The sequence below is a fragment of the Magallana gigas genome, chromosome 7, assembly GCF_963853765.1.
Source record: "Magallana gigas chromosome 7, xbMagGiga1.1, whole genome shotgun sequence".
Classification (NCBI taxonomy): Eukaryota; Metazoa; Mollusca; class Bivalvia; order Ostreida; family Ostreidae; genus Magallana; species Magallana gigas.
In genome coordinates, this window is record NC_088859.1 from 37,928,662 (window position 1) to 38,072,840 (window position 144,179).

Here is a 144,179-nt window from a genome sequence, read left to right on the forward strand (position 1 = left end):
GTACTGTATATTGTGGATATAACGGGTGTAAAAGACTATAAAGCATATTATGAGGGACCAAAAAAAGGATTTCATCAATGCATACACATTTTAGACTTGTATGAGATTGAAGCCATTTTGCCAATAGCCACCCAGTCCTTTATAACGTAATAAAGCTCTTGAGGTTCCATGTAATGTACAAAAGCATCATTTCCAGGGTCTGAGGGATCATGATCCTCCATTAGATGGATCACGTCTCATGATGGGCCGTGTTCATGTACTACCTTGGAGTCTAGACATTTTTATTTCCACTACTTCATTAATGATGAATTCTCACATCATCAGCAAGTATGATATCCATTGCTCTGCGGTTGGCCCACTGTCACTAGACTTGATTTAATATTGTCTTAGTGAACGCTGTAACTATACACATCACTGTAATTCCTGGTCCTTGATGTAGAACTCATCAATATTCCATCCTATTCACATAAAATGCACAGAGGAAATTTATTGCCACCAGATTACAATTTATGTTCAATTAACTTCATTTCCTTTATAGGTAATCATAATTTATTTTATAGATAATCAATACTTTTATGGGACTTGGAGACAATATAGTGCTATTAAGTACATATGTTGATTTGGGCAGAGACAAAATATTTAATAAAATCAAAAAAGTTTGAATGTGAACCTTAGACCTGAAATTGATAAGCATTACATCCTGTAAAAAGCTTAATAGGACCAAAAATTGCAGAAAAAAAATTCAACTCAATTGAATAAATCATATCACATTTTAATAATACAATGTAGTGATTTTTACATGCATTTTTACAACAAACAAAAATTTTTCACTTTAGATTCCATACAGCATAATTGGAAATTGGAAAAAAAATTTAATATAAGTATGAGAGTAATTAACAAATAACAAAATTTAGAATAATGCATGATTTTCACTTGTGTTAACACTCAAAAATAAAAAAAAATATCTAGTGTTTTTTGCATTTACAAAATCTCTCTTTCTGTTGTGTATAGTAATATCAACTCTTCATGTGGATGTTTCTCTTATCTATTCTCTACAACTCATCGTGTGGGTCTTTATCTTGTGGTTGAGGAGGCTGATTACAGGCACAAGGTGTGATAAAGTCAAATGCATATTCACAGCGGCTTGGCTCATAAGCATTGGTCAGTTGGTGTTCCGGACCACAGGTTAAATGGACCTTAAAGATACAGCACAAACCATTTGACAAACCGATACTTTCTCTAAAGAAGTTCATCTTTTCAAGCATGTTACGCATTCTAACTTTCCAAAGATTGTAAATGTTATGTCCATGTTAATAAGATGAATACAAAGCAGGGTACCTTGACTGATCGGTCTGGACCGTTCCAGCAGTTTTGTCCGTGGTCGTAAACTTGAACCTTGTAATCATTCTCCCATCTGCCCCAACGCCTGTCAATGAATACACAAGGTTAAATCGACTTAAGATCATGGTGATAAATCAAACATGTACAGAATCAATGCGTTTAAGGATGGTCCTCCCATCAGATCTACTATAACATTTGAGATAATTTATTTTCATCCATACACTATTATTCAGAAAAGAGAAATTCCTATTGTAATATTTAAGCTTTAGAATTTGAGTACCGGTTAATTTCCTATATCTTTATACAGAACTCTTTTGATCAAAGAGATCAATATAGTCTAAAACTTGCCACAACCATTCAGCCCCCTTAAAACAATAAAATCCAAAAATACCCTAAGTTGGTTTCGTGACCTCCAGCCTTTGGTCTTTGGGAGGCAGTAGCGAAAGGGCACAACTTGTATGTATATTCCCGGTCGGTATATTCATAACAGTTGTCTCGCAATATTGCATATTCTTTGTCTTTTCCATAATCTGTGTTTAAATATGAGGTCAGTGTTCTGGAGAAAAAAAATTATGAATTTATAGAACTTTGAAAGTTAAAACATGAATAAATAACATGGCTACATAATATTGAAGAGCATTGAAACTATCTAAAATCCTTTCAATTAAAACAACAAATAGAAAGCCTCTTTTTCCCAACATTAACCAATATTACAGTAGAATTTCACCACAAGTTCCAAACAGTTTCCATCAAGTAGTGCTTAATTCTTGAGGCAACTGTATTTGTGTCCCCCAACTCTCCTGATGGTGAGAGTTAATCACACAAATGCAAGTTGACTGACACCATTTACACCGTTAATCAGACACGAGGGAATAAATACAGATCTTCACTCCGACATTAAAGTTTGGCTTCGTGCAGTTGACAGATATCCCCCTACCCTACCTCTTTTCTATCCCAGTAAAAAGCAGACTTAGTGATAATGTAATACCTAGAGATCACACAACTCCCAAAACATCAGTTGTGTTGTCAGTCTAGCCATACAATTAAAGTAATTACAAACCATGGTGTGCACACTTTGTACAACTCTTACTTTGAAGAACAAAACCACAGTCCTTTCTTCCTGCTTCTAATCAATACCCAAACGATGAAATGCAGAGAAAAGATCAGCTTGTTTGATTTGGTTTGATCTGACATTAAACAAGACTTACGTAATCTCCCCGTCAATATCTCGTGAGCGTTTATCCGCTTCCTCGTGGTTTTTTCTCGCTTCATCAGCAGCTAATAACCAAAAGAAATATCCTCATTAAACGATACAACACAATTAAACTGGTGCATTAGTGTCGACAGTAATCCGCTCATCTATTTAATGGTTCTTTGAAAACTGCACTTATGAACAATTAGCAAAGTTCTTTTACAGAATTATTGCGATGAAAACATTAAGCAATTGAATGCTGGTGGGATTTTTAAGTCAATAAAGTAATGCAACAATAAATCAAATGTTTCATACATTAAGTTGCATATGATGCAACATTCTATTTATTTTAATGACTGGTGCATGTATGTTATAAAATGATTGGAATTGAAATTAATTTGATGAATAAAAGGCATTGATTGACACTCTATACCTGCAATAAGAGCTTTGGTCTCCTCATCATACTCAGGCATTTTATCCTCATCCACTGCATCTTCCTATAAAGATAAATATCCTCAATAACATTATTTATCAATTGACATTACAATAACGCTATATCACTATCATTAAATGTCAGTAACGTGTACTTTGGAGTCATCTGATTTGAACAGTAGAGATTACATTGATGTTTTTTATTGTATATTTTATGTTTACTGAATACCATATTAGGTATATACATGTAGCAAATTATGTTACAAGTTTTAATCCTTCATGATCTTTAAATCCTAATCAGAATATATTTGTGAAATTCTATCTTTGCTAGGCAAATTTTATTCTTAGATTGATAAAAATTGAATATATAACTGTTCCTTTTCAGTAAATGATAAGTAATTCTTAATAACCTATGCATAAAGCCAAACATATTGCTAAATGTATGTATTGTTGCCCCTTGAAATATTGAAGAACAAGGATTTAATGGTGTCCACTTCTCAGCAATGATTGATAACTCTTATCATTGTGTATATCAAATACATTGTAGTTGTGCAGTGTTTCTATTACCTGTTGGTAACTAACAATGACCTTAGTTCAGTGGCATTTCATAGATCATCAATGTATCATAATTGAGGAATTTGGGTTTGACCCTCCAATTTCTTTCAAAAATTTAAACAAACGTTCTTTTCATACATTTACATTAATCTTGAGTTGGCAAAAATGCAATGACTTTGTAAAAAGCCTGAATTCTATGATAGTGTAATATAAAGTTCATACAACAACACTTTGAAATCTAGTAGATTAAAGATTACAGTAAACAATTTTAAAAAATTTAATTTTGAAATAAAACTTTCTGACAACACTGATATTTGTTTGAAATGATAGTGTAAAATTTCTAAATGAGACATTTTCCTTAGTCTTTCAATTTCACTCAGACATACTTTTCATGTTTCACATCTTTTCTGCATGTTAACATACACTTTGTTTTAGCATCAATGCATTTATCTACTTCTGCCACCATGATTGATTCAAGTTCTTGGACCAAAATATGTTACTTGCATGCAATCAAGTAAAAAACATGCATCATGTCAGAGAAAACACACTAAAGCACTTTCAATAATGCATAGCTAAAGCATCACTTTCATTACAAAATTGTTCATCAACAGACATGCACTTATATCCAGTAAAGCCACAATATTAATCCTTCATGCACCCATCGAAACATGTCGGTTGACATATGACAGTGAGGCTGAAACAAGCACGATAAGAATAACAAGTTACATCGGTACACACAGTACACAGAGTGACAGAAAGGCATGCAGTCAGCTCCACCGTGGGAATTCTCTAACACTGATCTACCTGGACCTCGGGAGGAAACAGGTCCTCGCTGGTGGGCAGTAGTTCCTGAGTTTCAGAACTGGTTGCAGATTCCAGTTTAGACTTCTTGAGAGTGAGAGAAGTGAAAGGTATTAAAGAGTAGAAAAGGATGATAAAGACAAGATAAAGCTACAAACCCTGGATGTGGCAAAAATAGTTTGAGAAAACCACAGTCTTTTCTCTGAGAGTAAATTTCTATTTCTTTACATTACATTGGTTTTACTTCGTTACTACTGAAACAAATTTGGATGAACAGAGCAACAAAAGATAAAAACTGAAGCAAGATGGCCAAAATAAAAAATAAAAACCCAGGTATTACCATAGTGCATCTAACGTGCTGTCATCTATCCAACTTTCTACATACTTCATAGTTATTTTATTTCAAAACAGCAGTTTAAATTTTTTGTACAGCCATGAAACCAAGAGAAATCTCTATGGGTTTTTTTCATCAAAATATTTAAAAGTCAGCTTCATTTAATTGCAGTACTTGTTTTATATTGAAAAAGCTCATCTTTGCTTACCTTTTTATCTTAAAATCATAAATTATCTTAATCTTCAACAATCACACAAGAATCAGCAAAATCGGTGCTAAAATATGATTATGTTAAATCAAATACTTCTAAAGGCTCCAAAGCACAGAATTGCTATGGAAAATAAAGTGCAGAATATCTTAGTACAACTGTACTTAACAAAACCTGCAACTTCTTCATTTATCACTATTTCAAAATTTGTTGTCACTAATATACTTTATATTTGTTATCATGATATGGTGATTTTTTTGCTATAAAGTTTTAGTAACAAAATCAATTGCAAGTTTATGTGAGACATCCAGTTTCAAAATGTGGTTGATGGATATTCTAATATGTACCCAGAAACCACCACCTTTAAAGACATTTAATTGTTTTAGTTCATGTATTAATACTGAAAGAGGTCTCAACCCTAGCATGTCAGGACATAAAACATCGAGTCTGACTCTTTGACTTCAACCTCCAACATACTGATAATTTCCTGCTAACTGTTGGAGTATACTTCACCCACTGATGCAGTCAGCACCAATAAATCCACAAAGAAAAGGGAATAAACCTGTGTTTATGTTTGGATTTAAATGGTTAGAAGTACGTATATTAAAACATGTATCTTATTTTTTTTATTTATTTGTTTCGATCGCTAAAAATTGAAGTTAATGCTTTGAACAAAACAAAACACAAGACAAGCAACCTTTTATACAGAATTACATAGGTTCAAAACCAAAAAATAAAAATAGACAAGCAGTCTTTGATACAGAATAACATAGGTTCAATGTTCAAGCAATGCAGAGTATATGTATGGATGGATTTAAACACAAATCATACACACATTTCTAGATTTTCTTTATCTAGAACCCAGAAAGTTTCTCAGCTCACCTGAACTGAATGCTCTAGTGAGCTTTTATTGAATAACCTCAAAAAGTTTATAGTTTTATATAAGTATGATTCAATTGTTGCTCAGGAGAGAAAAGTGTGTCATGAGCCTCTTCTCTGACAAGTATTCTCCTCAGAAAAAATTCATATGTGTAGGAATACTAAGCAACTAGTGTTGTCCTTACAAGGTAAACAAAATTTCCTTATGTACATCAAAATGTGGTCATGTCTTCCACACCCTAGTAAAAGCAAGCACCAAAATCACAGCCTCAGAAAAGTGATGACAACATCTAATACTTACCTCATCATCCTCATCTTCATCATCCTCATCATCGTAATCATCACCCTCATCAGGAATGGGTGTGATATGGGGTGTGGCCTAAAAGAGGCGGAGACATATCACTACCAGGCCTAGCCTACTACAGTGCATACAACATGGACACTGGCAATTGGGGCCAGCATGGGATACACTACATTCACACAATGAACCCCACATACAAACCAATGATCTTTCAGAAAAGATGAGAATGTTTTTTGTGTTTCTTTTAGAAATGTGAAGGTTTTTTGTTTTTAAGTTTCTCATGGGGAGAAGAAAGGAGAAAGAATTTTCATGATAAAATGTCATGTGACATTTTTCATGAAAAAGAGGCTTGAATATAGAAATCAATCCAAGTCAGTTAGTGGGGATCATGCATCACATGATTTAAGCCTGGGATTGCATGCAAGCTTACCTGTGGTTCTTCATTTGGGACTGGTACACCTGTTTCACCCTGGGGCTCCACAGGGGGTGGAGGGACTTCCTTTTGATCATCTGGTACAAGTTTCTTGTAGATACTCTGAATGTTTCCCCAGATTCTTGAACTAAACTCATCATAGTCAACTTTCTCATTGTCTTCTAAATGTTCCTACAACAAAAAATGATAAAATGATAATTGTCTCCAAAAGTGCTCCTAAGTGCTAAACATTAATCAAAGTACTGAAGTACTGACAGGAGTTGATTTTATCGATTATTATTTATCTTAAAATCAACGATATGTTATTTTGCTTGGCAATTACTGTGGAATCATTAGATTTCGTGGTGGCTCAATTTTCGTGGACTTCATGGGTACCTCTCATCCACGAATTAACATCCTCCACGAATAATATATTAGGGTTATAAAGTCATATTTCATTTTGTAGGTATAAGATAATACACGAAATTACGTCCCCACGAACCTATAAAATTTCAGCAATCCACGAAAATTGGCCCCCACGAAAATTAATGATTCCACAGTAGTTTATAATCTCTATTTGAATTACGCACATTTTTATAATATGGATTCTCGGACATTTATGACAAGAATTTCGAGAAAACCTCTTATGAATCATATTAAGTTATATTGAAAAATAGAATTGATTTCATCAAACTATGTATCGGTATTCGAAATATTTCAAAAAGTGTATGGATCCAACCAATAATGAACTCTAGTCTCGTTCAACCAGATGCTCGGCTGTCTCTGTAAATCTCCGACAAGTAAGAGATACCAGGTCACATGATAGCTTGATGATGCGACCTCTAAATATAGACTGACTCTCTGCTTGTCGGAGATTTACGGAGACAGCCGATGGTTGAAGGAGACTATATTGAACTCTGGCGTAGGGATACATACGACTGCAAAAAACTTCTAAATTGTTCGTACTATTTAAAATCTGACTATTTCTTTAAAAAAAATGCTTCAGCGTACATTCCATCGAATTTATCGATTATTTTCAAGAACTAACTCTTGTCAGCGGTGATGATTTGTGCTTAGGTCCAAACACTGTTTCAGTTTCGGTTTGCCAGAGTAACTGCCTAGGAGAGTTGATTAAAATCAACTCCCAAAAATCAATGAAATGTAGGTACTACTTTCTGTTAATGGAAAGTATGCATCAAACTTCTTAAAACTTGCAAATAAAAATTGATTTCTTATAATCAAAAATTTGAAATAATCTTATTGGCAATAAAGAATCAAAGTACTACCAATGTGTCTTGATTTGTCATGCAAATTAAAAATCATACCCACTATACAGCATGTGAGGTTTCAAACCCTACTTGGTATTGTTTTTATAAAAATCAATGTGGTTCATACATGTAGGGCACAATACCTTAAATTAATAGTTGAAGACAAATAAAAAATAGTGTAAAGGATAAAATCGTAATCTGATTTAGATATATAATTGATTGAGCTGTGATCTACCTTGGCCTCCTCTTCACTCACAACTCCATTAGAATCAATGTCGAACTCCATGTGGGGAATGATCTCAAGGACATCGACACTATAAGAAAGACAGATGTCGAGGTTAACCTTTACACAGACACTTCCACATGTAAGTATGTCACACACTCAGTTCTGAACTTACAATCCATCCTTGTTTAGATCTAGTTCATCAAAAGCTTCCCTGGCCTTGATTGCACTTCTCTCCTTGTCTCTAACCTCCTTTTGTTCTGGCAATAAAAAGAGGCACAGAAATTGCTAACTTGCAAATAGATACATGCACAATTATTTTTTAATTTGTGAATATGTATCCATGTTATTGAAAACTTTGAATCTGTATGTATGAATTTGTGCACATGTTTCTTCCCTTTATTCAGTAGACTGGCCTACCTTTCCAGGCCTGTTCATGTTTGTCTTTGGCCTCCTTTTCAGGACCCTCGGCCTCTGCCTTTTTGGCTGTAATGAATGAGAAGTACGTGTATTAAGGCATTTATGTTATAAAAGGTCAAAAACATTCAATAAAAAAGAGAGACAAATTAGTGTTCCTACAACACACATACCTTCAAGCTCTTTCAGTTTATCTTGAAGTTCTGTTTTTTCCTTTTCAAGTTCTTGTATTTTTAACTGCAATAAAAAATCACCAGATTGATTGGCTGAATAAGGTTAGTGCTTTGAATGATCAAAGTATTAACACACTGCATTCATAAGTTTTATAATAGAGAGAATGATCTTCAAACAATGATTACAATATGGTACCTTTTTGCCCTCCATCATATTATTAGCCTCAGCAATGAATCCTTCCCTCTTTTTGAACCCCTCCTCTTGTAATCTTCTTTTCTCATCTTGTTCTTCCCTCATTTTCTTTCCAAGCTCCCTATCAAACATTAGTAAAGAAAATGGAATGTAACTTAATCAATTTTATGTTCTATCTTTCTGTTTTGTAAGTGTTTGTCATTCTTTAAGAAAAAACATAAACAACACCAAAACAACAATTATTATCCAGAAAAGTTCATTACTTGCAATTGTTGACACATTCAATTTTTCCTTCATACTCATCTGATCCATCACAGCAGTCTGAAAATAGAAAAAGACAAATATGAAAAGTCTCTTGCCACCTCTGTGTATTAAAGGCTTTATTAGATACACTAATAACTGCTGTATAATCAATACTTACCACACACTCCATCATTCACTCTTGAGGACTGTATATTTTTGGGAGTGTACCCAGCATTTGTGCAGTGGAACTTTCCATTTGTACAAGCTGAGGTTCCTGTTGATTTTAAAGATATTTAAATATAAATGAGTAGTACAAATGATATCATTATTTTTTCTTGAGCTGAGTTGCATGCTTACCCATAAGTATCTAATACATGTAATTTAAAATGATAAAAAGTCAAAATTATCAAATCAAAAATAAATATATAAATAAAAAAAGTAATGATCCTGCCTAAAATTTTCATGTAAAAAATATTAATGTGCATCTAATAAATGAAACAATAATGGCAAACTTGTATAGTCCATCCACTCATACTGTTATCTAGGATAAAACAGTTGTTTTGTACATTGTAAGATCTAAGCACACTAGAGTTATCTTCTCTTATGTGAGGCTAACAGTGTGCATGAGCTGCATTCACCACTCATAAAACTCTTGTTTTTGCAAGCCCCTATTTGCACATCTAACTTCTTCACATTTCCAACCATTTTTACTGTTTACAATTTCATTAACCTTAAATTTAATAGCACATGAGTTTATTAAAAAAAACTATCTATCATAATCTTGGTTTGGTTTGTAGGAACATTAAGAAGACAATGAGAAAATGGACACAATCTTATAATGCTATTGTAACTCAATTGCAATAAAACTGTAAACACTAAAATATATTTCGCTTTTCAACATCAGGGAAAAAACTATTTATTACATAATTCTTTCTGAAATTTCCATGCATATGATGTACCGGTACCTTGTTTGCATTTGGTTAATATGTATGATGTTTTTTGTTAATTATACAGGTTACTGGTATTAGCTAGGTTAATAATATCCAATTTCCTGAGTTTTAAGTGCAGATATAGCTACCTGCCTTAGATTGTTTAATCAAAGATCAGTCAACTTCTGAACTTCATAAGGATATATATAATATAGGAAAGGAATCGAAAGGTTCTCATTTTGAACTTGATACCAGTCTACATATAAATGGTATTAAACTGGTCCCAAAACAAAATTTACTGGCCTTGGACTAACTGACCAATATTAGAGTCAAACCTCAAAACCTCTGTGTATATATAATAAACTTTTTCAATATTTAAGGAGAGTTAATCTACACACAATTTTTTTTCATTTACAGTACATCAGTAAAAAAAATTTAAGATTTTTGGCAAGCATCTTCATACAATATGAAAAATCTGTCTACGTATTTCAAAAAGAACAAAACAACTCAAAATATTAAGCAAAAATTCAAATTGTACTACATTTAGTAGATTTCTTGCTATGACATACCTGGTTCATCTGATCCATCAGCACAGTCACAATAATCGTCATTTAAGTGTTCATATGGAATTGTTCCTGACCCATCAAGACACCGAAATATCTTCTGGTCATTTGGTTCATATTTAGAAGCCACTGAAAAATAATTGTTGGTAAAACATGTTTATTTTAACATATTGATAAGCATGATTTCAGTATTGTGCAATTATTGCAATCACTGGATATTTTTTAACAAAACAGAAAATTTCTGATTTTCATTCAATTTAACAGTTTTAAACTTTTGTAATGATAAAATATGTCAATTAATTTTGGTAAAACCCACAGTAAAACTATGCATGATCAATCACTAGCTGCAATTATGTCCCCTTTCCAATTTTTTTTATCTAACATTTTCTGAAGAGGGCAACAATTCCATAGGATCTCTGTAATGGTGCAAAATTATCTTTTAATGCGACTGACTTCCATTTGAAAAGATTGTTTTTATGTTAGACTTCTTTTAGATAAAATGATTTTTTAATTCACTCAGGTTTAACAAACTAACCATATGTAAAACAAAACCAGATAAAACACCAGCATGTTTACCAGTCAGAAGCCTTGCATGATTGTAAGGGATTTATGCTTGGAGTTAACGTGATTATCAGCGTAAATAAGCAGTTTTTACCTTGTTCTATCACTAGCACATAATTGAAGAAAAGGGTGTAAATTGGAAAATTCATATTTACTGCATTGTTTAAGTTTAAAATGGGTGAATTCCTATATTCAGATCAAGATCCGCTCCAGAAATGAATGTTATTTATGTACGATTTCATCCAAAATATAGAGGGAATCACTCTCGCACTTGCACCATCATGGAGACCCTATAGAGTTGTAGCTCTCTCCCCCCCCCCCCCCAAAAAAAAGGAGAGGGCTACATTATTGCAGCTAGACCAATAACATGGATTATATATCTTCATTGGTGGCATCAGATAAAACGGAGAGAGGAAGGACGTATGTTCCATCTCCCCTAACATGTTCAACACTAGTCCAATCTGTATTTATACTCTGTCCCAAGATATCCTGGCTTAATATATTTGGCTTAATTGCTTGATAATCATAAATACCTCAGGATTCAAACGATGTTTATTCAAAGTATGAAAAATTTCCAAGATTTCTCAGTCAAAACGCCCCTGTTAGCTTATCAGGTTTCAATACAATGCTAAAAAATGTGATGTCTATGGAGATTTTGTATTGCAGCAAGCCCGGATGATAACGTTGAAAAATTGCCCAATGTATTCCGAGTGTATACCGAATGGAGAAAAGATGTAAACATTCCCCATTATCGCATAGCCCCCTAACTCCGTCACTACCCTAACTCTGTCACTTTCGGGAAACTCCTCGCCGTTTGAAATCAAGTGCGATTATGACGTCATTTTTTGCATGTCAAAATTCTTCAATCAAATGTCAACAATTTACAACGGTTAAATTTAAGAGTGTGTTCAAACATAACAAAATTACACCCTGTTCATTTTATGCAACAATAATTGCGTGAAATCGGCTAACACCTTTTCAAGGGTGCACTAAAATAACGATATTTCTGACACGCGGGGTCTATTTAATTATTTACCGTGGTCAGTCATTTTAAGAGAGGTCAAGATGAAACATTTCACATGTAATTTATTTTTTATTAAGGTTATTAATACATTTTTTCAGTCCGCAATATCATTTATGCACTACACTTGATGATAACGTCAAATCGCTCATGCCGTAATTTTTGCCTTATACAGGGTTACAGATATATACGGTATGTCGGTATTTAGAATATGCTACATTTATCAAAAATGTAATAAATAAAAAATATAATCATTAATATACTCATTATTGATATGATATATTTGAAATATGTAAGGACAGAAATCAAACGGCATCCATACATTCTGAAAAGGTCATTGTGATTTTTGTTACAAGGGCCCATTTTTTTTATTCTGGCGATCATTTCACTTTGATGAAATGATATACAATTTAAATTGTATACACCAATTTTACTTATTATAACTTGGCCTAGATACATGTACAAGTTGAGTTTAAAATAAATTGTTAATGTGTCTTCATTCCCTGGCGTATCATAGATCATGTGGGTGACTGAGTTAGGTTCATAAGTTATTATAGCACGTGTGATAAACGTCGTATTCAGAGGGCTTATTTGAATAAAAATAAAAATATTTTTGTTAATAATTTTATAAATTATAACGTTTCAGGTTATATTTAGTGATTGCAAATGAAAAAACCGCAAAATATAATTTGCAGAGAAACAAATAGAATGTTTTCTGCTTATGGTGACGGAGTTTGGGTACTCGGGGATATAAATCTCCTTAAGGAATCTGTTTTCGTTCCTGTAAATTTTTCCGAGTGAAAGATGTTAATGTCTCAATGAAATTATCTTGGAAAATATCCCTTTCAATTATTTCAATTGCACTTCTTTTACAGGTATTTGTATTTTTAATAAAAATCGTCCAAATGTGCTGCATAAATATCTTGGGACAGACTATCATGGCATAGCACTTGCACTTGTCGGATCGGAGGCAGCTGTATCCCCCTCCCCGGGAACTCTTATTATCTATCAGCTGTCTTTGTTTCAGTACTAAAGTTATTTCTGTGTAACAGTTACAGTTACAATTATATGTCTTTTTATTACCTTTATAATCTATTATATATTAAAATCAAATTTAAACTAAATGTTTTGAGGAAATTCGAACACACCGGTTACCCCCCCCCCCCCCCCCCCCCAAGACAACTATTTTTATTGATTTAACTCACTTGATATTGAAACACCTCTTGGTCTTCCAATTTCAGCACTGACTTTTACTCCTACTATCAGTAAAAAGTATATACAATACATATAACCGCCCATCTTTGTATAATTTTGCAGCAAAGATGGAAAGAAGACTGCTTGGCAGAGGTGGAGACTTCCGATTGGTTGACACAAATTTGATAATTCGTTCTTTGTGCGATTCGATATCACGACATAAAAACGTTTGTTTTAAGGTGGCTCTACACGCACATTTATTCCAATTTTCAATAGAAGACGACAAAAAATATACTTATCAAATATAAAAATGGTGATATGGATACTAAAGGTATTTTTAAAGAATTTTTTAATGTTTTTTCGTGATTTTTAAAATAAATTTTAAAAAGTTAACGTGTTAACTATCATCAAATTGAAAGAAAGTTTCTTGTCATATGATGGATTTGTCCTTCAGACACATACATAAAAATATAATATTTTATAACATTAAACAATTTTATTATTGCATTTTTTAAGTATTTCCCTAAATCATAGTTTTTCATATCTTAATTCTTACTCTGTTGACAAATCATCTGAAAAAGCTGCTTGATGTTAAAAGAAAATGGTTCCTCAGGTAAGAGCTATCGTTCCTAAATCCCAAGACCCAAACACCTTGGGGACTTTTCAATTTATGAGTTGAAGAAAATTCCCTAAATAATGTGTTGGGATGATAAATACATAAATATTTCATTAAAGGTGTATATAAGTAAATGTATTCGCTTAATGCAAAACTAAGTCAAATAAATACAGGGGAAAATTAACTCGTAGGATTTCATGTATCCCAGCCTGAGAGAAATTCAAAGCCACCCTCCCATCCCCTTAAGGTTGTATCGAAAATCTGTCGATATTAATGTGGATTAAAGTACATTATAATTGAAATACATTCACCGGTTTAAAATTTTCTGTCACAATAAACGTGTAAGAAAACTTTGGAAAGGTAAAAAAATTTAAATCCTCAGTGGAATTCGAACTCATGATTTACAGGTCCGTAGTCAACCCTTCCACCCACTGCGCTACGCTGAAAGATACAGTAAAAAGAAACTATCTATAAAATTATACTTGATATTACTAGGGACGTATACGTCTCTGATTACCGTCTTCCTTGGATCGGTAAAGTTATTTGCACCTTAGATAAATAAATGCAGTGGGATAACTTTGATTTTATAAAAATAATACGAGTCTACGACCCTACCTAAGATCTCTTATACCCTATAGTCGATCACAACTTACAAGCTCGGGTACGCAGTTCTCAATTTTAGACACGAAGGCTTAAACGACACATGACATAAAATGTTTCACTCGCCATGCTATGTAGAGGAAGGTGACATTTATATAAAAAGAATTAAACTGTCTTTGATTACTAATTGCTGTTTAGGGTTTGTTCTAAAGACGGTAAGCTTTTTAAAAAAAGCTAAACTTGTATTATTGTTTATTTCAATAAATAATACGATACAATATAAAGGTGCCCCATACTACATTACATGTAAAAAATGAATTTTCAAAATTTCAAATTTTCAAGTTGAATCTATTCATTTAACATTTTTTGTCAAAAGAGCGGTCCCCATACAATTCGCCTCAGTTGAAATCAGCCAGTACCGGAATTACATGAGATTTACTTTTTTGCGTATTGCGTCATCAATAAGTGGTGTATAGAGCCACCTGAATAAAATGAATAATTGAATGCTTTTAATTTCAGTCAAGTAATTTGTGTTGTATTTGTATTCAAACAGCTATATAACAATAGGGGGCGTAGTATATAACTTCAATGTCAATACTAATTTCCTTATTTTCATATCAATTTTTTACCTGCTCACACAAAAGTGGAGGGGGGGGGGGGGCAACTCCATGATAATTCATTTTTTTATATGTAAATTTAAAAAAAAACTACTTGCTGCGAGAAAAAGTGCCACCCCCCCTGCCCCCCCTGATGCTACGTGCCTGTTGTTGACAAGTAAATACAGTTATGGCAACTTCCTTCCGAACCACAGATGCTTGTGGACTGGACCGTGCACTACTCCCCCCCCCCCCCCCCACTCTTTTCTATTTTTTTTTATTTCTTTTATTAATTATCGTTAACTCGTTTCCCCTATATTTAAAAACAGAGAAACGATAGTGAATATAAAATGCCACAGAGTCGTGATATTTCTGTTATTTTTCGACTGGATACATATATAAGGGGTTGTTAACGATAATTAACTGCGGGGTAGTGCACGGTCCAGTCAACAAGCACCTGTGTTCCGAACAATAATTCCGAATTTACGGAGAAGTTTTAAGCTTCTCTTAAGATTTTGAATGTCACGTATTTTTATTGAAAGAAGATTGTTTGTAACATTAATGGAAAACAGAATTAAGTTATTTCAATAAAAAAGAGGAACTGGTTTCACTTTTTCTAGATATCGTTTCATCAGGCATGCTTTGGCATACTCAAAAACCTGGCCTGGCTCCATTGGCCTGGCCTGGCCCCACTTTTGGCCTCAAAATTGGCATGGCCCCAAATTTTGGCCTGGCCTCAAATTTTGGCCTAGCCCCTAATTTGGCCTCTTCAAAAATTTTTGGCCCCAAATATTAAAATTTCTCTTATTTGCATTTTCCTAGATTTAGATTGAATTTTTATTTGAAATTTCTTATAGAAATTAAAAATTCCATGCTTTTGTATTGTTAAAGCAATAATCATATATTTTTTTAATATATATGACAAGTGACCGACTGTTCACGTTTAATTTATTTAATCCATGTCTTAACACACAGAAATAACAATACCAAAGCAAATAACTTTAAAACTAAGAACCATCACCCCCATCCTCCATTTAAAAGTTAAACATCAATTTAAGAGACTGGCCTGATTGATATCCAAAACATTTGTAAACTGGTACATAGCATTTAATTTTTATCATTGTGTACTGCACTTTAAAATTTGCAGTTTGTTTACAGGGCTCCCACTGGACCAAATTTCCCTTTCGCCACTTTTGCGCGTCGTTACGCAGCGCAAGATAGTCATTAACTAATACTTCAAATTCAACACTTATATTACTGAATGTTATATTTATCCCTTAATATCCAGTAAAACATCTACTATAAACCAACACTTATTTCTAAATGATTGAATTCAAAGATAAATTGTTTGATATATTTTATTCAGATAACATATCATAACCCATCTTAGCATCTCCACTATCTGTAAAACCTAGACTGCAAACTAGCCTTAACTGTCTCTATAAAAGAGCTAAATGCCCTAACTGCCTCTGACCTTTGACTGTCCCTAACAGTATGACCTTGAAACTCAAATGTGAATAGACCTGACTTATCTAGGGTTGGCTCAGTAGGAGCATGCTGCAAAAAGACAGACAAATTACACCCAGGGTAGCTAATCAACTTGTCTAAGACCTGAACTGTTGAGTCATTGCATGACATGGTCTAGAGTCATTGCATGACATGGTGTACCATTGTATGATAATGGTTTGAGAGAATAAATTGAATTGGTCAAGCAAGATTATCATATTTATACCGTAGCGCATTGGACATCAAAGAAAATTAATTATCTGCATTGATATGTCCATATCAATGACGACCGACTGCATTGTTTTGAATTTTCATGAGAGAAAAGCAAACACAACCCAATTATAGAAAATTTTAAAAATAGTTTCAACGTTATCCAAAAACAATCGTCGGGAATACGATTGATGTATACATATTATACGCATTTATATAACCAATTATTTAGCGATCGGTGCACTGGTTACGATTTGACACTAATATGGAGAGGATAACAGTATAATGAGTGAGACCTTAAATGCTTTAAAAATTGACCACAAGCCGTGTATACAACCGTCTCGTGCCCGATTACATAATTATCGACATCTTGCAGCCAAATATTACCTGAGGGTATTATCTGGCCAGAGCTCTGTGTGCACTGGAGCCACACGAGATTTCTGGTCACTCTGACTGAATAAACAGGTGTATATTTTAAACGAAAACTGAACACTGATATTTTACACCATTTTATTACAAAAAAAGGATTTTCGCCACATTCAAATTTCTTTTCGCCACATTTGAAAAAAAATCGCCATTGGCGAAAATGGCGAAGCCCAGCTCGAGCCCTGTTTGTTTACATTACCTGTCAACACTGATCAAGCCCAAATTTCCCTCTCCAGCAGAAATTCTATTTCAATATTTTCTGTCGCTAATCTGCTAAACAGGGGTCAGATTCATTGCCTATCCTGTCATTTAACATTTCACACGGTCTAATCTAATTAATGACATTTGTGAACAACTGCAACATAGCATCCTTCGATAACTTGACTCAGTGATGGTAAATAATCATCAGTTCCTGATTAAAGTAGAGTTTCATGCATGTGTTGTATGAATATATATCGGAAACGATTATTTTCTCCTATGGGGAATTGTCATTGTCAGAATTTGAACATAGCAAAACATTTTGTGATCTCTGATGTTGGTAAGAATAAAACAAATATTGGCTTCTTCCATTATTAGCCGGGCTCTGCTGAAAGCAGAGTCCTGGCTATAGGCAGGCCAATCGCCAATGTTACTATAAATAGCACAAATAAACAAAAAACCAAACAGCGTCCAGGTAAAGCTTCCGCTATACCAAATAGTTACCCAAAGAGCCACGTTTTGTCAAAAGTGTTGGCATTTTGTTTCTTTTTTAAAATTTCGAATGAATTGTCTCTCTTTTTTAGTTTTCTTATTAATAACGTGTTTTTAAAACATTACTATGCATTTTGGACACATACAATGCGCATGAATTTCCATGAACTACTTTGCTGCACGATGAAGAAACGGGGATTGAATATATAATGCTTGTTGCAAAATTCAAGGCAGCAACTGTTGAACTTTTTAACTTCTACTAGACAGACTTATTTTTTGTTTATAGCCGCTTACAAAATTTGGTCGCTCTCTGATGCTTTGCCGACATTAAAAGCAAGAGAGAGAGAGAGAGAGAGAGAGAGAGAGAGAGAGAGAGAGAGAGAGAGAGAGAGAGAGAGAGAGAGAGAGAGAGAGAGAGATTTTCAGTCTTTACTACACAATATGCAGAAAGACACACCAAAAGAGGCCGGCTTTCAGTACTTCAGTACTTTGATTTTTTTCTCAGAAATGTTGTTGATAAAAGAAGAGTTACATTGATATTATCCGATCCTGAGAGCAGTTTGATTTAAATACACTGCAAAAACAATATGCCATGGTTACACAATGGCAGGGCAAAATCACAATTTAAGTTCTTAGGAATTTAAAACAGTCTGAATAAAAATCTATTAGAATGAATTACTTGACATGCCTTTAGTCATAAGTATACATTGTAAGTACTACTTGTATATTTTCAATTGTAACTATTTTTTTAATAGACTATCACTATAAGACACTAAAGCCACATAGTGGGATGTTTAATGTGCATTGAAAATAAATCAATAAAAAATCAAAAAAATCATTAAGTATGTAAAGAAATATAAAAAAAAATTGAGGCCAAACATTTTTGTAGATACCAAATTTGAGGCCAGACCATCTTTTGAGACCATTCCAAAATTTGGGGCCAGGCCAATTTTGAGACCAAAAGTGAGCCAGGCCAATTGGGCTAGACCAAGCCAGGTTTTAGAGTATCCGCATGCTTTTGAATGAACTGGCTCTCAAAATTAATTGATGTGTGTGCCATATTTTAATGCTTTATGCCGCATGCTTTTGAAATGAACTGGCACTTGAAATTAATTGATGTGTGTGCCATAACTTATTTAAAGCTTGGTGACCAACAAACAATTCGTATTATGACCTGGAATCATCATTTTTGCAAAATCTGCTTTCGTACTGTTTATAGCACTGCCTGTTATCTAATCTTTTATGTACTTATTCTGATGCTTGATAAGATATTGTTTTAAAAAAACACATCCCAAGAAATATAGTTATACGTATTGGTTAATACAGGCATAAACTATCACCTATGGTTAAAAAACCCCACGTCTCTTGCTTTAAAATTTATTTTAATTTAAAAAAAGTTTTCTACATTTTGATATACTGCCATCTTTTTCTCAGGCGATTTAGGCAAACAAACTATTTACCTGTGCACAATTAAAGCTTGGCTTTGAGTGAGAAATATAAGGAACACAAAAAATGCATTCATTTTCTTGTGTCAAGTTGAGAGCACATCCTTTTGCCGCCTTTCTATGCATATCCAAATCTATCAAGTCTGTATCTGGTAACCATGGATTAATGGACCAGTAATTATTCATATAAAATATTGTGTATTTTCAAGTTTTGAATGTTTAGACTTCATGATATTCAGTATTCATTTTGTTGATAATCCAAAAGTAGAATCACGTGACCAATTTTAGGCGGAGTTATTCAAAGCAACTGTATTTATTTTTATAAGATTCGGAAATAAATGAATTGGAACACGATATCGAACTAACCTGTTTTAATTCAAATGTATACTTTGCAGAGAAGTTAATATGTCTTTATTTTAGTATTTTAATAGAATGTTATAAAGCATTTATCAAAATTTTGGTTATTGAAATTTAATCCGTCCAAAACAAAAGCTGTTTTTGTTCACAAAGAAACATGTAGAAGAATTTCCAAGGTTATTTTTTCAAGGGTGTCAACTTGACTATGTTTCAACCCACAGACACCTTGGATTACTTTTTTCTAACGACTTAAGTTGGTCTCAATATATTAATAATATAGTAAATAGTGCATATAAAAAATTTGGACTTTTAAAAAAAAGCTAAAGTTTACTCTAGGTAGAACAAATTTATCAAAAATGTATATCACATTTATAAGACCGGTTCTTGAATATGCTTCTGTAGTATGGAATGGTTGTAATTAATATGTTTGACATGGAGAGATTAGAAAAAGTTCAATTAAGTGCTGCAAGGATTGTTACTGGTTTACCCATTTTATCATCTACAGAATCTCTCTACACAGAAACTGGCTGTGAACCTCTAGCCAGTCGACGTAATAAGGCTAAATTAATAACCATGTTTAAAATTCATACAAATCAAGTACCTGAGTACTTGAGCAACATTATTACTCCTGTAACCAAAAATGTTTAAAAATATCACACAAGAAATAGTGAAAGTTATACTGTTCCAATCAGCAGATTAGAACTTTATAAAAAAATCTTTTGTATCCGACACTATTCGGAAATGGAATTCTCTCAATTTAGAAGTTAGGGAAGCAACGTCTCTCAACATATTCAAGAAAGTATTCCTCAACCTCCGAAATATTTTTCATTCGGTAAACGCACTATCAATATTTTGCATACCAACTTGAGACACAGTTGTATTTTGAATTATGATCTGTACAGAAGAAAAATTATTGAATCACCTAATTGTATTTGAGGTCAAAAGGAGGATGTTTATCATTTTTTCTTTGTGTGCAAGAATTATGTAAATGCTAGAAACAATCTTTTTGAACTACTTTTTCATAGGTGTGAAGAAACAATCTTGATTAATTCACATTTGCTTCTTTGGGGTAGTGACAGTCTGTCTTATAATACAAACTGCTTTATTTTTTCAGCAGTTGAAAACTTTATCAAAGAGTCTGGAAAATTTAATAACTAATTTTTCTTGTTTATGCTATTTTATACTGTATGTCAATACTATATATTATATATTTGCAAATACTTTGTAAATGCATATTTATGAATATTACTATTATAAAGTTAATAACTATGAGTAACATGTCACAAAAATGATAATTGTGTATGTTGTATGTATTATCATTAGGAGAGGAACACGTAAGTTGTAAGAACTTGTTTCCAATCCTCTTGTGAAATTACACAATAAAATATGTTCAAATCAAATCAAAATTTTAATTCTGTAAAATGCGCCATGTACACATTTGAATATTTTGTGTTTCTATAACACTGCATATATGAACACACTCGAAACTATGACTTAAAAATACTTGTAGTAAACTCATTCAATTATAGCCTTTTTCTTTAATACACATACTTTATTTACATATTCATGTTGTTTAAGTAGCAATGCAGTGCTGCGAGTCCAATGACTTGGACGAGATTGAATACGGAGAAAACATATTGGTTGATGACGCGCATTTGATGTTGTACAGGTCTTTCAAAGTGCGTCTCAAAAACACATCCAGTGGCTTTATATGGGTCAGAGGCCTGTCCCAGTTAGCGGAGAAGTCCTCCAAAACGTGGTGTACCTTGTCAGCGGGGGGTAGGGGATGACTCCATTTTTTTCTCCTTATATTTTGCTCTGCAAAAAAGAATGGAATCATAGTTTGTACAACACACTTCTGTAATTGGAATTTTTCTAGCTTCACTCAACTATTTAAATTGTATCTACCCTTTGGGATTTCTTGGAAATAATGGACGACAGGGTGGAGGAAATTCGAGTAGTCGGCGTACTCGGGGTCGGTGGCGGCCCTGTCTACCCGGAACACATCCTCTTCCGGTCCGTGGAAACCCTCGCCATATTGTAACAGAACAACAAGCACCTGTTTGTTTCGTGTATCAATACCCGTCACTTCACTAAACTTGTGTATGAGCTTTACGGGGTACTCTTCGATGTATTCACACAATTCATCTCTGCAAATTAGAACATATAGACACAAAAGTCGTAATGACAGCCAGTCTCAAAGTGATTGAAATATCACTGAAGTGCCATGAAAGCAGACGACAGGAGAAAATGTTCTTAACAAGTTTTCTGAAAAGGGAAACCTAAAATGGAATAAGTAAACAGTTTTTTTTAAAACCTATATACTAACTTGCTCAAGAGAATGATATCTCCTAGGTACGCAAACATCTGATAAAGACCGGAAGCTTCGTTCACTCGTCTGATGATGGCAGTCGTTAAGTTTGACAGTGGGAGAATCTCCGATGGCCATCTCTCTTGATGGTATCGCCAATTTAATATCTTAGAAAGAACGCGTGCTGTAACGAAATATTGAAAAAAAGAGTACTAATAATAGGTTGAAGTTTCCCATAGGCTATTAATGCCGACCGTACGTGTTTAATATTTTATTACCTGAATATCGGAAACCGTGAATGAATCCCCCTGCTGATTGTCTGTAGTCAAGAGAGTGCGCTATAGTCCCTGTGAAGTATAGACCGTCAACCACTGGGGATCGGTAATCATAGTCTATGAATGGGTACTTCTGTGAGGGCCTCGAAGCAACATCAGACACTCTGCAATAATAGTTAACGCAAAAAGACTATCTAATTCTATATTAATTAACTCATCAAGTTAGCGTGCATGTGGACTATCAAAGAAATGACAAGCATTATACGATGTGAGCGTGTTGATAAGCTGAAATAAGAAAAACAAATTTTCAGTTATACACACAACAAAGAGCCGTCATACTTTCTAAAAATTGAAGAATCAAACTGGAAGCCTAAACATCTGATGATTTTGTCGTATGGAGTCAGAAGGGGGTCATTGTCGTACTCCTCCCACTGACTGCCCGGGGGTGGGTTCTCTCTCAAGTACAGGTGTCCGCCCTGCCTGACCACCTTGTAATCGTTGATGTCGTACTCCAATAGTCCGTCCAGAGACTTGAGCTGGTAAGTGTCCAACAACTCGTTATTCACGGCCCTGTTAATGAAAAGAAACCCCTCCGAGGAGTTTATATCCGACAAAGTGTGAAGCCAATGATGAACAAAAATTCATTAATATCTGAGAATTTGGACAATTCAAAAACTTTTCAAGACAAACGTTGTTTTATTACTTTGATTCTCAATAAGCTGTCTCGTTATTTGTTTTTCTACATTATATGTGTATCATTCATACCTTAGATCGCCGACATAATGGGTTTCCCATGCAAAGCGGAGCCGATGTCTACCCACCATGTGGACGAAATTCGTCTTGTCGTAGATCGCAGTGGCAGTCTCAAAAGCGGAGTTTCCACGACCTGAAGACAAACAAAAGAACGCTTATTTTTTTAGTACACTTTTGACCTAAGTCACCTGACCATTTTTAATTTACATATGTATTTATTTATTCATTTCGTTTTTTGTTGTTTGAGAATCATAGGAAGAATATAGATACACAACTGTAAAACTGTAACAGCAACAACTAATTAATAAGGTATGTTTTACTGGACAGTTACGTTTAAATTGGTCATCGCAAGACATGTCCAAATATGGAAATTTGTCATTGATCTTGCATGTATGGACATATTTGTTCTTCAATCTATGTAACATATCAATAAACATAATACTATATTTCTTTCGCACACATTTTATTATTAATTCAAAGAAAATTATAAACAATATTTATCCATAATTGATAATTTTCAAAATAGACCATTACTGCATATAGCATTATTTCTCACTCATGAAATAATTAACCTCTATCCGCTCAAAATTGAACCACCTGAGCCTTTCATCTTTGTACAGCAAAACATCACATAACAAATAGGTATGTTGCACTCTGCCACTTTTGTGACTTTATTGTTAACCAAATTTGGTTTGAAATAATCAGGAAAATGACAATAGATGATTATATAACAATAATTAATAAGTTCATAAAATTATGAATATTTAATTCTTTACCCATAATATTTTACAATTAAACAATATTTTTTTCATAAGTGTATTATGGATTGGAATAATTCAATGAAACCTTTAACATCACCCTCTGGCGCGAGTTAAGCATTTTTTTTTTGGGGGGGGGGGGGGGTTGGGGGTGGGGGATGTCCACGATGGTTAATTTTGTATGGAAAAAAAACTAAAAAGTTTTCATTTTTTTAAATTATTACCCAGGATCATGACTGATTTGCCCTCATAGTCTGAAGCGTTCAGCGAAAGGTCCTCGTATCCGTCCATCAGTTCATGTCCGGGAATATCCGGAATACGAGGTTTCCAGATACCAGTGGCCACAATGGTTACCCTTAAAAAATGATTAAATTTTACACAAATTACAATGACGGAAAACTGACGGAGGGACTTGGACACGATTTGACTTAAAATTTTCAAATTTTATTTTTCCATTTTTAATGTTTATACTGATAAATATAGAAGTTTATATGCTATGTCAACATTTCAAAGTAATATATGTTATAAGCAAGATACAGAGTTCATAATTCTTTGTTTTGTAAACAAAGCTTGAATATTGTCATTTTTTTACATATGTGTTGTATTAGTGTAAATTTCAATCAAACGTATCTTTCTTTTGTTAATTTAGTATTTATGAATATATTAAATTAGTTTAAATTGTATTTTACATGTCATTTTGTCTAAGAAATGGTAATTCTCTACATTACATTTTTGTAAACAACTATAAGACTGGAGCTTTGTTTACATAACAATCAATTCTTACCTCTATATCTCGCTTGTAACTTGACTTTAACAATCAATATTTTAGTCAATCCTTTAAAATGCACCAGTAAACCATTTTATACATAAAAAATAAAAATGAAATTGTTCATTTCAAATCGTGTCCAAGTCCCTTTAAGAACAACAACAACGAATAAATGTATACATGTATATACAGTTATGTATCTTGTGTACATGTATATACACATTTTGATAGCTTTTATCTTCCACCTTACCGACACAAATAATTGTTTCCATTTTGATCCTTCATGCCAATTTTCGTAGATGCATATCCATGAAGGGAATGGATATCTGATATTTCTGTGTTGTAACGAATGGTAAGGTTAAAATGGCGAGCATAAGAATCCAAGTACCTGCATGAAAAGTATATAGGCAATTGTAACTACTTTCTTCTTTCATTAGTTTCTAAGATTTAGTTTGCGTTAAAATTTTGAGAGCGTTTGTAAAAATGGATCTTCTCCTTATATTATCAGTTGAGGCTGGGGTACATTAATCGTCATTTAAAATGTCTTTTCCTTCATTAAAGATTAAAAATAAATGGGATATAAAGCAATTTATAGATACGAACGTAACCATGACATCTGCTGGCGGAAACATTTGGCGGGAGAACTGTTTGAACAACATCCGGTCGTCGTCACTAAGGAGCGAATTCCAGTCGTGACGTAGATTGTACTCCTTGTTGTCCCGCCCCGTGTAAATCTTGTTGATGCTAATCAACTTCCTGTGAATGGGGTATTTAGTGTAGAATGACCCTGGAAATATTCCAAAATGGTTGTTGAGTTGGTTGACAATCGACTGTGAGAAAACAAAATTTCAACCGTTTTGAAATGATATTTAACTTATTTTTCCACAAGGCGTTAGAGCCGACTTTTAACAAGAGCTTGGACTTTAGACATTTCGTGGCAAACTCCGATTTGATGAAGGCGGGGTGTACTCATGGTTAATTGTCAGTCATTGGCTAATTATATTATATGTACATGTAAATACATTGAACGCATTCGCAATGACACGTTTGTCTGACATCCTCCAGGGATGTACATGTACATGTATTTCAGTTGAAATAGCGTCAATTTCACACTACAGAGCAGATCTTGGCAAAACAGTTCCGATTTTTGTAATCAATGAATATTAATGAACTTCTCTTAGCAAATTAGAAGAAAAGAGGTAAATATTTGACAGTCTGATTTGATGAAATTAAAGAACTAGATGGTAAAATCACACCAAAAATCCAAGCTCTTGCTCAAATGGCTCTAAGCATAAAATTGCGGTGCCGCTAGCCTGTAAAGAAGGATCGGAAACGTTTTAGTATATGATTTAGTATATGATTCCAGAGGGTCTTTTTGGTGCTACAACCATTATGACGTCATGAAAGATTTAATAAATCTTTCCCCCTGTATTTTAAAACTTTGAATGAATTTTGCAGAAAATGAAACAATTACTTGGCATTTTCATTATATCATTGGAAACTGGAAACTGAATTTTGCAGAAAATGAAACAATACTTGACATTTTCATTATATCATTGGAAACTGAAACCTGATACCTATATCCAATTTTACATAATTTTAAAGAGAAGATCGAGAACTTGTTTTTACATGATGAACGAAAACTCCCATGATTAAAGAAATAAAGTTCAACTTGAGTTTTAAGATGGTTAGCATAGGGGACATTTAGGGGCACGTGGTATTCCAATGGTAACCGATTCTCGGGTTCCAAGATGGCAACTTATTAGCGTGCGGGGGTTCCAACACAGAGTCCTTACAACATCTTGTAGACAGGTGTTTAATTTCCAACTCAGATAGATAGACATTTTTACAACTGTCCTTTTCATAGTGCGGAGTCACTATACAGGAAAAGACCTAACACTTTCAGGTCTTAAACTACATTTTTTTGTGACAGGCTTGCTTTCTACATGTAACTTAAAGGAGATGTTAGAAATTTGATGTGATAATTTCACACTTCTGTGTTCAAAAATTATTTGATTGGCAGAAGATCCGTAATTATAAGTTTTTGAGGGAGTAATCTTTTCTTATGAAAGCATCTTGATTTTTATAAAAGTATCACGTTTGTCTTGTTTTTCTTATACTTTTGTATATAATTCCTTTGCACCTCATGTAACATTATATGTTATGAGTGAAATAAATGAACTTGAACTTGAACTTGTTTGTCAATTTAAAAAAAAAAGCCCCCACTAATTTACTTATACGAGCTAGTATTTAAAAAAATATATAAAATGTTTCATACAATTTTAGAATACTAGTAAACTTACCTATATCATTTTCTCTCAATAAATTATATTTAATTTTATTCTTTTTATATAACAGATATAATGCTAAAGAAACGGCGTATTGTCAAAATTGATTCACAAATTTTACAGGCAAAGGATAAAAAAAACCCACAAAACTTTTGATTATTGTGTATCATTGAGAAAATAACGCATTTCTTGCCACAAGCATTGTTAGAAAATAATTAAATTAATTCAATATGACTAATAAACTAGATTAGTATAATTCTACCTGCTGATGAAGATTTTTCCAGTATGACATAATTTCTGTGTGCCTTGTGTAGGAAGTATCCAATCTGTAGTCCCGCGGGTCCGGCGCCTATCACACAGTAATCATGTTCTATGGGGGACGCGCTCCCTGTCACCAACAAGAATCCCACGAACATGAATCCAAAACTATACTCCATTCTTGTTGTATCAGAATATTTCATTATAGGGTTCAAGCCTCTGTCTTTTTTTCGCTATTTCCCTCTGATTTGCAGGTTCCTTCTTTAGATAACACCTTATTTTTTTTTCACTGTTTCATAAAATAAAATTCCGGCACTTCATCGGAGAAGTATCAAGTTAAAATGATTGCATAACCGAGAGATCAGTATAACTTCAGATAGCATTGTGTAAGTTTAATGATTTTGTATATCATTATCCAGCGATCCTCATGTAATTTGTACCAAACCATTCAAAGATCCCCGCAACTAATTATCCTAATGGTTTGCCGAGGAGTACAGGAGAAGTGGATCTAGCTTTGTCGATAGTTTTTGTTGTCTCCAGCAGAAAGACACAGCTGCCGTGGCATTAAATATTACAGTCGGCAATTTCCGATACCAGCCAAATTATTTTCAAATGATAGTTTGTCTTACGTTGAATAGATTGATCAGGTCGCAATTGCTTTGACATTTTGAAGGATTCAGTTATAATTGTCACAAAATCCAGGCATATACATCTTAGCGAATTTTTCTCTCCTTTCTGGAAAGATTCAAACATGCACACACACACACGCCAAAAAACCCTGAAAGCAGTTGTAGTTTATTTAATATTTTTTTCGCCTTTTTGCCAAAATGTGTTATATAATTTTTACTAATGTCGTCGTATTTAAAAGTAAATATTTTTAATAAAACATGAGTTTCATGATAGAGAAATCTTTACTTCATTTTTTGTTAAATCAATAAGATAAATAAAACCGATTCTTATGATAATATTAATGAATTACACCTACATAATCCCGATATAATGTATTTACGTAATCTCTAAGGTAGATGAGCAGCAAGATGCGTCCGGTCAATTGCCAATTAAAGTTCTTCAGATGGTGTTAATTTGGTTCGCAGCATTTTACCCCATCACCGTCAACTTGAATTGTTGTAGACAGAAAGGTTTACATAGTTCACTAATGACATTTAAATCAATTCCACTTGTTCCGCATTGTAACTGATGTAGGAGGAGGAAAATGAATCTTTATTAATGATGCCCCGCAAAATATTAATTAATTATTGATTAACTGTCTACAAAACAAAAGGTTTTTTTTTTATCGATTATCAAATTTCACAGGGAAGTGGTACACACTCGTTCAAGCAAAATATTGAACCTGAATCAAGATTGTAATCACAATTTTAAAAAAAATGATTCGCTTTAATCACAGCATTGTGAAACAATAGAGCATATAATTAATTATCCCTTAGCAGTGTTAATACGATTTCTTACGGTAAAAGAAGATTTGAAATGTATTTTTCATTATCTAAAAAGGCCATTAAGAACTTGTTTAACTCGACTGCAAAAGTAAATATTCAATAATAATATGTTCCAAAACATTTCCTACTGTAATCAGTGGGGGTGGGTAGACGGCTGAAAATAATCATTCACACTTCCTAGTAGATGGTATTTTCACCTAATAAGAACTTCTAATGAAGATTTATGTGTATGAATGACAATCATGAGTATATATATTTGCCAAGGATGGACATCTTCGCTAGCCAAGGGTTTACCATCCACTCTGTTCCTCTACAAGTAAACCCTTGGCTAGCAAAGATGCAACCCCCCCCCCCCCCCCCCCCCAACTGTACACAGTTCATCAAAATTAACATTCACAGTCCTAACAGAAGCATGAACAATCAATCCCAAGTGGAATAATTTTAATTTTCTGCAGAACATCAACACTCTTCATGGTTAAATTGGCTTCCTCTGTTTGCAATGATCAAATACTGTGTATTTTGTAACACAGTTCAATATTAACAAGAACAACCTGTATACTCTATATGATGAAAAACAGAGTTCACTGTAGTATATGTAGCCAAAATATTTTAATGGGAATAATTGGTGTGTTAAATGAAATATTTACATGTGTACATAAAAAAAATTCAACAACATGATTAACATCTTAATATTGACTTGCACACATTCATCACCAGTTCATTTAAACATATACAATGTACATTATTAGACAAGCATATCACTTAGTATGCTCCACGAACAGCCTCTAGTGCTTTCTTGCATAATGGATCAAGGTCTCCATCACCCCCTGTGAATGAAGGAAATTAAAAAAAATACTATTATTTCCAAATACAAAAAAAAATATACAGAAAATCAAACAATTTTACAAGAACAGAGATTTACATGTCTTGGCCCAAAATTCATTTCACTGTTCATTATCTAACTTTTAATTTCAAATTTACAATTTTTTTTTTTTTTTACAAAAATTTAAATGGTTTAATCCAAAAGCAAACTGTCCATTTTGAGCACAATTAAGAACCATGTTCAGTTTCAAAGGCAGTCTTCACTAGATAAATGAAAAATGTTAATTTTATTAGAGAGTTACCTACCATAATCTAATTCTCTGATGTCACACTTGAACACACATTGTCCGTTGACCCAGATCTCCGCCACATTCCAGTCGTCAATTTCCTCAAACTCCACAGAGTGGCCATCTTTAAACAGGACTGCTGCAAATTCAAGGAAAGGAATGATTACAATGCAATCCATGTAAATTTTTGAATTAAGTCTACCAGCTGATAACTGGTTTCAATTATATAATTCCCAAGTAACATATGTAAACTTTTAAAAATAATGCCTAATTTAGTTGTTTTTTTTCAATATCTAGAAAAAAAGGTTGCGAGTAGGAAATGGCTTTTAAAAGAAATAAAAAAGTTTAATGGCATCAATAAAAAAAACCCTCTATATTATGCAATTGAGAATTTAAAAAATTAGTTTTTTAATGTATATCGCATAAATATAGCAGAAATCCCTACCCATCATGCTATCTTTGCAAACTGAATACATTCTACTTTTATTTGATTTTGTTCGGGATCAGTTAAATTACAATAGGGGTCAGTTCGAATTTAAGATTTTTCAATTTTTCTCTTATTTCACTATTTCGTTTCAATTTTTTGTTGAAATATTTTTTTCTATAGCAATTGTTTAACACAAGTGACAATTTATTTGCAGTTTTCATCCATAGGTTTAAAGAATATCTTCAATAAAAAGATTCTTTATCCATCCATCAAAGTATGCATTGGTGTGTCGAGCCACCTTAATTATTTTCTTCATTAATAATTTTTCAACGAAGAAAAGTTTGGTGAAAATTTTTAATGTTATGATTATAGCAGTATATAATGCTGAATTTTAAAACAACCATTTTTAAAAAATAATAATATGCAAGTGACTTTTAATATTTTAATTGTCAATCTTTAAGTTTGATTACAGTTTGAAAATGAAAGTGTTGACCAATACTGAATACTCAGTAGTTTAATTACCACTAAGCCTAAAAGATACAATATATCACACTTGTATGACAGATCTTTCCATTTAGATTGTTTTGTTGAATGATGTACTTTTCATGATATTTTCATGGCAAATTGTTCGGAGCATTATTACATTGATGAAAATTGTCGAGTGATGTCTGCTTTTCTAGCCTGATGTCACTATGTCTAGATTGGGCACACAACCTTTAGCGTAATGAATAAATAAATAGGGGGTCTAACCCACTGTGCACGTTTCTAATGAATCGGATGGTGACATGACATTGTGATCATGTTATCGGCTTCGCCCTCCCGACAGCCAAACAGTAAAACATTAATGTTAATACATATATACTGATATGTAAAATACTTTTATTCATTTTTTTAATCATGTGTTGCATCCATTTGGTAAACAACGCTTTAATATTTTTATTTAACATTTGAAAGATATACATTGTAAATTAAAGCTACCTGTGTGTATTTAATTCAATTCATACTCGCCCTAACGGTAGCGCCGTTAAATATACTATTTAGATATAATACACATTTTATTTATTGTATTTTCAGAATATAAATACCAATAAACCTACTTTCTAGACCCTGTAACCGAGTCTTTCTGTGTTCCACCAAGTAGCAAGCCTCGTAGGGTCCAAAGGCTATCAAGGCTCTGGCATTCTGTGGCATTTTTACGCTGGTAAAAATGTTAATAATAATGTTAATCAAAACATATAAATTAATACTTAACATAGGTGAAAAAAATTAAGAGTCAACTTACCCTTTCTTTAAAGCGTTATGTATCCAGGAACTAACTAATGAACGGTAAATAAAAAACCTCTGATACTTTTCCGGAAATTGACTCTGTATAGTTATTTTCTCGGTGAAAACTTTGTAATTGTATTATATCATATTTATTTAAAATTATTAGGAGATAATTAATCAAGCTGTGTTAATTAAAATGGGCAATTTAATTGAAAATTAATTTTTCACAATAATGAAGGTACTGTGTACGAGCTGACAAGCACCTGCGCGCCTTTCAAAATGGCGTCTAGACAAATTTTACGCAATCTCTCCGTGTCTCTCTTTCGGAAAGCAGGGTTAAAGAGGTAGATTCTTTGTTCTGGTTGTCTAATATGAATGGCAAGTATAAAATAATGATTTAATAAAGATTTAAGTCTCTCTTTTTTTTTACAGAGTATTATCCTATTCTCGAAGTATTGCAACTTTACAAAGACAGAAGAAAGATTTCTTAAAATGGAAGACACAGTCAGCTTTTGGTAAGTATTTATTAGTCTTAATGTAATACTGTGTTGTCATATGATGTAAAAAAAATCACATGCTGAAAACCAAGCTGATAGAAGAGGAAACAGCATGAAAAAAATTGGCCCAAGAGTGGGTTATATTTCATCATCCATTACAATTTTACTTACTGAATCATTTACTTACATAATCATGATATCATACATTTATACGTTTCCCCATGTACTTTTGTGGGTGTAGATCTTCAGTTCTTAGTGGAAATTTGACTTGATATGCCTTAATAGAGCTACAAAGCCTCATATACAAAATATCTGCAATTTATGGAACACAAAAACTTGCATTAGTTTTGGGCTATTTTACCTACCGATAATTTCCTAACACAAAGCATATGTCCTTGATACCAATAATATTTTCAGGCAACATTTTAATGATGCTGTTGCTTTACTTCCACATACTTTCTTATAAACATGTTGATGGTTCTTTTGAGCTCACTGAGATGAAGTCGGGGGAGCTCATGCTATACCCTCTGCATTAGCATCGATGTCAGGATCTGGTTAAAGTTTTTGGAGCAAGTCTTGTATCTAAGTTATTGATTGTCTTATTTTCACTAAACTAACATTGTTGGTGCATCTGGACCTGCTTATGGACTTACAAGATTTTGATGCTAAATCTGGGCTATGAATTTCAGATGATGGAGGAGGTTAAGGTTTTTGGAGTATGGATGATGCATGTTACGATACTGATGCACTTGATAGGCTTGGGTGCTGAATCTGAGCCAAAGGTTTCAGATGCTTATAGAGATTAGGGATTTTGGAGCAGGTCACCTGTTTATGTTAATAATAGTACTTTCTTATTCAAACTTGCATGGTTGATTTAGCGATGTAAATAAATCACAGTGCTAGCTTCAGACACAGGAGAGTGATCTTCATTATCTAGGTGCTTAAGCAGGTTTAAAATTATAGAACCAACCTGACTGTCCCACTCCTTCCTCTTAAATGATTTTCACCCTCCAAGATCACCCGGTATCAGGAGAAAACGTACCCAGGAGAAAACGTAACCAAGAGAAAATGTACCCAATCTCTAGGGTACGTTTTCTCCAGGAGAAAACGTACCCTATAAAAATCATAATTATACTACTTAATAGTTTTTAATACTTTTAAATACTATTTTGCATAATAAATATACAGAAATGTAAGAAATTCATAGATAAATAAATTTAATACTTTATAATTTGGACATTTTAGATAATTTTCAAATGCTACTTTAATGCATATTTCAATGCATAGATGTATAGAAATATATTCATTTTGTGAATGATATCTTTATAATGATATCTTTATAATAATTGTAGCAACTTTTATTTTAGTACAAAATAATGACCTGTCATAAAGTGTTATCAGTCTACTTCTTCTAATTATCCATTTAGCCTTAGCATTACCGATTTGAGTTTCTCTAGGCGAGATCCCCTGATTTTAATTATAGTGATAATAAATTAAATACCTGAGGAGTTATTATTATGTACTGCCTCCCCGCGCAGGAGGTAGAAATATTCACTCTCCACACATTATACATGTCACTGGCGTCGGAAGCAAATTGACTGTTGAATGTTACATCTTGTAGTAGTTTCCATATATATGAATGAAACAAATATTTAAAAGACTTGGACTAGGTTTTATTAAGCAACTTTGTTTTATATATAATTTTCAAAAAAATGTTTTAAAAAACGCGATATCGACTTCTTGAGATACTCATCATTTAGTTCTCCAAATGAGATTGCAATAAAAACTAATTATTTAACAGTTTCGTTTATGGTGGATTAATTGTCGACTAATTAAACTGCTCAGGCCACGTTCGTGTATGTTACAAATTATTGTCTTAATAATTTAAGTACGTGAACATGGTGACTATGCATTTAAAAACTACAGCAACAAATGATACAAATGTTCATTGTATATTTTATTTTATTTAATTTAAGAATATCTATGAAAACCATTATTTATTATTTCTATAGGGTACGTTTTCTCTTGGAGAAAACGTACCCTATAAATTGGGTACGTTTTCTCCTGGGTACGTTTTCTCCTGGGTTCGTTTTCTCCAGCATTCGATCACCCAAGGCTCGTCACCTGACAGGAGTTAACCTGTCAGTTTTAGGGGTTGGTACGACAACCAAATGTAATAGGGTGGGAGAAATAATGACAGACCAGATCAGAATTCGAACCAGGACCCCCTGAATTCTCTAGTCAGGTGCTCTTACAACTGAGCTATCTGGTGTCAGTATTTGATTCAGTCTATATGCAAGGGGTCAAAGGGGACCATAGATGGTTTTTGACGATGCACATAGAAAGATGAGCAAGATTTCAAGCTCTTAAGCTGTGGTGGCAATCAATCATAAACTTATTGATTTACTTACTGGTACTTAGATTAGAGCTTGGTTATGATATTTTATTACCTTTAATCTGGGTATGCCATTTAAATTATTTCACTTAATGAAGCTTTAAGCTTTGTTACATTATGAATCATAAAAGAAATACACAATACACATAGAATCACCAATTGCAAGTCTTATTAGATTTTAAGGAATCTTTTTTGTAATGGGGCAAATTGTTCTTTTTATTGTGGTTGAGTTGTCTTGATTAGGGGGGGGGGGTCCTATGGTTGTCCAGTAGACTCAGTTTGATACTCTGATGGTGGACTTGGGATGCCCCTTTAAGGGCTTTTATTAAGTTATGCCCCTTGGAGGTCTCTGAAGTTATGCTGTTTGGGGGCCTCTGAAGATATGCTGCTTGAAGCTGAAGTTTGTAATTCTTAAGAGAACAATCATCCTGCATAATGAAGATATTTCAAGAAAGTTTATGTAATACATGTGAACATAATATTCGAAAATGTAAAAATGTAGGTTTCTACACATTAGAGTTGTCTTTCTTGGGAAAGTAAGAGCTGTTATTAAAAGCAACAGTATTGGACGATTCATTATTTAGTGTTTTAACTAATTTTTGAAATAGAAAACTTGTTGACAGTATCATTAAAAAAAAAAAAGATTGAAAAGTCCTGACTTTTAAAAAGTCCATATATTCAATATGTTCATTTACTTGCTTACAGCGTGTCATTTTTTCTGTGTTCATATTGTTTTTTAGCCCTGTACATATTTCGACAGTAAGCTGCATCACCATTCTTATAATATTATATTATGGTTGCAAACATATTTAAGAAAACATTAATTTGCTTAGCTAAGGAAAAGGCATAATTGCTATCAATTTTCAAAATTTTATACGATTTTATACAAAGCTTATTATATAAAATCATAATATATGACCAAGTTCTGATTAATAGCTGTTTTATACATTTGCATGTATATAAAAGTTATTCATGTGTACTAACTAAATAAAGCAAGAAGTTGTTTCTGCATTGCTATGATGACTATTGTCGTCTATAAAATCATCGCCCTCAAAAATAGGATTGTTGAGAGCATAGAAGCATAGACCGTGTGGTTCAATGCCGGTATATTGTATATAAGTAGAATTGTAAGTGAAAAATCAAGTCATGTCTGTCAGTAGTGTATGTTTTATCCCCAGTGAGGACCATGTTCATCCAGACCCAGGAAACTCCCAACCCCAACAGTCTGAAGTTTGTTCCGGGAGTTCAGGTTCTGGAGTCCGGAACAATCGACTTTCCGAATCCCCAGTCATCAGCATGCTCTCCCTTAGCAAAGTAGGTGTCCTATAAGTTAATGGTCTATCTTATACTGTACAAGTAGATGAGACTTTAAACTTTACGTTGGTTGGGGTTTTCTTTGTCAAAGATGATTGTACTTCATTCTATTTTTACAGTACGCATGTAATGTCTTACCCAGTGACACGTTCCTAGATAATCAACGAAACTCGACCACAGTTTTTAGATTTAAAAAAAAAACAACCAAAAATTATTTCATGAGGCACATAGCAATTTTGATGGTCAAAATATAGTGATAACGTAATCTGGTAATCGAACAATCGAAAGCATCGCGTCGGTTTTCCAAGGTTTTCTTAAACTCAGTTATTACTATTATTTATCTACAATGAAAAAAGGGGAAAATATAGATAAAGGGGAAAGTAAGAGTTAACTATTCAAAACTTCCGGAGTGTTCTGGTATAATGTGTAATAATTAGATGCCATGGAACGGACAGTAATAATTTTATGTCAGGCTTAGTTTTTGTCTAACTCTGGCATTCTGTTTAAAATGTATCAAAATGGAGATCAGAATGAAAATGATACGAACAATTGAAAGTACTTTACAAAAACACAGGCGGAATAAGGCATTGTCAAATAATTGTGCCTCTTTACTGTCGTTTTTGTGCGTTTTACGCATTTAAAGTTTACGCGAACGACCTAACTTTTCCCCTCGTACGCCACACTGATTTATTAAAGATACGATACTTTAAAACAGATCCAAATTATATCCAAGGACACATTTTTATAAGATATTTGGAATTTGTTAGAAGTTTAAAGGGTTCAAAAATATATGTTTGTTAGAGAAATTAGTACATGTATAAGTATATACACGAAAGTTAAAAAAGTATGTTCATTTGATTTTCAATAAACTAAAATAAATTGCGAATTCCTTAACGACTTCTGTAGGTGTGTAAATAATTTATAAACATGTAGTTGTATGCCTTTAATAAGAATTGAATTTAAATTTGTGATTTATTTGTTTTTATAGGCTTTTATTTAGAATTGATGGCGTAAAAGGAGTATTCTTCGGGCCTGATTTTATCACAGTTACAAAAGTAAGTACTGCTTTAACATTGTTTAAGCCTTCAAACAACTGATCGCTGCAAACCGCGGTTAGCCTTCAGCTCGACCATCGGAAGGAACCAGGGCTTCAGACAATCGGAAAAATGTTGTTCAAACTTTGTATATGAAAAAATAAAAGGGTTCCATTGCATGCTAATTGATTGTATTTTGTGCAGGCTGACGATGATTTGGACTGGCAAGTTATGAAGCCAGATATATACGCCACCATCATGGACTTCTTCGCCAGTAACTTACCCATTCTGACGGACGAACAACCCTCCGCAGACACAGGTTATTAATCGCTTGTACAGTTTTAAATCTTGTCACGTGTCATGCTGGGGAGGGGATGGGGGGATGGAGAGAATTTTGTATTATTCAACAGATGCAAATAATAATGGGAAAACCTAATAAGATGTTTTGTCAAATTTCATGAGATAAATTTAATTTAAATCCCATTGTGCAGAATAATCCCGTTTAATCCCTTAATTGCCATACACTATGTAAACACGCTGTCCTATTGTCATGTTCTATTAGTATTGTAATGTGATCACGCCTACTTAGGATGATGTGTAATACTTTCAAGTTAATGAGATCAAATTCTGTGAAATAATTTACAGGCAATGGCAGTCTCCTTCTCCTTCTGTATCTGATCATTAATTTATTAGATAACACCCTAGTGTAATAATGTTTGCAACATCCAACGCCAACATGCATCGAAGTAAAGTTAATAAATTTGAAGAATGGCTATAAAGAATAACGATTTGATAACATCGTAGCTCAGAGACAATCGCCATAAGGTTAATTTTAAGGAAATTGGTTGTATTTTTGATCTCTCATGGTTTCCATGCTGTATATGTATAGCTATCGACCCGGATGATGACGAGACTGTGTTGATGATCAAGGAACTCTTGGACACACGTATCCGGCCCACGGTACAGGAGGATGGCGGGGACATTGTCTACATGGTACACGCCTGTCTTATACTCATTGTCTGTTTAACACCTACAACTACAGTATTTACTGTCACTAATGCATACATGCTTCATTCTGAAGAAACTTCCGCTCTCTCGTCATAATCTAAATCTAGATACTACAACAAACACAATATTTACATGTATATGTGTAGCTTCCATTTGAAGAAACTACAATTCTACATGATACATTTAACTCATACTAGTATCTCTCATATAGATACTTCCATGCATTCTATTCTGGTAGCTACACATTTTATTTATGGCTTGTGGTCTAAAATGACTTGCTTTTTATTCGTGGGTCAGGGTTTCGAGGACGGGATTGTGAAGCTGAAGATGCAGGGCTCCTGCACGAGCTGTCCCAGTTCTGTGGTCACCTTAAAGAACGGCGTGCAAAACATGCTGCAGTTCTACATACCGGAAGTGATGGGTGTGGAACAGGTACTAGTTGTCGGCCGTCTCTAAAATCTTAGTACATTGACACTTTTACAAACATTGTGATGTTCTAAGTTAAGCAAATTTAATTTTATCTGATGGCAATATTTTACCAAATTTCACAGATTGAAGATGAGGTAGATGACGTCAACAAAACAGAATTCGAAAAGTTAGAGAAATCGCTGGAGGAAAAGTCGCCGGAGACATGATGATATTGTGAGACACGTGATGTATTGTGAGACACGTGATAATATTGTGAGACACGTGATGATATTGTGAGACAGCCGTCTGTGTTATTTGACTTCCTTTCGGGTGCTTTCGCCTAATAATAAATGGCGATTTTAGCATTACTTGTTGGTGTAATCATTTGTAATACTGTGTTGATTAACTACCCTACCTTTTGTTTGGGGAACAAATTAATGTAGTATTTATTCTTTTTCTGTATAAACGAATTTGAAATTATTGTCTTAACTGTTTAAAGGTTTTAAGACGAGAATGTAGCACAAATGAATACAGGAATGAACATTTAGTTAGAATTATAAACTTAAGATTCAAAAATTAAGTTAAAAAACATAAAATAAGTTTTTAGTAATTATTTTTTTGTTTCTGATTTTTCTGATAACTGGAATGGTTTACAACCAATGTAAACATTATGCTTTACAGATCTTTTACCATCAATGGCGCTTTCCTTTGGTAGAAGCTCCACTCTATTTGTAAATACCCCAAGGGTTGATATTTATTTACTTTGGGTGCACAGACGATTGCTTGTATGCAATGTGTGCCCGCTTTTTTTGTTATGTTGATTTTATTGTAGAAATGATCGTAATAGTAATAAACCATTGCTACTGTTACACATTGTTTTATTAACGAGTTCAAAGGAAAATATTTGGGCGATGTGTATCCCATCGTCGGAAACCCACGACCAGTCTCGCATGGGTTTCCGACGATGTGTATATCCTTAAATACAATCAACCCCCATATAATATTTCAACATCATTTAAGATCTTCGAAAATTGAACTGTAGAACGCATTGCTTGTATTAATACTATTAGTATACACCTGTGTGATAGCTTTGATATCCAGGTATAGGGGACCAATGTAGCTGTCTGATTTTACAGTTTTATATTTTAAATTAATATATTTTTAAATTCCCGTGAAATCAGTATTTTGCAATTCAGTGTGACCTATTGTCGTCTCAATTTATGCTCATTTTCCCCAAGAAGACTGAAAAAAAGGCTAGAATGTTACATATCCCGTCTTTTAATATGTACAAAAATGAAATTCTTCGTGAAAAAGACAGCTTACTCAATCACGGTCATTAATGTACAAAAATGAAATTCTACGTGAAGAAGGCAGTTAACTCAATCACGGTCCCAGTTGTGCTTGCAAATATTCGGCTTTTCTGTACGTCACACATACATATTTGGTGACTTTAATCAAATTAAACAATTCAACACAAGGTCATTAATGAATTCCGATAATTCTTATTTTGGATTTCGTTATGTGCAAGTATATTTATGCTTATGTGACGGAAGCAGTGCTATATGGGTTTGTTTGAATTATCTAGTAAAGTACATAGGTTTCTTACAATCAATTATTTATGTTTGGTAAAAGCAATAATATCAGATATTATTGACGATTTCTATTTTAGATATAATTGCACCATTGTAGTAATAAGATTTCCAAGAGAGAGAGGGAGCGTTTAAAAAAAATTATTTAAAATAAATAGTCCAATTATTTAACAAATAAGCGAACTGATGATATGCAAGGCAATTCGCTTAAAAACATTACAATGTTAATTCAAATTTTCTTTCCCAAATCGATTGAAGAAGTGCAGTGCAAGGGATTAACTTATCCGTAGGTTACTCGTATTTATGCATTACAAGATCGTTGTTTTGTTGCATAAACTATAACTTATATAGTTAGAGGGGGTTGCTCTATTATCATATTTTTTCTACCAGAAGATTTCAAGTCTTAATTCCAACTGGTTTTAATCTTCACTTTTAGTCAAATTTGATTGAAATAAGAACCCTATCTTGCATGATGACGCAAATACGGTATTTGGGTCAACCATTGATCTTAAATCAATCGATGGAGGTGAATAGGACAGTACTCCCTATAGCTGCGCGTTATACGACCCAGTGTCCATGCCAGAAGATACCAATCTAAGATGTCTGGTCGTTTCCTTGGCGGATTTGGTCATTTATCTATTTTCATTTGCGTAACAAGCACACCAATCACCAAACTCTAATGTATCTTAATACAGCAACTTTGACGCGTTCTCTTACACAACATGTAAGCATTCAGTGATTTATAATTTTTAATTGATATACATATGAATATTGACGATAATACTTAATGATTGGTTAATTTTATGATTATAGCAAACACAAATAATAATTAAATGTTTTGTATGACAATAACGATGGCAAGGAAGACAATATTGATTTGAGTTTTAAAATGGTCATATTTTGAATTCGTTTATGGTCAAAATCAGTCTCTCTCTCTCTCTCTCTCTCTCTCTCTCTCTCTCTCTCTCTCTCTCTCTCTCTCTCTCTCTCTCGTCACCTGATTGGGATTGATTACCTTTCGACAAAAGATTATAATTAGAAGTTCTGTATTGACTAATTTAAATATACATCTGTTGTACAAATACGTTAAAGTACAGGTACTGTAAAACCGATATAAATGAGGTTGTTCGATTGGTACCTGGTATATCGGGACTTTGGACACAGCGGGCTTTTTGTGAAGCCACATGGTCCCAGCAGGACCTGTACTACAGGCTGATATAGACCCGGGGCCCCGCTTTCTGCTTTTGGGATAAAACTTGGTCCTACTACGTAATCTAAAGCCCTGTGTTGTGGTTACCGAGCGCATCAATATTTGAAGGAAACACAGTTTTTAGGATGCTTTTATATTTTGTCCGACCTGTTTTTCGCCGGAATCTGAAAATCATAATGTAAATACATGCATTATTTTTGCTAACTCATAATGATAAAACAGTAATAATTAAACGTAGGAATTTACTTTCAACATAATTGTTTTTTCCATTGGGTTTTACAGCAAGACAATGCAAAATTTACTTGGTTGGTCATTTATAAACCACTTCCATTAGATCTACACTGTATTTAGTATAAAATCAAAAGGCGCGTTTAACAATGATTTGTGACTGACCCATTGAAAGCATTAGTGGACTTTTTGTGAGATAGGTCTCCCGCGGCAAATGAGAAATCCCCCCAGTTTAAAGTGATTTGAGCGCCCCCGTGGTGTTTGTCTATCCTTGATGATATTGACTTTGAGTTCAGTGGGAGGTAGCGATAATTAAGATCGAGTTCGATGGACTTATTAACTTGACTTTTTATTTAACTACCCTGGTCTATCTTTCTAGGCATTCCTTAGTTTACCCCTTCTGGCTCGGGTGCAAGATAACCCTTTTCCGGGTTTGTGATATCTGAAGGTTTTTGTGTTTCAGTAAATATTTTGGTCCTTTAAACTGTTATAGTATTATGTAAGAAGGTTGCATTCAGAACTTAAGTCGTTGTTATTTATCGGCAATTTTTGTCCCAAAAGCTACCCAACTTCTCCTGATCTTTGTTAAAAATAAATAACGCAATTACTGAAGGCAGTTTGCTTTTGTAATCAAAATAAACGCTACATTTTAAATATTTTTTTTTCATGTGAGTGAAGAATGCGATGGCATAGGCATGCGATAACAGTTTTGAAATATTTAAATATATTTAAATAAATTGAAATGAAAATTTTTCCATTTTCTGTATATTGTCTAGCATCGTGTGTGATCAGGCCGTATGAAACGAAGGACTTTTTTGTCAAATCATCCTCGCATTCAGATAGAGAGAAAACTTGTCATTCAAGCGCTGCAAAAAACTTTCTATCTCGTAATGGAGGTCATTGTTACTAGCAAATAAGAGGCTGTCAAAGGTCCTTGACAATAAAACTTGTATTTTTTCCCTCTAAAATGCCACTGCTGACAAATTGTTTCGCTGTTCGCCTCCCCCGAAGATAAAACGATCGAATAATGGGAGACATTCCTCACTCCGAGAGACAACGTTTACCGCCATGAAAGAGAAACTTAAATGGAATTTTAAACGCCTATAGACTTCATTTCCGTAATTTGTAATTACAAACGCGCCTTGAATGTATATCCAGATTGTAGATCTCAAGTATATTTATTGTTCGTTTTAATGTACAATGCTAATTCTAATTGTTTTAGAAATTAAAAATATAAAGACAATAGTTTACTTGGATATGGTTTACATCATTTTATATCCTTTTAACATTTTTTTTTGTTCCCATTCGTATGAACACTGGTATGCCACAATAGTGATTTAGCTTTGAAAACAAACCGTTAAACAGCAAAAATTACAATTAATTTTTTTAGGAAGCGAAATTAATAGCCCTTTTTTCTTAATAGCAAATATATAGACATTCCTGCAAACTTGCCTGTATGCTAGTGTTAGTGGCAAGCTGAATTTTGTCGTCAAAATCCCAACTCGGGTATGCATCATAAATGCATCGAAATCTGGTCAATTTATCATATAACATACCATTCAGCAAAAACTGTTAAAATAGAGTGAATCACAGGTAATTAGCTTAATATCTGAAACAAGATATATACAGGGAAAAGCTCATAAATTAACACCATAGACTTCGTTCCGTAGTCTGCATTTACTGGGCTACCAGACGATAAGATAAGATTTTTCTCTCTTATTTATGATTTAATCTTCACATCGGGTGATAGATTTAGCAAAAATCTTATCATTACCTTAAATCGACCGAAGATTTAAAAAAATATTGGATATCCCAAAAGATGAAATTTATTCTGTCATTTTGACCCCGCCTAATCAGTTTTTCTTGTCACAGGATATATAGAGCCTTTCTTTGGTTAATCGGACTTGGGATTTTTTGTAAATTCATCACGATTCCGGTTGAAATTCTAGTGGGCACTTTGTTGATTGAGTATGTCATCTTCTATGATGAAAAATGAAGTGTTTGTTTGCAAAGAAAAGAGGGAGAAATACAAAACTTTGCATGGGAACTCTGCTTGCTATAACATCAAAGTGAAACCTTAATGAACACATTTGTAAAATGATCTAAACTTCGAAAATGAGATTTTAATCTCCTTTCATTCATTAAATGGTGAAAATGATGATATATTGTAAAAAATAGAATCGCAACTGTGGGAATTTGCTGCACAAATTTTTGAAATGGTTTTCAATATTTGTTTTATTCCTTGCACAATGTATCGTATTTGTCGTCTGCAAGTTCATTCCGTACCCGCGTGTCTGATTCAAAAGAAAACGTTATAACATCAATTTGCAGTTTTTCTCCATTAGAATAAAGCAACATATTAAGTAAAAGATTTACAACCAAATACCTACATTATTGCATTACTCAGCTATCCGAAGTTTCACCGTTCGACGAATTTTGAGATCAACATCACTTATGTTCTTTTGGCTTCCGAAGTGGCTCCAAAAATATGGAGGTTATCCGATGAATTGTACATGTTTCTAGCGTTATCAGAGGCTTAGAGAATAATATGAGATTATTCTGTGGGTTTTATAGGACTGAGACAAGAGCTGTACCATAGAAGCCGGGCACGAGAGCCCGACGTGGAGTGGCCGTGCAAGGCACGGGTCTTCATTATCGAACCGTTTGGTTTTCTCCATTATTTATTCTGATAGTTGAGTCTTTATACCAAATCATATCAAATTATTCTCTCCCATTTTTCAATGTGCCAATTCATTTTTCTCTCTTCCGCCTCCTTTTTCGTTTCGGGTTTAATTGATCGTTACTTCTGTTTCAAAAGTAACCAAATACAAGAAATATTCATTCTTATTTAATTAAATTAACTCTTTAAAATAAATTGAAATTGACAAGAAACTTCATTTTGCAAAGAAATCTTGCGGAATTCACCATCGACGATATGTTTAGGAATTAAGATATTTTTATTTGCATGTTTCTAATTTTTGCAGGTTGATCAATGTAGTTCTAATTAATAGAAATTACTGTAAAGTTATTACTTCAAACTGGTAGTTTTCAACATTTGTTACGAAAACCAAACTATATTTTTTTATGAATCCAGGAGACCATGTAATCTTAATTTCAAACAACAAGAAAATGGTGTTAAAAGTATTTTTACTTCAAGATTTCTAGTCTTTAGAATTTTTAATAGAGTATTAGTATCTTAATTTAAAAAAATAATGATATGCATATAAAAAGTTATGTTTTTATATCTGGAACACATCACGTCAAGAGATAATAAAGAAATAAATTGACTGTCAAATTCGTCTTTTCACAATGTCTGAACATAAATGGTTGGAAACTTGATCAGTTAATCATGTAAAAATTCGTGTAATTTTTACTTAACATTATCACGCATAAAAATCTTAATACGAATTTGATTTATAAATAATGAACAACATTATGAAGAAAGTGTTAAACTCCTCCTTCTTTTAAATTATATGTGTTTAAAATCGAAACTTGATCTCGGATAATTCAAAGCCTCTAAATAAGAGGTAGTTATACGATACCTGTTCATGGTAGGCAACAAGAATGGTCTCTGTTATGTACATTTTCATCGCACTGTTTTTTGGGAGCAGTGTTATAGATTATTTAGGACATGATCTCATTTCATACCTGCACTTCATTTTAGTTTTTTGATTTATATGTGTGTTTTGAGATGCAAGTAATTCTTTGAAAAATTGCAAATTATCTTTTTGGACCCTCTTTTGGACATCTTAGCTATCGGTGCCGAGAAATATATGGCAGAGTCCCTATAAATTGTTCTTGAAACATGTGAAAAATATAAAATTTAAAACTTAATATTGTTTTTCAAAATATCTAAAAATTTGGCCACTAGGTCACGGACACCTTTGAATAAATTCTGTAAGTAATCTTGTCATATCACTGGTTCTATATGCAGGTACCCGTACATTGAATTCTATCACCTTATATCTTGTTACCAAATCTTAAAATCTGATTCAAATTACCAAAAAAATATATCATTTACGAAATCTCTATTTTATAAAAGAGAATCACACGTATGCAAAGATAAAAGACGAATCCCTGGCTAAGATTGTTTGAAGTCGAGCGTCTGAATATCTAGAGTCCACTGACAGCAAGGGGTTAGCGAACATGGATTGATTTTCATTTTAATGACATTTTTTTCACGTAATGAGGCAGAAGAACCTTTCATCAGTAACTAAGTTGTTCTATTCAATTTAACAGATGTATCAAATTCACCAAGGCTGCAAAAATGTTCATCATGGTAATTTGTTAAATTCCATGACCAATTTACTTGAAATGACCCCTGAAAGGTTAAATCAATGTCTTTGCAAAGTTCATGAGCTAATAACCGCATGTGAACAGTGACAGACGACGTGTCATCTTAATTCCGTCTTTCTGGTGGGGTTCTTCCGTTCGAACGCCCCATTCAATCAATCTGAATTTCCTCTACATATATGGTAATTATGTGTTAAACAATTTATGATACACAAATCGAAAATATACGTATGAAAAATTCCAATGATACCTTAAACTTATTCCCGTGTCTCTTTTAACAGCAAAAATATTATCGCAATGGAAAAACATTGACCATCAAGGCGCAAACCAAATATAATTAACTGTCTTGTATTCCAGACGATGTCCAAATGAAGATTTGGTTAGACTTCTTTAAATTCCATATTTATTATCTGTTTTACAATTCAGTGCAATTGTTTTATGCCAGAAAAACCTTACAGCAAAACTTATGAAAAAAAAAATGGTCAGTTTGAAAAAAATATGGGTTTTTTTTTAAAGTCTGTTCTTTTATAAAATATTTCGGGATTCGGTATACCAATAAGAAGGATGCACAACATGAATATTATGGAAAAGATTAATTTTACATTCATATAAAAATGAAATCATCAGCCTTAAGACAGCTTCCATGATTTCCCGAATATCGTAGACACTCTTACGGATTCCTTGCTGAATAAAATGGTCATTTAACTTCAGTAAGAGAAATATTATCCCACAGCAGAATAATACAACTGGACAGAAAACAATCGCCATAAAACTTTTTCTGCACGAGAGCTCATTGGATCATGATGTGTAAGTTCAAATAATTTATCGGATATTTATGCAACAAAATAAAAACGAGACCTTATATATATATGCATATATTATGCAAGTGCATGTTATGTGAATATGTGACAGAAAATCAAATCTTTAAAAGTCTTTTCTTTAATACTAGTTTTACACTTTTATTTTGCAAAGTATGAAATATACACAGAATGTCCACAACAACTTACTAATGTTGATAACACATCTTTAGTATAAAATAAATAAATTTGCTAATAATTTAACAATTCTATGTAGATTAGGTGGAATACTCTCTTTCTTTCCCTCCCTTGCCCGAGTCATTCAGTGTATATTTCAGGTGTTGTGACGGGAGTATGAGAACCCAACACGCCTTTGGAATCCCATCCAACTGAACACACCCAGCATTGAGGCAGCCTGCTGGGACTGAGGGGGCTCCTGGGTTCGTTCAGATACAGTTTCAGACCTTTGCACACTTCACCGCTAACTGTCCTAAATTCTAATCAGACGTAATGTACCCTGCTTTACAACGTAATTCAATGCTTAAAGCCTCTCTCCTTGAACCTCAGCATGATAAAAAAATGTAAGTATTGTTGTTTGTCCAAAGTGTGATAATTGTATGTCTGTCTTCTCGTTCATAAAGCACGTGAGAAAACTCCTCTCAATATGGTTGGCTGCAAAAACTTGACCCTGTGGGTATAAAAATTTACCATTGGATAGATCCAAGATTTATTTGTTTATATTGTAGGCGCATGACTCAATAACGGGTAATTCACTTTCATTGGTTTTAGGACTGCTTTCCACGCCCATTTTTGCAGCAACTTTTGTTTACTTTTGAATATTCTTTAATTGTTTTTCTTCCGAAAACCTTATAAATTACACGTGCTCTCGTAACACAATATTTCCTATTTTGCTGCCTTCTGAAAGGTAAGTCTTTTAAAGAGAGAATTGGTTATATCCTATAGGTTTAATTGCATGTGACATTAATGTCAAATCTAATTAACCAAATACTATCTTACTAAATGAGGTAATTAAAAACATTTTGGAATTTATGTGCATGTGTAAAAAAAAAATCGTCGGAATTTTTTTACATTATTTATTTTGGTAAAGGGGAAAACACTTTATTTTCAAAAGTGGTAGGAAAAGATACTTAATCGAATTGCACTGTTTGAAAACGAGGGACAGAACAGTTAGGAAAAGTACATTGTACGATACAAAAGCGAACCTACTTCATTCATAACTTTAAATCGATTGTCTTCTTTGGAATGTAAAGAATACGACAGGACTTTTGGATACATTTATCTAAGTAGACCAAAGTTATTCTTCGTAATATCATCCACAAGATCAATACATGGAACTTCTATTTCTTAGGAACATTCTATCGTTCCCCTTATCTTACTGTATGAGACCGGGGACTGCAGAAAGAATTGGGGAAAATTAAAAATCTTAGAAAGTAAAATCCGGAAAGGGAAAACCTTTTTAAAAGTAAAAACACCTTAGTCTTTAAAGAAAATTTCTTCAAGGCAAAATTTTGAGGACATTAATTAAATTTTTCAAACAGTCATCATCATAAATAACACCTCAACAGGTGTTGTTATATAGTAGATGCATAAGAATCGCTGTAAGTAATGTGTCGTTGGAAGTCGTTACCGAGGGGGTTAGGTGACACAGATACTCCATGAACTAGTCAGCCTGTCCCGTAGTCCTTTCTGAAGACACTGGCCACGAATCGCTTATCACTTATCATGTTTTCTATCACTAGTTCCTCTACTAGAGGTTACTCGGTCAGTTAACATATTATGGAGGAACTCTTACAGGAAAGTTTATGTTGATAAACAAATATAAAGGTTTGACAGCAGATGGTGATATCGTTTTTGACATTTACTTAAACATCAGGAATATTTTAGTAGAACTTCAGACCCTCGTGATTTGGTACCATGTGTCCCAGAGTTATCGTCCTTGTTCTAGTCATCAGGTCTTGCTCTCCGCTACCCATAGACTACGATGTAACGATTCCGGAACAAAACCTTGGCGCAGGTAGGTAAATCCATGGAGCTTAACACTGAAAACAGTTTTAAAGCATTTGAACATTTTTGGTTACACGCAACACTCTTTTGTGGCAAACTTTTGATGATTCCTAACTTTTTCTACAGAACAAATTCAGTCAAACGGCCACATCGAACATCTTATGGATGGAGAGACTTTGGTGGAGGGAGACATTATAAAGAAACACCAGGTAAGGAATAAAAAGTAGTAACACTTGATGTGATTTTTGTGTTCATCAAATGTTGCAGATTTATTCGCATCTTTTAATAGTTTTCAAATAAGAATTCTGTAAAAGGCAATAACATGTACACTAACTGACATTTTCCTTAAATATTAGTGTCCCGCTTTTATGGAATTCGTGCAAATGTTGAACATTTTGATACAACGGAAGTGAAATAGAGAACATTTTTTGTGAAGTCCGCTTTTTAATAGTGCCTCGTGTTGCACTTTCTCAAGATACAACGTTAATTATGTTTAAAATGTTCGCTTGCTAATTTTCTTGACATTTTGACACGTTTTTAAAGAAGTTTTCACTGTGAAGTGTAGAAAACAAATTCGTTATGTCCTATGTGTAGCCTTTCTTTACTACTACATGAAAAATCACGCCCTTGGTAACCTTTATCATGTTAGGTCGCTTCGTACACTCGGCAAATTTCAATGTCTTAAATTTTGCAGACATCGTCTCACCAGTTTCAAACGAGAATGGCTGTTAAGGACATCAATCTTGCTTGGACAGGACGGGTGGTTCCTTACATCATTAACACGACCGGATATAGTATGTGTAAATTATGACTTGCGTCCGTTACGCATTTTGAGTGTATGACATCATAGAAATTCTGCTATACCTGAATTATGATAACATAATGAATTAAATAAATTTCCTGCCTTTGAAATTATTCATGTAGATAAAGCAATCGTATTTAATTTATTTTTATATATTTTTAGCGGTAACGGAGCTTACAGCTATACAAAATGCCTTGAATACTATGGCGTCACTTCTTCAAGGCTGTGTCACATTCAAAAGCAGAACCAACGAAAAAGACTACATATCGATACAGAAAGGACACGGGTACGGCTATAAAAACACATCATAGTTAGAACGCAAGTAGTACCAATCAAAACAATAAAAGATAAATAAAATGATTATTACTTATTGATTGTAATTACTATATCATTCAAACTTTGAAAACAGGTGCTATAGTTCTGTCGGGCGACAGGGTGGGGAACAGAAAGTGTCCCTGGGGCCTGGCTGTACTGTCAGGCCTGGGACGATCTACCACGAACTGATGCACGCCCTGGGGTTCTGGCACGAACACACAAGACCGGACAGGGACACCTACATTGTTGTTAACTATCCCAACATCATCCAGGGTAAGTGTCCAATACAGATAGAGTTATCGTGTACAAGTGTTAACTTCACGTAGAAAGCTATTGTTCGTTGTACAATAGTACTGTTCAAAGCTAAAAATAAAGTTGTTATTCGTTGCATAACAGTGCAATCTTAACCAATATTCTTAAATGAGTAAAATGAAAAAAGTCACCGACTATTACAAAAGTCATTGGCAACAAAACTCGATTTCAAGACGTAACAGTTTCAGGTAAACACATCTCATCATACTCATGATTTCCTTCATTTAGCTCACGTGTCTGACTTCACGAAAATGACCCCGGATGAGGTGAACATCCTAGGGGACTACGACTATACATCCGTCATGCATTACTCGCCGACAACTTTCGCCAAGGACAAGGCCAATCCCGAGGGACGGTCTTTTACGGTGAATAGAACGTGGAACAACCCGTTTCCGGAGATCAAAGAGAACATAATAGGCCAAAGAAACGATCTTTCATCACTGGACATTCAGAAAATCAGAAAACTGTATAGATGTGGTAAGCGTTTTTTTCTATTACTTAACCTTAACATTGCTCACTGAAAAAAGCATAACGATGTGTAGAGGTAATAGTACTCATAAAAAGTCCTAGCAGTCAGTGGATTTCAGCTTCTATATTTGTTGTAGAAATAAAACAGTGCCAGAATCCAGAACCTCTCCGAAACGGCAAAATTGTAGGACTTTCCGAGAATGGAAAGACTGACGTAGGCGTTGCCATTGACTACTCCTGTAATGATGGTAACAGCATGATGGTTGGTCCTCAGAGGAGATTTTGTAAACTGGATGGCAGTTGGTCAGGATTTCAACCACAGTGTTTGAATCCTAAAGCAGGTATTTTAAACAAGTCTGATTAGTGCAATTCAATTTTAATTGATGAAACACGCAGGTTTGTAAATAAACTGATTATTGAATTCTTATACCATAAATTATGTTGTGTGTTGCAGGTTTTGTCCACTATTGTTCCTTTGATTCGAAAACACTTTGTGGCTGGACTCAGGACCCCCAGAACTCGCCCGTCGGACGGTGGACACTGAATAACAAAGAGACAGAGACGGAGAACACTGGACCCACCCTGGACCACACCACAGAGGACCACAATGGTAAACCTCTACCTCATCGACTGTTGCAATAACAGCCATTGTTAACCTTCACCGCATCTACTCTAGTAACAACAGGCAATTACGCATTTAAAAGTTACGGTTAAAACTTTAGAATTTTAGTCTTTAATTTTTCTAATTATTCACTTTCAGGGTACTACATTTACATGGAGAGTTCTTACAGACAGAAAGGAGAGAGAACCAGACTTTTGTCACCAGTTTTTTACTCAAAAAACAACACGGGCCTTATGTGTCTCCAGTAAGTTTGGTTATAACGAATTTCTAATTGATGTTCATTCAAATTGCATCATGGAATGTAATTAATTACCAATCAATATTCGTATGCAGGTTATATTATCACATGCATGGTAAAACCATGGGAACCGTGAACGTGTACATTCAGAACGACAGACTTACCCATACCTTCCAGTCCTGGACAATCACGGGGGACCAAGGGTCACAGTGGAACCTTTTACAAAAGAATTTTACGAACCCGAATGTTCCCTTCAAGGTACCAAATACCTTTGATACATAATAAACCAGTTTTCATTCTATGTTATGAATTAACATGAGGCATCGCAATGCAAATTGTCGAGTATGAGTATTTTTTCAAAAATAAGATTTTGTTTGGCAATATATTTTTATGACCATTTTTTTCTTTTTTAAGGTTGTTTTAGAGGGTGTTGTAGGACCAAATTTTCTCAGTGACATTGGAGTTGATGACGTCATCGTTAAGGACTGTAGTCTAGGACCAGGGGACCGGAGCGAAAAAACAGGAGGTCAAATTCAAGTTTTTCCTAATAAAATTCCCTTTAACGGAATTCATGGTATTCAAAGTCCGATAAAGCAAAGTCCTTTATATAGATTTCCTTATCACCCAGGACTACAAATTAAAACGTTACATCCATTTTTTCAGAAATTTAATATTTATCCGAAAAGCCATTAAATGATATCGTTGTTGAGATTACTGTTTTTACATGGTGCCATATTTCTAAACATTTTTTACAAAGTTTTTGGAGCTGTGCTTTCGTGCTATATATGCCGCTTGTTTACATTGTACATATGTTCATTCTTTGTTACCATTGTGTGTTGCTGTTATTGTTAATGCTGCGAAGTTTTATGCAATAAAATAAGTTTTGTATGTATAAACCTTGTCTATAAATTGCTCTTGTTCTGCCAAATTAATTCTGATTTTAATGACGATTTTGGGCTATAATTTACTCTTTTCAGTAATTTAATTTATTTGGTACTCTGTGGATAGAATTTTTAAAAAAATCTTGATTTTACCAATCTATGGCCTAAGACCTTCACATTAAATTGTTGCTTATTGTTTGGTACTTTTTGATTATATTATATGCTCGAACAATGATTAATGAAAAAAATCAAAAGATCAAGTGAATACCGAAAAGAGAATAATTATGACGTGTTTTTCGAAACCTATATCACGCCATTTTGCAAAAAATGTATAGAAAATCTCTCTTGATCTTGGTACCTCTTTTTATTACATATAAAGTACCCTGTGTCTGAATTTGATTATTTCCTAAGCTAAGGAAAGGCGTCCCTGGATATTAATTAACCTCTTCTAACTTAAAAGAACGCGGGGGGGGGGTATTTCAAGATAAATAAGACAGAAAAATAAAAACCCAATAAATTACATTTAACATTTTCCCTTATTTACCAAACTATCATCTTTAATCACCATTTTAAGTTAATGTTGAACAAACTGATTCAATAAGCAAACCAATATTTTTTAGCCATTTTAAAGTGAATAGGGCTGTGTACCATCTTTTTGTCAGTGTAGATACGCAGTGTGATCCTAAAATGAACAAAGCTTAATAACGAAAACTTGGAGCGATGACCCACTGTACATTAAATATAAAATTTCATATCGTATTTTGGTATTGTTCACGAGAATATAAGAATTTCTGACCTTCCTATATAGAAGACAGTAAATGCATCCAAACACATAGATCTATTGTTATATTTATGATTTATGGCTAAGCAGATTTCATTTTCAGTCATTTTATGAATTTCTTTTAGATACAACAATTCATTAAAAGGGGGGGGGGGTCAGAGGAATTTCGGTTTATCTATACCATAGCTCCAGGGGGCAAAAATTGTAAACTTTTAAGAGACCTGCGGGCCTTTAATGGTCAATCTCTTATCATGCATATTCACAGTTTCATTTATAATACACATCACATGTATATAGTTGATCGAACAAGCAGGAAATAGTTTTCAGGATGAAGTTAAAAATGTAAAATTGTTAGCAAACAACACATGACCAACGGCCATGATAGACTCGTGTAACCTAAAAAAAATTGCATGTTCACTTTTTAAATGGCCATATTTGTCATTTGATAAAGAAGAGCTTGATTTGCTTTCTCTAATGCCCCGGTTATTTTTTACTCAATGGGTTTATTTCTAAATTTCACTGATAAAATTATAATTATTTTAGTTATATTTTACATTTAATGAGGCTTGAAAAGAAATTAAATATAAATGGGTGGATTATGTTTTGCAAATGCCTATTGATATAATAGTCAAATACTGTTAAATTTATTTATTTTCCCTTATATCTCTTTTAAAAGAATACGACAAAATTCTGCAAAAACATAGGTCAGTTTGAATATTTTAACGAACACATGGAAAATGAATAAGAAAAGGAAATATTGTCCCAAGTTTCTAACCAAAGCCAAAAAGCCAAGTTCTATTAGGTTATCTGAGCCTTTTGCTTTAACCACAGAGTCATTCCAGTCACAACAAAGTGGTTTATCATAGTTGTTCTCTATAACGTTTAACTGTTGGGATGCAAAATGATAAATATATAGATTTCTAATGTATTAGGGTCGCCTCTCCACGAGTTTGTTGATTGAAATAAGTTTGTTTTCCAATTGATCTTAAATAGAATATGACAAAAAATATGGAGCACAGACCCACTCTATAAACAAAAAGCATTGAAGTTCTAAAAAATAGCACTACTTGAAGATTTTGGTACAAATACACCAGTTCAGATCAATGTATTTCAAGTATTGAACCTATTTAAAGGTTACAAATCGATTTTATGTTAAATATACATTGTTTGGAACGAAGTTTTCAAAAAAAAAAAATTATCAGATATGCTGATGCTTGTATTTTTCAGTATCTTATTGGCCCAGATAGTTCAGACCCGAATCGGAACTTTTTTTATGTACACGTGTATATTGTCGTACAAACTTTAGTTGTTCTTCTATCCCCCTTTAAGGCAGTATGTTTCTTTACAGAATTTCAACAACGGACACTTTATTTCACTTTTAAGGAGGCCGATTTGGGTTTTTTAGCGGAAAAACTACAATAGCATAACTCTTTATTTTTTAACCATACGTAATTTAAACCAACTCTAGTTTATTTGCGAAGGTTCATGAAAATCGACCGTCTTGTTCTTTTTAGGGACCATCTCAAAATAGAGGTACATTTATAATAGGAATATATAGGAAACTGTCATTTTCCGCACATCAAAGCAGTTTTAAAAAATACTACAATAGCTTTTTTTCTCATATTGTTATATATGATTAGTAATATCATTTCCTACCTTATATGTAAAAAACACAAAATTCTACCGTCTGGTTTTTAGTGGGGGCCATCTCAAAATACTAAAATGCACCAAATTTTGCTATATATTTGGATCATCACGAATGATGATTGGTGTAATGGATTCATTCAAAAAATGAGGAAAATGTCCTCGAGGATAGCATCATTCTGTATATAAAATTTAAACAGCGTACAATTTTTACTTTTTCTTTTATGTTATTTCTTATAACGTACTCCTACAAAGCTTCATTTTATCATAACGTCATAAAAGCGCAATGGCAGTGCTCCCATACCGCACAACGTAAAAATCGTGTTAAAAATAAAAATTTCCTTTAACAATCTAAATATTTTTATCTGTATTTTGTTTATTGTGTTCAATTTTATAAATGATATCGAAAAAAATTCACAAGAAGTATAAATCAACTGTATTATATTAGAATGCGCAAAAACATGCGCAATGCAAACTAAAGTCGCTCTCCTTAAAAAAAAATCCAATTTCAAAATTATACAACATTTGGAGAAATGATACTTATCATTTCCAAACTTTAACTGAGGGACATGTAAAACAAATTCCTTCTTATCCCATACAATAGTTCCTATCTTAATACTTTTTTTCACTCTATATGATTATCTAAGCACTCCATATTCTATCTGTATATAAATAAAAAATTGCAGTTTCCACCGAGATCTTTTCTATTTACGAGTACGTGTATTATTAGACCTGGTCGTGGGTCATGGCTATTTTTAGACGATTGATCTCATTAAGAAAAGCTCTGTATAAATATACACTAATATTTATATAAGAATTCATTTTTTTTCTCAAATGTTAAAGTTAAAATGTATGAAAAATTTCATCAAGTAACAGTTTTTAAAAAACTATAAAAAGTATATCAAAAAAATTCTATGGTAGATTTGATGGGTAATTATTTGTAGACCCAGCTTCTTAAAGGTTTGCCCACTTCGACACAATCGTGTAAATGCTGAGCAAAGCTCAATCGATAATTCGTTTAAGAGGTTGAGTCTTAATTAGCATGACTAAAGAAAAATCGTTTTCACAATTCTCTTCAACTTCGGGTGTTTTCTGTGCCGCTATTGAGATAATTGAAATAATTGTAACAGTTCCGTGTTTTTGAAGGATGTGATTATATAGGTACTTGTTTGAAATTCTGGATAGTGATTATCTTTTGCGACCTGAAAATAAGTGCTCAAAATTTTACTTCCAACTTTCACTCTAACATTTCCGATCCTAGCGAATTACAATGAAAATTATTCATGTAAATCTTAATTCTAATTCATTGTCCATGCAGTCATTTCATACACAATTGATTTACACGTGAATTTATGCTAACTTTGTCAGTCTACTAATAACATCTTCTTTTACTAATTTACAGTCCACGAATGTAACTTTAACACCGGTCTTTGTGGTTGGTCCTTGGAAGCTCTGGAGGGGCTGGGCTGGCAGAATAACTCCGGGGAAACGCCCACCCTCCTAACCGGACCGGAGTGTGACCGCACAGACTGTCTTAATGGTAGCTCTTTACAATTGCTATGAAATTATCATTAGTGTTATCTACAGTTTCAAATTACTTCGTATCTACTATTGTACTATAACCATCCTTTAAAGGAGTATACATGTACATGGAGACTTCCGGATTGAGTGCACCAGGGAGTGAAGCAGTGATAAGGTCCCCAATTTTCCAGGTAGGTTCTTTACCGGTATATTCTAGAACCTTGGTCTCTGTAAACAATTGTGATCTTTCCTCCAATAGAAGGTAGGAGGGCCGATCATACAGACATGGCAAATGAAAACCGAGCACATCAAATTGCAATATACTTTTACAGAGCACTGGGACCCACTGCTTGACGTTTTTCTACAATATGTACGGCGCTGATGTTGGGGAACTTAGGGTAGAAATAAAGGAAAGCGACAACACCTCCACACTGTGGAGAAAGCAGGGCGACCAGGGAGTCGGCTGGCACAGTGCCAATGTTCCGATATCCAGCCACGATACATTCTGGGTAACGCGCATACAACATAAATTATTATATTCACTCTATCACAATATATGTTATACTTTCATGTTAAATACTGAAATCTGATTGGCTTAGACGCAGTTGATAATCCGTTCTATCACCCTCAGCGTTAGCAACGCACTTGGCAACGGGTAACACAACGAATTGTTACATGCGCGTAAATTATGCGCGTACGGTTCGCCGTAGAATTCATGTCATGTTTATATAAAAGGAGTAAGATTTTTTCTAAAATAAAGACATTCAGCATAATAAAATAATTAGTGCCTGTTTGGGAGGGTAATTGTTGAAATTGACATCCTCGAAAACCACTGTCAACCTCCGCTTCGCGTCGGTTGACAATGGCTTTCTCGGGGTGTCAATTTCAACAGTTACCCTCCTAAACAGGCACTATTTATATAATACATACTATATTAAATGAATTTTTAAAATCCTTAATGTAACTATAGACATCATACATTTATGAAGCAAACATGTAGATAAATACACTTTTAATTAAAAAAAACTATCACTGTCAAATATATTGTGAATATCTGAATTACTAGTGGCATGTTAGCGTAAAAACTTTACTTTTTTGTTTTGACCCACAATATAATTTTGAAAATCGGAATTACAATTTAAATGGCGTGTCAAACTACATCCTTTACTTTTGTGATATGCTGTATGACAAGCAATAATCTAATGTAAATCATGATATTTTTAGTTTGTTTTTTTTAAATACTTTTCTAAAAACTTAAATTGCAAATTTGTAATTTGCATAACGTTTTATTAAAAATAAATAAAAAAAACTCCACACACTATTGAATAAAAATGGATTATACAATCTGAATAAAGATTAAAATGGATAAAATACAAATACTATTGTAAAAGAAGAAAAATAGACAACGTTTAATTAGAGATAAAATATTTCAATCGATGTAACCGTTTACTGACAAAAGTCAACCTTATATATATACAATGTATATCAGATATTTCATCACGTTAGAGTTACATGAATGTTTGTTTTATAGGTTTTGTTTGTCGGACAGAAGGGTATGGGGTATCGAGGCGATATTGCTATAGATGACGTCACAGTTGCCCTAAATGAATGCAAGGTTGGTGAGTATTCGACCTCGTTCAAAACTTCACCATCACAACTGTGTTACAATATTAACGAGAAGTGTTTCAGTAAAATATTAAACCGATATATTATTTCTCATTTGAAATTTACTCACATTAAAAAGTTGATGTTCAGAGAAGCACGTCATTACGTATTCATCAATACTGACTGCCTGCTGCATGGTGTATTTTTCATGCTGCTGATCATTTTTCGGTGTGTTACTTCCATGTAACTTTTATAATATCAAATGAATGTATTTCTCATGTAGACGCTTCGTGCGACTTTGAACAAGATTTATGTGGGTGGCAGAATGATAATTTTGATGACTTTGATTGGTCGAGGATGAAGGGTTCTACAGCTACACCCAACACTGGACCAAGGGCGGACCATACCTCCTCAACGGGTGAGCCACCACGAAAAAATCATCAATAAACGTTAATTTGTTAGTGTGATTTGGTTACAAGTTTCATTAAGTTTTTCACTAAATCAATTTTTTTTAAAAATTAGGCCAAAGTCTAGAAAAATGTTGATAATGTAGTGATATATCTATATCTAACAAAATTGTTTCTCAAACAATTGTAAAAGGGGTACCTAGTTGCCCTCAATCTTTAAACTTCAAAACAAATATAAATTTTACTTTTTTCGCCACCAATTCTCAAGTTTAATTACTTTGCTAGTAATATCATATGCATGAATGTCTTATAACAGGCTTCTACTTGTACATCGAGACCTCGGCCCCTAGACTGAGCGGGGACGTAGCTCGTATCTACTCCCCCTTCATCAGCAGCTCGTACCCAGCGGATTGTCTGGTGTTCCATTATCACATGTTTGGCGAGCATGTCGCTCATTTAAAAGTACTCATCGAAACCATCGAGGGACACGAACAATATGTATGGAAGTCTTTCGGTAACCATGGTGATACATGGCACAAAGCCACAGTTCATATTCCTCAAATGCAAACAGATTATCAGGTAGGCACTACTGAATCATTATATCATGAGCTTCCATCTTTATTGTACGCTTTATTTGGGTAATTTCTACATGCGCAGATCCAGAAAAACTTCCAGGGGGGACCCCTGACCCCCCCCCCCTCCTCTAGATATGCGCATGTACTTCATGTTCAATTATTTTATTGGAGACAGCAAAATCTCCAAAAAAAATTTCATCCTGGCGGGATTCCATCATTGGGCCTTTTTGACAAGTGGAAAAATAATCTGGCATATCAAGGTTTACCACAGTCCACTTTTTATCAAAAAGTTAAAGCGCACTTGTAACCAAATCTATGTATCGTCCTTGAAACTGAGGCCATTCCTTTTTTTTTTTTATAAGTTTAGCATCCGCAAAGGTTTTGAAGCATAAAACTGAGGGGAAAATCCTACATACATGTACCAAAAAATGTGCATGTATCCCTCATGTTTTAAAATAAATGTTATATAAGCTTTGTTTTACAATTTATGACAAACTTTGGGATTTTTAATTGTTTATTTTTGTTACAGTATAAAGGAAATATTAGAATCATGATAATTATCGTGTGATGTACTAAATGTATGTTTTCCTGTTGATTAATGTTTTTTAGCCCGATAGAAATATAGGTTTTGAATTTTGTATGGTCGCTAAACAAAGAAAAAATTGGAATGGCCTGAATTAAGAAATCAGTACTAAAATCATAGTCTATTCGATTGTTTATTTCCAAAAGTATTATTACAATAAAGAAGTTGTATCAAAGTTGGTGCTTACTGTTACTTTTTCTCTTCTTTTGCTGTTAAATAAACGAGAGAGAGAGAGAGAGAGAGAGAGAGAGAGAGAGAGAGAGAGAGAGAGAGAGAGAGAGAGAGCGCCATAATAATCTTTTCGAGAAACCAAATCATCTTTTTGTAAAATATAAAACATATAGACAAGTACATCACTGTATTCATACGAGAATATTTATATCACATTTACACAATATAAATATATATATATATTTTTTTTAAAAAATATATACACACTACCTGTCTACTGTATCTGTATTGTTAAGCTATTCTTTAAAAATCCTAGCAATGATATTTTAAATCGCTTTTTTTGATCTTCATCTCTTTTAGATTGTGATAGAGGGCGTCGTTGGAGATTCCTATACCGGTGATATAGCAGTAGACGATATTACGATGTACCAATCGTGTTTTGAATAAAATCTTTATATAAATACACAATAAGTTGTTAGGCGGATCGATGACAAATTGTAAGACCACAATGAACTCGATGTTTAAAAAAAAGGACGCCTAGGGGCCACATCGCTCACCAGAGCAACAATAGCCATAACTGATAAGAAAAGCTTTAAACCGTCTTTAGAGAATCAAATACAAAACATCTAGACAACTTCGTAAAGTATATCTTGTTTATAAACATTTGCTTTTTCTCTCGACATATTCTTAGGTTAGAGATTTAGCTCCTTTTGATGCTTAAGTTTTTGAAGATAAATTCTTAAAAAGTTTTCTATCTAATGTAAAACTTCCACCCTCCCCCCTTTCATTGTCGTCCCATCCTTTCCCAAGGAATCATTTGAATCTACCTTACCATAGGATACTTCCGCACAAGTAATTGGCTGATTGGCCTATTGGTTTTTTTGAATAGAACAATTTAAAAGATGTTTCTTTATATTTTCCGACCCCCCCCCTCCATTCTGGAACCCACCCTACCTTGGAGAAGCATGGAGATGCTTCCACATGATTTCAGCTTTCCTAGTCAAAAGGTTTTTGAGAAGAAGATGTTTGAAAAATACCAATTTATTTTCAATGGTTCCAAATTATCTCCCCTTTAAAAGGAATCTCGCTCTTTATTTAAACAAACTTAAAAAGTTCTTCTCTCAAAGATGCTTTGTGCCAACCAATTTTGATCAGAGAAGCTCACTTAATCCTTCAGCTCAGGTGAGCTAATAACGGACGCCCAGGAGCCTTATAACTAACCTTATTAACACAAACCAACAAAAACAAGTTTAAGGTTGTATGGACATCTTGAGAAATAAATGTGGGTAAAAGCACATGTAAAATATAATTTTTTTCCATCTTTTTTCCCCGTAAGGCAAATATTGTAAAAGCCAAATCGAGTTTAAAACTCACGACCTACGGATCAGTATCTGACAATTTTCCCGATAATTTTTTGTAAAAGATAGAATTTACAATATTCATTCATAATGTTCATTTCATTGTCAACTTCGTAAGAAAATACGCACCAATATAGAATTAATTAAAAATCAATGATAATTCCACAAACTACCTGCTTGCATATAGAATATAAAGCCGCCAGAAAACTGTAGACTGCACACCTGATTTTACAGATCATTTTTTATTCAGAGCCTAGGTACCGTATAAAGAAACTTTACTTGCTCAAACTAGCTTGCTTTTATATCAAAATCACAAATCATACGGCATTTGGTGTGTTTCTAACACAGGTTATTGACTGGACAACACTTGGTCTACCATAAAACAATGTGCAAAGGGGATGCTAATTAAACCTCTGATCCACTGGGTTTCAAATGTATAAGAACAAGACATTTTCTCATACAAGCATTTTAAAAAAAAGCTTTCCTATTCTTTGCCTAGTTTTCGTTGAATAAGTATTTTAAAAAAATGACCAACTAAGAGTGACGTTTTATGATGAAAAAATGGTAATCTGTAACAATTTACACACTGCAGACCCTTTATTCTAAATTTAATGAATTATTATCATAAGGATTTTGACATATTTACAAGTAAAACACCAGGGAACCGTGATGGTCCTTTGACTAAAGGGTCAAAGGTCTTGTATATACCAGATAAGAATACTTTAGCAAAAGAAGATGCTGGCTTTTGTTCAAGTAATAAGGTTTCTGAGCACTTTTCCTTATTTTAAACACTTATCCCCTCCTCTACATTAGACCTTTACTTGAACAAACTAAATAACCCTTCACCTTGCCGAGGTTGCTTTGCGCCAAGGGTGCTTGAAAATGGTCAAAAGATTCTTAAGGTGAAAACTTGAAAAGTAATGACGTCACGGAGGTACACTAAGGAAATCAACTGAGGATAGCTAAAATAAACGCCACATTATACATACTCCATCAAGGCTGCCCTCAATCAATGTAACTACTGGATTCAATTAAGAGATGGCCTTGGATGCAAGTAAAGATACCCTCTATTCTGATAAATAAATCTGCCAGCCATCATTGTATAATATAAATTAACATATATACATGTATACCATCTGTTAAAGATGAATTTTTTGATCTCTCAAAAAAAGGACAATGCAACATGTACTTATATTTTAATATCTATACACTTAAAATTGATCTCGAGAATTTACTTTTAAAAATAAGATTTTTTGCAACCCAAGATGTTTCAGAGACATTATTTATAAAGATGTACACCCTTAACTCAATCAAAGGAACATGTTAGATGTAGTCAGATGGACTTTCTTTTGGTCAATACTTAAAGGGCATGCTCACGATTTTGGTCATCAATTTTTATCCTAATTTTAATATACGTGTATCTATATTTACAATGTTTCAGTACGGTAATTTTCTAATTCTCATCCAAAATTTGAGTGTCAGTCGACGAGTTATTGGCGAGATACAGAGCGTACAATTATTTCTGATGTAAATAAACCTCAGGTGATGTTTTTGTTTACATTTTGAATGATGAAAAACAAATTCTAGGTTTAGACCTTACATGAGTGTGGCAAACGCTAGGAACTGTTTCTTTACGTTTCAAAACGACTGGTACTGTGAGCAAGGTCACAAATGATACTGCCCACACCCCCCCCCCCCTCCGCGAGCAAATATAAAATCTTAAGTACTACTTATTTCACAATCGAAAAGTAAAAATGCACCACTTTTTTATAGTTACTTTAAACTTGAACAAATCTCAAGGTCAAGACATGTTTACATGCTAATCACCTTTTCATTAGTTTAGACAGTAATTATGCATTTTTTTTTACCTTGAACTTGCACAACTGACCCTGGATCAAGTTCATGACACACTCTCGGGTCAGAAGCAATCTTTATGAGATCAATGACATTCCAATGTTTCACAATAATATATTGAACTTTTTCTTCCAGTGACCTTGAACTTGTCCGAATGACCTTGGATCAAAATCATGACACATCTTCAGGTCAGCAATCTTTAAGTGAAGTAAAAACTTCCACCAATGTCTCTCCATAAAAAAATGAACCGGACACAAATTTTGAACATTTTCTGCTAATAACCTTGAACTTGCCCGAATGACCTTGGGCCAAATTCATGACACACCCTCATGTGATAAGCAATCTTTGTGTGAATGAGAAACTTCCAATGTTTCTCCATTAGAAGATACGGACCGGAAAAGATTGCTCAGACGGACAGACCGATTCCTATATACCCCCCCCCCCCCCAAAAAAAACAAAAAAACAACAACTTTGTTTACTGGGGGTGTAATGAAGAATTTTTACCGGTATATTGAACCAACGAAAGAATAACGTGGCAACAACGAATTGAGGGCTCTGTATCTAGCTAATTACTCTACCGTACGACTTGCAGTTAAATTTTGGTTGATCATTAGAAACGCATTACAAAAGCTTTGTTAACAATAAAAATACTAAATTGTGATCATGACCTTTTAACATTAATTTCCAATTTTTAAATATGATAAGGAGGATTTGTTAATATAGGTATACAGGCAATATCATTTTACACATTCTTTTAAAAAATGAAACACTTTACAAATTAATTTTGAGAATGACACAATACCGTTTACATTAGAAACACTTTCCTTTATAAATAAAGAGGTATGGTCGTTTTCTCAAAAATTAATGTAGTCAAACTATTACCATGATTAACTTGAAGATGTCCAACGGAAATTTTCGGATAGACTTTGAAGGTAATTCATATAATCAAATTTTTATATATCATTTATACAATGTACAATATTGCTAGCATTCTAATAAGATTTGATCACTATATATTGACTCTTTTTAAATAACTTAAAATAATTCTTCTTGCAATAGAAGATATAGTAAATTAAGACCCACAAACATCATAGCGCTGGGGTGCTGTAACAAAATGCTGCAATATTTTAGTACTATTTGGAAGGTTATTAGTTAAAAATGAAGTCAATGACAGAGAACACTAAATGAAATGCCTTTTAAAGTCTTTTCCTATAATTTACATTAAAAAATGAAGAATCTAAAATTCATCTAATTCATTCCATTGCGACTGGAAATGTCCGATATTCTTATTATCTTTAGAATGATATCTTAAATGTAATGAAATCGGTATCCAGAAAATCGATTGAATAACAAAGACGAATATTTTACAAGATTTACTTCAAACTGCTGAAAGAGAAAGCTGAAATAAGAGCTTACCATTGTAGCACTGGTATTGGAGACCTAGCGGTCAAGAGTTTATGCAAAAGACAGCACAAAAACATAGACCAGTAAATACAACAATTGCAGAGGTTATACATAAAAGATTTGATGATACAGTTAAAAGCATGCTATTGCTAGTGTGAATGGGTTACGCCTGAAAATGGCTGCACCTAGAATATCCTGGTTACACCTTCAAAACATTTCATATTGAATATCCTGGTTACATCTAACTCTTTAAAACATTTCAATTTAAAATATCCTTAATACAACTTTAAAACATTTCAAATTGACAATAATTGTTGACCTTCATTGTGAAGTACTTTAATATTTCCAACATAAAAGTTAACCCTTCAAAATAGTTTAATCATAATTTACGATCAAACTGATTAAATATTATTTTATACTTTAGAATCATGATCTTATAAATACAGATTTTAATATATCAAATATCATTTCATTACTTTAATGTCTAAGAAATTTCTAATAAAACAAAATAGCTGAAGGAAAATATATATATTCACTCCACAACCTGTACATGCAAAATAAAGCACCTGCAAAGGATGCCTAACGTATTAACGCAATGACGTCATGGTGTAAGCAATATTATTGTAATATAGTCACCGTAAATCTGTACACAATATGATTCGTCATGAAATATGCTAATTATCTAAATACACACATCACATGGTCAATTATTACAATACAAAATCCGTGTTCCTGAAAGAAAAGGCATGGCTACAAAGAATAGCTAAAACGAAGGCTAAACATGTCGCCATCTCACACTAGTTTCACTAATAAGAGATTTGCTAAATCCAGAACGTAGTAAAATCAAGTCAGGTATTCTATCATAAAGTATTTCTAATCATCAAGTTGGTAGTGGAAATTTTCAACAAAAAAAATTATCTTATATAATTTGGACTTTAAAATTAATTTTGTATAATTATATTCATTGTTGGCTTTTGATCAGTAAATTAAGGAAAATGAAAACAAAATACAAGTTATAAAACTGCAAATTGCTATAGCCATTAACTTATTTACATTTTATTGAATCAATTAATTTGGCTGAAATGAGTTACCCCAGCAATTACAATAAATATTCTCAGGGAGTATGAAAGAAATTAGTATTAAAAATAATGTGGCTATCTTAGATAGTTCAAATTCTTCTTCCTAGAGGAAAAGGGATTGTTAAGAGAAGAGAAGACCTAGAATTTGTGTATTGTTTAGTAATAAAAATGTTTTAAATGTTTTACTCAAAATAAAACAGCTTTGCTGAAAACAATTTAATATTTACACTACATGATTTGTCATATGAATAACAACAACAACATTAAAATCATAACAATTTAAGGTCTGGGCCATCTTCCTCCAGGGGGTCCTCCTCTAGGTCTCATTTGCATTCCTCCACCTCTTCCACCAAATGGAGGTGGGCCTCTTCCTCCAAATGGTGGTCTGCCTCCTCTCATACCTCCCTGGTCAGGAGGACCTCGAGGTCTGAAAGGTGGGCCAGGTGGGGGGCCACCGGGAGGAGGGGGTCCAGGAGGTCCTCCAGGGGGAGGACCAGGTGGACCACCTCTTCCAGGTCCTCCAAATCTTTGATCAGGAGGAGGTCCTCTTCCTCCAAATCGAGGACCTCCAAAACCATCAGGTCTGGGTGGAAATCCGTCAGGGCGTGGGAACCTGTCCCCCATTAGACCAGGTGGTCTAAATGGTGGTGGGGGTCTTTGTCCTGGGGGTCCACCTCTGCCCATCATAGGTCTAGGTGGTCTTCCGCCAAAACCACCACGTTGAGGTAAAAATCCACCGCCATCCATTCTGGGGCCCATAGGTCCCATGAAATTTCCTGGAAACTGGTTGTTGTCTTGATTCTCATGCCAATTATCTTGCTTATTGCCCTCATCAGATGGACCACCTGAAGGTCCTCCCTCAGAGGCCTGAGACTCTTGCTGCTCATGTTGCCTCTGAATACTTTGCTGAATTGCCTGGACTTTGGCCATCACTTCTTGGCTTACACCACTTTCCGCAGCTGCTGTTGCATTCGTATCTTCAGGATTGTCCCATTTGCTTGGCCTTTTCCTTTCACGTCTTGGTTTATCATTATTTTGGGAGGAGTCTGAGTTTTTATCATAATCTGAATTGTTATACTGATTTTGATTTGAATCTTGTCCATAATTTGATCTATTTCCAGAATTGCCATTTTTGCCTCTTCCATAGCTATCTCTCTGATCGGCACTGCCTGGTCTCCCATGATCCCTTGCCGATTGGTTTTGATTAAAAGAAAACTGATCATTTGATCGTCCAAAACCAGCACCATGAGAAGGGTTGGAATGAGGTCGCCCCCTGCCCTGCTGATCACTATAGCCCCCTCTGCTACTTGGACGGCTATTGCTTTGTTGTTGGTTTTGGTTTTGCCAGTTTTTCAGTGTTTCAGCAAGATGAGCATGACTTGCAGCAGTTTGCTGAGCTAAGAGAGCATTAGCAGCTTCTGCTCTGAGAGCAGCTTCTGCTAGATTTCTCTTTTCTTGTAAACCCTTTACAAGTTCTGGTTGAGATGCAGCAGCATGAGCAAAAGCCTGCCCATAGCCTGGGATGACTGCTGCTCTTTCTGCTGCACCTGCTAGTCCTGCTGGACCTATCAGCTGCAGGTTTGACCCCCCAAACGCTACTGGTTGTCCAGCAAGAAGATGGCCTGGAGGAAGTCCCAACAAACTCTGTGCATTTAACTGCTGGGGATCAATGGCAAATGGAGCAGCAGCTCTTGGCCACTGAGGTTCCTGTTTGATTTCTTTTCCTTGAACAAAAGCTGCCATTGGTGGTTGTGAGGGTTCATCATCCTCATACTCTTGTTTAAGCAAATCAAGAGCACTAGAGCTTCCACTGTTTTCATATCTACCCCTTTTCTCTTGGGGTTCACTTTCCCTTCCACCTGATGATGCATGTTTACCTTGGCGCTCATACTCTCTGGTTCTACCTTGCTGGCCATAATCCTGCCCTTGGATGTATGCACTTTGTTGGAATCGATCTCCATACTGAGTTTGGGGTAATGGAGGTGCATTACTTGCTTGGTTTGTATATGAGCCACCCTGAATAAAACAAATGTTTAATTACATAGTGCAAAGGGTTAGCAAAAAGATAACAACTGCAGTTTCTTATTTTATCTATGTCTATTTCATCATCTAAATCTTTACCTTTCCATTCTAATAAATAATTCAATAAAACGTTCAAGAAATCTATGAAGTATTTTAAAAAAATGAATAAACAGAAGATTTTGATTTGTTATAAATCATATTCTTTTTTCTTGATTCTTATCATTAAAATCTAATTAAAAGTGTATTGTTAAGAACTGCAGTTGCTATATACATTATATTAGTCCAATGACTCCAATCTCTACACACAACTCATATATCCTTGTCTCATGAGGATAATAAGCATTTGTATATCTAAATGCTTTTCATGATCAGTTGTGACAAAAACACTAGTTTCAAAAATCTTGCACAATTTACAACTGAGTTCTAGCTTTAAAGTCTTTGACAAGTCCACAAAGCTGAAATAATTCTTTAACCAATTAATACACGAGAAAACCCTCAAAATTTCCAATCAGTTTATCACTCACAACATCTATACTGTATGTAGCCTTTAGCAAGCAAGTTAATGTATCTTATTCAGAACAATAAAGAAGTTTCCAGATGTTTACAGCCAAATAAACAGAACTTGAAATGAAAAGAAAAGGGAACTGTTCCAGATGATAAAATAAAGGATTAGTTTAAATTATTCTATCTAAGTATACATAGAACTGGCATGCAAATTCCTCCACCGTCTCTGCTGGTACAACACCCTCCAAAGCCTCTGATCTCATAATCCCTTCTGAGTGAACTGACAACAACAACCAGTTACCAACATCTTATTTCTCAAAATCCAATACATTCTGAATTTATATTACTGTACAATATTTCCCTGCTTCAGTTTTACAACAATGACTTCATGTTAATTTATTCACATAGTTCTTAAAATTAAATGTTATATCAATATTGAATTGCATCACATTTTATAAAACTTTATATTTACTCAAACCCATGTTTTTTTTTTATAGTATACCAGTATAAACATACATGTATTTTTTTTATCTTTGTCAATTGAAAATTTATTTTTTTGGCTGAAATGTTTAAAATTAGGTGGACAACTGAACAGTTTGCTTTAAATTAGTATAGGTATTATAGTAGTGTAGATTTTTTTAATTGATAAAACTTATGAGTATTGAACAATGCAAGAATTAAAAGAAAAAAAACACAAGTGCAAAATAAATCATACCTATAAAGAACAAACATTTCATACTTCAAAATAGTGTTTTAGATAAAGCTATCAAAATTTCAAAGTAAATAAAATATTTCACACATGGGAAGTAATTAACATTATGAAATAAATAAAATAGATACATTTTTTGTTGAGTATATCTGCAAGTTTAATCTCATTTATTTTTAAATAAATTGACTTGGTTTCATCATGCAAAACTACACTTTATCATACTTGCCATAAATTCTTTTGAAAACTATTATTTAAAATGAAAATCTAGAAAACACAAAAAAAGTTAGAGACTAGATTTCTGAAGACATGCTCATTATACTGGTAATCATATTGATCATACTGGATTTGATTTCCTAAAGAATGTTAATCAGCATTATATTTCAACTTGCTTAAGGTGCAATGACTACATTATCAGTAACAGCTGTGCATTTGTTATTTCACTTCTGTAAAGTAATCAGACCCAGCTAAAATAACTATCAACGATTAAAAGTAAATAAACTGACATACAATCTATTCAATTTGACTTCTGTTCTAGCTTTAAACAAACTGTTCTTTCATTGATTATGATAAGAATCATTTACCAAATGAAAATAGAATAATTGAAATTAATAATATTACATAAATGGATAATTTACCATAGCTTACTATCCTATGAAGGTTTTTTTTCAAAATAATAAGAAGCAATAAGCTAGCTTTAAAATGTTGTCCTTGTGAAGAAAATTTCTGAGTGGAAGCTATATTTAACTTTTAAAAATTTAAAAAAAACCCAGCAATTTAATTAGAATCCTGATATTTTCCTCCAATATTAATTTATGTACAAATGGCTTTCATTCTGCTTTTACTTTATATTCATTAATACTTTTTACATGTTAATGTTAAAGTTTTCCCTGACAAATATGGCATCAATTATCTGCTATTAACGCTCGATAGTTTCTTGTAAATATAAAATACATCAATGTTATCTCTTTATTAATTAATATAAAGTTTCTGTACATGTCCATTTATCAAATGGTTCACATGGTGCTACAGGGCATATTGTTTTCATAATACAAGGGAGTGATGCATACAAATAAACAAGCTTTTATATGGATGAGGATAACTCAATACAAGTTAAGGTAACTAAAGGGGGTAATTTTCTAAATTAAAAAATAATAATCCTGAAAACAAGTGAAAGGAACAAGATGATGGAAGTCATCAAAGAAATCCCTTGTTCTGCTGTGGAATGATACAACTGTAACCTAGCTACAAATGTCAAAGCACAAGAAACAAAGCAAAGTTTGTTTAAGAATATTTATAACAAATCCCATTCAATACAATAATGAGGGAAACAAGGAAAAAAAAACAAGTTGTGTGACTGACCACCTTTGTATGGAGAGGATTGACGTTAGTAATTTACTGTAAAAATCCTGAAAAGTGTGTTTGTTGACATGAATGTTCTACATATAACACAGTCACACACTGAAACAATATACATGGGTTACTGTGTCAGGACAACCTGACAGTGTAGAGAAAGAGACAATACTGTATGGACTAAATTGAAATTCTATGATTTATTATCATACATTCAAGCTGTACTCGTTAGGCTTTAATAAGACTGAGGAAAGGTTAGGACAATACCACCAAAGAAGAAGGAACTGGATCAGTTTTTCATTGTGATGAAGCTTATTCATAAAAGCATTTGGGTGTGTTCATCAATTATCATTACATGTAAATTACTCTTTAATGTATATAAGCACATAGCATTGGGTATCTTAAAATTACATACATGTATATCATAACTTTATTCTTCATAAATGACTTTCCAATAAATTACTTTACAAACAAAATCAATACAAATGTATGGATTTTCCTTAAAAATTAAATATTAATTTAGTTTTACAAACAGATTACTCACTAATATCAAAATTCAGAAGAAAAAAAGCTAATAAGGGTGGTATTGTCCTTGTAATGCTAAACGTACATACCTGGCGCATGTCTGCAGGTGGTTGGAAAGGTTTCTGACCAAATCTGCCTGGCTGACCACGGGAGGCTCCATCATTGTTGTACCTGAATCATTAACACTTGGTCTATACTCTTACTAATTCACCTGGGGTTAACAATGCTTCATTATTTAAACAATTATTAATCATATATTTTTTTATAATTTGATTATTGGGTATGGATAACATTAAAAAAAAAATCTTAAAAAAATAACGATAAAAGGTAAAATTTAGTGGAAGCTTTCTTGTAAAAAAGGAAATTCAAGATTAAAGTATAACAAGGGCACCGCAAAGCGGAGCATCTCCTCGCGACATGACTTTTTGTAGGGGGAAATGCATTATTTAGGAAAATACATGTAAACTTTTCAGATCAAAATTTATCAGATCAAAATAAATATGACACAAGTATTTCTAAAAACTACTTTGAATTTATAATATCTATTTTATCCTAATCCCCAAGCTTTGTGGTGTATAAATTAGGGAAGAGGGGGGTTACATGTATGTGGTTGCACAGTTTTCCTATTCCTAGCAGAAACTCAACTCATGTACACATATTCTTTAAAGTTAAATAATTTAGATTCATTAAGTGACATTTATTTTTATGTAAACATACATAAACGATCCGTATATAATATGAAACGTAGCTGAATATTTAGCGATCTGTAGTCTGCTCTGAAGGACAATTCTAGTTCCATGTGGTATGTCAACCCATTGTAGGAGATATGCAGCTATTATTAATATGAAACAATCTTCGCGTGATAAATGTGCAATAGCTGTCAAAGTCTGCTCTGAATTTTTGACTACCGGTAGTTCTATTGTAAGTAATACGGGAAAATGTGTCCAAAAGTCAACTGCTTGTTTTGATGTCAATTGGATGACTTTAATTTCTTGCCCGCTTCAACTTTTACCTATGGGCAATCTTTTAACCCTCCAATACTACAAAACGTTTGGTTTTTTTTTTTTTACCTTTAATAGATTGAAATCCTAAAAATATCAAGATGTTGATTTGAACTACATGCGGTAGCGATTTACTTAAAGTCGTACATAAAATTACCGAAAATGTATATTGTCAAGTCGTACATAAAATTCATGTTTTAACTTCCCTTTTTTACGATAATTTAAAAAATATTGAATCAACTGACTTGGAAATCTATAGGATTTGTCCTTTTACCATGCCAAAGAAGTGTACAAAGTTTGATGAATATTCATTAGAGGGTTTTCTTGGAATTTTGCTAAAGAGCTGACAAAGGACACACACACATACATACGCACAGCAGCGCTGCTATATCCCCCTCACAACAAGTTGTGCGAGGGGATAATAATTTTGGCAAGCTATTAGATTTCATCATAACATAGTTTTAATCACATCCCATCACAATATTACCTATTGTTAAGTGTTTCATGAAAAAATATTTATCATTATACAAAATTACTTGTCAAATATTTCAAACCTTTCAACAAGTGCTTGAACATCCCTCTTTTGTAGTTCCACATACTCAATGCTGTCAAACAACGGATCGTTATCATCAGGTAGTTTGAAGTTGGACTTCATTTCTAATACTGCAGACTCTGGTACAAACTTTCCTAAAAAATTTCATTAGTTATATAATTTTAATCAAAATCTAATCAACAATGGAAATGAAAAGTTAAGGTACTTCACTACACCTAGACTTATACTTTTTAAGACACTACGTCAGAAGATGGTGATTTAAATGTTTTGTTAAACTGTTTGTATCAATCAATTCAGATGTATATCGTCATAGCTCAGTGGTTAAAGTATCAGGCTTGTGAACCGCAGATAATGAGTTCGAATCCACCTGTGGCTTTTGTTCATGTTTACTGAATGAAATTTTAAAAATATCATTTTTATCCAAAATTGCACATTTTTTTTGCCTATTTGACATATATACTTCTAGTCCATCATGATCACTATCATAATCAAGTAATTTTCTGCTGATTTGAGACACTATTTGAAGGTGTAGTGAAGTACCTTAAGCATCATGATTCCCTAACACTCCTACTTTCCCACTCATTAACACACAAGTGTATTAATTCATCCCCTCAAACTTCAGAATCAGGTGATAACAAACTGTCCCTCAAAATGAATTCTACTTAACCTTAAATCAAGACATACCATACAGGAAATAAAGTACATGTAAAATAATTAAAACTTTGCATGTGTTGGATGGTAATTTCATTGTACATGTATATAGTACAAACCATCTTCAGCTGTACGCTTTTCAGCTCTCCTTGTCAATTCTGAATCTTCTGGCTGTAGTATCATGGCACGCCGAAAAAATCCAGAAAAATTTTTCATTTTCCTTTTTCTTGCAGATGGGTACACATTGGTTTGATCCAGTATGTAGTTTCTATTTTTGTTTTTAGCTGTTTAAAAGTTAATTGCAATGGTTATATTTAACTTCAAATGTCTTAAACATCAAAAAAATTCTGAAATTTTCAGATTTTCTAATGAACATTACCAATTTCGAACAACTTGTTGAGGGCTTTTGTGGCTTTGTCTATAAGGACTTCCCATCTGCCATTGTAATTATTTTTGCGGGGCAGTCCCATCACCTTCATTTTGTCTATCAGTGTGTCTGTTCCTATAATGTTGTATCTCTTTTCAGGGTAACTCCTCTTCATGTTTTCTGCCAGAGTTGTTTTCCCAGCACCGGGTAATCCAATGATCATGATCATCTACAATCCACAAGCACAAGTTATTCAGAACTTACTAAATAATGAGATATATATAAAAAATAAAAAGCTTTAATCTTTAATATAATGCACTGTATTAATTCATTAATACAATTAATTCAATGTGCAATCTTAAAGTAAATATATATGTGTTAGAAACTTACTTCACATTCATTCTTTTTCTCTGGAGCATCCATGCTTTTAATCTTTTCAGGAACCTGTTGTACATAGTTGTAGCCTTGTGGAGGGGGATACCATGTACCTTCTTGACCAAGGTTCATACGGAATCTAGGTTACAGAATAAAGCAGGGATATACAGGTATAAGTATTGCAAACATTACCAACAAACAAATATCATTGAAAACAGAAATTTACTTAATGATACTAAGAAAGGTTACAAATACCTGGAATTTTTTGTAAGTATGTGTGGAAACAGGGCCTTTTCCTTAATGCCAGGTGTGAATCCATGCAGAGTATGGGCTATTCCCAGCCACTGACCATTTTTCATGTATGATATCGTAGGAGGCTGTGTGTCCATGTCTAGTAAAGCCCCGATCACATCACCTTGTCCAAACTTCTCACCATAATTTCCAAACTTGCAGTTCTGAGAGAATCTTCCTGTACCCCCATATCCATAAGAGTATGGCTCCTCTCCTAGAGAATTGTGATAGACATATTTATCAAAATCAACGAATAATCTTTCAAAATCGCTAACTGAACTTCAATTGTGTTTCGTTGAAGTATCCCTATACAAGTGTGCACTAGACATCTTGTACATGTGTATACCTAGTTGGAGAGAACACTCTTCTAGAGACCAGCCCACTCGAATGATGTGAGGATCTTTCTCCTGATGGTCAGTGCCAAAGTCTGTCTGTTGATGCTCTGTCACTTGTATCTCGTAGTACGCCTAAAATTCACACGTTATATCATGATAAAATTTAGGTTAAGTAATTCTTTTTAAACTTGTGGTCAATTTTTTTGTAAGCCAAAATATTGAAAATACAATGCCAATCACTAAATCATCAAATAATACAGAACATGTATTTCATGTAGGCCACTGCACATGTAGAAAGCAACCAACTAACCTTTCCCCTATAAACTCCATGGGTTGCTTTTACTCCTGCCCAACAAAAACAGAATGCAGATGGCTCAGATAAAGGACGGGCACCATATCTATAATGAGTTGAAAAAGAAAATTAAATTAAAAAATTCAAATTTTTCAATTATCTTGAACATACATAAAATTTAGATCACACATAAGTCTGAATAATCTGTGTCAGTTACAGGCTTTCATTGTTGTTGAATTGCTTCCCAAATGCTCACAATATAGTAGAAAATAATTGAAAGAGTTGCTCCAAAACAATCGTCATGTTTTTTTTACATTTTAAATGAAGTTTACTCTATACTAAGTAAGATTATAAAATCCCCTAATTTTCCAAGAACTCATCAATATTTATGACACACTCAATACACATTCTGGTAATATTTTCTCCCTTAATATTTTTCTGCCATATTTATAACACCATTTTGTAAAACTTCATGTTGTTTTCAAAGGTTAATCATTTCTGTTGCTCGTATTCATGCTATTTTAGAGTTAGGATTAAATAACAAATAGCATGTCCACACTGTCGGTAAACAGGGTGGATTACATAGTTAAACTTGATCTGTAGTATATTATCATTTGAACGGTAGATCAAAAATCTTCTAAATAACGTACCCGTCATCATCCAGCACTAGATGAAGATCACTGTTGTAGTCATCCAACATTACAATGGACTTCTCAGAAGCCTCTTCTACATGTTGCACCATTTCACTCATACCATACATACTTGCCAAACTGTAATGATTTCAAGATTTGGAATCCTAATTGAAACAATCCTAATTCAGGATACTACATATATATTCTCAAAATACTTAATCAACAACCACATTTCACAAAAAATCAGAGACATATGAAATTCAAATTGTGAATTAATTTTACCTTGCTGCCCGGCCTCCATCAGCATATGCTAGTTTCAATGCAGCGTTAGGGTCTAGTTGTAACATCTGTGGTTGAGGAGTAAGACCCTGACCTGCTGATGTCAAGGACAAAGCTTGTAAGCCGCCGTGAGTTGGTGTAGCAGCGAACCTTTGAGCTGCTGCTGCCGCCAAAGGTAAACCGGGTAAGAATGCTGAGTGACCCAGGGCTGTCCCTCCCCCTAAAGCTGCCTGGCCATACATACTCTGACTTAATGCTGCCTGTCCTAGAGCAGCCTGGCTGAATGCCCCATGTCCAAGAGCACCTTGGCCTAAGGCTGTCTGTCCTAATGCAGTCTGTCCTAATGCAGTTTGTCCTAGAGCAGTCTGTCCTAGTGCAGTCTGTCCTAGGGTTTGTCCCATAGCTGCCTGTGCTACCAGTGCTGGACTGACTCCTGTCTGACCCATGGGACTCTGACTGATGAGACCTGCCTGGCTTAAAGCAGTCTGTCCTAGAGCTGCTTGGCTTACCATTGCCGCCTGGCCCAATGCCGCCTGACTCAGTCCTGCTTGTCCTAAGGCAGTCTGACCCCTCTGGGGCTGCACACCTTGTGGTAACCGCACAGCCATCATGTATGGTTGGGGAACCATCATAGGAACTAATCCAGCTGGATACTGATTCATATTTATTCCCAGCTACAAAATAAATATATATAAGTTTTATTTCAAGTAACACAAAATGACCTTTCATTCAATAATGGTAAGTTGAAATTGATAAAGGTGAAATGTGCTTTATGAAATAAGATTAAACAACTTCTATTCTATATAGAATTGCTGTGCAATTAGTAATTAGTAAATATTATAACTCCATAAGAATCACAAGTTCATTGGTGGTTGCTTAACACATCATTCCAACTATTCATTTAACCGTCAATCTTTTATCAATGTTTAAACAATGTCTATTTACATGCAGTGGTTTGTATTTGTAGAGAGGTTAAGCATTAGAATGTGTATGTGTACTAAAACTAGACTAAAGGAATCCTCTAATCTTATACACATTACATCATTGAGGGTGAAGCACTCTCACTGGCCCTAAGCATCAGTGACAGTGAAGCTCTCCCTCAAGATAATGATAAAAAATATAATTATGGGTGAATAATGACATTTTTTTCTTTTTTTATAAAAAACTATACCCTGTAAACTTGAAATCTTCAGTAAAAAATCACAGAATCTGACACTCTCCTTTAGCTTGGATATATCCAATGTCAAAACTTAATGTATGAAATATGACACCATTATTGTAGGTCGAACATGTGATGTTAAGTTTAACTTTGGCTTAACGGTGTGTTTTGGGTAGGCAGGTGGATCCGGGTAACCCGAAATTACCAAATGACAGTATTTACCGAAATGACGCCTGTAGGCCGAGCAAGTGATGTTAACTTTAACTTTGGCTTAACGGTGTGTTTTGTGTAGGCAGGCGGATCCAGCTTAATATAATTCTTCCCACTTTACAATATCAAACTGTCTTTTATTTATAAATTAAAAAATCTGCACTCGGTCAAACGCTTACATCGCTTACAAATTATCAAATAAGATTTTAAATAATTTACCATATATAAGGCTAAGATTTTCGTGTACATGTATCACATTACAAGAACATGTTTGAGCTTTAGTCTTTGCCTGTACAGTATGACAATGCAATGCTGCAATGAGGTCTTACATGCAAACGAAGTTTAGAACAGTTGCATTTAACCTAACGCATTTCAGATTACAAAAACAGAATGAATCTATAAAAATTTACAATATTTACCTGCTTCGAATTCAATAGGACTGTATTTCCTCTACTTTTTTCTCCTTTTATCGCGGCGTCATTTTTTCTATCAAAATGGCGACGGAACGGGTTATAAGTAAATCGTACGTAAAATTATTCGACCTCGACAGACTAAATAGTTTTACATGTATTACTTACAATGTTTTACGAGTATATCTTTTATATGCTTTACCATACGTCCCTTTAATCAACATGATATACATAAAAGGAAAAAAGGAGGTTCTTACAAGCTCCACAGATTTTTTTTTTTGGGGGGGGGGTATCATGGTTACAGAGCATCCATTTTTATTTTTTTTAAAATTAATATTGTGATATCAACAGTTCCAAAAACAATACAAATGTATAATAACCAAATGATAACATATTCTGTGTGATCAATCTTATCAAAATGAATATAATGAATTTACTGCATGGTTCTTACAATAGGCACCAGACATTATATATAGGCTATATACTAATTATCGCATAATGAACACAAATAATTAATATCCTCTACCCAATAATGATAAACCTTGTTTATAATTAGGAAGTGGGTTTATATTTCTTTATTTCGAAAAAATTACAGAACGTCTGGTGCCTGTGGATATTTCCTATTGAAATAATCACATAAACAACCATGTGCTGGCACATGATTGTATTTTTTTTTTACAATAAAGTGGCATCTTTGAGATGGTCTTTTGGTATATGTCATATTGGATTATTACACTTTCATGTTGAATATACTGAAATCTGATTGGTTTAGACGCAGTTGGAAATCCGTTCTATTACCCTCAGCGTTAGCAACACACTTGGCAACGGGTAACACTATATAAATAGTGCCTGTTTGGGAGGGTAACTGTTGAAATTGACACCGCTCGAAAACTAGTTTTCACAGTTACCCTACCAAACAGGCACTATTTCTTTTATTATTCTGAATGTCTTATTTTTAAAGAAAATTTTACCGCTTAGTATAGAAATGAAGTGAATTCTACGGCGAACTATACACGTATAATTTACGCGCATGTAACAATTCGTTTTGTTATACTTTCATGTTAAATACTGAAATCTGATTGGTTAAGACGCATTATCATCTACTGTGGAATCATTAGATTTCGTGGTGGCTCAATTTTCGTGGGTACCTCTCATCCACGAATTAACATCCCCCATGAAATACTAATTTAGGATCATTTAGTCATGTTTCCTTCTTTGGTACAAGATAAAACACAAAAATACGGCCCTACAAACCTAATAAATTTAAACAATCCACAAAATTGGCCCACCACGAATTTAAGTGATTCAATATAGTATTCAAAGAGTTGATATCACCAATTCAAAATAAAAATATCCCCTAATTTAAATGAACATGCAATATCAACTACTAGTATTCAAATTAAGGTGACATGTATCATACTAAAGTCTGTCCCAAGATATTTTTGCCGCATATTTTCTTAAATTATTCAATATTTATAAATACCTCTTGATTCAGACGGTGTTCATTCAATAGTATGAAAAAATCCCAAGATTTCCCCTTTGAAACGCCCCCTCTAGCTTGTCGGGTATCAGTACACGGCTAAAAATAAAAAGTCTACGAGGTTTTTCCATTATCAAGGAGATGAAGACGCCCGGATGATAACGTTGAAAAATTGCGCGAGGTGTCCCGAGTACTTCCGAATAGAGAAAAGATGTCAACATTCCCCATTATAAATCTCCGTAGGAAATCTGTTTTCGTTCCTGTGAATTTTTACGAGGGAAAAATGATAATGTGTGAATGAAGTTATCTTGGGAATTTTCCCTTTCATCGATTTTAATTGCACTTCAGTCACAGGTATGTGTATTTTTATTAAAAATCGTTCAAATATGCAGCATAAATATCTTGGGACAGACTATAGTATTCATTTCAAAAAGGTAATATCACTTTTTTAAATGGGCGATATCATTTACAGTCAAACTTCATTATGTAAAAATAAGTGGTTGGGGCTTGCCGATCATTTCGACATATCCATTGTATACTAGCAGAAAAAAGAAACTGTGCATTATAAAATTTAGTATAATTTTTCTATATCTATTGTTTGTATTTATAAAATTTAAACAATCGATAATGGTAATGTTTTTGACAATATCGGATGGTAACCGTCCGGGTGCACGGACTTTTTCATGGTTAGTGAGCACCTGTTGTTTATTGAAGAATTTGTTCGCACGAGTTTTACAGGCCAATACTGTTTGGAATAAGAACCGTAAAGGATTTGTTTAAACTTTTTTTGTTAAGGAAATCACTTTAGTTTCAACAAAATTTACCCCTATGTCATGCCATAACTCAACGAAAACCAACGTAATCGTGCTGTTGGGATGCTGCAAGCTGGAATGGCACAAAATACTGTAGCAAGACACTTTGGAGTTCATCGGAACACCATCCAGTCATTATGGAGACGTTTTCAACAATCTGGCAACACTCAGGATCGACCGCGCTCTGGGCGACCTCGTGTGACGTCACGTCAACAGGACAACCACATTAGACTTGTGCATCTGAGAAATCGTTTCCAGACAGCAAGTTTGACTGCCCGTAGCATTCCAGGGCTTCGACCAATTAGTCCAAGAACTGTGCGTAATCGTCTGCGCGAGCAAAACATCAGACCAAGACGTCCAGCGGTGCGCCCAGTACTGCTTCAACGTCATCGTATCGCCAGACTAGCGTGGTGCACACGACATCTGTGATTCAGAATACAGGACTGGGCCAATATTCTGTTCACTGATGAATCTAGATTTCATTTGGATAGCAGTGACGGCCGTTGTAGGGTGTATCGTCGCGTTGGGAAGCGTTACAAGGACGCTTATGTTGTGCAACGTCGACAATTTGGTGGAGGTAGCGTTAGGTGTGGGGTGGAATATCAGCACGTGGAAGGACCCCTCTACAAATTGTCAATGGAAATCTCACTGGCGTACGCTATCGAGATGCAATTATTTAGCGTCATGCGATACCCTTCATACAGAGACATCAAAATCACGTCACTCTGCAGCAAGACAACGCAAGGCCACACGTTGCACGTTTAGCAAGGGACTTGTTTGTTCAACAGAATGTGATGTCTTGCATTGACCAGCTGTTTCCCCCGATTTGTCGCCGATCAAGCACGTCTTGGATGAAATGGAAAGACGTTTACGCCGTTTACCAAATTAGCCAGTGACATTGGCTGATTTAGGCCAGGCTTTAACCAACATCTGGAACAACATCCCTCAAGCATTTCTGAACACTTTAGTCAGTGGCATCAATGAGGCGTCGTTGTCAAGCATGCGTGAACGCAAATGGTGGTCACACGCGTTATTAAATTTGTTAATTCAATTTCAAATATTAACAGTGACAGTGTGCTGAAATTGACGTTATTCGACGTTGACATTTATGTGTTATGAGAAGTTGTTACGAATACATGTGTTAACAGTATTACAAAAAATAAAATTTGTTCATTGTAATTTTTAAATGTTTTTTCATATATTAAATAATGCACAATTTCTTTTTTCCGCTAGTATATTTGAGATATCAATGTTCGAGATACTGAAGTCCAACTGTATTTTAATAAGTGATATCACATACCCGGTATTCATTTAGAATTTTAAGAGCTTCACAGGATTTGATCACATGACCAACCAAGTTCTTAAGTGAACTATTTTTTTTTAAGCGTTTTATATCAAGCAAACATACTGTCAATCATTTATCTGTTATAGTTTTATACACGTTACATTGTGTATATAAGAGAATAATCTGAAAATTAACATCTTTAGTGGTATATAAATTACATTTAAATATTTAATAACTCAAAGGTTACGGCATTTCCACGGTTTATTGATGGACAGTACACTAAGCCAAACTTTCCAATCACTCAAATAACAAGATACCCAAAGCAAGGAGAAAACATATCAAAATGTACAGTCATATCCAAACAAAATGTAATAATATACATTTATATGTGATAATAGTAAATTTCACTTCTTTTAAGTCAATTTTAATCCTTGGTCAATTAATCTTCATTTCTACTGTATGTCAAGCTCCTTTTCATTTCTTTCCATCTAAAAAATTAAAAGACAAAAACCCTTTTATCATTTTCATTTAAACGAGTTAAAATAAACATTAAAAGTAGTTGAAAGCCAATCGGAATGAAATACAGATATCTGTATAGCAGAAAAATTTGTATTAATATTAGATTAAACAACTTTTGACTACAGACTTCAAGTAAAGATTTAAGGAACAATAATATTACAGGTTAAGAAGAAATGAATCAGCGGAAGTACATACCATCATCATCACTGCTCTCCTCATCATCTTCATCATCGTCTTCATCATCCTCATCATCATCATCGTCTTCAGATTCAAATGTATCATCAGGTATATCATAAATTCTCATAACAGGCTGCAAAAAATAATCAGATGTACAGATATAGTTGTTCAGCTCCTAAACAACACTACATTTTTATGTTTGACTGCTTTTTAAGCAATGAATTTGCTTCATTTATACATATACTGAAAACTTCTGTAAAAACAAAACACAATGAGCCCACCTTGTTGGGGTCTTTCATGATAAGATATTTTCCTTCTTTGAGTTTCATACAAGTGTCAACAATACACCTGAGAACCCCCCATGCATTTTCCATGTTGAGATTAATCTGATTCGCAAATTCGGTTGGTTTAAACTGCTGTGTTCCAAGGATCACATGTTTACTTGTGTCTCGGTGATGCACACGTGAAACATAGCTGAAAACAGAGAGACAAGTTCTTTATGTGTACTTGCATTTTCATAGTACTTTAGACATATAAGATAATAACTTTAAAAAGTTCTTATAATAGTGATGTAAAAGGCAGAAGAAAAAGGACTATCATTTAATGGTGGCTCTGTATTGATCTCTGAAGTAAAAAAAACCCAGCCGATCCACTGATAAATCACATCCTTGTTATGATAAGTAAGGATATTATGTCATACTGCATAAATAGGAGAAAATCTCACCCAAACTTGATCTGGTCTGATCCTGCCAGTAGCGAGCAGACAGTCCACTTGGCCAGTTTACAGCTGTTGTTTTTCAGCTCTGTAGCCAATACAGCTCCTCTCTGGTTGTCAAGGCGACTTCTCCAGTCTACTCCACCACTATACTGCAAAGTTACATGTCAAAATAATGTTTATGAAATAAACGTATTATATATATTCTAATATATAGAAACACTGGGGCCTTTCCTTTTACTCTTACTTTTATATCAAAAAGATTCAAATCAATTCTGCAACATTTATCCTAAATACTTCAACCTTACATTGGTAGATAGTTTCTATCAATAACATACAAGTAAATACAAAAGAGTTTTGATTGTTGAAGATGAAAGGATTGCCCTATGAAAATATATTGAAAATGCTTTTTATACCTAACATGCATGAATGATTATAATCTCCTACTAAATAACATAAAATCTAAAATGTTTGTACCTGCAACAATGTTAATTCATACTCAGGGAGAGAGGGGTTTTAGATGATAAAATGTAAATCAATACTCATTCATTTTAAACATTTCAGCACTAGAGACTACCTACCCTAGAGTCCCATTCATTGAGGGTTTTGATGTTGATAAATTGAAGTTCTCCATTGGGTCCCATCAGTACAGCATCATGTTCACATCGACATATCAACTCAATGTCATTTCCGAGTATGAACTTACGATACCTGTTTGAAGAAAACAAACATTTTAAACATTGGTGTTATATATACAAAAGGCAAATACATAAACTTAGGAATATTTTATTAATAATATATAAATTAATATTTACCTATATCCAACAGATGCTATATTAGAAACTTCATCATTTTGAACAAATGGGTTGGATTTTTCAAAGCTATACTTTTCATCCCCCTGATAATGTAAAAAGAAAATTATACAAATAAAAAAGTGGTTTATACAGGATTTAGTCAACATCAAGCCATATTTAGAGCATAAACAGTTTTTCTACTCTTCAATGAAAAGAAGAAACTGACCATTCTTAGCACTTGCTGAGAGAAGTTGTGGTTGATAAATGTGGCCTCCAGAGCCAGGTTTCGGGGTGAGTTGATGCTGTTTCCTTCGTCCTGAGGTGGCTCAGTGGCTGTCTCGCTCACAGACAGCAGGTCAAACTCTGAGTCATCTCGTTTGTCGAAGAAGAGCTTGTTTCCTACTCGCTGTACAACGATGTCCCAAGAGTACACAGATCTTGTGCAGCACATCAGTGTAGCCAAAATAGCATCAGTGGCAAACACGTTTCCACTGGATTTGGCAAGCTGGAAATTTACAAATCATTAAAAACAGTATATGATATGCATAGCTTATGTATCAATGTGAAAAAGCATTCAATGTTGAACATTGAAACAATGTTAACATATCACATAATCATATAAACAAATAAAAAGGTCTACATTTGAGAAATAATGATGAGGAATACATTTAAAGACAATTGGGCTTTACCCCAGGATTTAAGGTAAAAGTTTTAATATACAACACTATGAATAATCTAAATCTCATACCTGTCTGATGATTGGGTCATCAGTAGTGGTGACCTTGTGGAACACTCTGTCTATCCTCTTCATTCGTTTCTCATTCTTGGTTGTCACTCTATCGTACTGCTTATCATAGTACTCCATGCTGCCACATTTTAGCCTGCAACCAACACATGCTCGAATATGATTATCACAAATTCATTGTAAGCACCTTGCTGTAAACACTTATCTGCGGGCCTACACTTATCATGAAAAAACACAGCTTATATTCCACAGATAGAACTAAAAGTTGTAGAGTTTTCAACAGCTGTATGCAACTTAATCTCTAATTTAAAATAAGAAAAACAAAACAAAGAAAATGCCCATTAGAGGCAACTACTGGAAGATACATCAAAATACATTCTGGTTTCCAGCTGTAACTTACAGGTCTTCTCCATCATCCACTGATGGCATACTGAGCTTGGACAGTCGGGGGAAATCCATCTCTTCCACCACCTCCCAGCTGTCCTTGACCTGAACAGAGGCATCCCTGTTCTTCAGAGGCGCCTATAAAGGAAACAAGATAACCATAAAAGTTAAGCCATTTCGTAAATATGAAGAATTGAAAAAATGTGTTGTGGAGGTATTTACATATATCTTAAATTATCTGTACTGTAAGTTGGTATGATTCTATTATTTTTTTTTATTGTCAAGTTTTTTGGTGGGTTAAGATACAAATCTTAATTCTAATAATTCTACATTTGTACATCAGCTGAAAAAGACATCTTGTAAATGTTTAGTTTCTCTCCTCAAACCAAGTCATATTGTGTGTATTGAATTTTTTACTTGTTAGAAGTTTAATTTGAAAATACATACATACATATATGATTGATCATTAGAACTTTATTTCTTTTCATTGCCAATTGCTGTCACCTATTTCCTATTGTTATTTCAACAAACCACTTTTACTGTTGTTTTTTACTTCAATTTGTACCTTGTTTCTGTTTTCCTGCATTTGCTTTCCAAATTGCTTCTGCCACTTTCTCAACTGCCTCTGTCTATCTCTGTATCAATGTAAAATTTATTTTGATGTCAGCAATTCTTCGATATCATTCTAGCAGTTTTCCGATGCCTTTCTACATTCATTCCTTACCTCTCCCTACTCTTCTGCATCTTGGAGAGCACCTGCATGTTGGCCTGGTTCTGCTGTTGTCTTCTCTCTCTTTCCCTTCTCTGCTTGTTCTGAAATTCATCCAACATGTATTTCATTATGTATAAATGTATAGTTTGGCTTTGTTTTGAATACTCGTATTATGTTGATAAACTTTCTAACAGCCAATCATATTTGAATAACTTTCAAATTGTAATTCAGCAACGCAATTCCTAACCTGCTGGAACACTCTGCGGCCTCTCTGGTATTGAGGTTTCTGGATCTTAGAAGTATCCACCAGCTGGAAGCTGTTTTCATCCTCTTCATGAAAATAAGCATACTGGCTTGCGCCCCCACCAAATGCAGAGGAATATTTTCCTACCAAACACAATTACACAATACAGAATATGCTAATACTTACAATATTACAATATGTTTAAAATCAAACAGATATGATCGCTGAGTAATTACCTAGATGTCTTTTGTCTTGGTAAGTGGCACCAGTCCAATCAGATACCTGAAAGATAAAGAATTTTATTTGTTGCATTTTAAATTTATTACCCATGTGGCATATTATATCCTAAACGGGCTATTATATCCCATTTGGGCGATTGGTCCCAACCTGTTCATCGCAGGAATCTAATTCTGCATTAGATTTTGTTTCACAGATTAATTATCATTAATTGAATAGATAATAAGATAAACAAACATTATGATTAATCTAATGTTATCAATAACAGTAATTCATCAAGATCTTAAACTTGCAAATTATTTTCCGAGAATTTTCGGAATACCGGCTACCATACGGGTATACGAAATTACCTTTCCCAGGCGATCTCCTTTGGAAAATGGCTGGTATGGTAAATCTTTAAATTGATCTGGAATCGCACAAGGACCCCACCCAGTTGGGTTGTCCTGTATTTGAGGAGGATTGAAATGAGCCATGCCGAAAGGAACTCAACGTGACCAATCAATATGGCGGAACCGGTGCAGTCAACTGTTTTGTATTCCGATCCCGACCTTTTAGTGGAAAAATGTATTGAACTGTCATTTTCAGCTACTAGTGAGTGTGTGAGCTTATGAAACGTTTTTGTACATCGCAGATCATAGATTCGTGGCCTTTCTATTCTGAGAGGCTCACAGGCCACATAACTCACCTGAGATATAAAATGCAATTTTCAAGTTAAAAAAAATTCCCATTTATTAACCATTTTCTCTCCAATGAGGCAAAATTAAAGTTTTTTCTGCTACCATAATTGAGTTAGTTAAAGATAGTTAAATCATCTCCATGCCATTTTGCACATAAGGCCAGTGTTTAAGCATTCCCTGTTTCCGTGGTGCTAAGCAGATGCATGAGCGTCATTGACTCTCCCTGAATGGGACACCAGTCCATCGCAGGTTAACTCCAAGCATAAGCCAATACCAAATTTCAGCTGGGTTGACTGAGACAATGTACATAAAGTGCCTTTCCTAAGTGCACAACACACATCATCATGTGACCATGCACAGCAGGGTTGAACCAGCAACCTTTTGGTTACTGGCCTAACACACCTAGCTATGACCACTGAGCCATGTGCTTCACACTATAATTGAGTGCCTACAAGTGAAGTCCTATTAAATTGACCAAGCTTTTATATCATATTAATATCGTTATATAAGGACTGCTGGTAGTTTGGAATTTAACTGTTACATGTAAATCACCTGTTTGAAATAGTAATGTAATTTATGGTAATGTAACTATTTTCATCTGAACAAGTCTGACATTACCTTGAATTAATTGCATATCTCCTATCTACTCTATAAAAATAGGCGCTAACTGATATGTTCTACAACTAAATCAATTTATTGTTGATATGATGTTTTCTCCTAATCAATGAGTGACAAAGGCATTGAAACCAGGAGGCTTCCCTTCCCCCTTTTTTTGGCCAAGATATACACAATCATTATCATTATAAATAAATAATAAAGCATGCAATGATTTAAATTTCAGCTTTTAGTGTTTTTATCCAGAGCAGTGGCATTCTAAATCTAAAACTACTTTTTAATTTTACAATGCACTGCAGGTTACACCCCCCCCCCCCCTAATGGATTAGAATTTTGAAGATTGGCACAAAGGGTGGTTTGTTTTTTAATTTTTTGCTTTTCAAGAACTTGGATAGGTCTGGACCCTCCCCCCCTCTTTCAATTTGCTTCCAATGCCGGTAAGTGATATTACCTTTTTAAGTAGGCCATTATACATGTATACTTGATCTTACAGGTAGCAACTTACCAAATCAAAATTTAGAAATGGTTACATGTTTAGAGCTTTGGGTGATACCTTAATCCTCTATGAATGTTGGTAAACTTTTACCTGCTCATTTTAGTTTTAAAATACTTTTTACAGAAACAATCAATGCACACAAGATATAAGGTTTTAGTTTTTTATTTGACTTGGCATCTCCATTAGAATTTTCTTGTTTTCGTTTGGATGAACCCTCAATTGCTTCAATCAGAAGAGGTGGATCATTTAGCTTCAGGAACTGGAAAGTCCACAGTGTCAGTTCTACTTGATGAGCAGTCCAGGTTTTATCCTCTAAAAATACAAATACCTTTCAAGTAGACATGATCCCTTATTAAGAGAAATATAAATCTGCTTTACTTAAAGAGACATTTCACAAAGTTTGATTGAAATAGGTCCAATAATTCTACAGAAGAGAATAAAAAGTTATGTTTTGAACAATTAAAACAGACATTAGACAACTTTTCATCAGGAAAGCTCACTTGAGCATGCAGAATTTAGGAAAAAGGGTGAACAGATGTTACCAAACCAAAAACATATTTGAAGAACTTACAAACTTTTGAATGATTGCATATTTTACTTATTGCATAGCAGTCTTATAAATTACCTTTTTGAAGAATTTTTAATATTTGTTTAATTTGGTCCATATATTGTAAGTAAAATCCCAGGGTATACTGTAAGGGCATTAAACCTGGCAATGCCTGCATACTCTCATCTGCCATGAAGGCTGCTTGGTCAGGGGCACCTGCAGTTAGGACAGCTACAATGGTTGGGAAAATATGAAAGAACGTTTAGCGAAGTTTACAATTTGAGTACTTAATATATGTTGTTTTTGTAAATACATAATTAATACTGTATACAGGGTTATTGTTATTTTCATCCTGTGCAATTTTGGCCTTTCTACACTTGCAAACAGTTTTGCCCCAAATTGAATTCGCCCAGGCACACTTGCGTTTTAAGAGAAAGAACTTGAGACTTTGGAATTTGCCCAGTCTTAAATTCATCCTCTGACAACAAAGGTGAAAGGGGTGAAAATAAAATGGGGCAAATATTTCCCTGTATGCAGTTACTACTAGTAACAACTAAACATACATATACCTGTTATAGGTAAGGGATTTTTAACAAAAATAAGAGAATGAACTTTTTTATTAAAAAAGAAACAAATTAAAATTTTTGAAAGTTAATTAAGTAAAATTACTCATGCTATCAATGCTCAAAATAATACTTCCATTACCAGAGGCTGTTGCAGGACCAACTGCTTTTAAAACTGTAAGTTCTTCTATAGCCTTCTTCAAGTTTGGCAAATGTTTAAATGCTTTCTTACTGGCTGATATGATTAGGTCTTCAGAGTTGGATTCCACCATCTGTTGGAGTCGAGGGCGAAATTTGCCTCTCTATAATTTGAAAACATTAATAGTGACAAAAACAACTACCAGGATAAGTTCAAACTCAATAAAATCCACAAAGCACTAATAATTCATTTTGAAAAGGCTTGTTCCATTTGATTCAAATATACATGTATTTATTAGACCATACAAACTTACAGAGAGCTTCCACTTCATTAGTTCACATAACTCCATTTTTGTTACATACTTTTCATTCCTTTCTTGGATAGCTGCTGGTAATTCATTTTGAAACCTATTGTAAAAAAAAACAATGTCAGTGTAAAATTTATCTTCATTTGAGCAGATTAAATGCGAATTGTTTTAAAGTATTTTACAAAAACACATATACCCTTAGATTTCAGCGAGATTGGGCGAGACTGAAAAATTTTGAATGCATGTCATCTCTTCAGAAGAGACATTAGTAAAAATTTTCAGTCTCGACCAATCTCGCTGAAATTTATACAATAGTATACATAACAGGTCCAGTACAATCTCTTGATTTACCAATATAGCTTGAATAAGCTCAGGGTTGTCTCCAAGATCCGGGAGGCGGGGAATTCCCCCGCCTATAAAGCCTTAATTACCCGGCTATTTTTGCATTTCAAACACAATGTAACTATAAGTAAGCCCCCTAGACCCCCCCCCCTTTCTACTTTTTCATTTCCTCCTCCTACTTTAATTTTTTGGGACAATCCTGTTAAAGCTACAATGTACCGGGGTATATAGTTTCTGAGACATAAATAACAAGTTACTAATGTTATTTATGTCTCTGATAGTTTATTAAGCTACTAGAATAGCTTGAGAAAGCTATTTATATTTTTTACGAAATGTTCATTAAAAAAAACAGACAAAAAATCGCAACAATTGACCACAAAAAAGTAAGATGGTTTTAACATTGCAGCGCTTTTAAACACTTTTAAGCCAAAATTAAATTTCCAATTTTTGTTCTTTTGTATGCATTGAGGCATGGATAAAAATGTTTTCTTCTCATTATGCTGAATCTTGTTTACCATAACTGACCTCCTTTAGTACTATTACTGCACTAAAATGCAATTTTTTGTACATGCTGAAAAAATTACACATTAAAAAAAAATATATGACAACTTGACCTGCATTAAATATATGCTGCAGAGACTGTTTAAATTTATGTCTCTAGTCTCTGATTAGATAGAATGTTCTTTCGTTAAAATGACAGATGTCCAACGGACCAGGTTTAACCTGAGCGTAGCCTGGTCACGGTAAGATTATTCTTTCTAGTCTCTGATAAAACTTTGCAAATTCAAAAATTACAGCGCACGATTAAATTACCATGAGTCTAATACTTTAAGTTCCTTCCCTTTCTCTGGCTTCATTTTCGCCATTTTCATTTTAAATCCAGTCCCATACAATCTATAAACATTTAGCCATTTCTGACAATCTACGTTTGAAATAAACTTGTCCATTTCCCGCAATTTTTGTGTTTTTAGCAATTACATTTTTACCTTCGTCGAAGAAGAGCGCTTTAAACCGGAAGTATATCGTTCAGCTTCCTTCTGCCACGTTGGTATGCAGACTGACGTGTAAATACACAAGTTTGGGTATTATACGTGTTCACATAGACGTTGTAATCATATTATGCCAGAGATAAATAATTAAGCTCACACAAAATTTTGGCAAAGTGACTAAAATACAACAGTAACAGGTAAATATTCTTCGCTGAAGTGACCGGTATTTTGTAAAATGGCCGACTGTCAATTGTCAACATTGGTCAGATATTCAGATGTATTGATAGATTTTTCTGCTTTGATATATCTTTATTGTTATTAATCATATGATATTTTGTTTATGCATATTTTAATATAAATGATGGTGTGTACGTAAAATTATTATTGCTGCAATATGCGACAGATTATTTAAATGCTGAATTTTATTTGTTTTCCTTGAATTATTGTCTCTACACATATATGATATTATATCATTTGACCTTCATATTGAAAGTATCATTGTTTTATTTTACTCTATTCTATTCTATGCTCTGTTAGTTATCAAAGGGTTTTATTGGACTTTGCAAGAAGCAGCTAGTAGGGGCCTATATAATACCCCAAATGGGTACATAAATTACCAGAGACATAAATAACAGAGATTGGCAACTCCGCCATTAGCATGTGTTGTTGTTTAAATACGGCACAGGACCAACCTTACTTTTAGAACTACATTTTAGTGAACTGAGATAATGATCTTAAACCAAAAGTATACTGTTTTAATGAAAAGTGTGGATAGGTTTTAGACATTTTTGAAACATAGAATTGAAAAATAAGATTAATGTATAGAAAATATATTGGCCAGCTATAAAACATCAACAACATTTAGGAAACAAATTAGGAAGTTAAAAACTTTCTAGAAAGAAAACATGGCAGGAGTTGATGAGAATAGAGGGGGGATGGGTTAAGATAGGGTTGTTGCAGTTCAGATTACAGTTCTCTTACTAAACATCTGTAATGACCCATTTCTATCTTTTAATCAAACATTAATCTAAATACTGGTACTAATATGTCGGATTGTCCCTGCTGTAAAAGTAAGTGCTTCTTGCAAAAAGTCCATGTGCATTTATCAAACGCAAGTTTTTTTTTAAAATTAGTGAATTACATAAAATGTACATTAATAGCAGGGCTCCCACTGGACCAAATTTCCCTTTCGCCACTTTTGCCCGTTGTTACGCGGCGCAAGATGTTCATTAACTAATACTTCAAATTCAACACTTATATTACTGAATAATATGTTATAATGTTATATTTATCCCTTAATATCCAGTAAAACATCTACTATAACCCAACACTTATTTCTAAATGATAAAAAGATAAATTGTTTGATATATTTTATTCAGATAACATAACTGGCATCTCCACTATCTGTAAACCTAGACTGCAAACTAGCCTTAACTGTCTCTATAAAAGAGCTACATGCCCTAACTGCCTCTGACCTTTGACTTAAGCTGTCCCTAATGCTACACCCCTCAGTGAAAACATTCTGAACGTTGGCCGAAATGCATAAGTCACAAAATATCAAGCCCAATTTGGAATCGTATCTCAACCAGTTCCTGTTAAATTTCCAACTGATGTTAAATTTACGTTTTGGAGTGGATGGTTTGACTATTTTGACTGAATTAGATGCTTGAGCAGGAGGGGTTGAATGTTCAGACATCGAATTGGAAGAAAAGTCAAACATTGACAATTTCTGAATTTTAGACTGACAAGGGTCAGAAGCTACAAGTTTACGTTTCCCCATATTGACAAGCCAAATGTCAAAAGTAAATGGGGTACATGGTCAAGCAAGATTATCATATTATACCGTAGCGCACTGGACATCAAACTGCGTTGATATGTCCATATCAATGATGACCGACTGCAGAGTTTTGAAATTTCATGAGAGAAAAGCAAACACAACCCAATTATAGAGAATTTTAATAAATAGTTTCAACGTTATCCAAAAACAAATGTTCGGGAATACAATTGATGTATACATATTATACGCATTTATATAACCAATTATTTAGCGATCGGTGCACTGGTTACGATTTGACACTAATATGGAGGCGATAACAGTATAATGAGTGAGACCTTAAATGCTTTAAAAATTGACCACAAGCCGTGTATACATATAACCGTCTCGTGCCCGATTACATAATTATCGACGTCTTGCAGCCAAATATTACCTGAGGCTATTATCTGGCCAGAGCTTTGTGTGAACTGGAGCGACGCGAGATTTCCGGTCGCGTGCGATGACTAAATAAACACACTCTGACTGAATAAACAGGTGTATGTTTTAAACGAAAACTGAACACTGATTTTTTATACCATTTTATTACAAAAAAAAGGACTTTCCCCACATTCAAATTTCTTTTCGCCACATTTGAAAAAAATTCGCCATTGGCGAAAATGGCGAAGCCCAGCTCTAGCCCTGTAATAGGGATATCAGTTTAAAATTCATCGAGGATTTAGTGAAGTTACATATGTCTTTTACATTTCGTAGGAAACAAGCCATCTGGCATGAGTACCGGTACCTGTAAATAAATCAATGGTGTGAAAGTTTACATATTAACACTATGGTTTAAAATATTGTAGAAATGAAAGTAAAGGAAATTGAGAGGACAGCCAATGTGGCTTGGTCCCCTGCAAAACAACATCCAATTTATATGGTAGCAGGGACAGCAGCTCAACAGCTTGATGCTACATTCAGGTAAGTGTCTTAAAAAGTGTATAAATTTGTAAACAATATTGTATGAAATGACAAATTGATATGTTTACTAAAAATTTCCCTTGTTGTTAAACTTCATTTCTATTATGCTTTTACTGTTTACAAAATTGTTTTATTTTATATGCTATTATTACTTACTAGTATAATGTTTGTTTATTTTTGTTTTTTCCCTGTAGCACATCAGCTGCTCTTGAAGTATATCATCTAAATCTTACTGACCCTTCCCTCGACATGCCTTTGGTATCGTCAATACCATCTGACTGCAGGTAAGTTCACTTATCAAATTAACATTCTGTTCATATAAATTGTTATACCAAGATGACATCTAATCACTCCTGTAATTGTTTTAGGTTCCACAAAGTTGTATGGGGTCCCCATGGAATGTCAGATTCTAGCCACTCAGCCGGGGTGGTGGTTGCAGGGGCAGACAATGGAAGTGTTTACTATTATGATGCTGCTGGATTGATTGAAGGAGATGAAGATTGTCTTATGTTTAAAAACAATAAGCATGTTGGGGCTGTCAAGGCACTAGATTTCAATCCATTTCAGGTAAGGATAAGATTGCAGTTGATTAGTTGCATCAAGTGTATTATGATTATATCATGTTTTTATGGAGTAACAGAACAAATATTTTGAAAAAATGACCATCATATGCATGTTGTTTGATTTGTGATTTTGGTTAATAAGCATAAGTGTTAACTTTTTTATTTGCAGACAAATTTACTAGCATCAGGGGCATCAGACTCAGAAATTTATATTTGGGATTTAAATAAACCAGAAAACCCAATGACACCTGGGGCAAAATCACAGGTATTGAGATGAACATTTAAATAGTTTTACAATTTGTAGAATTTATACACAGAAAAATTAAAGAATTTGAATAAAAGCAGATAAAGTTTGCATAATTCTTCTTGTTCAGCCACCCGAAGAAGTAGCCTGTGTGTCCTGGAACAAACAAGTTCAACACATCCTGGGCTCAACATTTGCTGCTAGATGTGTTGTCTGGGATCTCAGAAAGAATGAACCAATCATTAAGATCAGTGATAGCATGTCAAGGGTAAGTCATTCAATCTCTGTTATATCACTTCAATAAAGCATTGAACTATGTGTACATTTGCATGCCTTTTTATGACTTGATTTTAAATGGTGTGATGTTTCCTCAGATCAAGTCTAAGATTGTAAGCTGGCACCCTGACGTAGCCACACAGCTGTGTCTGTCCTCTGAGGATGACCACACGCCTGTCATACAACTGTGGGATCTACGCTATGCCACTTCCCCGGTCAAACAATTAGAAAACCATACCAGGTATTTATCTTTCTTTAAAATATTAAATCTCTACAATATGAGCACCAGAATAATAGAATGTTTGTGTACAATGCATGTATTAAGATGTATGTGTAAGATGAATTTAATGTTGTAACTGCAACTCCTTTCAATTTCACTTGAAGAGGTGTGTTGGATATTGCCTGGTGTCCACAGGACTCTGATTTGCTGTTAAGTTGTGGAAAAGACAACAGAATTCTATGCTGGAACCCTAACAGTAATGTTCAAGGAGGAGAGGTACAGTAATTTAGTTTTAACACATTATATTAGTGTATGCCCTATGATCAGACAATAATTTATGTAATAAAGTTTTTAAGATAACTCTTGCTTTAGAATCAGAATTTTTTTGCTCAGGTTGTGTATGAACTACCTACGAGTAATCAGTGGTGTTTTGATGTAAAATGGTGTCCTCGAAATCCAGCCGTGATTTCTAGCTCTTCTTTTGATGGGCATGTTACGGTGTATTCCCTAATGGGTGGTGGACATCCAATTCATCAGAGCAATAAGGTATTTATAAAATTGAAACTTTCACACATTTTAAATTTTAAAGAATTGACAATTTTCATGAAGCTGTGATTCATAATTTGAGTACTATTAATCTTTATGATATCAACATCTGATTAAAATGTGTCACTGTTTGGATAGGTTGCAGAGGCTTTCAATTCTAATGACCCATTTGCACAGGCCACTCCTGTTACTGAAAATACACAAAATGTGATGCCACTTCAGAAACCACCCAAGTGGTTAAAAAAGCCTGTTGGAGTCAACTTTGGGGTAAATAGAAATTTATTGAGTCATCAGTAATTTGAATGCATTTTAAAACCTTGCGTATGTATGAAACCATAAACATGTACATGCACAATGTTTTTAACAATTAATCAGCAAACTGGGAGTCTTATAAACTGACATCCATGACTGTCTCTCTTTCTGTAAATTTTTAAATTGATATGAGACACCTTATATACATGTATCTGAAAATTCAGACATTTTATTGGCAATCCTCAGTCCTAGAGTCTATTAAAGAGGACAAAACAAACTCTGGCAATACATGTTCTTACATGTATTCATGAAGCAATTTCATTAGATACAAAATTTATTAACATCTTATAATGTTAAAATTGTATATTGTGAATTTTTGTCACGACCATTATTGAATTCTATGTATACATGAAGATTTAATTAACATTATTTCTCCTGTAGTTTGGTGGTCACCTTGTAAGCTTTGAGAACACAAAGTCCCAGAATCCACAACAGCCCACTCCTAAAGTGGTGTACATTAGCCAGGTGGTGACAGAGACGGACCTTCTACAGAGGTCCCATCAGCTGGAGCAGGCTCTGGAAAACGGCCAGTATGTCGAATATTGTGCCATGAAATCGGCAAACTGTACAGATCCTCTACAGGAAAATATATGGAACTTTCTACGAGTCAACTTCGAAAAGGAACCTAGAGAGCATTTTATTCAGCTTTTGGGTTTTGACAAAACTGATCTGGCTAAAAAGGTAAATTCCAATTGAAGAAAAACTGAAAGATTTATGCAAATTGTGTTTATTTACATAGTGTTGTGTATATTGCATGAGACTGATTTTGTCTTGAGAAAACTAATCAAGTATTATGGTTGGTTACACAGGTTTCTGAGCACGTGGGTCTCGGACAGGATGCTGGAGTAGATGCCAAGGTTCTGGCACAGAAAATGGCAAAACTTAGTCCAGAGGTACACAATATTTTACATATACATGCACAGTAGATCATGGATTTTATTTTATTTCTTAGATATCTTAATTCCAAAATCTTTTTGTTTTTGAAAGGATAAGCAACAAGCAGGACTAAGAGCCTCAGCAGAAGGCTCTCCAGTGGTTGGATCTAAGGTATGTCACATTTATACAGGAATCTGTTCAACTATCAAATGCTTTGTGTTAAAGTGAGACATATTTTTTGTAGATCTTTTATTAATGTAATTTGTGACGGAGGAAGTCAGAGGAACTGAAATACATTTGTGATAATGTTTGGTTTTTGTTTTTAGACACCAGTTAGCCAGGATGAAGCTTCATCTGCTTTTGATAATATTGGTTTATCACAAAGTACTAAATCATTAGACAAAGAATCCTTGAAACCACTGGTGATACCTACTGATCAAGGTCAGTATAGTATAAGTTGTGAAAAAGATGTGTAGTTGTTATTATTTTCTTATACATGCACATGTACTGAAATGATTTTGTGATGACTGTTGTATCTGTGGACTTTAGATGCTGATGGGCTTTTGAGTCAGGCCTTGCTTACTGGGAACTTTGAAGCTGCAGTAGAAATCTGTATGATTGAAAACAAAATGGCTGAGGCTATTATCCTGGCTATAGCAGGAGGACCAGATCTCCTGAGTAGAACACAGAAAAGATTCTTTCAGAAGAGCAAATGCAGCATAGGAAGGGTATGGAGGTTTAAAATTCTTTTATTTTCAAGACTTTATCTACCTGTCAACTTAGTTTTATTGCACCATACTATGTTGCAAGAACTCGTATGAATTCATGATAGAGCATGTGTAATTGTAAATTGATTGGTACATCAAGACTTGTGCATCTTTACTTTTCAAAGCAATTGATGTTTTAGAACCATTTTAACAAGGCCTTGGACTTTTAGTAGGATGTTACTATCTATTTCTTGCGTCAAAACAAGTTAAGAATGACATTGGTTTCGAGTGAAATATACACCGACTGCGTGGATTTAGCTGAAAATCCAGACAAATCTTGTTGATTTCAAAGATCAATGGCTGTGTGGCCTGCAATGAAATAGACAGGCTTTCGTCACATTGTGGTTTGACACTAACTGCCCAAAGTCCAAGCTCTTGTTAAAATGGTTCTAATAAATGAATATCATTTTTTTCCATGAGATTTAATAATGTCTGATATCATGCTTGCAGCTGATATCCTCAGTGGTCACCCATGACTGGTCACATATTGTGGAGACATGTGACCTCTCCAACTGGAAAGAGGCTTTGGCCTTAATCTTAACATATGCCTCCCCAGATGAATTCCCCACTCTCTGTGGTAAGTATAGAGCTACAACACAGCCCGCAAAGTTGATATTACAAGGGCTGGATAAAAAGTTTCATACTGTATAAGCACATATTTTCTTTCGTTGTTTTTAAATGAAATAAGATTTCGTTGGCATTTAATTTCATCATATTGTAATCTCTTTGTATTCATTATAACTTAGGTTAAAAATTTGTCATGGATTTAATTTCGTTGATTTATATAATGCCAACAAAAATAACGAAATTAACTCCCCAACGAATATTTCTGCTTCTACAGTATATTCCCCTCTTTCTAGTCGCTAGTTAACTTATACAAACACATGTAAAGGAAATATCTAAATTATGTTAAAAAAAAGTTCTTGGGAATTTTATTCAAGAACAATAAACTGAAAGAAGTGAAACTATTACAGACACGCTGGCTGAGAGACTGGAGACAGAGAGTGCTGGGGACCTCGGTGTATATGCCAGTCTATGTTACATCTGTTCAGGAAATATTGAAAACCTTCTCAGAAATTGGTTTGACAACTCAGAAGGTCACAATACCCCTCTAGGATTACAGGTAGGTAGTTTGTTTTGTTTCATTGAATTTTACTTCACTTACATATTTGAAATTAAATTGAAAACATAAATTTGATGGATAATGACAAAAATTGAAAAATTGGGAAGACCGTATCATTTTAATTTGTAAGGAGGCATTTGAAATGATTATTCTTAATAAAATTTTAACCTTGTTTGTAGGACATGGTAGAGAAGGTGATGTTACTTAGAAAGGCTGTAGAATTGTCTCGGGGACAAGTAACAGACATCAGTGGAGGGTTGCTGGCAGAGAAGATGAATGAATATGCCAGCCTCCTGGCTGCTCAGGGAAGCTTGGACACAGCCGTCAGATACCTTGGAAATTCTACAGAAGTACAAATCTGTTTTATTATTTGATATTGCTCTCTGATATTAAGTTGTTAAATTTTTAACCAGGTAAAAAAAAATTTTCATTGGTTAAAGCAACAAAGTTTCAGTGGAAAATTTCATGGAGGAAAATTTCCGTAGAGTTAGAATCTTCAGTAACATTCATTGATTTAACTTCTTTTGTTGATTCGTTACAGGCAAATCTGCTCATTTTGAAAGACAGACTGTACAACTCATTAGGTGCTCAGGGAATGCAGTGCCCATTCCAAAAGATCAATGTCTTACCAGCTGGTGCTAAGCAGCCCCAGCAGCCTCAGCAACGCAGCACTCAGGCCCAAAGACAGGCCGGTCAAATAGGGACACGTCAGGCACAGGCCAAGGGCTCGTTTGGCACTGTGACCACACCCAGTAGTTCTTACAGCAATCCTGGGACTTATACCACACCGTACTCCCAGATGAACGGGACAAATTCACAACCATCTTACTATAACCCCGCTGCTAATGTTACTGCAACACCCCCAATGAGCAGTGCAGGAGTCGTGGGGAAAGGTACAGTTATCTTGCATGGTGAATTACATGTTTCTTTTTGAGGTTGGATCTATTAACTTTTCTATGAACGTGTGCAGATTGTAGCTGGTAATAACAATCATGGTGTATTGATATTTTTACTAGAACCTGAATCCATTAAAGTATTCTCAATTTTTTTATTTTTTTTTTGGTGCAGGGCCATTATCACACAAGTACCCCTCGTATCCAGCCACAACATCAGCATATGGGATGGACTCGTACTCACCAGCAGGTTTATATCAGCCAAGCAATCAGCCTTATAATCCAGTTCAAACATTTGATCCATCACAATATAGGTAGGCCTAAATTTTCATAATAATCATGTACAGTATATGAATGTTTTCATTACTCGAACATACCTTGTGAGTTTAGACATGATTGGCACCTTGTGCTTCAATACATTATGTACCGGGTAATCTAAAATATATTCCATGTCTTCCCTTCTTTAAAATCCTGATGACTGTGTTTACTTTAAGTGGAATGGGAGCTTCTAACCAGCCAGCAAGCCAGCCAACAAATATATACCAACCTCCCTCCAATCCAGGTATCTCAATCCTATTTATTTGCTGAATGATGTATAACTAGCTATAAATGTGAAGAAAGCTTCATTTATCAAAAGACAGCTATGCTTAATGTACATGAATGTATACACTGTGAGAGATATACATTGTAAACTTTGTTACAGGAGGCTCTGCATCATCCGTATCTCCACCTTCGAGTGATTACCCAAATGTTCAGTCATTCATGCACAGCCCACCCTCTTCAGCTTGGAATGATCCTCCACTAGTGAAAGATAAGAAGCCAAAGGTAATCTACTTCTGTTATTAGGAGTAATGGAAAATGTCTCAACTATGATATTCATGAACATTTGATAGTATATGGTAAACTGTAAAGGCAAATGAAAATTATTTGACATGTAAAACAAAAAATATTTGTAGAATCCTCCAGCACAGTACGATGGTTCGGTCATGACGAGTCCGTTTTATGGTCAGTCTGTGCCAGCAGATGTTGGTCAGCCAGGAGGAGTTACAAACTACAATCTGTACAATCCACAGGAGCATCAGGCCGAGATACAGGTAAAGCTGTCTCCTAATTCTTGGAGAGTTGTTAATTGATATGAAAATTTTAAAGATTAAGGGTTTTCTTTTAATGAAAGTATTTAGCCTATCTTTGGACGGCATAGCTGGTTTTTCTGAACAATATGATATTAATCATGTCTTGTAACTACTTTCTACATCTACTTGATTTGTTGCCTGTTTAAGTTCACGTTAGAAGTGTAGATTAGCAGACAAATGAATGCATTAGTTATTCTTCAGTAGTGTATTTATTTTATTTTATTGTTTCTGGTTAATTCTGTTCCTTATTACATAAAAGGTTCTTTAACTGTTAAATTGTACCTACCCTTAAGAGTATGAATAAATATCCACAACTCCATGATGGAACAGTGAATTACACACCTAATAATTATAATTCAACTGAAGAGCAGGAGAGCTTGGCTTTCTTTCTTTGTATTCTCTGCATGGCATGCACTCTTGCATTAATCTTCACTGTACCTTCAGCCCGCCCAACCTCGGCGTTCATTCCAAAACACCCTTGCTACTCCCGCCACTCAACAGAAGGTGAGACTGTGTAGACTGCCCAGTATGTGTCTATCACACTGAACATTCTTTATCTCATCACTTCAGATTCAATTTACCAACTCAGTTGCATTTCTTTTAATATACTCTTACATCAGTTCTACTTAAGAAACTGTAAATGCATTTTTGTTTATTACTCACTAGATTAAATTTGTTTGAAACATTTGATTTGCATTTAACTTTATATTCAAGTACTAAGGCATCCTGATTGTTGTGCATGCCTCTAACAATGCAGTCTGGTCCTGGACTGGAGGAGACTAACATGAATGTCTAGTTGTTATGTCGTTTTGTTTCTTGTTTTAGGCTGCAGCCTCTGTTCCGCCCCCAGAACCCCCCAAGCCAGTGGAGAAGGGACCAATTCCATCTGAACACAAAGTTTTACAGGATATATTCACCAGTCTGGTACTCAATTGCTCCAGCGTGGCATCTAATGCTGTAAGTACACTGATATCTCAAATCCTTTATGAATGATATTTTTGTCTCAGTCATAAATATTTTTCATATGACATTGTCAAGAAAATATTTTGTGTGAAGGGAATTGAGGTATTATATGGCTTATGTTTTTTGTTTTTCAGCAAATGAAAAGAAAGTTAGACGACGTTTCTAGAAAACTAGAAGTTTTGTATGACAGATTAAGAGAAAACAGAGTAAGTATTCTAAGAGTACAATCGTACTTAAATCCATATTTTAAGGGAATTAGCCTAAATTATATATTTAAGACTCTCTTTTCTAAGACCCCTTCCCCCTGAAGTTGATACTGCAGTGGCTGCAAGTTAGTAAACACATGGAATAAAAGGTTCAGCTTGGCCTAAATACACATAAAGAAAATTAAATATATTTTCTGATATTACTCTGAAACACACTAAAGAGTTGAAATTCCAGGGTGCATGATATTTTATGTAGTTAGAGTGACCTGCCTTTTCATGTAAAATAGATTGATCTGTAATCTACAGTATCAAGACGAAAATATCTTGGATTAAAATAATGTACATGTACTATAAGAATACTACCATGGTATATGTATATAAACATGAACATAAGTAGATAAAAGTTATATCATTTTGTAAGTACTTCATTGTGTATTTTTCTAGATAAAAATTAACATATACCAATGTCAAAAACCTTATGAATAGTGTTGGCATGGAGCATTCTTATAATTTGGTCCTTGTTTTACTGCGTTGTCAGAGAACATACTTGATTTGGTCCTTGATTTACAGCACTGTCAGAGAACATATTTGATTTGGTCCTTGATTTACAGCACTGTCAGAGAACATACTTGATTTGGTTCTTGTTTTACTTCACTGTCAGAGAATATATTTGATTTGTTCCTTGATTTACAGCATTGTCAGAGAACATACTTGATTTGGTCCTAGTTTTACTGCACTGTCAGAGAACTTACTTGATTTGGTCCTTGATTTACGGCATTGTCAGAGAACATACTTGATTTGGTCCTTGATTTACAGCACTGTCAGAGAACATATTTGATTTGGTTCTTGTTTTACAGCTCTCCCAGTCTGTGGTTCTAGGCCTGCATCAGATCGTCCAGGCTGTTCAGCAATACGATTACAACACAGCTCTCCAGATTTACACTCAGATGATCAGCCAAGCCAACTTCTCAGAAATCAGTAGCTTTATGCCAGGACTCAAAGTTTTAATACAGTCAGCAATGCAATTGAATGTTTATGTGCAAGCTCATTAGTCTATGTAAACATGTAGGTAGGATTTTACAGTATTTATATTGTGAGCAACATAGCTGCCAAATTTTAGAAAGGTGTATGGAAATGTTGAGAAAACTTCATGTGATAATAATGATAATGTTCTTGTTGAATGTCAGAGAAATTGATTGTGGAGATTAAAGCTGTTATAAAATTGACATTGACAAAAATGAGAATTCCTTATTTTAATAATACGGATATATATTTTTTCTGTTGTTTTGAGACTTACTTGAATTGTGAAACAAGTATTTATTGTGAGGGTGAAAGTAAAGCAATTTATGATGACTGAAGAGAGTGTAGCTCGCTTTGACCATGAACAAGTTTGTATGGCATCTTTTATTACATTATAATACAAGTCGTATTGGCAGCCACGATTTGATTGATTTTTCTATTATGTGGTTTTTCTCTGTTAGGGCTTCACATTTTTGTTTCTGACATAGGGAGTGGAGAGTTTTTCTAGTCATTCTGATAAAACCTTACATAAATGGTTGACATAATATTCCGTTAATTGTACAACGCTGAGATTACTGTGCTGTTGTCTATGCACCAGTCATTGGAATAAAATGCTATTATCATTCATCATCAAATTTACCAGAAAAGATCAACCATTGAGTGTAAGGTTATGTATTGATAGCATTTATATTGACAAAGTTTGTTCCAAATTCACTGTCAATTTGGCGTAATGGTTGTTAAAACTTTCATTATATTCATATAATTTGGTCCATTATATAAATTGCAAATAATCGAACATAATGTTGACTCTAAATTAAGCAGAATCTGGGTTATTTAATCCATACATGTAACTGTATTTGTGATTGGCTGCTGCATACTATGAATAAAATGTTAAATGTCTGCTGATTAGTTTACTTTTCTACTTGTACATTACAACATTGGTCGAGATCTAGTAAATGAAAGATGCCTACAGGTTTATGAAATTCAGGATATAAATTCTTGTAATGATTCTTCACAACAATAGCTTTGTTTGATAGAGTGTACAGGGGCTTGCTTGAGTCTTTGGTAAGCACAACGAAAAATCATATTTTTAACAGTCAATTTCTATGTAATATGTAAACAGCAAATCTTGGAGCTTTGTCCATTTCTGACCAACAAAATATAACTAGAATGCCTACAGTCTCTCTAAAAACGACATTAAACCAGCTCTTGACCTTCTCTGGAAAATATAAGTATCTGGATTACTTTTTCTGTGATTTGATGAAGAATGTGAAAACGGTTTCATTTTCTATGTACGGTAATTCTTTTAAGCTGTAAAATACAGGAAAAGGACTATATATGATATGGGCCTAAAATGGCCCCCCTAAAATGAACATCATCATTTTACTGTAATTATTATATAGTTCTTTTATCAAATCTATTATGACGTCACAATGGTTAATGATTCAAGAGTGTCTTTTTAGTGCTAGAAACATGACGTTATAATTGATTTGAAGAATCTTTTTCCTGTACTTTACGGATTTATGTAGAAAATTAAACAAGTTCTTGACATTCTACGTGAAATCATGGAAAAAGTAATTGCGATACCTATATTCAATTTGATATCATTTTAAAGAGGAGGTCAAGAGCTTGTTAAATTCCGGTTTTGGAGAGACTGTAGGCATTATAAATATATTTTTTGGTAAAAAATGGACAGAATTCCGAAATTTGTTCCTTATTTTCTTCCTATTTCATTAAAAATGACAGTTTAAAACACGATTTTCCATTGCGTTTACCAAATATTTTAGCCCCGGTTAACCCCATCAAACAAAGCTATTGTGATGAAGCATCATTGAAAGAATTTATATCTTTAAATTTTATAAACCTGTAGGCACCTTTTATTTACTAGATCTTGACCTTAAAGCTGACATGAATTCATAAATACGCATTATTTCCCTTTTATCTCCGACTACCGCCATATTAGTTGTCGATTTATATATTTCTGTTCATCGCTACACACACCCTATCTAAGGCCAAGAGCACTATTCATGCTTCACCGCATTCAGGCATTTCATTCACCCGAACACGTTACCTTGGACGAAAAGACGTGTAGAAACACGTTGGGAACAAAAATAATATGACAACCACTTCACTGGCAAGGCATATCCAATGAATGACGAAACAAGACAGACTGAAATCCAGCCACAGATACTTCAAAAATCCTCGATAAGTGTAGACCGTTTTCCTGTGTATATTTTAACAACGCACATGCGCAAACTACACACTGTGGCAGATGGAGCAATGTCATTTTAGGAACGGAGCTTTTTGTAGGAACGGTTGGAAACGATGTTACGTTGTTACTTTCTTGGATTGACTATCATTTAGCTACTGTGTTGGATGTACTGCCGCTAGGGTTTTAAAAATGATGCAGACGTTATGCATTCTGTATGAACGACACACGTATGATGTGACTATTTTTAAATATTTTTCTGCATCCAGACTCTCAAAAAAGTTCGACAAATCAATATGTGATTTTTAGCTCACCTGAGCTTTCTCAAGTGAGCTTTTCTGATCACATTTTGTCCAGCGTCCGTCTGACCGTCGATAAACCTTTTACATTTTCGAATTGTTCTGAAGAAACACTGGGCCAATTTCATCCAAACTTGGCACACAGCATTACTAACTAAAGGAGATTAAAGATTGCTGAAATGAAAGGCCATTTCCTCTTTTAAAGGGAGATAATTATGAGTTATTGAAAATTTGGTTGTATTTTTCAAAAGTCTTTTTTTTCAAAAACCATTCGGCCAGAAAAGCTGAAACTTGTTGAAGCATCCTCTGGTTGTGTCATTCACGTTTTTTTTTAAATCATGATTCCCAGGAACAGGGTTGGACCACAATTAGGGGGAGGGGCGTCGAATTTATACATAGGAATATGTAGAGAAACATTTATAAAACTTCTCAAAAACCATTTGGGCAGAAAAGCTGAAACTTATGTCGAAGCATCCTCAGGTGGTGTAGATTTAAGTTTTGTTCAAATCATGATCTTCGGGGGTAGGGTTGGGCCACAACTGGGGTAGAGGGGTCGAATTTTTTAAACAGGAATATATAGAGAGAAAAAAAATTCCATATCTTCATCTAAAAAACCATTTGGCCAGAAAAGTTGTAAATTTTTGGAAGCATCCTCAAGTAAGGTAAATTCAAATTTGTTAACATTATGATCCCGGGGGTAGGGTGGGGCCACTATGAGGGGAGGATCAAATAATTACATTGGAATATATAGAGAAAAATGAAGAAGTCTTCTTCTCAAACACCATTTGCCTAGAAAAGCTGTAACTTGTGTCGAAACATCCTTAGGTGGTTTTAATACAAGTTTGTTCAAATCATGAGCCCTATGAGTTAGGATGGAGCCAAAATGGGGAATCAAATATTTACATAGTAATATATAAAGACAAATCTTTAAAAATTGTCTTCTTTTAAATAATCAGCCAAAAAGCTGTAACTGTTGTAAAAGCAACCTCATATAATGTAGATTTAAGTTTATTATCCAATCGCACAACTCGTTGCGAGGGGGATATAGCATTGCTGCTGTGCGTGTGTGTGTATGTATGTTTGTATGTATGTATGTGTGTCCATTGTCAGCTTTTTAGCAAATTTCCCTCTCATGAATATTCATCAAACTTTGTACACTTCTTTTGCATGGTAAAACGACAAACCCTATTGATATCCAAGTCAATTGATTAAATATTTTTTTTAATTATCGTAAAAAAAACCTGAAGTATAAGAGGAATTTTATATACGACTTGACAAAAGACATTCCCGGTAATTTTATGTACGACTTGAAGTTAATCGCTACCGTATCAGTACGAATCAACAACTTAACATTTTGGGGGATTAAAATCTAGTAAAGGTAGAAGCAAACGTTTTGTTGTATTGGAGGGCTAGAAGATTGCCCACAGTTAAAAGTTGAAGCGGGCAAGAGATTAAAGTCATCCGATTTGCATCGAAACAAGCAGTCGACTTTCGGACAAATTTTTCCTTATTACTTACAATAAAACTAGTCAAAAATTCAGAAGAGACTTTGACAGATATCGCACATTTATCACGCGAAAATTATTTCATATTAATAGTAGCTGCATATCTACTACTATGGTTTGACATATGACAAGCAACTAGAATTGTCCTTCAGAGCAGACTACTGATCCCGAGATCCTCAGCTACGTTTCATAATGTATATAGATCGTTTATGTATGCTTATATAATAATGAATGTCACTAAATGGATCTTAAGTATTGAACTTTAAAGCAAATGTGTTGAGTTTCTGCTAGGAATAGGAAAAATGTACAACCACGTAAATGTACCCCCCCCCCCTCCCGATTTATACACCACAAAGCTTGGGGATTGGGATTAAATAGATATTATGAATTGGAAGTTGTTTTAAGACATACTTGTGTCATATTTATTTTGATCTGATGAACTTAACATGTATTTTCCTAAATAATGCATTCCCCCTACTATAAGTCAAGTTGCGAGGGGATGCTCTGCTTAGCTGTGCCCTTGTTAAAATCATGATCTTCAGGGGGTAGGGTGGGGCCACAGTAGGGGGTCCAATTTTACATACGAATTTAAAAAAAATTATTGTTAAAAACTTTATGTCATGATATATGGTATTACTTATAAACATCTTTACATATTGCTGTTTCTCAAGTGCTAAGAATGTGGCCCTTGGACAATTTTTGGCCCACAAGGGGTTCACAGTTTAATGTAAGTTTATTTGTCATAAGATCTTCTTGTGAACTTTAATTTTCAATAAGTATGATATCATCCTGTTATAAAAGGTGCTTAATATATAAGAAGAGAATATCTAAAACCTTCTTATACAGGATCTTTTCTAATACATTGTACAGATATTTTATATATGACTTTATAAAGCTGATTTCATTATGGCTTTTGTTGCTCAGGTGAGCTATGTGGCCCATGGGCCTCTCCTTTATGTAAATTAATGAACTGATAGTAAATGATTAATAAAAAAGATAATTGCATGAACCACTTTTATTAATATTGAATACTGCATGGAGAAAATGTGTAGAATTTTATCTCCAGCAGAATATTTTTCATTACGACGAATCAGCATCAATTTTTTTCAGAAAAATAAAAAAATATTCATCGAAAATGTTATTCTTTTTTGAGAAGTAGACAGGCATAGTCTACATCCACTTCTCAAAAGAGAATAGGAAAATGTCAGCATATTTGTTAATTTCCGCTGATGATACTGAGACACAGTAATGAAATTAAATGTTATTTCCTCTCTCTTGAAAATGTTCTAATTTTGATGTCAATGCATGTCCTCTTAAGGGAAATAGATGAATTAGATGAACATTTCGTTTCTCCGCCTTCACATCGAATATGTCTGTTTGATCTCTACCATTCCTGGAGTATCCAAACAAAACCTTCACGATGCTCTGGTATTTGAAAAGCATGGCACAATGGAACCCATGACTCATGCATAGCGCCGCATAAACCGTGTGTAGACAGATTACTTAATGAATAACAACTCCATAGAATAAAATGGTTTGATGAATATTCGTTGAGCACAATTTTCATAGGTTTCGTTGTTGAGTGAAATGAAATGTTCATTGAATAAACGTGTTTTATTGACAAGACTGTTGTTAAATATTTTATGTATTCTCGAAACGGTCTCTCTTTCTTTTAAAATCCAGAAGAACATGTATTAAAATCAATTTCCCCGAACAAAACATGCGCTACTTTCGTGATATTACGCAAACCGTTGTTTTCTCTGTAATCACAAAGTAAACCTCAGAGGCAATCGCAAATCTCGGGGTTATTATGTGCAAGTCAAGTTGCAAGGTCTTCTATGGCGGCATACATCTGGACAGATGATTATGTTGACTTGTCAGATATCTATGTCATCTTATAAGATCTTTATGTTGACTTTTCAGAAAAAAATAATATTGACTGGAAACTCAATATTTGGTTTGGCATGTAAATTTGTCATGAAAATTGATTATTTGAAGAAATCAAACAAATATTTATAGTTTGAACTATTATTTAATTATGATTTCAATACAGTATGAGTTTGAACACATGTTATGACTATAAAAGTAATATCCAAGTAAAAGGTTTACAAACCTTGCTTTACCGATGGCTTCAAATGCCTGTAAAACCAATAAAAAGATTGCTACAAGTTTTGGAGTAAACAAATAATAACGCAAATTAAAAAAAGTAATAGTAATGCCAACTTTCCAAAAACGTTGAATACAAATAGACATTCATTTAATGTCTCATATAAAAGTAAAAACAAGGAGGGGTCACATCTCAAAAAATTGAAATATGACATGAAATAAGCTAATTTTAGGCAAAAATTGTAATTAATTTTTCAGGACTTCTATGAAATATAAGCTAAATATGTATAAACTTATCGATAGAAATATCAAAATATTGTTCAAAAATGTTTTTCAGAACAACATGAATATATCGTAATACACAAACTATCTGGAAGTTTAATTTGCGCTGAAAAAAGGAGGCTAAAGTAGCAGTACCTTGAAACTATTGAGTTATGAAAACTGTTCATTTTCTTCTTGAAAACCTTCCGCCTTAAAATATAGTCCCTTGAATATATAATTTTCTTTTAACAATTTTATTCAATATGATATATTTGGCATTGTAAACATATAATATACAAATAGAATCATTATATATGATGCAAATTTTTTAGATAAGAGGTGACATAAAATAGTTACCCCAAAAGAGAGGAGCGAACCTCTTTAACACAAGGAAATTGCAAGTTACAGATCATGATGGGAGGTAAAATAACAGGAAAATTAGGGGGATGGGACATAATAAATTATACATCGATAAGTTTCTGACATTTGATGGTGCAACATGCACATGGGAAAAGGTCTAAAAAGCTAAAAAATCAAGAAAAATGGGGGAAATATGAAAGGGCCGAATCTCAGAAAAATCAATCAGTAGACAATTTTACACGTTCTGACTAGTAATTTTCCTCAGAAATTAGTGATTGGCCTTATTTGGAGTGAATTAAAGGTATTTGTGTCGAATGGAAACTGATGAAATTCTAGTTACAGAGTTCAAAAGACACACGTTCTGTGTAGCTACTGTAAATTGTACTGTCACTTGCCACTTTCTAATCCATTGCGTGAACGGCATAATCTAAAACTTGGGCAGTCCTGGTCCCAATGGCCTGGCCTGTCCTTAAAATTTACCTGGCCTCAAATTTGGCATGGTTCGAAATTTTGGTCTGGCCTCAAAAAGTTTACATTGAAATTTTATTGATTTTTTTAATGTTAAAAGATAATCATATGGAAAAATTATATGTAACAAGTGATAACAAGGCCAGGCAAGGTAAATGGGGCCAGGTCTAGCCAAGCCAGGTTTTAGAGTATGCTTTATGTGAACAACAAAATTCACGATTCATCAAAAGACCGGTTTCCCAGTAGTAGCTACTCTAAAACCTGGCCTGGCCTAGCCCCATTGGCCAGGCCTGGCCTCAAATTTGGCCTCTCCAAAATTGTTTGGCCTCAAATTTATTTTTATTTTTTCTTTATATATTTGATGATTTTATTGATTTTTTTATTTATTCATTTTCAATGCATATTAAACATCCCAATTGGTGGCTTTAGTGTCTTATAATGATAGTCTATTAAAAATAATAGATACAATTGAAAATATAGTATTAACAATATATATTTATGACTACAGGTATGTCAAGTAATCCATTCTAATAGATTTTTATTCAGTCTGTTTTAAATTATTGTGATTTTGCCCTGCCACTGTATAAAATGGCATGTTTTTGCAATTTATTTCGATCAAACTGATCTCAGGATCGGACAATATCTATGTAACTCTTCCATTCTTTTTTTTTTTTACCAACAACATGTTTGAGATAAAATAATGGAAGAGGCCAATATATTTTTATTCTTACCAACTAAGTTCACAAAATGTTTTGCTTTGTTCAAATTATGATAATGACAATTCCCAATAGGAGAAAAACTGTTTCCTAAATATATACAAACAACAAATGCATGAAAGTCTACTCTAATCAGAAGCTGATAATTAATGACCATCACTGAGTCAAGTTATCCTAGGATGCAATGTTGCAGTCGTTCACAAATGTCATTAATTAAATTAGATCGTGTTGAAATGTTGAATGACAGGATAGGCAATGAATCTGATCCCAAAGTAGCAGATAAGTGACAGAAAATGTTAATATAGAATTTGTGCTGGGAAGGGAAATTTGGGCTTGATCGGTGTTGACAGGTAATGTTAACAAACTGCAAATTTTAAAGTGCATTACACAGTGATAACAATTAAATGCTATGTACAGTTTACAAATGTTTTGGATATTAATTAGGCAAGTCTCTTAAAATGATGTTTAACTTTTAAATGGGATATGGGGAGGGGGGGGGGGGGGCGACTCTTAGTTATAAGTTAATCGCTGTGGTATTGACATAATCTATTAAAAGCAATGCAGTACATGTATGTCATAGGTATTTTTTGTGTGTTTAGACATGGATAAATTAATCAAACTTCAACAATCGGTCAATTGTCATATATATCTTTTCATTGATTATTCCTTAAACATTATAAAAACATTGAATTTTCAATTTCTAAAAGAAATCAATAAAAATTCAATTTAAACCTAAGAAAACGAGGAAAAGAGAAATTTTTAGAAATTGAGGTCAAACATTTTTTAAGACGCCAAATTAGGGACCAGGCCAAAATTTGAGGCCAAAAGTGAGGCAAGTCCAATTTTAAGGCCATGCCAGGCCAGGTTTTAAAGTATGCCTCATTTGCCAGCTGTTTGGCATCACATCTACTGAAACAAAAATAAAAACAAACAAAAAACTGCCATTAATATGACACACACAATTTTGTTTTCACGATGGAGTTATTCCAAAGCGTTAACAGAATGTGTTTTATGATGTAACGGAGCGTCACGTACTACATAATTTAATGACAAAACTTCAGGCGACGTGTCGTGCGAGAGTTGAATGCAGAGGATGTCGAACAGTTTTGTTTTTTTTAATGTTAGATGTTGCTTTGATATATGACTTTGCTTTTTACAAATAATCGTGTTACCTCTCTAAAGGTTCACATTTATTTTTGAAATGTATTGTTGCAGTCTAGGTAGTTTTTTGAATTTTTTTTTTGATCATAATGGGACCACGTATTTTCAACTTTGTCAAACTCATGCCATGGTACGTATGTGTGACGTTAAAAAATGAAATGGCTTTTATAGTCACGTATAACAAAGCTAGTCAGCTAGTGCTCTGTAAAACGCTGGTTTATTTATTTCTGTTACTCAAGAACTTGAAGTCTCCAAGCTTTTCAGAGAAAACCAAATTATCATTTTGTCCGTTACTGTTGCCGATAGCGACAACAGTGCTGGATGTGGTGAACAAACGTTGGAACCTTCGACTGAACATTTTCATTTCTTCGTTAAAATCTTAGATGTATGGTGGCATATCTCTGCCCTTTGTGTGCAAGTTATTTTTCTATAAAATATTTTCAAGCTCTGTAACTCGCTTATTATAACTCCACAATTCGGTTGCCTATCAAAAATGTCCTTAGGCTACTGAAGCATCGTAAATATTAAAATCGGAAAAATAATGTTTGACCAAAACCGTGACCACGCCCCTTTAAAAGACTTTCTCCCAAGAATGAAGGATAGGCACATGCAGTAAAACAGAATTTATTATCGAGGTCTCGCTTTTTGTTATCAAATTTATATCACAGACAGATTTTGATAGCACTTGTTGTTTATCTGTGCTAGGTATATATTTTTGTTGGCGAAATTACAGGAGATAAAAAAAAGAGTATTATTTGACCAATTTTTTATTTAATTTCTATATCAACCTCTGTTCTTTTATCTCTGATTAAAGCATAACATCTCATTTATAATAGTTTTAAAATAGATGTATGCCTTGAAGCTTTCATAGAAAAATACAAACCGGTAGTGGACGTGTATTGCTTATGCAATGCTCTCAGAATGCTTGTTATCGAGGTCTCGCTTTTTGCTATCAAATTTGTATCACAGATGTTGATAGCAGTTGTTGTTAATCTGTTCTAGGTATATATTTTTGTTACTGTTTATTTATCCTCATCCACTGGCCAATTATTGCTAATTTGTTACTTTATTAACAAACAATCTAGGTTTACACAAATGTTTTATTGATGCTAATTGATTATTAGCGAAAAAGTGATAAATTTTTTGCACCTATATTGGTGGACGAATTATCTCTTGACCAGTAATTTGAAAAATATTTTATCGATATTCAAATGGATTGGGTAACAGACATGTAAACCATGTATATTTATTGTTTATCACTTCAAGGTGGTTAAAGGGGCATGGTCACGATTTTGGTCAAAAATTATTTTTTCGATTTTCATATTTACAATGCTTCAGAAAGGCATTTTAAATAGGAAACCGAAATTTGAGTGTCATTTGTTGAGTTATAAGCGAGTTACAGAGCTTGAAATTCTTCGCTATGTAAACAAAGCGTTTGTTTACATTTTGAACGTTGAAGTAAAAATTTCAGTTTTAAACCTAAAACGAATGTGTTAAACGTTAGAAACAGTTTATCTATGATTTAAATTAATAAAAAGATAGACACATAAGCTAGAAAAATATTTTTTACTGGTATATTGAATCTATGTAAACAAAAACAGGGCACGAGCCTTGTTTACATGACAAAGAATTGTGAGCCCTGTATCTTGCTTATAACTATATGAAAGACTCTCAAATTCTATTTGATCATTAGAATGCATTTCTAAAGCACTGTAAATTATAAAAACATAAAAATAGAATTTGACCAAAGTCGTGACCATGTCCCTTTAGGGTTCCAAACCAAGTTGACTACTGTATAAAGGGTTTTTTTTCGTCCCGTGTTATTTTCGCCTTTACAATCAATTCAGAGGTTTCTTTGGTACAGTTCCCCCAGCATACATCACCATATTCCAATACAGGTGTGATAGGTTTGGTAGAATCCAAATATATCTCTATCTGTGTTTCTCCTTAATTGTATGTTTTACCAATGCTTGATGTATTTATTACGGGGCGCTCTCTCCCGTACAGAACTATTTCTGGGCCAACCGTGAGCTTAATCTCTTGTTGTTGGACCCAGCCTCATGAAACCTCCAACAAGCCAACACGCGTTTTAGTTTTCAGGCTTTTATATAGACTTTACATGAAATATACTTTTACGTGAGTTTGGTATGCATCAGCACCGAAGGTCTGATTCCAACTATATGTACAATGTAACTATAATTTACAATTTTGAATTATATATAATGAACAATGGAATAACACAATGAAGGATTAACATAATAAGTACAGATGTAAGTAAATCAATTATCAAACAGCTGTTGAGTAACTCGGGACATTTTAGCAGCATGTACATAAAAGGATTAATAAGATGAAAGAAGCTTAAGTGTCGATAAACATAAACAGAAGTCAATTAAAAGATTAGCTGTCCATCACTGATTGTGCCTCAGGTGGGATTAAGACTGCGCGGAATTTATAACGTTTTTAAAACAGTTGTCGAAGTAGATGAAAAGTTTTCGTAGCAATTAACACAAAGTCCGAAATAGTTAATTTACACAATAATTAAAAAAAGTCCGAAAGATTGAATGTCACACCGTGACATATTTAACCTTTTGCATACCTTTTCGTTCTACTAATATGACAAAACCAAGAACCTCCAGATTGAAGATGCAAGCCAAATTAAGTGTACATGACTTTTTATTTATTAATTATTCCACCATTATATGCAAACCGGATTGCAGGAAAGTTTACAATTTTCCTGGTAAAGTCAACATTTTTACAATAAAATCTACAGCCCGTGCCTATGTCATTATAGTAATTGATAAAATTGGTTGTATCACATCCTAATCAACAAAAGCAAATAGAGACGTATCATCTTCAAAAATTAATCTAATAATGAATAAAATACCATTAGTAATGACAGTATTATAAAACAGGAATAGGTCCAATTATTGAACCAGATTAACCCAGCATCTGCTGTGTTCAGCCTGGTTAAAGCATGTAATATCTTATTTGTAGATGAAAATCTACTCTTTGTTGCCTATGAGCCAAATAATATATAATCCAGCGGCGGGAACCTAGTAAGTTTCCAAAATAACCTAGCCCCTGGAGTTTACAAATGACATTGATGCCAAACTATATTGAAAGCTACGGAAATGTCACAGAAAATAAAAGGTATACCGGTGTCTTTTCCAACTCTACAGACTTGATATATATTTTATCAATTTCTACTTGTTGGTTAATAGCTGAATCCTCTGACTGAAATCCTGACTGGAATTTTGATATTAACTCATTGTCTTTAATGTAATTAAACAAATTTGAACAATATTTTCTCCATACTAGTAATCGTACAGAATGAGCTTGTTAAAGAAATTGGTCTATAGCTAGAAGGTTCATCAAAACCACCATTGTTCTTAAAGATAGGTGTAACATTAGCTTGTTTCCAAATGTATGGAAGACATTTTCTCATAATAAACAGATTAAATAGTTTAATGATGGGAAATTTACAGTAAAACAAGTTTCTTTGAGCATTCTTGGTTCAGGTCCTTGGGGTTAAGATATATTAACTTATCAAATATTTTCAACTCATCAATAACATCTTACTCAGTTATCAAAACCTCTTCAAATTCAAACTCAGGGGATCTCCTGATTAGTAAAGTGTATTCAGCAGGTAAGCAACGTTTTTTCTCATTTGTAAATTTTAAATATGTGTCCTGAAGTAAGGTTGAAAGCAACTCTAATTCAACGTTAAAACGATGTAAACGTTCTACAAAAAATAAATATCCTTAGAATACATGTATTATTGTTTACAGTTGACAATATCTTACAGTAATTTACGCGAAACACATGCAATTTACAACATTTCGTTCGTCAGTTTATTTTATTTTATACAAAACTTTGATCAACTTCATCAAAGTTAAGGAGGCCGGATGGTCAACACATTACCCATAAGGTATACCTTAGAATTTTAAATATGATGTCTTTGTCCATTAGCTAATTAAATAAAACAAACCAAATTAAACAAAGAAACCAAAAAAAATATTGACGCTTTAAAATTTGATTATTTTCAATTTCTTCACATAGGACTCTTTTAATTTCAGGGATATTAATAAGTCTAAACTTGACAACGAGCATCCATTCCTCTTAAGCAGTATCAATACATCGCTGTTCTAGGGAACGAGCTATATCAAGTGGTTCAATGAAAGAGATCTATTGGCAAAACTGCAAGTGTTTACTCCTAAATGATGTAAGAAATATGCATGCCGCATTTGTAACTAATACTATAAATCAAATCGATTTTTTATTATTTAAAATGTCCTTTTATCGTTGGAGCAACGGAAAGAATGATGGCATTATTATACTCTGCACCAAGATCCTATTAAGATGTTTTATTCAACACAATTTGCTTAGATATTCATAATTATATCAAGGTTTAAAGAAACTCATTTTTAGAATGAAAATATTTCACAACATAACTTCTCCAATAATACAGACAGAAATACATCCTCTATCCTGTTTGGTTGAAAGACGGGGAATTTGCATTGCTTACGACATATAACTTGGTTACAAGGATGATAATTCTTTAAAAGGTGCTCCGAGATCTATCAAATGATATAAAATAGTAAGATTTTTTCGATTACAAATCTGCGTAAGAAGTTGTCATTTTCTCCGGGTTATAAAGTTGGCATGTCAATATCGATTTCAAAAGCAATGTCATTGTAACATGATCACATAATTTGGGTGGTGAGCGTCAAACAGATAATTCAATGTAAGACTGACCATTTTTATGGTTTAACTATCAATTCTACAAACCAAATATATATTTTACGGGAAGCACCAGTTTTTAAAGCTTGTTTTTATGCGTGAAATAAAAACATGTAATACTGACAGTAGCTACTTTTTGTCCATAGTATAGGGTTTTGTTAAATACGCCAACAGATGGAAATCATGTTTTGATGGCTTTAAGCTTTTACCGCACCATCATTTAGCGATCGTCAAGTATGTTGAAGAAATACACAAGCTGAATAAAGATGTAATAGATCTTTTATACCATGGGAGGGAGTGGTCTTAAACATAGACATCTATTTGAAGGCTATATGATAATTTAGGAAATAGTCTCAAGTTAGTTCGTATCATGACACTGGGAAGGAAAGGAACTCTAACTGGAAGCCAGTTACTCTTGCATTGATATGACAGCAAGCCATTTCAAAGATGTGTACATACCAAGGCCCATAAGGAGAAAGAAAAGGTTTATATATAGGAGCATTTTTTTTACAGAAAAATATATTCAGGTAAAAATTAAACCATGAAAGCTGCAATTTGAAAAAAATTAAACAGAATCGAAGTAGAACTTTAAAAGGAGTTAGTTGATAAAAAAAAAATCACTATTAATTATATGTAACGTCGGAAATAACAGTTTGTTTTTCATATTGCCTAGCGGTAAATCGGGTAATTTTCCATTACCTCACCTATTTATTCAAACGTTATATACTGTGGAATCATTAGATTTCGTGGTGGCTCAATTTTCGTTGTATTCGTGGATAGCTCTTACCGACGAAAACCACTCATGAAAAATTAAGTTTTCCTGCTGAAACTGAAAAGCGACCTATCTACGAAATTACATCCTCACGAATAAGCAAAAAACCCATTATCCACGAAAATTGGCCCCCACGAAATTATATAATTATCCAGTAATCGCATTGCTGCACGTATGACCGATGCCCCCCCCCTCTCTCTCTCTCTCTCTTACTTTATAAATAATATCCTTTCTCTTCTTATGAATATTGAAGCATTTTCTGTGATATATATGTGCTTGTAAAAGACTAATAAAAAAGTCTGAAACAGTAAAATTGGCAAGAAACATGAGAACATTAAAACAACGTAGTATAGCATATTAGAAGAGCTAGCATTTCCCTCCCTCGCGTATTGACAGCCGCTGTATGATCAATTAAACTATTGAATGGCTGTATATTAAAGAAGAGATGTAAACATTTATGATTCAATATTCACGAAAAAACAAAACATATAACTTTTGACTCAAGCCTCTCTCAGTTTATGATCTTTGAGCTTAGAATTAAAAATTCACAATTTAACCTGACCACAAAGTTTGCCTTAATCTGTTTCGTCCTTACATTTTCTTAGTTTGATTTCCTTCGACTTAATTTTGAATTGATTTATGTCAAAGAAACAGAAACCATGGAGTTATAGGGGTCTTACTGTTTTAGTGATAATTATATAACGGACGTATTCTAAGTATCTTCGGTGGTTTAACTTTAAAATTTATTCAAACGTGAATGTATATTATTTGCAATGATATTACTCTTACCAAAGACCCGTTTCTGACTATTATCAGAAGATGCAGTGTTAACTTACATTCATTCTCAAATTAAATTTAATCAAATTATGCTTAATGTTATTACTACTGTAGCATATGTTTTGTAAGACCAAAGAAACACTGCTTTCTCGACCGAAAGTTAATAAATAAATAAAATCTGATGGCATCTGTGGAATGGCTTATCAGTTATAAACACCATGATCGGTGTCAATTTTTATTGCATACTCCCTTCAACTGCAATCTTATCACTATTTAATGGTGAAATTAATGCGCGTTTTCTGCATTATAAGTTTCTCTCTATCTGAGAGGGCTATTTACAAACTTGCTTGCATTGATTTGAACACGATATTGAGGGGTGATCGCTATAAAGCAATTTTTGTTATTCAGAGATTAAGCATTCATCTTACGTAACACAGATCCTCTGATAAGATGTACATTTATCATATTCTTTAACGTCAAACTCAGAATATGCATGACAGTTTTGAGATATTGGGTTGTAGGTAGTGAATGCTCCCTTTTAAAAACATTTTTCTTACGTAATCCTTTATTCTCTTTGGCTTTCATTCATGCAAGATAAACTACTTCTAAATAAAAGCAAACCAATAAGTTACCCGTCGGTGTCCATTCTTAAAAATGATAGAAATAACTTTAATGTTGTCCATTCTTAAAAATAATGGACAGAGACTGGTAAACTGTTAACTTATTGGACGGCTGCAGGTAAGTTGGAAACAAGAATGAAGGCATCACATGTGCAAATAAAGAAACATATTTTAATTAATGTTTTAGACTAAAACAGTTGTTAGCATATTACAACGAAGAAACACTAAAAACTAGTTAATATTACCCAGATTCCAGCATGGAATAAATTATAGATTTTTCATTTCAGAATCACGAAATGATGGTGTTGCTTAGAAGAAGAGTGAATGAATATGAAAATATTACTGCACAGCTTTATAAACCCCTTGCACATACCTGAAACTGTCCAACACGTAGACAACAGAATTTTCTATGCAAGATTGGTTTTATTGTTCCAAGTTTATATATATATATATATATATATATATATATATATATATATATATATATATATATATATATATATATATATCAGCATTGTCAATTGGTATACCTGATACTGTCCATTCTTAAAACAAAGAAGGTAATGTTTTAAGTTGGATATTAGCCTCAAACTGTCCATTCTGTGAGAGAAAGAATTCTCTATCGGCCCTCGATCAGTTCTTTCTCTCACAGAATGGACAGTTTGAGGAACTATTTTTATCAGCGCACAAAACCTCACAAAACAATAGCAAACAATCAGACTTTCTCAGGTTTCTATGTTTAATAACCACTGCTCTCTCTAATACTTTTAATGATTGAATACTTTAAGTACATGTATAGAAGAGAGCAGAAATTCAGATTTCTGAAATACAGTGAAATTTTGATGGTGATAAAAAATTAAAACAACGTAGAGACTTACGTAGCAAGTCCATTCGTTCTGTCAGACGCAGCTTGAAATAGTACACAATGTTACAGTAAAATACGAAACCATAGTACGTATGAAATCGCACTAGAATATGCACACCTTAAATCAGATAATACCGTATATAATCGAAAATTTTAAAAACTGTTCACAAGGAGTCTGCACTATAAAATTGAAATTGGCAATGTTACATGTTTGAATATATGCATGCAAAATACACCGGATTTTCCTATCCGTATGGCCTAGAGCATTACCTTTATAAATGACCATTTCTGATTCTACAGTGTGTTTTACCTTATCATTTTATAATCATCTTTCAGAGTAAAGAGTTGACGAAAATAAGCACTATTGCACAACTGCTTCGGCACTAATAATGAGTTTTACGTTTACACGATGTAAGGAAAAACGACCAACTTCAAGGGTGCTAATCTACGTCATCACCGGGATGACGTAAACATACACAGTCGGCCATTTTCTCTCGGTTCGAATTAGAGGTAAGGTTGTTTTGTACCCAGAGACTAAATACTTATTTAAATACACCACTCTTACGGAATTACATTACCCACTTTATTATGCTAAAACTGTATAACTTTCCAAACTGCAGTCATTTCTGAGAACACCTCGCATTTATCCAAATGTATGCCGAGGTAACGTTAACGCACTTGCACTATCGTACATACAATTCGCACATTATATGCAAGTTACACAAGATACACACTTGTAAAATATTTTTGTCACTTTACATTACTCAAACTGGTGGTTCAAGAATAAGAAAATCATATTTATTGTACTATTTCAAGTGCACTCCACCTTGAAGACAACCACGGTAACGTTCACACAACATTTTTTCTTGGGTAACGTTGACACATTAATATGCCATGAAATATTTTATATAGCTCATTTTAATTTTTTTTATGTAGATAATGGATATCTGTATTTGCAAATATTGTGGTGAAATTCTAAAAGGAAAAATGTTCAATACGGCAGCATGAAACGAGACACGAACAGAAGGGTCGTTATACCTGCCAAAAATGCCCAAAGGTATTTTTTAGTAGGGCCAATTTTGAACGACATTTATCAACCCATCAGATACGTCCACGAAAGACTTTTTCATGTGAGTGTGGCGCTTCTTTTTTGACAAGTTGTGAACTTTTACGTCACAAGAGAAGAGAGGAAAATCGGCTCAAGTTTACTTGCAGTATATGCAAGAAGACCTTTGAAACAAAAAAGGACAAAGACGATCATGAAGGATGCCATGCGACCTTGGCTTCAAAAACCAACATATGTAAAGTTTGCTTCAAGTCTTTCCGATTTAGAAGTGGACTCTCTAGACATATGAAAATTCACAAAAATGAAAAATATTCATGCGAATTTTGCAACAAAGAGTTTATTTCAGCCGAAAAACTTCATAATCACAAGGAAAGAATGCATGATATTAAAAATTACCGGTGCAAAATATGCCAAAAACTGTTTAAGAGCAAGAAATATGTCAAAAGGCATTTATCTAGATTTCATTTGAAGTAGTATTAGTACATCCTCATGCAGTATGAATTGTACGTGTAATATTTTAAAAGACTTAAAATTGCAGTCAGAATTGAACGTACTTGCATACTGAGCTTGTCATCAAGTTCAAACCATGTTCAGAATGGTATATATTTAGTTGGAACGAAATATTTTGACAATTTGCAAATAAAAAATTACATGTTAGGTTTTGGTTTTGCATGTGTTGTGATAAACTGTCGCAATAGTTTTATACCACTATTATTTTTATTATGGTTACCATGTTTATTTGAAATGTACAATGCATTTGCATTTGCTAAAAAATAGCAGTATTAAATTCGTTTATAACATTCAAATTTGCATTTTTGAGTTTGTTCCGTCATCGGATATTCCCATTTTCTTTGTTGGAAGCATTTTGGACAGATTAGGCCTCGCTTTCTCCCATCTAACCCCCAAAGTTCCCTTTTCAGTATCGTTCCGCTTCGTTGAAACTGTTCCAACACGATTTTTCCCCACCACTCGTCTCCTTTCTTTTGAATCAAAATAATGGTCCCTAATGGAAAATACAACGATGCAAAATTATGCTTTTGTTATAATCACAGAAATTCGTGTTTAAAAAAAATACTTGCCTTGGTGTGATTTGACTTATTGAAGTATTTTGATCAAAGTTTGCAACTGAGTTCTCTGCTTCTGTATTTTTCGCTTTTAGAAGCGTATCCGACGCTTCGGCTAAATTGTATACCGTCGATTTAAATGCTCGATAGGTAAATGGTCTAGAAATGAAAACAAAAGGGCAAACTTCAAACAAAATGTTTTTAAAATGAAATAAATCAGTTTTCACTTTATTTTTATTTTTCAGAAGTATTGTGTTATTTCAAAATCCATTAATATTAGTCAGCCAATTGTAAAACAAGTTGCTGTCCTTTAAAAAAGGACTACAATACGTGGACCATTTGCATGTGTTTCCAACGAAAACGTGAAAGCCTTAAGATTATCAGAGATTCCACCGACTCTTGCCCTCTGCTTTTAACCACTAAATTTGTACGTTGTATTACGTATACAAGTATGTATAGCCCTGAATTTTTATCTCAGTATTTAAAGGGTTCATACTTCTAAAATAATTGACAGGTTTCATGTATAGTATCAGGCATTTGGTGACTTCTACTATTTGCGCACACATTACGATTCGCACTACTTTGTTCACTATGCAGTGACAGCTTTGTGTAAATTAAAAATTTCATACTTTGGTGCATTTTTCTTGAGATTTAAACTTGTATACAGTGACATAATTATTCAATCATACTTAAATGCTTAAAAAAATTAAATCGGGAAGTACACTAGCCTCGCCTACTATAAAAGTAAAGTTAAGTTACATGTGTATTCGGAAAACAACAAGACATTGCAAATTATGCTATTTGATGCATGTTGTAGTTTCGGCATAACATTAACTTAATTATTTCATAATACTAATAGTTCATAACACATGCCAATCATTTCTTTAAAAGGAATACTTTGTTTCTGTACTGTTAACGACAACTTTACAATTACAGCGCCTTTGAACTTATGTGTGCATATGGCACGGAATCCCGATCCCGATTCAGATAAACGTGTGCTAGCCTGGTTCCCTCAGCTACCCATTACGTACATGAACCAGGCTAGCTCATGCGCAAGCTGAATTTTCCCCATAGCATCCGGTTTAACCTCGCTTATATATTTTCTGCGTGGACCTCAGGGTCCACGCAGTTAGTTCCAACCTCTCTGCATCTAGACGTATTTTCATTTGTTCCGTTGATACGATCATGTAATGGGCAAATTCCTTGCATGTTAATGTTCCATGACTTCCTGATTTATCTTGATTTGTCACTTCTGCAAACAAAGTTTCCCCCATCATCGAGCTGAACGCCCTAACGTTAAATGTTTTATTTCTGGCAAGAGAATAAAGCACTGCTTTGGCATCAATACTTGATATTATAGCCTCCCAGAGCTGAATGGGCCACCCGTTTACGTAGGAAGCCGGAGGAGGAAAGTGAGAAAAGTCAACGTACTGCAACAAACGAGAGCGAATATGTTTTCGCATGTTTATTCTGTCAGAGGCCGCTATGCCAGGTTCATCTTCTGACCTCCATCATTCTCTTACATCGTGGCAAATTGATGCACTTTTATAGTAACCAAGTTCTCTCATACATTCCTCTACATCCTTTTGGAAGTGAGTTACTGCCATGGGAACTGACATAGGGTCTACTAGGTCCTCTACCATAATTGGGGTGAGTAAAGTCTTTTGGGAGTGGGCAACATCAACCCACGGTCTCTGTGAGATGTTTTCCAGGCCACCTTTGCAACATTTCCTTCGTATTCTTGTCAGATGACAAGAATCGATGCATCTCACCTCAAGCTGACCTCGTCGTTCACTGAATTCTGGATGATAAAACCAAAAATCTAGGTACTCGCTGTCTCCAACTTTAACGGTATCTTGCACCGGTGAAGAATCTTTCCAAATGCTCAACTTACTCGGCCAAATGTACTCAGCCCAAACAATGTTTAGGCAGGCCTTTGAAATCTTTTTTGAAAGAAAATCACTGCTGAGCTCCTTTAATGTTTTAGGATTGTGTGTCCGACTTTTTCGATGGGAAACTAGATCTCTACAGGAACTTTCCAGACCCAATAGCTTACATAATTTCGTGACTTTATCGGATTTCGAGGAATAAACCTTAATGTCTGTCATTTGCTTGGTCCTGAAATATCTTACTATTACTTTGAGATCGACATCTCGGAGTTTGGCCAACTGTTCTGCCGTACTTACAGCACTTCTAATGTAATTTGTGTTCCGAGAATCCCATTGGCAATTTTTATTTGCGGCAGAATCAGTCTTTAATAGTAGTAGAATTGACTGTAAATCTTCATCAGATAGGACTAGTTCATTTTTCTCTTGCTCATCTCTATTAGGTTCTTCAGAGTCTTGCTTATCTCCAGTAGTTTCTTCAGAAACATTTAACTCGTCAGATTGTAAAGTACTCATTCTTTCTAAAGCGCTAATGCCTATGATCTCATCTTCGTTGTCGACGCTTGGATCTGGAGAAGAATCTTCAGAGAAGTCTGTATATATTTCCACCCACTTGTGTTTCGAGGCATTGCAAGACTGCATCTCAGCTTTTGAGTCTTCATCTATCATTACATACTTCATTACAGCTGTGTTAACCCCTGCAATACCGATTTCTTCATAAGATGTTTTCTCTAGTATTTCATCTGGGACATGGTCTATGACACTGTCATTTTTCTCACACTCTACCTTGTCTTCTGACTTCTTACTTTTGACTTTCTGAAAAGTGGAGGTTCGAGGAACAGGAAGATGCTTACCGCCGTTTGTTACAAAAATCACATTGTCAACTTTGCTGTGATAATAGTTCCTATTGATGTCTGCTAGCTTTTTCAAAATCTGGGATTTTTGCAGCTTCTCCGTGTCATGCCAAACATCTTTCTGTAGTTGAAGAACTGTTAATGGTCGATGATCCAGTGATCTTACAACAATGTTATGCCACTGTCCATCAAATGATTCACATGGCACATGAATACCGAAAGCTTGGCATTCATCGTGTACCTTTTCTACAATATTGCGGAATACTTCTGTTGTAAGGCTATAACCTTTTGGAAACCATGCAACAGGTGCCCATCTCATTTGATCTTTACTCCAATTTCTATCCAGATCACAGCATAAGAAAACCATAGCTTCTGACGCTTTTTGGCGCTGTAATTCATACCCATCTTTCATCAAAGAAATGATCTTTTCTAGCACATTCAAAATATATACTTTGGTAAACTCAAAAGTGGAACTCGACGAAGAAGAATCAGATCTTACAGCGGAAGGGAATTCACCCATAAACGACGCACGTACGGACTCTTCCTGTACTCGTTTCTTTAGTCCTTGTACTGATTTTGAAATTTTTACCGGTCTTTTTGGTTTTTGTACATCAACTATTTTTAAACATTCTTCCAACACGTCTTGAAACAGAGACTGATTAAATGAGAGTTCAAAAACGCTAGAAACATCTGGTCTCCAACAAAGGTAAAGCAATTTATGAACTTGTAAAGCATACATTTCAGATAAACACTGTAAAATATATCTTTCAGGCACATTGGTATGCAAATTTGACACAGGACATTTCAACTCAATTGCCATTTTTGTGGTTTTGCCCTCAACTTCAGAATTTCCTTCTAAACCTCCATCTGGAGAAACGATCATTGTAAACTTGTCTTCTCGGTATAACGGTATACATCCCTCTTTCCTGTACTCCAAACAGGGATAGAGAACTGGCAAAACCTTTGTGACCAATGTGGCAATAGCATTTATTTCATTGTTCGTTCCATATTCCATGTTTTTCTTCACCTGGTTTGATTTTTCTTCTTCAACTTTGCATATGACTTTGTCAAAATATTCTTTTTGCTTTTTCAAACCATCTAGTCCAGTTACAGCATAAAGGGTACTTCCTGTAACAAGAGTCTAGTCATCTTTCAGTCCGTTGCTTTATCCGACGAGGGTCATTTGTTTCTTCATCTTCGTGCAGTTCGTGATAGGCTGGGTGATTAGACAGTATTACGCTTGATCCTCTTCTGTACATTTAAGATCCATTGAAAAAGCTTACGATGCAGCAAATATCATCCAAAATCCCTTTATGACTCTCCAAAAAGTTGTTCGTGTCATATAAAAATGCACTTATGGCACTTATCACATATGTATATTGTCCATGACGCCAGTCTGGTCCGGATCTCGAGATAAACTTTTGCCTGGCATATTCTTTTTTCTCTTTGACTTTCCTAATTTCCTCGGCATAAAGAGCAAGGACAACTAAAGAGTTTTTTAGTACATTCACAATTTCAGATTTAAGGTCAAAGCTTACCTCAGACAAATTATTTGCTTCAACTTGCTCGATTTTTCGCATCAAAGTCTTAACGCCATCTACCTCTTTTGCAAATTTTTCTTTTCTTGCTGCTAGAGTCAATCCTTTTTCCTCAAAACCTAAGAGATCGATATCACCAAAATCGGAAGAAAGACCTTGTTTAAGTATTTTAGCATCGTAAGATAGGCATGCTGACGTACCTTTTATGTTATCTGCTACCGTTTGCATGACATCGGAATAAATGCCCGGAAGTCTAGGATGTGTGTCCTCATCACCATATAGCGAATGCTTACGTAGCATCTCAACAGAGGGGACAGCAAAATTAATATCCGATACCTGAGGATCATAATGGCCTCGGCTTGACTCAGTACTCAACACCTGTGTTAAATTCTTGTACCCAAACATAAATCTTACAAACTTTCCCCCAAATAAACGCCATCCTAATTTCCAGAAGGATTTGGTTTCATTCATATACCGCATGGTTGTAGTATTTTCATTAGCGTACCATTCAACAACTTCCAACCACAGTCTAAATGCAATGTTGTTGATCGGGAATAAACCCTTCTGTACCAACTCGAAAAAAAGAACAAATCTTTTTTCAAGACCATGTTCTTTGAGTTGTTGTAAAACTTTTAAGATCATTGCATGAATATCAGCAGTGTCCACCGAGTCTGAAATACAGGTATTGCCTACAGGTGTTATACCAGTTTCGTCTGAAAAAGAAATGTTTGAATTGTTTTCAAACCGCTCAAGCAGAGCACGCCTACTCTTAGAAGGCCCTGTGCATTTTACTCCAATGCGTTCACTTTCTATTTGGTTGTTTTGACACTTTTTAGTACATTCACAATTTCAGATTTAAGGTCAAAGCTTACCTCAGACAAATTATTTGCTTCAACTTGCTCGATTTTTCGCATCAAAGTCTTAACGCCATCTACCTCTTTTGCAAATTTTTCTTTTCTTGCTGCTAGAGTCAATCCTTTTTCCTCAAAACCTAAGAGATCGATATCACCAAAATCGGAAGAAAGACCTTGTTTAAGTATTTTAGCATCGTAAGATAGGCATGCTGACGTACCTTTTATGTTATCTGCTACCGTTTGCATGACATCGGAATAAATGCCCGGAAGTCTAGGATATGTGTCCTCATCACCATATAGCGAATGCTTACGTAGCATCTCAACAGAGGGGACAGCAAAATTAATATCCGATACCTGAGGATCATAATGGCCTCGGCTTGACTCAGTACTCAACACCTGTGTTAAATTCTTGTACCCAAACATAAATCTTACAAACTTTCCCCCAAATAAACGCCATCCTAATTTCCAGAAGGATTTGGTTTCATTCATATACCGCATGGTTGTAGTATTTTCATTAGCGTACCATTCAACAACTTCCAACCACAGTCTAAATGCAATGTTGTTGATCGGGAATAAACCCTTCTGTACCAACTCGAAAAAAAGAACAAATCTTTTTTCAAGACCATGTTCTTTGAGTTGTTGTAAAACTTTTAAGATCATTGCATGAATATCAGCAGTGTCCACCGAGTCTGAAATACAGGTATTGCCTACAGGTGTTATACCAGTTTCGTCTGAAAAAGAAATGTTTGAATTGTTTTCAAACCGCTCAAGCAGAGCACGCCTACTCTTAGAAGGCCCTGTGCATTTTACTCCAATGCGTTCACTTTCTATTTGGTTGTTTTGACACTTTTTAGTACATTCACAATTTCAGATTTAAGGTCAAAGCCTACCTCAGACAAATTATTTGCTTCAACTTGCTCGATTTTTCGCATCAAAGTCTTAACGCCATCTACCTCTTTTGCAAATTTTTCTTTTCTTGCTGCTAGAGTCAATCCTTTTTCCTCAAAACCTAAGAGATCGATATCACCAAAATCGGAAGAAAGACCTTGTTTAAGTATTTTAGCATCGTAAGATAGGCATGCTGACGTACCTTTTATGTTATCTGCTACCGTTTGCATGACATCGGAATAAATGCCCGGAAGTCTAGGATATGTGTCCTCATCACCATATAGCGAATGCTTACGTAGCATCTCAACAGAGGGGACAGCAAAATTAATATCCGATACCTGAGGATCATAATGGCCTCGGCTTGACTCAGTACTCAACACCTGTGTTAAATTCTTGTACCCAAACATAAATCTTACAAACTTTCCCCCAAATAAACGCCATCCTAATTTCCAGAAGGATTTGGTTTCATTCATATACCGCATGGTTGTAGTATTTTCATTAGCGTACCATTCAACAACTTCCAACCACAGTCTAAATGCAATGTTGTTGATCGGGAATAAACCCTTCTGTACCAACTCGAAAAAAAGAACAAATCTTTTTTCAAGACCATGTTCTTTGAGTTGTTGTAAAACTTTTAAGATCATTGCATGAATATCAGCAGTGTCCACCGAGTCTGAAATACAGGTATTGCCTACAGGTGTTATACCAGTTTCGTCTGAAAAAGAAATGTTTGAATTGTTTTCAAACCGCTCAAGCAGAGCACGCCTACTCTTAGAAGGCCCTGTGCATTTTACTCCAATGCGTTCACTTTCTATTTGGTTGTTTTGACACTTCAAAACTTTATCAGACGACCCGGGAGATTCTTGATCAAAATCATTTTTAATTATTTTAAAAGAAACCGACGGACATTTTGATACAGAGGGGGATACATAAAAAATCGTATTCTTCTTCAGTCTTTTGATAAATGGAGATTTTGATGGTGTCGAACGCTGCTTGAATAGTTTACAAGGAGGTGACTTAGAAGGTGTACCTTTTATCTTTCGTCGCAAAATCAGAGTATTGTTTTTGTGTGGCGAATCACTAGTACATACCGGTATATTTTCTACTATATGTTTGTTTTTAGAATTTATTTTTGCAGCCGTTGATCTTGGGTGATTTAGCCACAATCGACTTTTACGTTTAACCATCTTCACCTATAAATAAAAAGTATATAATTATAAGATTGATAAAATAAGAAAACACGTTATTATAAGTAAAGTGTGAACGTTATCATTGAAAAATGGATGTGTTAACGTTATCAAGATATTAGTAATAGCATCAAATAATGTCAACAATATCAAATTATAGATTGAAATTGACTAGATTAATTCATTTATGGCTACAAACAGCTAATAATAAGTTTTGTTAAAAAATATGTTTTATAATTTGTAAAACATGCATATAATGTGTGAATTGAATGTACGATAGTGCAAGTGCGTTAACGTTACCTCGGCATACATTTGGATAAATGCGAGGTGTTCTCAGAAATGACTGCAGTTTGGAAAGTTATACAGTTTTAGCATAATAAAGCGGGTATAATGTAATTCCGTAAGAGTGGTGCATTTAATAAGTATTTAGTCTCTGGGTACAAAACAACCTTACCTCTTATTCGAACCTAGAGAAAATGGCCGACTGTGTATGTTTACGTCATCCCGATGATGACGTAGATTAGCACCTTTGAACTTCCTGTCCAAGCTTACTACGAGTTTCTTTCCACACAGATGCCTGTCTTACCACTTTTCTGTCAGGTCTTGCTGTATTTGGCTCATATCTGTTGGTCATTTCATTCTCTCTACTTCCAGCTATGTATTTCTTCTCTCGTGGACATTGAAATGCTATCTATATATCAGTTAGTACATGTACTACTTGAAATTTTAATACAATATGCAACATAATTATGCTCCTTTCCTTTCCACACAGCCTGCATTGGAGCTAAATAGTCCCCACGGTTTTGAAGGGAATGGGGATGTGTCATTCACTGACTGATTTTTCTTTCACTTCCTTCACAGTTCTTTTCAAGAAAAATATTGCTACGGCAAGCTTCATTTCATCCAGGCATAATACCTTCCACGATCAGTTATTGCCTTAACTTTTCTTTGGTCTTTCTCAGTGTCCCACACTTCGGTCTGAAGCATCATGCGCATTCCCGATACTGATGCATTTGGTCACTGTTAAAAAGTTACATGATCATGCTTTGATATGATCTCCAAATAGAGCATACTCTCTGTCATGGAACTTTGATAAATTAGAACCATCTAATATCAAACAAAGAAAGGAAATGATGAACTGAAAAAAGAATAACAAAATCAGTTATTTTCTAATTTTCTTTCCACCTTGATTTGCCATACAAAATTTTATTCTTCTTTGGCAAAATAATAATGCCAACAATAAATTATTACACTGAATAATATTAATGGATCAATAAAAGCATTAACCTTTTGTACATGTAGAGTCATGTAACAGTGATCATGCACGCAGTGGTGAATGGAGATTCTTGTTGAATAACAAGAAGAAATGGGTATTATTATAAATGTTGGAAATAGTAAACAAGAGAGGTTTATGCATCATTTACATGCATATGTAGAGACCCTGTTCTGGCTACCATGTCATCTTCTGGTTTTCTTTAGGTGCCATCAGGCGGCATTCGACTACCTTAGATTCTTCAACAACTAAAGATAACGATATTGAAATGGGCTTAACCAAGGTAATATGAGACACCTCCATGTTGTGACGTCCTATTTATCGAAATAAACAATAAAATCTAGTGTAATTACCAAATTATAAGCTGTTCTATTGATTTTGAGCAACATTATTCTGATAATAATCTAAATGTGCAAAGTATATTTGCTTGTTCAATAACGCCTTACTTGCTCCTTATTTTTTAGACAATTAGAAAAATCAAAAAGTGCACCGTTTCTATGCATAAATGAAGCAGGACTTTGTCCCTAACAATATTTTTTGTAACATTGACTGATTCTTATTTGTTCAATCAACCATCTGCTTTCGACATACGTATGTAATATAGAGCACAACTTTTGCAGTTTCTCTCATATTAATATATACCTGTCCCTGCCCACATTAAAAATATGATGTACAAGTTCTGGCGTTTACATGTCATTAGGAACAGGAGATTGTAAACTTGAGAGTTATTACAATTGTTGTGTTTTGTCATGCGTGCATCAAGGAGTTGGTTTTATGGTTGTGCACTTTAAGCAACGTGGCCTTTCATAATGACACTTGACCTTCTGAATCTATGTCGTTGCAAAGTTTGCATCTTTATTGCAAATTTTACCGTGTGGTTGAAATTTCAATATTTGCTCTCTATTATTCTTAGTTTGTTCTCAAAATTTGTTAAGCATCAATTAAAGAATTTAAACAGAGCCCTAATTATCAACCACAGAGGTTTGAGCAAGTTTATGATGACACTGCTATCGACAATCACTCCTTTGACGTAAACATCCCACTCTTTAAAACGAACAAACAAAAAAACCAGAAAAAAGAAAAAAGATCTACTGGTATCAGGATTCATTCACATCGCTGTTAAATTATCAAAAACCAACCAGTTTAAAACGAAGCAGATCATTGGAATTCTAAACGTTGCAAAACTGAACAAAAGATAAAAGTTCAGCCGTTTTCACCATAAAAACCTTGACTAGAATTTCAATAAACATTAGGTTTTACCTCTTTCGCGCAAGTTCTTCAAATTGCTACAGTGAATTAACTGCACATATAAAGTAGTAAAGTTATACATCTATTTAATGAAGCTGAGAATGTTGTCAGTTTATCGGATCACTGTCTGACCTAATTAAATGAGGCTGAGAAAGCAGTTACGGAATTGCTAACTAGAAAGCATCTCGGGAATGATTCAGATATTTTTCTCATAAAAGCTAGTAGCAATCCAAGCAATTTTCAAAAGGTAATTAGAAACCATTTCCCCATCTTCACAATATTAAGGCTTATTGTCTCAGTCCTCACACCAATATAGAGAAAGTAACAGCTATCGTTCACATCACGAAGATGCCATTTCCCTGAAACGCAATTAACTGTTGAATCATAAAAATATAAAGGAGCTAATTGATTTCCCTAAAAGTGAAAGGAAGTTGATGAAGCATCATTACCTAGGGACTACTGTTGTTGAAATATTACCAAGTATGATAAAAAAAAGTACGTTTATACTTTATGATTAGATTTCTGCCACCTTTGCACCACCTCGACCAATACAACAGGCAAACAGGGCTCTTTTTAGTCATACCATAAATTCATTGTGGATAACGAATGACAGCTTGGTTTTTGAAATACTCTGACATTGATAAGGAAACAATCGACTTCAACGGCTTGCAGTTACATGACCAAATACATTCAATGATTATACATGTATCGGAAATTTTTGTTAAAATGTCATGACATCTAATTTGCTGCTCAAATAAATAAAAATGAGTACCTCGATAACGTATGCACGCTCTTGTACTGAGTACGACTTAGTGGCAGGTGTTGCTAATAAGCGGAACAGAAAACGTAATTTTAAACCTGAAATCAAGATATTTATTTCTTGATTTAGAATGTAAAATAATCCGGAACCGTCATGTTAAAAGTTGAATTACTGGATTGAGTGACAAGCTGGGCACGTAACACGCATTCATCCGAATTAGCAAGCGCATGTGATGTCTCTATATAACTCTCTAATTGTCCTATATTACGTATTTAAATATATAATAACCAATTTTCAAAATTTTTTAAGAAAAGGGATTCGACAGCAGAACTTATATTACCTACAGAAACTTTACAATAAATGACACTTATTGAAAACTTCTTGAGACAAATTGTTGAAACGACCACCGACATTAAAGATGTGATTGTTTTGATGTTTGACGAAGTCTTTAGGATTTCTTATTAAATGAATGCTGGTTTATTATGATATACTGTTATAAAATAGAGTGTATAAAACAACCAGTGCTGACAAAAATGTGATAGAGAAAGCCTTGTTTGTTCTGTGGTCCATGATTTTAACGACACTCTATCGTTTTACGAGGCAATAACGCTCGTGTATTATGCTTATTGGTTAGAACTCGTCAAGTGTTCGCGTAGAGATAACATATTGGCCATTTATATTGATAAGAGCTAGAGCGAGTAGCTTTCAATAAACTTTTTAGACTCGTTCACATATTACTGCATACTATGCAATATTTCATTTTTTTTTTTCATTAAGAGAATAGTTTAAATAAAACAACTCGTAAAAATCAATGTAATGTAATTATATAAGTGACAACGGCATGATGGCATGAGATGATGTATACCAAATGTCATTGATGCTTTGCACGAATGCAGACAGGCCCACCGAGTTTGCAGTAACGAAAGGAATTTTTGTGAACAGCTGCTTCGAATGTAAGGTTTTTATTCCTGTAAATGATTTTCCACCTTTTAAGTTTTTTCTCTACATCTGCTGAATTAAGAATTTTTGAAAGTACCACATATTGGGGGAAGTCTGATTACCCGGATAGAACCCACGTGTCCTAGTATTCTCTTTTGAGAAGTGGACAGGCATAGCCTACATCCACTTCTCATGATTTTTTGGTGATATATGGATGCATTAATGTTTCAAATGTAGAAATAATAGGTTTGTTACGAAAGTTCAGGGAAACTGGAGTCGAAACATTGGTCGAAGCGTAAACCGTTTTTGGTTCCGACATTTACACATTTTCCAGAATCAAAATATGAGGGCTTGCTAAGAGAAGTGGATGTAGGCTAAGCCTGTCCACTTCTCAAAAGAGAATAGTGTCCTAGCGGTTGACCACTTTACCCTCTCACACATATAATCTTCGCCGATCGGGTCGAATCGACGAGAAGAGATTGCAAGAAACCCTTTCAGCATATCCTTCCAGTGACGGAGTATGAAACAAAACCAAGATCGACGACTTGAGAGGCTGAAAAGACACAACCCGGATTCGAGGCACAATTCACTTTCATTTGATGGTAAATTAGCATAATGACGCAAACGTCAAATATATATTACAAACATTTTTTTTTCATTAGTAAGATTAATGAAATCTCAGTCAAGTGTAACTAGAATAGTGACATAGTCGATAAAGAGCTAAATGTTTGCTGGCGTAATGAAAAACGCTTTTTATCTGCCACTGATGATTATAAAATCTCACGAAATTCTGTTTCTCGGGAAAACTCAAATTAAATGGGCTTTTGAAAAGTTTACCCCCAAAAAAGTGACAATCAGAATAAAATAAAACAGTAAAGTAAAGAAAGTATCTAACGAGGTCGAGTACAATTCGAGTGGCATGACTTTGCGCATCCTTTTATTTTTATGCAGTCGTAGGTGCAAAGTTTATTTCTTTTGTACTGTGTTTGTACTGCTTGTATTTAGTAAAAAATATTGAAATAAAAAACTGAATGAAACAAATAATGTATGATAGAACAATAATTTGGTATTGATAAATTCATTATATAACTGTCTAATGCATGTTAAAGAGGGAAAGGAATACTTTTTTAATTTTTGAAAAAAAGAATCAATACATTTTAAAATGCTTTTTCTTTATATATTTTAAATACACTGATAAAATGCACTAAATATATATTCCCTATATAAATTAAAGCAACTATCCGACTAATATTTTTTGATAAAAGAAATTGAATTAAAGTTACAAATTAAAAAAACAAAACAGTTTCACATTTTTAAGATCAGGACCAATCTCGATGGCGATGTAACTAACCCCTAAAACATTGAAAAAATAGTCTAAGACTGTATGCTATCTTGCAAACGTTCTTGATTGTTAAGCTATAAAACAGCTTCTAGATAAATAAGAGTTTATAATGCACAATGATTTCTTGCTGGAAATAGAAGTATTTATTAAATTGAAATTTTTCATTTTTTTATTGGGCTCAGCTTTATTTCAATCGGGATCGGCCCAAACTTAAAAATCAGGAAGGATCTTTTGCGAATAACAATTAAATTGACCTATAGGGGAGATGGATTATTTTTGTAAAGACAGAAACCAATACCGGTCCTATAGGTCAATTCAATGCTATTTGCAATACATCCTTTATCTAATTTTTTGCTCCTTTTTTAATATTGCTGTTTAACAATAGATTAATGTGATTGTTTTGTGTTTCATAGATTTTACCCAAAAATAAAAAATATCGACAATCAAATTTCATATTCATAATCATTTTTTATATAAATAATTTAAAGGTTTATTTAACCCTTCGAATTTTTTACATTTATTATATAATTGTAGTATGCATTGATTAATACAAATAAGCCACTAAAATAAATTGTTTACATCCAAAGGAATCCTTTCCAATGTGATAAAGTGAGAGAGAGAAAAATACAAAGTCAAGATATAATAATATAACATAATATATTATAAAAAATTATAATAATATAATATATAAAAAATGAATTGTAAAACTTTTCAAAATGGATAATTTGTTGAATTTACAGTTTGGTATGTCAAGCCACCTTAAATAAATAAGAACGACTGTTTTTGTCCATGAACTGTGGAACTGACCGTTTTGACACATTGTCAATATTTCTATTTGGAATTTGACTCGAGAGATCAGTATCAATGGTTTCTATCTTTGAGCTCCAGGGTGTACAAATGTAAGTCTGTGTTGGTTTTCTGCGGTTGAATAGCAGAAATCTTAGATCTCTATTAATTGTTAATGTGTAAATCGTTATCACATACATTTTCGTTATGCAACATACTACTAATAATTTAACAAACAAAGAACTTCAATAAATTTTTAAAATTCAAATTGTCACGAAGTGCAGTTATATTTCAATGAACCAAAAGAATATATACATGTCTTCATTTTTATTTTATGAAATTGTTGAATAAGGAGATTATATGGCTATTGTGTTACTATTGATCAAACGAGCTCTGTCTGAGAGATTGTCTCGTTAACATAAAAAACCTTAAAGGGGCATGGTCATGATTTTGGACAAATTCTATTTTTCTGTTTTTATTATGTACAATGCATTTCCAATGACCAAATGAAATTAAAGAGTCATTAGTGAAGTTATAAGGAAGATACAAGAGTCATAATTCTTTGTCATGTAAACAAGGCTCGTGCCCTGCTTTTGTTTACGTTAGTTCAATATACGGGTAAAAGTTCTTTTCAAGCTGATTTTTCCATCTTCTTATTCAATTCAAGCATGAATAAACAGATCTTAACGTTTACCACCTTCATTTTCGGTCTAAAACTGAAGTTTTTCACTTCAACGTTCAAAATGTAAACAAACGCTTTGTTTACATTGCAAAGAATTGTAAGCTCTGTAACATGCTTTTAACTCAACGAATGACACTTAAATTTTGGTTGCCTATTAAAAATGCCTCACTGAAGCATTGTAATCATTAAAATCGGGAAAATTATTTTTGATCAAAATCGTGACCATGCTCCTTTAAAAAAAAAACAATCAAACAAACGAACCCCCCCCCCCAAAAAAAAAGGTAATAGTCATATTGAAAAAAAATAATGAAAGTTATTATACCAATAATAATAAAAATACTAGAGCAAAGCTCGTTGCAAAGCAACGAGTGGGTCTTCCGTTAATGTCGAAAGTAAAGCTGGAATTTCCCGTAAGAAGCAGAGATCTTAAACCAATAACAAGAGTAACTTAAATAAAAAGATGAAAAAATCGAATTATTCCTGGTACGACTTAACAAAATACGAATGATTTAAAGTACGACTTAACAAAAGCCTTTCTGATTTCAAGAACGACTTAACCAAAAAATTACGAATGTGTTCAAGTACGACTTAACATTTATTTTTGGAACGAGTTAATTTAACTTTAAACATTACGCTATTTTTTAAACCAAGGACACGGAAACAAAATTTCCGGAAAAATCAATTTTTAAACCCCGATATCTCTGTAATCCGTTGTTCGATTTAAAAACGGATTTCAGTTTTGAACTAAGCATGAAAATTACTGTAAGATATGTACGTAAAATTTTTAAAATTGAAAAACATGAAAATTCAAAAAAATTGGTTTTGCTTCCGGTTTCGACCGGAAGTGTCTGAATTGAGTTTCCAGCCTTATGTCATAAGTAAAACGGTAGTTCTACCTACTCTGTAAATTTCATAGCTTTATCTTAAATCAAAAATGAGAAAAGCTCCGGACAAAATCACTTTTTAAAACGTGAAAAACGTCAATATCTGACGAATTTGATGACGTCATCAAATGATTTTTTCATATCATAGAGATCTTTCAGATACACATTAAACCTGTAAATTTCAAATCAATCGATGCAAGCGTTTTTGAAATATTTGAGTTGGAAAAAAAATAAAAAGAATAATAATAATAAGAACTAGACACGATCTCGTTGCGAGCAACGAGGAGGTCTTCCGTCCGATTTTTAGAAGAGGAAATGACCTTGCCTTTCATCTTCATCAACGAAACATATCAAGAAATGCAGATGTGATCTAAAAGAGCGATGGATGAAGGATTATACACCCCATTGGAACATTAATTTGAGGGACCAACCCCATTTTATTTCATATCAAATAAGAGGTCTTTTGAATTCAATACATTTTGTGTATAAAGTTTAGAATTTTGTTACCGTTCTTGATTTATCTGGAAGAGATCGTGGGAATGGATAACAAACAAGTTTTGGTTGCAGATTGTTAACCTCATTTTTTTTAGCGTGTTTTGTTCAATATTGCTTCTTAAAATTGATTTTTTTTTTATTTTGGGACGTTGATAATAAGTTCGGACTTAAGTTATGGTTACATATTGTTGAATACTGCTTTTTTTTATTTTGAGATTTTGAAGATCAAAATTTTGGACTTCTGGTCCCTTAAAATTCCTAATTAAGTAACATAGGAGTAAACAATTTTCGTGTATAGGTACATAACATTTCGATTAACATGATTGCTTCTGTAATGTATTACTAAATATTTCATAATTAAAAGTTATGGTTAAATGACATTAGAGCCTTAACGGCCCCTAATTGAAGGACCAGCCCCTTTTCTTGATGTAAAAAGAAAGCTCTTCTCATTTTACACACATTTTGTTCAACAAGTGTTTAGAAAGTATATATGTACCGTCCAAGAGATATCTGGAGAAGGTCATATTATGGGCCAACCTTTATAACTCCTTTAAGGAAGTGGTTAACAAATAAAGTTATGGTTACATATTGTTGAATACTGCTTTTCAAATTTTTTTTATTTTGAGATTTTGAAGATCAAAATGTCGGACTTCTGGTTCCTTAAAATCCCTAATTAAGGAACATAGGAGTAAAAAAAATTCATGTATAAGTACATAACATTTCGATTAACATAATTGCTTCTGTAATGTATTACAAAATATTTCACAATTAAAAGTTATGATTAAAAGACTTTAGAACTCTATCGGCCCCTAATTTGAAGGGCCAGCCCCTTTTTCTTGGTGTGAAAAGGAAGCTCTTGTCATTTCAAACACATTTTTTTTCAACAAGTATGTAGAAATTATATACCATTCTCGAGATATCTGGAAGAGATCGTTTTAGGGGCCGACCCTATGACTCCTGTTAGGAACCGGATAACAAACAAATAATGGTTGCAAGTTGTTAACGACATTATTTGGAGCATCTTTTGTTCAACATTGCTTTTCAAAATTTCTCTCAATTTTCAGATATATAAGATCAAAATTTCGGACTGCTGGCCCCTTAAAATCCCTAATTACGTTACAAAGGAATAAACAATTGTCATGTATAGGTACATAACATTACGATGAACATAATTGCTTCAATAAAGTATTACAAAATATTTCACAGTAAAAAGATATTATTAGAATACTTTAGAGCCCTTTCGGCCCTTAATGTAAAGGGCCAGCCCGTTTTCCATGATGTCAAATGAAAGCTCTTGACTTTTTAGAGTTTTTTTGTTCTACAAGTCTTAACAAAATACTTTTGAGAAAAAAGATATCCAAAGAAAACCACAAAAAAATCATGGCGCTTTTTATCTCAATTTTTAGGCTCAGGCGAGCTTCGGTGTTTTTGTCACAGAACAATGAAAATGCTTCTGTCATATCTACAATCATAGCTCTACAAACCCTGAAAATTTGAATCAAATATCTGTTTTCGTTTAGGAGAAAAACACCGGACAAGCCAACCCTCTAAATATCGTAAAAACGTCAATATCTTTAAAACGGAAATGACGTCATCAATATAAAAAATTTCCAATAAAGTTCAGATCGATATGTGTTAGTTCTGAAAGTTTCATTAAAATCAGTCAAGCCGTTCCCGAGAACTCGCGTGCACAAAAATGCGTAAGAAAAAAAAAGAATAATAATAAGGGAAACAGAAACAAAGCAATAACAAGAAGGTCTTCCGTTGGAAACGGAAGACCTTAATAAGAAAAAAAAGAAACCGTAGAAAAACAATAGGGTCTTCCGTTGGAAACGGAAGACCCTAATAAACACACACATTGCAGTCAAACTAACTGATTATATTTTTACTGAGCTGTATGGAAAACGATCAGATTACTTTGAAAAGGATTATATATGGTTTGAGCCTAAAATGGCCCCTTGAATGAACATGTCAATTTACTGTAATTCTTTGTTTTATTTGAACAGATATACATTTGAAGTTTTTTCATAATTTTCTTTTTGATTTTAGGGCCCACAATTTAAAAATATGACATCATAAAGTTTACCTTTTCCCGACATTTTCGCATTTTTAGCATAAAACGGCTTGTTTTGAAGCAGTTTTTCTGTAAGGAAACATTGAGCGACTGCTTGAACAAACAAAATATTTTCACCAAAGATGTATCTCTTCAGTACTTATAAGTGACAAAAAGTTCGTTCTTGTTCAAAGAGTCGCTCTATATTTCCGACTCGAATAAAAAATAAGAAAAATGTCAATTTTTGACTGATTTTGATTAAATTATAAAAAAAAGCGTCACTTCTGACGTCATATACTGCCAGTGAGTGCACATAAATCAAATAAATAGGCGAAATACATATTTTATATCAACTCTTTTATAAAATAAAACATTTCATGTATGTGATCACTGTTTGGGTAAAGATAAGAATGTTAAATTTTGATAAAGTTTATTATTATAGGCCAATGCTGATATTGGTGTTCTGAAATAAGAAATTGGAAATTTGGCAATGGGTAAAATTTTAATTTAAGATTATGAAACAGTGATCACAGGCGGACCACATGCGGTTTAGTCACATGGGTACTAAAAAAGTTAAAAAGTTGTGGAAATATCATGGAAACCGGTTCTGGGGTATAAAATGGCCATGCGAGCTCTGACAACCTCAGTCGCCTTTTCTTGTTATTAATTAAAAGTGTTAAACCATACTACTTGTTTTCTTTCAAGTAACGTATGTGTAGTTCAATTCATCTTAGCGTTAGCATTATTATTTATAACTAAGCGCAACGAAGCTGCAATAATTTGCAATTTAAAATGTTATTGATTATTTATTTATTTTTCAGGATTTTTTGTTCAATTGATTGAATTATTGTTATTTATTAATTTGTTTTCTTTTATTATGTAAAGTTGCGGTTATTTGTTATTAAAAGTGTAAAACCATACAAATTGTTTTCTTTCAAGGCCAAGATATAGAGGCTGAAAGCAAGATATACGATCCACTACCCTCACTAGCCAAGCATCCCCGCAACTCACATCAAAACCTAATATAACACATGCTTCCTTTTCGCTTGATTTAGTAACTTTTCCATCTTTTTTAAAACAAGGCTACTTTGGTTACTGTATTATATAAAATATATCAATATGTTATTGTATATTTGATTTCTATATAAAGTGTATTTAATTTTTTAAGTATGAACCCTTCTTTTGCATTCTTTTCCCAAAACCTAATTATGATGCCGTAAGAATCTTATGACGCTAGTCCGTTTTTATAGGTTACCAATATAAAAGAAATAACTATGAAAATATCTCGCATGTCATAACGTATGAGAAAAGTAATAAGTGAATGCCTATATGTAAAGCCATATCCTTCAGATATGAACTTGTATGTGGTAATGCTGATAAACATGTAATTATGTTCTTTGGATATCCACTCATCAGTTCGCTAATTTTTAACATTGGTAATTCCTTAAAATGTATTAAGTCCGATTTAAATAGTCAGTATATAATAATCAACAAGAGGGCAATAGGCCTTAGCGGTCACCTGATTAGCATATAACCAATATACAAACTTGTCGAGGAGTCTCATATAGTCATTTAATTAAATAGGTTTCATTCTGGAGTAGAAAATTATAAATTTGTAATGACGACCACCTCCCTGCCTGAAATCTTTGAAAAAGAACTATGAAATCTATAATTTGGGCGAAAACCTAAAATATCTGGTCTACAAAATCATGAATTCAGTTTTCCTTTCAGGTGTGTGGGAGTAAAGAAGATAATTTTTAAACATTATATGCATTAACACCTATACATTCATTTTGGCCCTGCTCTAGAGTCAAAACCCACACTCCAGGGGACATGAAATTTAAAATTTTAGTAGAGGACCTCCTGGTTAACATAATTATGAAGTCAGTTTATCATACAGATGTGTGAGAATAGAGAAGAAGATTTTAAAACATTATTTGCATTAACACTATATTGCCCCCCCCCCCCCCCCAATGTCCTAAACCCCCGACCCAGGGGCCATAAATTTCACAATTTAGGTAGAGGAGTTAGTGGACATCATAACCATGTATTCAGTTTTTTGCCCACATGTTTAGGAGTAAAGAAGAAGATTTTTTAAGATTTAATACATTTTTACTATATCGCCGTATTGGCCCCGCCCTAGAGCCTGAACCCCTGACACAGGAGTCATGAATTTCACAATTTTGGTAGAGGGCTTCATGGACATCAAAACTGTGCATTTAGTTTTTAACAAATATATATGGGAGTAGAGAAGACGATTTTCTATGATTTAATACATTTTTACTATATGGCAATATTGGCCCCACCCTAGAGCCAGAACCCCTGACCCAGGGGCCATGAATTTCACAATTTTGGTAGAGGGCTTCATGGACATCATAACTATGCAACCAGTTTTTTCCTCACATGTGTGGGAGTAGAGAAGAAGAGTTTTGAAAATTGGGCCTTTTTTTTGCATATTTGGCCCCACTTGTGGTGCCCCGGGATGGTAGAACCATGAATTTCACAATTTAGATTCTTCTTACCATAGAGATGCCTCACGCTGGTAACAGTTAGCCTTGTAGTTTTTAAGAAGAAGTTAAAAATGTAAAATTGTTAACGCACGATGCACGAGGACGGACGAAAACGGATAGCAATAGGTCACCTGAGTTTACTCAGATGACCTAAAAATACGCTCTGCTATGGAATTCAGCTAATGTAGGTTTCAATATCATTCCAATTAAAATTGGACCTTTCATCTCGCTCTTTGTTATCTATGTATGGTTATAGCTCTTACCAACGTCAACCATATACAATTTTGACTCTTTGTTATATAAAACCAGATCAAAGGTCGAATTTTAATCAGTTTGATTTTCATACATAAAAGAATAGGAAAGAATAGGGGTGTACAGAACCGGAGCAGCAACGGATAACTTGGGCGCAGTTTTAAAATTATTTGATGTTTAATAATCATAATCATAAAATGTACTGATGTGTTTATGCAATGAAATATTTTCAAATCAATAATCTCCTAGTTAAAAAAAATGAAAATTGAGAAGCCTAATTATATTTGACAATTAAAATGCGTTAGTGCATCAAAATGAATTGAATTTATTTATAGAATAATTGATGTTTACGGTGGTTTGGCTATCATAATATTACAACCAATTTGTCAGCATTTCGTTCTTTAAATTAATCATAATTCGAACAATTGCATTCACGGACTTAAGCCTGATACCAGTGTAATGACGTCAAGTGAGCCATTGGATTGCTGGCCGGAAGTAATTTTTCTAAGTAGAAAAATGACCCAATACATCGGTAGAATCTATATGTTCTAGGGGCATTAATGTGTGTGTGTTGTAGACAAATGATCACGTAGAACAGCGAGTCTTGATTTAAATGTGTGTAATATTTTGGGGATTAAGGGGAGAATTATAATCAGAATCTGCCGGTGCACTTTGTCTTTAGATTTTATATAATCATCTTTTGCTCTGTGATTCAATGATATAAACACATTAGACTTCCAACGATAACAATTACTTGTATGAAAAATATCTCAAGATAGTTTTTGTAACACTCCGATTTATTTGTCATATTGAAGAATGCAGTTAATTAAATAAAAAAGCTTATTGCTTCATTGCAAAAAAATAAACCAAACCGCCAAAAGTAAGCTGATAATGTTGCGAGGTGTTCCAGACATTACGTCTGCATGATAAATCAAGAAATCTGTTTATGTTCTTATTAATTTCTCGGGCAAAATCTAGGATGTAGTAAATTTGATCTGACACAATCTATCTATGAATCCGAATGACCACATTGTCACCTGATTTATATTCCTAAAAATGAAACTCTGTCATAATACATGTATATATGAGCTAATCAATTTATAAATGGTTATGTACTACAACCAATATACATATATATATATATATTTTCATTTTTTTAAAATTTTGTACTGCCTATAAAATGTGTAATGAGTGCGGTCTAGCAGCAAACTTTTAAGTAGGCAGATCGCATTCAATATCAGACCAGAGACGACAGCATATCACGTGTTTCATCATACAGCTCGCACAAAAAACCATTCGTTGAAATTCACAGTAAAATTTGCCTAAATCAAGCAATGGAATTAACATCTTGAATTGCTGCATGAATTAAACAGAAAGCATTGCTAAGTTGTAAATATTTCAACAGAAGTTCGAAGAATATGCAAGAAATGTAAAAAAGAAGACGATTCTTATTCGTAAAGAGAGTGAGCTCTCATTTACACAGAATGAAGCTTTGTCATTCAATTAACTGGAAAGATGAAAAAGTAAAGAGGACTGAAAGACAAAAGCTCTGTCATTCATTCACCTTACATATCGAGTATGATTTTCACTATTTCTTACGGATACTTATAGTTAATTCATAGTTTTAAAGAACAGCTGTGGAAACTGTCATGACTGAAATCTACACGCCCCGGTTCTCGATTGGTCGAAACTTACAGTAAGCTAAGAAATCACGGACTGCACGCAATTATCATGATGGTGTCAGGCTCAAATTCCCATAGGAGACGATTTGGCTGTTGAGCGATCATTGCAGAAAAAATTTACATAAACCACTAATTAAACGCAGATAATGTATTTTTTCTGCAATGTCGTCACTTTCATATCCCACATGAATCACCAAAGAAAGCATTTTGTTGTTTAATTGAGATCTATCTGTCCCTGTGATGCATCTATATCATCGATGATGTTTCCAAATGTAATTTACCTTTAAATAAAAAACAATTATTTTTGAAAAGGAAATGTTTTTAAATGCAACACTTCTACGACGGTAAATTGTCCTATTTTTATGTGGTCTCCTTGCAGAAGACATATATATTGTGTGTAAAAAAGAATGATTGGGAGGTCTTGTGAACATAAAACCTGTTTAACATCAATGGATAACTCGATCAATTTGGCAACTTTTCATTTAGTGTTAATGTTGCTAACGTTGAGAGTAGAAACGTCAGAAATATTATCAAAGTTTTAAACCGTAAAAGAAATGGCGAAAGTAAACCATACTTTCAAATTATTTTAGACACTGAAATTCATCACGTAATGAAACATATATTTTTACAGCAAAGAATATTCCGATAGTTTTATTTTTAATTGGTAAGAAAAATTCTGAAATAACTGAATTCGTATCATTTGTCCATAGAATGATTTTACGTGACAAGTGTATTTCGGCCGCTTCCTAATGGCCATCGCCTGGTATTTATTCTCGCAACTTCATTGTTATAACCAATCTTGTCCACTGTTCTGCCACGATTGAAAATCAGAAATAAATGATCGATAAATACTTTTCTTATCCTTCTATCTTATTTTAATTTTCGAAAAATATTTATAGATGATCAACAAAGCTGCTAAGATTAACTCTGCTAAATTAGGGTGTTTTAGAGCAATTAAGAAAAAAAATCATTTCTTGTATCTTGAAACGACTTACTAGATTTTTACTACAACAAAGTGTCTTGTAGTTTCTATGTGATCGTTGCAATAAAGCACTAACATTTTTTTCATGGTGGTAAAAAAGTTGAGTTCTCTAAACATTGATCTGTAATTGTCATTCCAATTAAGGACATAGTGCGCTCATAGAAAACCCCGGTATTTCTAGATCCCACAAATAACACATGGTTTCATAGTTACAATAATTAAGAAATTACATTCATTTTATGTTAGAGACATGCAAACAAACCAAAAAACCCGTCAATACGCTGCTGCATTATGATAGTGCTACTCTTTATTCTCTCTCTGACTTCATTGTATTTTATTATTCATCTTGTTTTATTTGCGAAACTCAATCATGAATCTATACACAAAAAAACACATGGGTCAGTTGGTTGATGTTTGCAATTCAACGATTGGTAAAATATATTAGTATTCAAGAAACACACTATATCGTGCCCCTTATCAGATCTTCGCCTATTGAAAACAAACTGCAATGCGTTGTACTATTAAGATTTGCAAATTGCATTTCATCGGCGCTACAAAAACCATTTGAAATCAAATGTAAGCTGCATGATGAAACACACGATACTTTATCTTTGATCAGACTTTAAAAGCATGTCACACTGCATTATGCTACAAAATCTCATTTTGCATTTCATCCACTTCACCCAACGTCAAAACTGTTCGCTGTGTATTATATTAACACAAAACTATGACAACGATTGACATTCATATTTAAAATAGAGTACACCGGCATGTTACACTTTCGATATCATTAGATTATTATGTTGTTCATTTAGTGTCAAAAGTGAACTTTTATATAAATTGTGTCATGTCAAATTGCTACATTCCTCGGTTGATCAAGTGTGCAAATATGGAAATTGGCACATATACAATACAGTGTACATTCTCACATAAAATCTATTTTTAAATCCTAACCATGATGCCGTATCCTGGATTGGCCCATGCTAGGTTTCCATTTAATAGCGAGAGA

The 144,179-nt window shown here is 33.9% G+C and overlaps 8 protein-coding genes and 1 long non-coding RNA gene across 16 annotated transcripts; 3 read left to right on the forward strand and 6 right to left on the reverse strand.

Annotated features, from left to right (window-relative positions):
• Positions 1-751: 751 nt before the first annotated feature.
• On the reverse strand, positions 752-13,415 carry LOC105331521 (glucosidase 2 subunit beta). 3 transcript variants are annotated; one of them, XM_011433748.4, is made up of 17 exons: positions 13,252-13,415; positions 10,471-10,593; positions 9,151-9,246; positions 8,993-9,050; positions 8,733-8,850; positions 8,537-8,600; positions 8,367-8,432; positions 8,122-8,206; positions 7,959-8,037; positions 6,474-6,647; positions 6,044-6,121; positions 4,325-4,408; positions 2,967-3,030; positions 2,550-2,619; positions 1,733-1,897; positions 1,339-1,426; positions 752-1,196 (listed from the first exon to the last, which is right to left on the reverse strand). In XM_011433748.4, the coding sequence occupies exons 1-17, from the start codon at positions 13,343-13,345 to the stop codon at positions 1,053-1,055; spliced, it is 1,650 nt and encodes a 549-aa protein (XP_011432050.3). In that variant the 5' UTR covers positions 13,346-13,415; the 3' UTR covers positions 752-1,052. The 3 variants fall into 3 exon arrangements, with proteins under 3 accessions (XP_011432050.3, XP_011432051.3, XP_011432052.3); XM_011433749.4 differs by lacking the exon at positions 4,325-4,408; XM_011433750.4 differs by lacking the exons at positions 4,325-4,408; positions 6,044-6,121.
• Positions 13,416-21,209: 7,794 nt separating this feature from the next.
• Positions 21,210-27,627, reverse strand: LOC105331520 (FAD-dependent oxidoreductase domain-containing protein 2). Of its 2 annotated transcripts, none has more exons than XM_011433747.4 (10): positions 27,100-27,627; positions 25,153-25,336; positions 24,800-24,937; positions 24,008-24,138; positions 23,038-23,158; positions 22,612-22,842; positions 22,276-22,436; positions 22,016-22,181; positions 21,595-21,836; positions 21,210-21,504 (listed from the first exon to the last, which is right to left on the reverse strand). In XM_011433747.4, exons 1-10 carry the CDS (start codon positions 27,296-27,298, stop codon positions 21,260-21,262), a joined length of 1,818 nt encoding a protein of 605 aa, XP_011432049.3. In that variant the 5' UTR covers positions 27,299-27,627; the 3' UTR covers positions 21,210-21,259. The 2 variants fall into 2 exon arrangements, with proteins under 2 accessions (XP_011432049.3, XP_019924187.3); XM_020068628.3 differs by having other exon boundaries at positions 25,153-25,379.
• Positions 27,628-29,134: 1,507 nt separating this feature from the next.
• On the reverse strand, positions 29,135-31,496 carry LOC117684141 (UPF0728 protein). Its single transcript, XM_034455025.2, has 4 exons — positions 31,368-31,496; positions 31,183-31,283; positions 29,678-29,797; positions 29,135-29,376 (listed from the first exon to the last, which is right to left on the reverse strand). Exons 2-4 carry the CDS (start codon positions 31,274-31,276, stop codon positions 29,312-29,314), a joined length of 279 nt encoding a protein of 92 aa, XP_034310916.1. The 5' UTR covers positions 31,277-31,283; positions 31,368-31,496; the 3' UTR covers positions 29,135-29,311.
• A 69-nt stretch (positions 31,497-31,565) lies between these two features.
• LOC105331518 (NFU1 iron-sulfur cluster scaffold homolog, mitochondrial) lies at positions 31,566-38,372 on the forward strand. Its single transcript, XM_011433746.4, has 8 exons — positions 31,566-31,695; positions 31,784-31,866; positions 35,422-35,557; positions 36,546-36,612; positions 36,796-36,910; positions 37,481-37,584; positions 37,897-38,031; positions 38,151-38,372. Exons 1-8 carry the CDS (start codon positions 31,631-31,633, stop codon positions 38,232-38,234), a joined length of 789 nt encoding a protein of 262 aa, XP_011432048.2. The 5' UTR covers positions 31,566-31,630; the 3' UTR covers positions 38,235-38,372.
• Positions 38,373-46,952: 8,580 nt separating this feature from the next.
• Positions 46,953-59,973, forward strand: LOC105331516 (MAM and LDL-receptor class A domain-containing protein 1). 3 transcript variants are annotated; one of them, XM_066066372.1, is made up of 19 exons: positions 46,953-47,049; positions 48,030-48,159; positions 48,276-48,358; positions 48,844-48,943; positions 49,114-49,237; positions 49,361-49,539; positions 49,807-50,055; positions 50,184-50,387; positions 50,501-50,656; positions 50,807-50,912; positions 51,002-51,164; positions 51,321-51,432; positions 55,615-55,752; positions 55,848-55,924; positions 56,066-56,242; positions 57,265-57,352; positions 57,622-57,756; positions 58,062-58,324; positions 59,435-59,973. In XM_066066372.1, the coding sequence occupies exons 2-19, from the start codon at positions 48,060-48,062 to the stop codon at positions 59,519-59,521; spliced, it is 2,541 nt and encodes an 846-aa protein (XP_065922444.1). In that variant the 5' UTR covers positions 46,953-47,049; positions 48,030-48,059; the 3' UTR covers positions 59,522-59,973. The 3 variants fall into 3 exon arrangements, 2 of the variants coding, with proteins under 2 accessions (XP_065922444.1, XP_034310917.2); XM_034455026.2 differs by lacking the exon at positions 46,953-47,049 and having other exon boundaries at positions 47,842-48,159; XR_004598005.2 differs by lacking the exons at positions 46,953-47,049; positions 59,435-59,973 and having other exon boundaries at positions 47,846-48,159; positions 57,265-57,348; positions 58,062-58,203.
• A 3,671-nt stretch (positions 59,974-63,644) lies between these two features.
• Positions 63,645-76,541, reverse strand: LOC105331515 (uncharacterized). Its single transcript, XM_011433743.4, has 12 exons — positions 76,444-76,541; positions 74,659-75,329; positions 74,395-74,514; positions 73,763-73,850; positions 73,464-73,584; positions 73,082-73,331; positions 72,842-72,965; positions 72,464-72,680; positions 72,204-72,368; positions 71,435-71,567; positions 69,969-70,050; positions 63,645-66,785 (listed from the first exon to the last, which is right to left on the reverse strand). The coding sequence occupies exons 2-12, from the start codon at positions 75,315-75,317 to the stop codon at positions 65,049-65,051; spliced, it is 3,696 nt and encodes a 1,231-aa protein (XP_011432045.3). The 5' UTR covers positions 75,318-75,329; positions 76,444-76,541; the 3' UTR covers positions 63,645-65,048.
• Positions 76,542-80,258: 3,717 nt separating this feature from the next.
• Positions 80,259-85,074, reverse strand: LOC105331514 (eukaryotic translation initiation factor 3 subunit D). The gene is made up of 14 exons (XM_011433742.4): positions 84,889-85,074; positions 84,538-84,583; positions 84,305-84,444; positions 84,070-84,158; positions 83,911-83,980; positions 83,362-83,483; positions 82,965-83,097; positions 82,443-82,721; positions 82,238-82,320; positions 82,004-82,133; positions 81,432-81,574; positions 80,989-81,181; positions 80,726-80,840; positions 80,259-80,499 (listed from the first exon to the last, which is right to left on the reverse strand). Exons 1-14 carry the CDS (start codon positions 85,009-85,011, stop codon positions 80,486-80,488), a joined length of 1,680 nt encoding a protein of 559 aa, XP_011432044.3. The 5' UTR covers positions 85,012-85,074; the 3' UTR covers positions 80,259-80,485.
• A 1,331-nt stretch (positions 85,075-86,405) lies between these two features.
• Positions 86,406-89,341, reverse strand: LOC105331582 (uncharacterized). Of its 2 annotated transcripts, none has more exons than XR_010707697.1 (5): positions 89,211-89,341; positions 87,889-87,982; positions 87,579-87,738; positions 86,952-87,104; positions 86,406-86,638 (listed from the first exon to the last, which is right to left on the reverse strand). It is a non-coding gene; the product is annotated as an uncharacterized lncRNA (long non-coding RNA). The 2 variants fall into 2 exon arrangements; XR_004598006.2 differs by lacking the exon at positions 89,211-89,341 and adding an exon at positions 89,038-89,204.
• LOC105331513 (protein transport protein Sec31A) lies at positions 89,272-101,986 on the forward strand. 2 transcript variants are annotated; one of them, XM_011433740.4, is made up of 27 exons: positions 89,272-89,410; positions 91,830-91,944; positions 92,139-92,228; positions 92,313-92,511; positions 92,677-92,772; positions 92,882-93,019; positions 93,126-93,268; positions 93,412-93,523; positions 93,641-93,793; positions 93,932-94,060; positions 94,487-94,786; positions 94,915-94,998; positions 95,093-95,152; positions 95,308-95,422; positions 95,531-95,709; positions 96,199-96,325; positions 96,723-96,871; positions 97,051-97,221; positions 97,413-97,764; positions 97,940-98,078; positions 98,259-98,326; positions 98,468-98,589; positions 98,721-98,858; positions 99,342-99,401; positions 99,723-99,854; positions 99,995-100,066; positions 100,924-101,986. In XM_011433740.4, exons 2-27 carry the CDS (start codon positions 91,832-91,834, stop codon positions 101,116-101,118), a joined length of 3,636 nt encoding a protein of 1,211 aa, XP_011432042.3. In that variant the 5' UTR covers positions 89,272-89,410; positions 91,830-91,831; the 3' UTR covers positions 101,119-101,986. The 2 variants fall into 2 exon arrangements, with proteins under 2 accessions (XP_011432042.3, XP_011432043.3); XM_011433741.4 differs by lacking the exon at positions 99,342-99,401.
• Positions 101,987-144,179: the final 42,193 nt, after the last annotated feature.

Excerpts from the sequence above, each read along its gene's own strand:
- LOC105331521 (XM_011433748.4), bottom strand. The coding sequence starts at position 13,345 with ATGGGCGGTTATATGTATTGTATATACTTTTTACTGATAGTAGGAGTA. Across the intron at positions 9,051-9,150 it reads AGTGAATGATGGAGTGTGTG|ACTGCTGTGATGGATCAGAT; the intron begins GTAAGTATTGAT and ends TTCTATTTTCAG. Across the intron at positions 8,851-8,992 it reads GAATGTGTCAACAATTGCAA|GGAGCTTGGAAAGAAAATGA; the intron begins GTAATGAACTTT and ends AATGTTTGATAG.
- LOC105331520 (XM_011433747.4), bottom strand. The coding sequence starts at position 27,298 with ATGAAATATTCTGATACAACAAGAATGGAGTATAGTTTTGGATTCATG. Across the intron at positions 24,139-24,799 it reads GGAAACAATTATTTGTGTCG|GGTAACCATTGTGGCCACTG; the intron begins GTAAGGTGGAAG and ends TCATTTTTTAAG. Across the intron at positions 23,159-24,007 it reads CAAATCAGTCATGATCCTGG|GTCGTGGAAACTCCGCTTTT; the intron begins GTAATAATTTAA and ends GTTTGTCTTCAG.
- LOC117684141 (XM_034455025.2), bottom strand. The coding sequence starts at position 31,276 with ATGCCACAGAATGCCAGAGCCTTGATAGCCTTTGGACCCTACGAGGCT. Across the intron at positions 29,798-31,182 it reads TCGGTTACAGGGTCTAGAAA|CAGTCCTGTTTAAAGATGGC; the intron begins GTAGGTTTATTG and ends TTGAATTTGCAG. Across the intron at positions 29,377-29,677 it reads CATCAGAGAATTAGATTATG|GGGGTGATGGAGACCTTGAT; the intron begins GTAGGTAACTCT and ends CTTCATTCACAG.
- LOC105331518 (XM_011433746.4), top strand. The coding sequence starts at position 31,631 with ATGGCGTCTAGACAAATTTTACGCAATCTCTCCGTGTCTCTCTTTCGG. Across the intron at positions 36,911-37,480 it reads ACAACCCTCCGCAGACACAG|CTATCGACCCGGATGATGAC; the intron begins GTTATTAATCGC and ends GTATATGTATAG. Across the intron at positions 37,585-37,896 it reads GCGGGGACATTGTCTACATG|GGTTTCGAGGACGGGATTGT; the intron begins GTACACGCCTGT and ends TTCGTGGGTCAG.
- LOC105331516 (XM_066066372.1), top strand. The coding sequence starts at position 48,060 with ATGTGTCCCAGAGTTATCGTCCTTGTTCTAGTCATCAGGTCTTGCTCT. Across the intron at positions 50,657-50,806 it reads CACCACAGAGGACCACAATG|GGTACTACATTTACATGGAG; the intron begins GTAAACCTCTAC and ends ATTCACTTTCAG. Across the intron at positions 57,757-58,061 it reads GGACCATACCTCCTCAACGG|GCTTCTACTTGTACATCGAG; the intron begins GTGAGCCACCAC and ends GTCTTATAACAG.
- LOC105331515 (XM_011433743.4), bottom strand. The coding sequence starts at position 75,317 with ATGAATCAGTATCCAGCTGGATTAGTTCCTATGATGGTTCCCCAACCA. Across the intron at positions 74,515-74,658 it reads GATGGAGGCCGGGCAGCAAG|TTTGGCAAGTATGTATGGTA; the intron begins GTAAAATTAATT and ends AAATCATTACAG. Across the intron at positions 73,332-73,463 it reads AGAGTGTTCTCTCCAACTAG|GAGAGGAGCCATACTCTTAT; the intron begins GTATACACATGT and ends ACAATTCTCTAG.
- LOC105331514 (XM_011433742.4), bottom strand. The coding sequence starts at position 85,011 with ATGGCTCATTTCAATCCTCCTCAAATACAGGACAACCCAACTGGGTGG. Across the intron at positions 84,445-84,537 it reads CCAAGACAAAAGACATCTAG|GAAAATATTCCTCTGCATTT; the intron begins GTAATTACTCAG and ends TGTGTTTGGTAG. Across the intron at positions 81,575-82,003 it reads TCAATGAATGGGACTCTAGG|TATAGTGGTGGAGTAGACTG; the intron begins GTAGGTAGTCTC and ends GTAACTTTGCAG.
- LOC105331513 (XM_011433740.4), top strand. The coding sequence starts at position 91,832 with ATGAAAGTAAAGGAAATTGAGAGGACAGCCAATGTGGCTTGGTCCCCT. Across the intron at positions 93,794-93,931 it reads CAATTCATCAGAGCAATAAG|GTTGCAGAGGCTTTCAATTC; the intron begins GTATTTATAAAA and ends CTGTTTGGATAG. Across the intron at positions 97,765-97,939 it reads TGCAGGAGTCGTGGGGAAAG|GGCCATTATCACACAAGTAC; the intron begins GTACAGTTATCT and ends TTTTTGGTGCAG.